Source organism: Tachypleus tridentatus, chromosome 4 (genome assembly GCF_004210375.1).
Source record: "Tachypleus tridentatus isolate NWPU-2018 chromosome 4, ASM421037v1, whole genome shotgun sequence".
NCBI lineage: Eukaryota > Metazoa > Arthropoda > Merostomata > Xiphosura > Limulidae > Tachypleus > Tachypleus tridentatus.
Genome location: NC_134828.1, coordinates 100912729 through 101018243, shown reverse-complemented (window position 1 = coordinate 101018243; position 105515 = coordinate 100912729). Strand labels below are relative to the sequence as shown.

General features: G+C 34.3%; 1 protein-coding gene across 1 annotated transcript; it reads left to right on the top strand.

Moving 5' to 3' along the window:
- The first annotated feature begins 14413 nt into the window (after nt 1–14413).
- Nucleotides 14414–105286, top strand: LOC143249772 (glycine receptor subunit alphaZ1-like). The gene is made up of 9 exons (XM_076500160.1): nt 14414–14560; nt 46108–46196; nt 49337–49401; nt 76934–77157; nt 82255–82337; nt 88254–88406; nt 90858–91072; nt 92814–93005; nt 102714–105286. Exons 1-9 carry the CDS (start codon nt 14499–14501, stop codon nt 102987–102989), a joined length of 1359 nt encoding a protein of 452 aa, XP_076356275.1. The 5' UTR covers nt 14414–14498; the 3' UTR covers nt 102990–105286.
- Nucleotides 105287–105515: the final 229 nt, after the last annotated feature.

Here is a 105515-nt window from a genome sequence, read left to right as displayed (position 1 = left end):
GCTCAAAGCTCTGAATTGCTAAAGTTAACTTGTAAATGTTGAGGTTAAAGAAGGTTGACGCTTCAGTTATCATTAAGTTGACTATACTGTATATTGTTCTTTTACTGAATAATCCAGTAAAACGTTACTATAGTAACTTGCCAGGTCATATCGCTCCTGATTTATAACGTAATTATAAGTCGATATTATATGAAATCCTTGATGGTGATAAGTAGCAAACTGTACTAGAAATGGGTAAGTAAACAGAAAGCTATGGTATTTGTGCACCATTACGCGATGTTTGATGAAAAATAACATATTCAAAAGACAGAAAAATATTATTTATAACAAGGCTTTGTTCTGGGGTTCCCCGCTAGTACAGCGGTATGCCTCCGGATTTACAACGCTAAAATCAGCGCTTCGATTCCCCTCGGTGGGCTCAGCAGATGGCCCGATGTGGCTTTGCTATGAGAAAAACACAAACACACGCGCTTTGTCCTGGGATTAATTTTTTAAAAATTGGTATTGACTTAAATGTTTCAATTCTGAGTACTAATAAGTTGAAGAGAAGGAAAACGTGCTATAATATATCAACCTCATGAACAATCAATATTATGGTGTAAACTAGATAAAGCATGTGATTTGTAATTACTATCAGTGGTTACTTTAGTCATTTACTAATTAGATTTTTACAATATAAAAATAATTACTAAACATTACCAATTTCATTTTTAGTTTTAAAGCCAGTTATTCATGTCGTTTGCATTTATTATTTTCTATTTTATTTATTCATTTGTCCCCTATTTGATAGAGACAGACGTAAGTCTGCGGATTTACAACGCTAAAATCGGGGGTTCGATTCCTTTCGGTTGACAAAGCAAATAGCCCTATGTGGCTTTATTATAAGTGAAATACAAAGTTTATTTATTATCTTAATTAACTTTACAATAATCCACAAGAACAGGTGAACAAGCAAGCTAGCCGTGTTGCTCCCAGAGCAGGTCAAGCCATTACAACGTCAACGGTAGTAAATCACATTAATAATTCTAAGAACCAATGAGCGAAGGCAGAGGGGATTATAAAAACAGGTAGGCAAACAATGATTTATTAGTATAAGATATTATTTTATTGATGGAAGAACATCTTTTATGTCTTCTTAACGTTATAACATGTCAAAAACGTTTTTTAACCTTCGAATATTATGTTTAATAAACAAAACAAATTAAAATTAATAGTAATAATATAAAAAAGAAATCAAAAGTTTTGATAAAAACGACTGATTCTGATTCAAGGCCTGTGTATAACGTGTTCGATGACTTTAATGAATTGTCTTCATCTGTATTGTTGGCGTCCAATACTTGAGAGCTGCAACCTAGGACTGATGAAATATGATTTTATTTCTGTTATGTTACTTGTGAAGGGTGAACAACGCTGTTTGATCGTAATTTAAACAATGTTCAATGGCTCGTGATAAACAACTTAAGAAAATTCAAACGAGAGAATATTATTGTTCATATTAAATAATATGAAAGTTTAAACTGACGCTTGGTAGGTATATTTGAAAGTTTTAAAGAAGTACCTAAATTTGTACTAAATCCAAGGTACCCAAATTTGCAATAATTACCTCGTAATTGCTTGTAATATTTATATTTGTTATATAAGTGAGTTTGTCGTTAATTTTAGTTTAATTGGTTTTGAGTTTCAAGGAAAGGAATATATAAATATATTTATATGCATAAAGAAAAAGGCTTAAAAGGCGATGTATCATCGATATTTCTGCATTTTATGAACTTTAATAAGCAAACGGAGGAGATAATCAATGTGCTTTTCAATTCTGCTAAATTAAAAGATATTCAGCTAATTCTCGTTGTGAAAAGGTAGACAGTTTCCTTTTTCTTTTATATTACCGGATTAAAGCTCTTTCCTAAAATATTTTTTAAATTATATAACTTATATAATTAAGTAACTTTTGTATTTAAATTTATTCTATTAAACTGATGCCCCCTAGTGGCTCAGCGGTATGTTAGCGGACTTACAATGCTAAAAACCGGGTTTCTATACCCGTGGTGGGCAGAGCACAGATAGCCCATTGTATAGCTTTGTGCTTAATTTAAAACAACAAAACAAACACCAATTAAACTGATGTTGTCCCCTCTGGTGGCTTACTAGTAAACTTGAAAACTTATAAAGCTAAACTTTGGAACTTGGTCCATACGAAAAATGAGGTGCACGTATCTCATTGTGCAGTTGTGCGCTAATAACAAACAAGCAAATAGTTTGATGTTGTTCTCTATGGTTGTTTAAATTGAAAATACCATCTAAGAACATTTCAAAGTTAAACAACATATTAATAGCAAAATAAAAATTCTTGATTTTCAAATTAAGTCGGAGAATCCTTTGCACTGTGTGTTAAAAGCATGTTTTTATATTACGTGTATTAATATTAAATTTTTGCATAGCGTGTTTAAAGAACATATATACATTGTGAGTTAAAAATAACTTATTTGTACTCTACGTTAAAAGAAACTCTTTGCACTATGTGTTGGACAAAGTATTTAAACTGTGTGTTAAAAACATTTTTTCGTGTGTGTGTATTAGAAGAACATATTTATGTTGCATGTTCAGAAAACATCATTACATCATGTTTTAAAACATCTTCTTACTATTTTAAAAGATCATCTTTACACGATATGAAAATTTCCACCAAATACTTTTTCACAGGTAGAAAATTATGCAAATGTAAATCTAAACATAAATGTTTTAAGTCAATTCAGTTTCAACCATTTATGTGATAAAAATGTTTTAACTATATTTAAGTTTTTCCGTTCCGCTTTCCCTAACAAAGGCTTTCCAGTTTGAATGATAAACGAATCTATTTTACATCAATTACCTCTCGTAATCTGAGGGTTGCGGGTTCGCATCCCCGTCGCGCCAAACATGCTCGCCCTTTCAGTCGTGGGGGCGTTATAATGTTACGGTAAATCCCACTATTCGTTGGTAAAAGAGTAGCCCAAGAGTTGGCGGTGGGTGGTGATGACTAACTGCCTTCCCTCTAGTCTTACACTGCTAAATTAGGGACGGCTAACACAGATAGCCCTCGAGAAGCTTTGTGCGAAATTCAAAATAAACAATAAACAATCAATCACCTACTAAAATATCTGGATCAACTACGTCTAGTTTCCTGTAGTTTAGTTTTGCTTCAGTTCCAAGTATTAAAAATTAGAAGCAACAATAGCATTTTTATTTTAGACCTAACAGGAAAACGGAATTGCTCTTCTAAGCCAACATTCTAATAGTGGTTGTTGTTTCTGCACTTCTGTGTTAAAAGGGTTGAGGCTGTCAGACAGTAGGCGAGGAGAAGTGATAAAGACCAATGTAGATACATTGCTAGATCGCCATGACAAGCAGACATAACAACAGAACGTGAAAGACGATTACGTTATGGCTCCACAATCTGAACATCTGATCAACTTAGTCATAGCAATGAATATAAGTTATGCACTAACTGAAATTTTCCATCAAATATTTAGAATATACATTTAATATTTTGCATCATTATGTAACATGAAAGAGCTATTTTTCCTTACTTTTAAAATCAGTGATGTATGAAACTCTAATTAAAGTGCGATGAACATTAAATATATGTGGAAAATATATGATTATGGAAAATATATGATTATATAGTGTTTGAACCGTTTGTTTTCAATATCAAATATGATGCAAATACATAGACAGCGACAATGTAGCATAATTGATTTTTTTATGCTAAATAAACTTCGTCACCTCGGAAATGACCTTTCTCATTAATCACGTCTCGTCAACAATCTTCCTACATATTATTTTCCTCTGAATAAAAAGTTAGTACATAACATAAAACATATGCACTAGCTGTCCATAAATTAGCAATGAAAGACTAGAGAAAAATTAGCTAGCCATCACCACCCACAGCCAACCTTTGGGCTGTTCTTTTACCAATGAATAATGGGATTCACCATCATATTATAGTACCCCAATGAATGAAAGAGAGAGTGTGTTTGGTGGGACGGGTATTCGAGCTCGCGACTCCCTTACTGCGAAACGAGCGCCCTACCCACCTAGCGATCACATACTCTATTGATAATAACAATAAACAAAGGTGTGTGAGAGTTTATTTATATGTTTAGGAACCAAATCCACATCATTTTTTTAATTTATAAAGATAATTTCAAACTGTATTTTGGCCCGGCATGGCCAAGCGTGTTAAGGCGTGCGACTCGTAATCTGAGGGTCGCGGGTTCGCATCCCCGTCGCGCCAACCATGCTCGCCTTTTCAGCCGTGGGGGCGTTATAATGTGACGATCAATCCCACTATTCGTTGGTAAAAAAGTAACCCAAGAGTTGGCGGTTGGTGGTGATGACTAGCTGCCTTCCCTCTAGTCTTACACTGCTAAATTAGGGACGGCTACACGGATAGCCCTCGAGTAGCTTTGTGCAAAATTCAAAAAGCAAACTGTATTTTACACTATTTTGATTATGAACTATATTATGAAAATAAAATCCCGTCACATTCTTATTAAACGTCTCAAGTGTACCTTACGTTTAGCCCCAATGTGGTTTAATAGAAATGATTGAGAATTGACATTAAAAATACCCTATTTCTTTAAATTCGACGGATGCCTTTAAAGTTTAATTTTTTAAATGTAGTAAAATCAGAGATTTTCTAATTAGTTATGTAAGTATTAGATAAAATAATACTGACTTTAGTACTATTAGTAGTTACCTCTGCATTCCTGAACCCTAAGGATGCTGTCTCAGGAGGGGATAGAGACAATAATACTACCAAAGGCTGGGTCGCCATGACAATCAGATATAACAATGAAATGTCAGATACCATTACGTGGACCAATATATCTCAACATGGTTAAATTTAACAGAGTTAATATAAAACACTAGTTTATTAGTTTTATACTTAAGTACATTTCCTGACCATTTATATGCAAATCGTCTTGAAAAGGACACTTATTTAAATATCATGCAATTATTATAATTAAAATGTTCCAGAAAACATTTTAGATATATGATAAACTATTGGCTCGACACTTTAATTGCACAATCATACCCGTGACCGTTTCAAAATACCTATTTTGAAGAAGACCTTGCAAGAAAGCATGACCGTAAATTACAAGAAAACAAAATAATCTTTTACCTGGGAACTTCTCACCAAAATAGGCTAAATGAACACTTTAGTTTCTTGTAATATTTCTCGTTTTAGTTTTACCCACTCTTAAGTGGTGTCTTTATCATCCATCTATTAATTTCTTGACAACTACAATACATACGTAATTATATATGTGTGTTCACATGCTCGCACACATGTGTTTCTATGCGTGTGTATATCTGAATGTATCTATACGTGTATATATACATAGAGAGGTATATGTGTATGTGTGTCTACATACAACTTCCTATTGTTTCAAGTGCTTGTAAGCATTCTTATACATGTTCATTTGTTACATTGTCACGCAAACTTCGATTTAGAATGTTTTTCTTTATGGATTTACTGTTCAGTTAGTGATACCTGAAGAAGGGAATTGCCCGAAACGTTGTAATGACAATAGTATATATATATATATATGTATTTGTAGTTAACTCTTTGGTGGTTTGGCTTGCAACAACATTTTCTTTGATAAAAAATACCACTGAGATTAACAGAAAACATTTAAACATAACAAATTAATCTTTTGATTTTTTAGTGTGTCAAATTAATTTTTTAGTGTGTCGACCACAGTTTGAGGTTATATAAATTTCATTTTTTTTGTTTTGATAAAGATCAACATTTAACATTTTTGGTTAATGCAACGTGTAATGACTTAAGAAGTCGAGACCATTGCATTTCCAGGTGGGTTAAGGCATTTGAGTCGTAATCTAAGGGTCGCGGGTTCGTATCTCGGTCACACGAAATATGCTCGCCCTTTCAGCCGTGAGGGCGTTATAATGTTACGGTCAATCCCACTATTCGTTGCTAAAAGAGTAGCCCAAGAGTTGGCGGTTGGTGGTGATGACTAGCTGCCTTCCCTCTAGTCTTACACTGCTAAATTAGGGACGGCTAGCACAGATAACCCTCGAGTAGCTTTGTGCAAAATTCAAAAACAAACAAACAAATCATTGCATTTGCAATTCTGACGTCTGTATGTCAGGCAGTAGGAAATATTAAAAATTCGGTTGTCGTTATCGGTAGTGTTTGTTTAGATATTTTAGAAACAAACTGCACTAATGGACAATTGCGAAACCAGAGATGAGCGTGAACTAAGTAAACCGGACAAATGGGATGATAATATAATTGTAAGGACAAGCTGTCCATAAACAATAAAGTTTGGTGTTATGGTGAGTTTCTTTCATAACTTATTTCTTGGATACAATATGTGGTATAGTGCTAATTAGATGGAATGCGAAGGCACCAAATTGTATCGCGATATTTTGAGACTCACACGTGATTGGGATGACACATGGAAAACAGAGAGGACCTGTTGCATTTCGATACTGAACCGTAGCTGAAGTGTAGAAGTGTTACGTTTTAAAAAAAACAGAAAAGGTTCATAAGATAAACTCTATTTCTCCAAGGGTTTTCATGGAGATTAGGGATTGGATATACAAGGGACTTACTACAACTTTTAAAGTCCAGGCGTAGTGGGCAGATGCATAAGAATTTATAGTTTCGCTACTGTTATTAATAATAATTATAATTACAGGCCTATTATTTTTCACATCAGTGGTTACAATAGCTTTTGAATTCTGATAAAAATGATTAAAAAAGTCATTTAATGAAATTTAAAATTTGGATAGATGGTTAACGTGGACTCACTAAGACAAAATTTTGCCTCTCCAGTCTTTTGAGATTCTTTGAAGAGGTTAGTGCTTATATAGGTAAAATTATGGATTTGATATACCCGAATTCTGAGAAATATTTAGAAATATATCCTCAAAAATATCCTGTTAAATTATCTGTATATTTGTATTGTTTGTTTATTTTTTGAATTTCGCACAAAACTACTCGAGGGCTATCTGTGCTAGCCGTCCCTAATTTTGCAGTGTAAGACAGTGGTTCAGTTTTTATATCATGCAAAAGTTGGTTCATTTGTTGTATCATGCAGATGGTAGTTTAGTTTTTGTATCATACAGAATGTGGTTCAGTTGGTGTGTCATACAAATGGTGGTGCTTGTTGTATCATACAAATGATGGTGCTCACAAAACATATATCATATCCAAACCAAAACAAAATTCAAAGAAAGTAGAGAATCTGAGGTATCTTCTCTTCTTGGTCTATATATAAGCTATAACATTTCATTTGTGCATGAAGTGCTAAGAAATGTGTCCCGCTGGGACAGCGGTTAGTTTTCGGATTTATATCGCTAACGTTAGCGGTTCGATTCCCCTCGGTGGGCACAGCAGATAGCCTGACGTGACTTAGCTATAAAGAAAACACACAAACGAAAGAAACAAAAGTATTTTTGGTAATGAGAGTACAACAATAAGTTGAGTTAGTGGTGCCATGATAAGGTTCTAGTATGTTTATACAAGGAAAAGCAAATTACAATCTGGATTTGATTTGTTACAATACGTTTTGTGATAAAGCTGCATCCAGTAAATCATACTTGGAGATTAAACACAAAAATATTTTACTGAAAACCTTGACACAAAATATACTTCACTGAAGACCTTGGCACAAGAAATATCTTATTTGGAGCCAAAACATAAAAACGTCTCCACGAGATCCCTGAAACAAGAGATATTTCATTTGATTTCTAGGCGACGGAAATATTTTATTTGGCGCTGAGTTAAAAGAGATATCTGACTGAGAACTTGAACATGTGAGTTGACTGAAATCGATGTTAAGTAGCAGGGCTGTCTCATTGGAAATTCACAATATTGAATATTTTTGTTTGTTTTGTTTTTTGAATTTTGCGCAAAGCTACTCGAAAACTATCTGCACTACCCTTACCTAATTTAGCAGTGTAAGACTAGAGGGAAGGTAGCTAGTCATCACCACCCACCGCCAACTTTGGGCTACTCTTTTACCAACGAAAAGTGGAATTGACCGTTACATTATAACGCCTCCACAGCTGAAAGGGCGATCATGTATGGTGCGACCGGGATTCGAACCCGCGGCCCTCAGATTATGAGTCGAACCCCTAAAATCACCTGGCCATGCCAGGCCCATATTGAATACATCTTGCTCAGTTCTTATGCACATATATATATATATATCACTAGAATACTTCTTTGTAGGAGATGTTCCATTAATTTTTCACATATTACCTAAATATAAGAAATTTAAAAGACCAAACTGTTTGACATTAACTGAAATCCAATATATATATATATACATTACCAGCAGTTATTTAAAGAGTAAACTAAGTTATAAACAGCGAAATTAAAAAATTAAGTGTATTTGACCAAGTATGTTTTACTATGTTCTTACGTACAGTCTTGGTCAACATTATTTCATACTGTTCTATACTGATGTTATTATCTATAGGCGTGGAACAGTTAGTAATTAAATTTCAGAGTATTAACAGAAAAGATAGCAAATAGCATATAATCAGACAAACGTGTACGAGTAGTTGTTCTGGTCTTATAAGTTTTTTTTCAGTATTTTTTGTTAAACATACGCATACTCATCTGATTTGTGTAACGTTTTTGGGTTTGAAATTAAGTACAAAGCTACACACCAGGCTATTTCTGTTTTGTTCATCACAGGTAAAGAAACTCGGTTTCTAGCGGTGTGAGTCCGCAGACGTAGCAAAAAGGGTGTGTTTGTGATATAACTTTCCAAACAGGTCAAACATTAATTCAGACAGTTTCTCTGTACTTAGTTGAGAGTCATGTCTCGTCACGTGGTAGAAATTAGAGGGAGTAGAGTACCTCTAGTGTTCTGTATTTAGTACAAACAATGGCCTTTTGTGGACCGGTGGTTAGAGCGCTTGACTAGCTATTTGCGGTTTACGAGCTCAAATCTTTGTAACACCAAACATGTTAGCCGTGGGGGCGTTATAAAGTGACGATCAAGCTCACTATTCCTTGATGAAAGAATAGCCCAAGAGTTGACGGTAGGGGGTGATGACTAATTGTTTTCCCTCTAGTTTTTAGTCCTAAATTGGGAACTGGTAGTGCAGATAGCCTTCGTGTAACTTTGCGTGAACTTCCGAACAAAACAAACCAAGTACAAACAATACCAGGATACTAAATCTATAAATCTAATGTACTGTAGTAGTCATATATAAAGAAAGTTTTCGCCTATTATTCCCTTGTTTGGACAGAATTTCTATCAGTAACTATTTATCTGCATTTTAACTTAAATGTTTTAATAGTTTGAATGATTTGCAATTATTCAAGTTATATACTGCTGTTATTTTTAATATGCGTTTAACCTTAAATATCGTAAATTTAAAAAAAAATATTGAAGACTTTTAGTAAACTAAGTTTGTTCACTTACTAAAAAAGCATATTTTATTACAATTTCTTAAAACATAATTTCACAAAACAGAAAACTGAAAAACAACCTTACAAAAAGAGACATTAATTGCATAAAAAACCTAAAACAAGACAAAAACATAAAAATTCTAAAAGCAGATAAAGGTAACGCTATAGTCATAATGAACACGAATGAATACATCCAAAAAATGAATAACATCCTATCAGACACGAACAAATTTAAACCAATACACACAAATCCAACAAAGACACACGAGACGCAACTGAACAAATTACTACTACAAATGAAAAAAGCCAACACAATTTCACAAACACTTTATTCCTACCTACGTAAAACCGACTCACGCACACCGCAAATATACGGCATCCCCAAACCTCACAAACCAGATTGTCCATTACGACCAATAATGTCCACATATGAATCGTTTAATTACAACCTTGGTAAATACATAGCATGGGCATTCTCCAAATATGTAACATCAGCCAGCTCATTTATCAAAGACTCTTTTAATTTCAAGTCTAATCTAAATCAACTTAATCATAAAGCCTTAATGGCCAGTTTCGATGTTATATCCCTCTTTACAGAAGTTCCAACCACTGAAGCATGCAAGATAGCCTTAGAACTCTATATCCGAGACCCTAACCCAACTATAGAAATTCCCAGTAACCAGTTAGCAACCCTCATAGAATTCACCACGATAAAGACAAACTTCATGTTCAACAACCAAAACTATATACAAACAAACGGCCTAAGCATGGGCAACCCAGTATCACCAGTTCTAGCCAATATTTTTATGACACAAGTTGAAACACAAGCAATTAACACAGCATTACATCCACCACTATACTGGTATAGATATGTAGATGACACGGTTGCGGATTCAAATCTACAGAACACATACTTAATTTTTCAATCACATTAACTCTATACATCCCAACATCAACTTCACATGTGAACAGGAAGAAAACAATCAAATATCATTTCTTAACCTCAAAATTACAAGAACTGATACACAATTTCAAACAGAAATCTACCGAAAAATCACCCATACTGGACTATACATTCCTTGGGACTCAGCACATGAAACAAAACAAAACTCAACATACTAAGAAACCAAATAAACACAGCCATAAAACTATGCTCACCAGATAAAATTAACGATGAATTAGACAAAATAAAACAATACTTCACTAACATCAATAAGTTTCCTCCACAAACCGTAGAAAACATTATACGCACACACCCACACAGAAAGCAAAATCAACCAACTAAAGTAAATACAGCTCACGAATCAAAAACCACGAAACCATATACTGCTGTATACCATATATTCCCGACATCAGCAAACAAATAACCAACATTTGGCAAAATTAGTAACAAAATATGACATTCCAATTAATACCAAATTTATTCAAAACCCGGCACAAAACTGAGGTCTATACTATGTAAAACTACACTGACAAACACCACACCAACATTATTTATAAAATACAATGTGATAACTGCCACGACTTCTATATTGAGAAACAAGTAGAAAAATGGAAACCAGATTCAAAGAACATAAAAGTCACCTTCACACGTTTTCGAACACTGCAAGTCAAATAAACACAACATAACCATAGAAAACACTCAAATACTAAATAAAGAAACAAACATAAACAAACGTAAAATTAAAGAAGCCTTACTTATACAACAACTTAAACCCAAAATAAACCAATATAAAGGAACGCCTTTATACCTATATTAATATAATAAATAAAATTATATATTCAAACATCTAATACCGCCCTCTACATTTCGACACACAGTTACACAACCCCCTTTCAAACATGTGGTCAGCTTCCGGTCAGTTACCTCTTTCTTTGTGAACCTGACGATGACCGAAGAAGGTCGAAACGTTGTTCGCTCTTCTATGTAAAGTGTTTTCTCAGCCCAAACGAGCCGTTTTTGCATATATATTTCTCAACAAGTGGGTTTCTCGTCATCACTGATAAATATTTTGTTTGTTTCGAATTAAGCACAAAGCTACACTAAAAGCTGACTGTGCTCTGCCCACCACGGGTATCAAAACCCGGGTTCTAATGGTGCGTATCCACAGACATACCGCTATGCCATTGGGGGGGAAGCCCTCTGATAGGAAAACATAATAACTTTTATTATTAAAAATAAAGATCAACCAGTGAACAACACCACATAGTAATTATATATTGTTCTTATGTAATTACATTCTGTATTATAAAGTTCAAAAGTTATAAAATACATTTGCCTTTCTGCTTCCACCCCTTCAATCAAATGGATGGTTGTTAAAATTTAACACCTGATCAGAGCAAGCTATTTACTTATAGCAAAATTTAAAAAATCAAGTGTCTCTGACTAAGTATATTTTTCAAACGTTCTAACGTACAGTCTTGACCACAATGATTGCATACTTTTCCCTATTGATGTGATTTTCTACATACATAGAATAGTTATTGAGTAAATTGCTGAGTAGTAACAGAGAAGGTAGCTTGTGATCGGAAAAACGTGTGCGAATTGTTATTCTGATTTGTACAAGTTGTTCTGACTATGTTTTTTGTCAAAGCACACATACACATCTATTTTATATAAGGGTGTGCTTATGGTATAACGGTTTTCGAAACAGATTAACGCTTTCCTCAGACAGTTTCTCTGTACCTGGTGTAGTACCATGCCTCGTCACGTGCCAGATGTTATAGGGCGTGAAGTGGTTTGACTTTTCGGAAACGGTATAAAAAGCAAACGGACATTGCCAGAACAGTAGATTACATACAGTGTACTGTTTCCAGAATCCTGAAATGTCATCAAACTACAGGAAAGTGTATTGATGGCCGGCAGAAAGCTACTACTATAAGAACACACTTATTCTGGGGTATCTAGAAGAATAGTAAATAGCAGACTGACTGAACAATGTTATTTTGCAAGAAGGGTTCTCTGAAAACCGACATAAACAAGATTTTGCCGCCATTTCTGTGTTAATTGGGCAATACAGCATGACAACTTACTGTTAGGATACTGATGACATTTCAGATAAGTGCTGTTTTTTGCTTATTAAAGGTGATGGTAAGATTCGTTTTGACATTTGCCTTGAGAACAGATGAGGAAAGAGTGTATTACCTACCGTTCTTCACATCCTTCGTGAAAAGGTCAATGGCGCTGCCTATAAGCATCACATAGAGATGATATTTCTACCATATACTAGGGCAAAGTTTGGCAATAATTTTATGTTCCAAATGACAATGCTACAACGTGCATAATGTACAGAATTATCTCGACTAAGAGGACGTTACAAGATTGTCATGGAAAGCGAAGTCTCCATATGGTAATTTCATTCAGAACTGTTGTGCACAATTAAGCCAAAAAATTGTTAGTCACGGCCTTAAGCCAGCTACTGTGGGTGTGTTGCAGCGCCTTCTAGTGACAAGTGGATTACATCAGTAACCTCATTGACACCATACCACGTTGTAGAGGGTGTTAGAGTACGATGAGGATCAACCAAGTACTGAATGTTTAATATAAACTTATATAGAATTACAAACGCTAATTTTAATGAACTGGTGTTATATTTTGTCATTGTATGTGCCTTGGTTAGATTTTAGCGTGATATGGAAATACTGGATTACACATCTTTTCACAGGTATCTGACAAATTTCCTCTTCTAGTAAACCATTCTTGATGTCCATCTAATCTGTCTCATTATACATTTTACATAGTAGATGTTTAATATAACACACATTTCTCACTTTGACAGTGCTAGGTATATTTGTATTCCACCTTAATAATAATAATCTTATTTGTTACAAAATGCACAAACATTTTGGCCAAGACTGTACTCTCTTCACTTTCTGCTCTCACTGTTTGTTACACGTTTCTATAGTAATAAACAGTATTTACGTTTTTGCCTTATTGCTATTCTTTACAGGAGTAGTATACGAATTGTCACCTACAGGTACAGAAACGATTGTAAATTCAAACGTATGTTGTTAATCAGACAACTTCCCCGTCAGATAAAGTCGTTAAACAGTGAAAACACTTTTACAGGGGACTTTTGTCATCTTTCTCCTTTCTTTTCCCAAACGTTTCTTATTTTGAATTTCTCTTACCTTAGTTTATCGGTACGATAGAACGAAATGTTTCTAATTTGAAACGTTTTCGTTCGTACTGATTCTATTCGGGTAACAGAATATGTAAGTTAATATAAAGATGTTTTATGATTTTGACGTTCTGCTTTCAATAATGCTTCGAAATGAGCCTTGTTTAAACTTCTGGTGCAAGTTGTGTGAGGTAGCAACACATTATTTATTAGTTGAGTAATAACATATGGCAGGTCAATTTAAAAAATACGCCAACATATAAATCACGTGCAAGTATTTTATTATACGTTACCAAGCAACAGAGACGCCGGGTTAGACTACACAAAAATATATTTTCAGCTTGCATATTGTATCTACTGCAGATTTCTATTTTGATATTTTAATAATTTTTCTAGAATTTCAACGGGTGATATTACTGCCAGTTTTAGGTGTGTGTAATATACCATGGAAAATTGGTAAGCTTTAGTGCTACTTTAGACTGTGAGCCGTGGTTAAATGCAACGAGTCTAGGCACACTAGCATTGTGTTTCTAATGTAGAAATACATACAACAATTTGCGGTTCTATTAGATTAATTCCAAGTAATTGTGTATTAACATATAAACCACTGTATATAAAAATATATATATATATACATATAATACATTAACTGTTTGTTTTCTTACACGATGACTTGAGACGTTTTACAATGTTTATTGCTAATTTGTGTGTGAGTATTAGCTATGCTCTGACCTACAGGTGTGACATGAAGCGTCGCTCACTGACGCTTCAGTGGCGTTCGTGGTTATCAACGAATCGCTGTCATTGTTCAGAGTGACGTGCATGGTTATCAACGAATCGCTGTCATTGTGCTGTGGACGTTGCTGTTTCCTTTATTTGAGGCACCACGTTGGTTGAATAGTTCATCGAAGGCAAGTAGAAAGCACAAACAGAGAGAAATGAACTTTATGGCCCTAGGTGTAGTGCTTACACTAAGATATTTGTTACGTCCAGTTCATGGGTGAGTAGCCATGGAAACTTTTAATAAGTCATTCAGCAACATAGATGGTTTTTATATTCAAGTACATAACCTTTTATAACATTTATACACTTGTGAACTACCAAGAAACGTTCGCGATGTTTTAATTTTTTTTTAAACTTTGCAACTATTAAATTTTCTGTGCATTTGTAAAGAAATAAGAAGTTCCTTTAAGAAACGTTTACACGTGCAGATACCTGTCAAATTTTCTTCATCTATCAACTCAGTGATAGTGTTAAGTAGAAGAATGAAACATGACTTACCATTTAATTCGATACATTCATAGCTCTTTTATTTCCCGCTCAGAAGTTACTTCAAAATAATTTTTCTCCATTATTAGTTTAGATTCTGTTAAATACAATTATACATGAAGCTGAGACTTGTTCTAAACAATTAGTTTTGCTGGGATTTTATAATTCAAAGAAATTGTCTAATTGAGAAAGGGTCTTGCTATCTAAAAGTTCTACTAAAGGTAATGGGTAAATATAAGTCTTTGTAATGAAAAAATAGTTCTTGATACTTAAGAAGAGTTGATGATTTTATAACGCAATTATTAAATCCTGTCAGATTTGATAACTTGCAGGAAAAAGTAGAATTATTTTGTTATTTTCAATGTCGTTAGCACGTGATTTGTAAATGCTTGTAATATGTGAGAAGCACTTTGTGTAAGTTAGTGAGCGATAGTTAAGTGAATTCAAATTGAATTAGACTTCACGACTCGGGATTGTTATCAGATAAAAATTATAATGAATCGTTGGTTTGATGATTTTTGTTTATCTTTAATATTAAGATGTATAACTTGAATAAATGAACACAGAGCTCTCCATTTGTCGGCAGTCTAACATAATGATTGAATTTAACACAGATCATTTGAAATGTGTTAGACGTCCGGGTAAATTGAAGAGATATTAATTATTTTTCATATAATATAAAAAAATAACGAACACTTTTTACTGTAGTATTTCTCTGATGGCTCAGCAGTAAACGTAAGGGCTTATAACACAAAACTTAGGGGCTTGGTTCCTTTGTGTTTTGTGCTGGATAACAAACAAAGAGTATTAGCAAACATAAAATTATATAAAAAATAGGAACTGTAAACAAAACTTCATAAAAATGAATTTATGTGATCACTGTATTGATTGAACATGTTGCTCATTTAAACAACGTATGAAAATTCAGTTTAAGAATATTTATATAAAATGAAGGTAGAATTTGAATGTTAAACATGGAAAATGCATAAATTTATTGAAAACATTTTATGTTATTAAATGAAACAGCTATTTGTCTCTAAGTTTTTCTCGGGAGTATTCACTTTTTAATCAATTTTGCAACTCACATTTAAATATATTTTAAGTGGTGTCCATAAAACGTGGCTGTTGACAACTGTATAATAATATTTTTATGTATTGTTTCATTAATGTTCGTCAATTATCTTTGTATTAGTTGTACAAATATAATTTCTTGAAACAAAACTTTTTTATCAAAACAATTATATCAATGTTAACCCTACATTTGATTTTTACGTTTTGTGTGCTGGGCCTTTATGAGAATTAACTTGCTCATATCTTAACATAATGTTTCAAGACAACAAGAGGCCTACTCGTCCATCTCGGATGTCACATCCTGTGAACTCACAGATTAAAATATTTTAACGCTAAACTTTATCATATAGTTATCAAGCTTTTCCTTAAACTAATCTAAAATTACTGCTTCCACAACATCTGAAGGCAAACCGTTTCAAACGCTAATCAAACTTTTTTTAAAAGATAAAACTTACCTGAAGATGATTTCCACGTTGCTAATATTTATGTTTGTATCCCGTTGTCTTATTGTTCTCACTGTTAAGTATCAGACAATATGATGTATCAACACTATCAATTCCCTGTACAATTTTAAACACCTCAGTCAGATCCATCTGAATCTTCCTTTTATCAAGAGAAAAAGTTACAAAGATTTTAATCTCTCCTTGGATGACAACCCCTTCATTCTAAGTACCATTTTAGTTATCTTCCTCTCAACCCTTTCCAACAATTCAATGTCTTCCCCATGATAAGTAGTCCAAAAAAGAATACAATATTCTAAATAAGGCCTAACCAGTGACATATGCAATGAAATTATAATTTCACTAGACTTATGTTTAACATTTATGTATAGACTACCAAAAATCCTATTTTCCATACCACGAGCAGCAGCGCATTGCTGAATGTCTTAACATAGCGATCAACCAGAATATCAAGAGTTTTCATTCTTTCATGAAACTGTTAAAGTTATTTCCATTCAAATTATACTTATAATTCAAATTAAGATAAACCACATGCAATATCTTGAACTTGTCATAATTAAACCCCATCTAACATTTATTTTCCCAACTCATTAAATGATCTAAATCATTTTTCAAATTAGTAGAATCATCTTCACACTCAGTAAAATTCGAGACTTTGATATGATCAGCACATTTAAGTAGTTATTGACAATTCCTTCATCTATGTCATTAAAATAAATAAAAGGATCAATAGTCCTAAGACTGAGTCCCGAGGTACAACATTTATAACATTAATATCCAGTTTGACAGTTTTAACAACCCTTTGCTTTCTTCAGTTCAGCCATTCTTCTATACATTTAACTAATTATTCTCCACATCTGTCGAGATAATTTGTTTTATAAACCTTTTATGTGGCACTTTGTTAAAGGCTTCCTGAAAATCCAGATACACGGAATCTGTACCTTTACCGTAGTCTGCATAAGCAGTAACGATTACAAAGAATACCAAAAGATTATTTTTAGTATTATTTAGTTGAGAAAATTACAAGAAAATGTATTTTAAATACCTTATTTAGTGTTTAGTAACAAACAACCACTCAAAGTCTGTTTTATTGACTAATTCCATCGTCTTATACACAAATTAGAAACTAATGTTCTCACACTGTATTAGGTCGCATAATGTGCTTAAAAATTTGCGTATTGTTCATATGACAAAACAACAAGAAAGCGAAATTACTTTACACATATAGCGTTTAAAATATATTAATATCTGACTTTTAATATTGGTGTATCTTTGTGCTTAGCTTCGAACGGTTAAACTACTAATGTTGGTATCACTGCATATATTGAAGGAGTTCTCTTGTGATTTTCAGTTAGATATATATTTTAGTCAATTTTTTTCAAACTGAAACGTTGAACTGAGGACAAAAACAGTGACACAAGAACACTTTTAGCTGAAAACTAATGTCGACCCACATTCTTCTCGATAAGTTTTAAACAACAAACTCTTTAATGTGTTGCTTGAGAAATTTACTTTGCATGAAGAAATCTGTAGTTTTCTGAGAACAACAAAAACATTTAATTGAAAATTTACTCGGATGTCCGTCACAGCTACGTATGCACGTTGGCCTCACAATGACGTATTACACACTCACACAGACGTCAAAACCAATAGGGAGCATGCATATTTTAGATTCTATTATAACCATGAAATATGTTTCATTTTAATATGGTAAATACTCAATTAATGGTCGTACTTCCATAAAGTACAAAAGGAAATAGTGCATTTAATAATTCAATAAGAAACCTTCCAGGTAATTTCCTCTTTCTGATTGTTGCCAATGCAACTTTGGCAGAAGGACATTTTTTTTTTTTTGCAACAGCTTACGGTTGATCGACTGATCTTTTCTATTTCTTCTTGTCTTTTATAATGGGTCAGTAGAACAATAGCGGTAGACGACCATTTATCATTATATATTTTTACCAACATCAAAATACGTTACTTATATTTACACACGTTTTAAATACTGCCGATGTGAATATAAATGTATATTTACTCAGTGTTCTGGCGTCACTGACGTAACTATAAATGTTTCAGTTTTCTATCGTGTCTCGTACAAGTTTATAAGTCAGCTAACATCACTTGGTAGTATTTCATAAAACTATTGTTGAAATAAAAATACACTTGAGTTTGTATGAGACTCTTTAGGTGGAAATTTCATGGGTTTTGATTTGGTTTGTTTTTAATTTCGCACAAAGCTGCACGAGGGCTATCTGCGCTACCCGTCCCTAATTTAGCAGTGTAAGACTAGAGGGAAGGCAGCCAGTCATCACTGCCAGTTCTTGGGCTACTCTTTTACTAACGAATAGTGGGATTGACCGTAACATTAAAACACCCCCACAGCTGAAAAGACGAGCATGTTTAAAGTGACGGGGATTTGAACCCGCGACCCTCGGATGACGAGTTAAGCACCTTAACCACCTGGCCATGTCGGACCAATTCCAAGGTTTTGCCAAGCTACTACCCGTGAAGAATTTTAAAGAATTCTTGCTTAAAACTTATGAAATAGTCCAAATAATGCAAGGTAACGCCTCTTTTCATTTATGGAGGACCAATGATAAGAATGGAAAGTAATATTTGATTATTTCACACATATTATCAACTTACACTGCTTGATAATCTTTGAGAAACAAGGCATTTTATTCAAAAATGTAAGTTACGTGGATGAATAAGCTATAGGTATTAATTCTTGCAGCTTCCTGGATGCTTAATTACAAAACTGTTTGAAGCATATAAAGGTTTGTCTACGCGTATAATTAATATAAGATAGTTTACGCTTCTGTCGCCAGGGTGTCGTATATTAGGATCAGCACACTGATGCTTAAGATACTTAGAGATACATATTTTAAGTCGAGATAAATGCTAGTAAAAGAAACTTCGTACTTTCTTTCATTACAAGTTGCGTATATCATTTTTTAGGGGCTGTGTGCGAAGTTTTATAACGAATATTATCCGTTTTTTTTCTCACGAATCTTTTATTTCGACACTATAAAGAAAATATGATCATCTAATTTGCATGTATATTTAAATGTTTCAGATAGAAAAACAAAGCTCATTGTTTCGGTTCAAGAACCCCCAGGCCATTGGAATAAGACAAACTTTAAAAATGCTCATACAAATAATTCATGTTGCTGTTTAATTTTTTTAAACTCTTAATTTGAGGAAAAAATCAACTGAATATTACAAGACAATAAAAGAAATAAACTTATAATCTCGGTTCTCTACCGCAGTTCTAATTCGTTTTGCAAAATATTCTGGTAAAGGACGTAAACTACTGTAATTCCATTTTTTAATAGAATATGTGATGTAAGGTCATTTATTAAAATATAAACAACATAAATACAAAACTTACCATAAACAAACATCTCAAGAAAATGATCTTTGTGGGCTATTAAAAAGAAACCCATAAGGGTAAGAACCCCTAAAACAACGTTATAATTAAATAATATGATGTCAATTGTAACTGTGTAAGCAGTTAAATGAGTCAGTTGGCTTTGTTTAATTGGGTTCTCTGTCACTCTGAACACCTTCCAAATGCGTGCAGTAGTAACTTGTTGTTTCTTTGGGATACACTTGGGCGGTCATTGGCTAGAACATAAGTGATTTTTATTTCATCACAGTGATGTAATAAAGTTCATACTAATGTAAATATTAATGAAGTCAAATCGATCCACGCTCCTTACTTTCCGTTTCAGGTTTATCTACAGTTCATAAGGTGGATAAACCTGAAACGGAAAGCATTTGCATGCTTGATACATAAAACACAAAAATGTATGTTTATCTACCGTTTCTATGACGAACACATTGGTAGAGAGTTAGTTAAGCTAACTCTTGGTGAAATAAACAACCAGTTTTTATTTATTCATATTTTAGTACGAAGCCACAACGCTAGCTACGGTATCGCTTTGTTACCTACAATAAGCCTTTAACTAAATAAACATCTCAATTTGTCGTTTTGAATCGTTTATAATAGTGTTTCTGATTAAATTGAGTTTATAGATAAGTGTGAGTGTGGTAAGTTGGTGTATCTTTTATAGCAGCCCTAACTTGTACACAAACAATTCCATTTATAGATTATATCGATTTCTTTGTGTATCTTTTCACCGTAGTTTTTAATACCACAAGTGTAAATATTTTTCACTATTATTTTCAATACGTGAAATGTGATAATAACAGCAGTTTTCACGAGGGTAATGGTAAAACAGACACTAGTACATCGAGTATTGATTATTGTGCTCTGTGCAGACATATAGTTTGTTCTCATGCTGACACATCACTTAGCGTGCACTTTCACTAATGACATAACATACGTCTTCGAAAGTAATGCAGAATGATTTATAAATTGTCGAGAAAACATTATTTTTTTATTCATAAATGTATTTGGAGGTTTGATAGAAATAGATCAAAACAATAAAAAGAGTATTGTGGAAATATCATGACGATTATAAACACAGTTCTCATAATCAATTGTTAAGGCAACATGTTGTATTTATAGTAACAACATTTTAAGCCTTTGTGCTATATAGTGTTGATATGGTTCATTTGAGTAACGAAATTACAGAAATCACGAGCTTCAAATACGACTTTTAATAATGCATATTTACCCCCCTCCCGGCTTTTAATTTATTGAACAACTTATGTTGCTGGGGATATTCTCAAATGTTTGGATATGTTACATGATGTTTCAAAACGTTTTGTAGAAGGCATTCAGTATTTTCTGTATTTTTTTAGGCTTAAAATGTTAAATATCCCGTTTAACATAATATTACTTAAGATATATCTCTTTATACACTCCTACCCCCAGTAGCCAGATACAATTTTGGTGATATAACGATATAGTTGGAGGCTCTATCCCCGCATTTAGCTTAGTAAAATGTACATTTTTGTGCTTCAACCAAACAAACAACCTGTTTTCATAAAGTTACTCGGCACTGATATTCGTTTCAATTTTCAAAACTTCACATTGTAATAAGAATTAGTTTTATCCTGAGACTGGTTAGGTATGTTGAATTTGGCGCAAAGCTATTCGAGGGCTATCTGTGCTAGCCGTTCCTAATTTAGCAGTGTAAGACTAGAGGGAAGGCAGCTTGCCATCACCACCCAACGCTAACTCTTGGGCTACTCCTTTACCAACAAATAGTGGGATTAACCGTCACATTATAACGCCACCACGGCTGAAAGGAGGAGCATGTTTGGTGCGACCGGGATTCGAACCCGCGACCCTCGGATTACGAGACGAACGCCTTAACACACTTGGCCATGCCGGGCTCTGAGACTGTTTCTCGTCATTGGTATGATCAGAACTTCCCTGTTTCTACAACTTGTTAATGCTAAGAATGTTTTGGACTTCCCTGTTTCTACAACTTGTTAATGCTAAGGATGTTTTGGACTTCCCTGTTTTACAACCTGTTAATGCTAAGCATGTTTTAGACTTCCCTGTTTCTACAACTTGTTAATGCTAAGACTGTTTTGGACTTCCCTGTTTCTACAACTTGTTAATGCTAAGGATGTTTCGGACTTCCCTGTTTCTACAACTTGTTAATGCTAAGCATGTTTTGGACTTACCCGTTTCTACAACTTGTTAATGCTAAGAATGTTTCGGACTTCCCTGTTTTAACAACTTGTTAATGCTAAGGATGTTTTTATGTTCTTTATTAAATCAGAAAATATTTTTTCTCTCATCCGTCTTCACTCTTCTCGGTCCGTTTACTTTTTTCAAAAATAATTTGTTTAAATTTTTTCTTCCTTTTGTTTTTACTTAAGTTTCAGATATGGAATGAATGTATGGAAGTTTTTACACTATAAACTAAATTTGCTTCGCGATGAAAAATCATTTAATTTCCACTTCTGACATTTGTTAAAAAAACAACAGAAAACATGACTGTTCACTTCATAATTGCAATTTCAAACAATGACAGCCCCATCAGCTTGGTAACACAAAATGCTACTGCTTATAGATAGTAAAATTCGCTTGGTTTATTACTTGAACAGTATAAAAACCATACCTATATTGATCGGATAATATTTCATGATAAGGAGATAACTGAGCCTAGAATGCTTTCTGTATGAGTAAAAATCTTTAATAGGTATTAAGTACTATATTTAAACTACTGAAAATAGCCGATATTTTATGTAGAAATTACTGTTTAAACCTTACTTTGAATAGTGTACTCTTTGAAGGTTATATGATATTTAAATGATTGAATAATTTTATTTCGGGAAATAGGTGGTTTTATGGTAACGTCTAGTATTATATTATTTCAAGTTAACGCACAACTAACTCTTTTGTTTTGTTTTTTTTGGAAATTTCGCACAAAGCTACTCGAGGGCTATCTGTGCTAGCCGTCCCTAATTTAGCAGTGTAAGACTAGAGGGAAGGCAGCTAGTCATCACCACCCACCGCCAACTCTTGGGCTACTCTTTTACCAACGAATAGTGGGATTGACCGTCACATTATACACCCCACGGCTGGGAGGGCGAGCATGTTTAGGTCGGATTACGAGTCGCACGCCTTACGCGCTAGGCCATGCCGGGCCAACTAACTCTCAAAGACTCAATAATAAACGAAGCGCGGTATTTTGGTCGTTTAGCTTCGCTTTAAGACCAGTAAGAGACCTGAACCAAAGGTGAACGAGGATCGACCAAAATGTTGCGCTTCCTTTGTTGTTATATTATTTTAAATTTTGTTGAATATAAGTTTAGTGCTTTTAAGTTTCGTTTTTTACGTTTTGTGTTTACGAAGTTTTAAGACACTATGAAAATTTCTAATCAGTTGTCTATGGTTTTGATACGCAATTGAAGTCATAATTTCTTTGTAATAAAACTCTACTGATTAAATACATACACATGTATATTAACTCGAACTGAATTATAGAAACTAAAACTAGCTATCAGTTTAAAATCACCGTATAAAGTTAAGTGGGGCCCGGCATGGCCAGGTGGTTAAGGCACTCGAGTCGTAATCTGAGGGTCTCAGGTTCGAATCCCTGTCACATCAAACATGCGTGGAGGCGTTATAATATTATGGTCAATCCCACTATTCTTTGGTAAAAGAGTAGCCCAAGAGTTGGCAGTGAGCGATGATGACTAGTTGCCTTCCCTTTAGTCTTACACAGCAAAATTAGGGACGGCTGGCGCAGACAGCCTTCGTGTAGTTTTGCGCAAAATTAAAAAACAAACAAACAAATAAAGTTAAGCTAGTCGCTCGTCATAAAAAAAATTATAATAAATGGTCACACCGTAAGTTAACTGTAGGCAACAGATAAAATATTTTTGAACTTGATTTACATGTTCAATGTTTCTGATCTTTTCAGTTTAACAAAGAAGAAAAACTGTACGTTATTAGTTTTAAGAAATATTTGAGAACAAACTATCATATTGATAAATTAAAACAGAAGTATTATTCTCTCTGTCTTCTATCCATCAGTGGTTCAGCGGTATGCTTTAGATTCTATAATACTAAAGTTCGGGATTGATCTCTGTCGTGGGAACAGAACAAATAGCCTAATGTGCACCTTGTGCTTAACAATAAACAAACACACTTTAATCAGCCTTAGCTGGTGAATTAGGGATAATATTTAGAGTTTATAACTCTCAAATTCGAGGTTTGGTCCTTGCAACGAGCCTAGAACAAGTAATTTATTCAGCATCTTTGTGCTTCACAAGAAATAAAGAAGCTTTGTCCAAACGATCCCCGAGTGATTTAGTAGTTGGATTTGGGGATTATGCTGTTAAAGATCGGGTGAAATGTTTAATTACGTATAAACAGCAGGTAGCTGATCCAGCCGTGACTAAGGTAACTATTTAACCAAACGTAAATAAGAAAGTAGCTGATCCAGCCGTGACTAAGGTAACTATTTAACCAAACGTAAATAAGAAGGTAGCTGATCCAGCCGTGACTAAGGTAACTATTTAACAAAACGTAAATAAGAAGGTAGCTGCTCCAGCCGTGACTGAGGTAACTATTTAACCAAACGTAAATAACAAGGTAGCTGCTCCAGCCGTGACTAAGGTAACTATTTAACCAAACGTAAATAAGAAGGTAGCTGCTCCAGCCGTGACAAAGGTAACTATTTAACCAAACGTAAATAAGAAGGTAGCTTCTCCAGCCGTGACTAAGGTAACTATTTAACCAAACGTAAATAAGAAGGTAGCTGCTCCAGCCGTGACAAAGGTAACTATTTAACCAAACGTAAATAAGAAGGTAGCTGCTCCAGCCGTGACAAAGGTAACTATTTAACCAAACGTAAATAAGAAGGTAGCTTCTCCAGCCGTGACTAAGGTAACTATTTAACCAAACGTAAATAAGAAGGTAGCTGCTCCAGCCGTGACTGAGGTAACTATTTAACCAAACGTAAATAAGAAGGTAGCTGATCCAGCCGTGACTAAGGTAACTATTTAACCAAACGTAAATAAGAAGGTAGCTGATCCAGCCGTGACTAAGGTAACTATTTAACAAAACGTAAATAAGAAGGTAGCTGATCCAGCCGTGACTAAGGTAACTATTTAACCAAACGTAAATAAGAAGGTAGCTGCTCCAGCCGTGACTGAGGTAACTATTTAACCAAACGTAAATAAGAAAGTAGCTTCTCCAGCCGTGACTAAGGTAACTATTTAACCAAACGTAAATAAGAAAGTAGCTTCTCCAGCCGTGACTAAGGTAACTATTTAACCAAACGTAAATAAAAGGTAGCTTCTCCAGCCGTGACTAAGGTAATTATTTAACTAAACATGAACAGCCAAATCCTTCTCCAGCTGTGACCAAAGTAACCATTAAACCAAACATAAACAACAAGGTAACTTCTCCAGCTGTGACTAAGGCAATTATTTAACTAAAGTTATGAAGTCATGCAGCTGTTGCATCTCTTATCATGAATATTAAGTACTAGCAAGTAAAGAGTCAGACATCTGTTCCATCTCTCACCATGAACATTAAGTACTAGCAAGCAAAGTGTCAGACATCTGCCTCATCTCTCATCATGAACATTAAGTACTAGCAAGTAAAGAGTCAGACATCTGCCCCATCTCTCACCATGAACATTAAGTACTAGCAAGTAAAGTGTCAGACATCTGCCCCATCTCTCATCATGAACATTAAGTACTAGCAAGTAAAGTGTCAGACATCTGTCCCATCTCTCATCATGAACATTAAGTACTAGCAAGTAAAGTGTCAGACATCTGTCCCATCTCTCATCATGAACATTAAGTACTAGCAAGTAAAGTGTCAGACATCTGTTCCATCTCTCACCATGAACATTAAGTACTAGCAAGTAAAGAGTCAGACATCTGTTCCATCTCTCACCATGAACATTAAGTACTAGCAAGTAAAGTGTCAGACATCTGCCCCATCTCTCATCATGAACATTAAGTACTAGCAAGTAAAGTGTCAGACATCTGTTACATCTCTCACCATGAACATTAAGTACTAGCAAGTAAAGAGTCAGACATCTGTTCCATCTCTCACCATGAACATTAAGTACTAGCAAGTAAAGAGTCAGACATCTGCCCCATCTCTCATCATGAACCAGCAGTAGTTTGGCTAGTGCTATCTTCACCATACTAACTATATTCGAACATGCAAAGAATGGAGCGGCTTGGTCACAATGCAAACTATCATAATTCAGCAAATACATGTGAGCCTGTGTTACCTAAATGTAAAATGGCTACGTATATCATTTATCTTCTTTGTTATTGTATCCTATCTTTCTTCTCAAGTTGAGTAGGAAAAACACTCTTTACGCTTTAATGTTAGAACATTAAGAGATATCCTAGTTTACTTAGTACCTGCTTTTCCCGAAATTATTGAACGCTTAAGTTATTTTATCTTGAAATTAGTAAATAGATATTAGTAAATCTATTATTTGAACATCTTTGAATCCTTCCTTAGCAATATATATATCAGGTATATCTAATCTTAAGCCATGTTTCTGACGAAATAACATCTCTCAACTATTATTTCCTTTTCAATGACTTTCTCGAACGTAAACGAATGTAGATGTATATTGGTTCATGTTTTATTGTATCTGTACAAACATTGCACTTTCATTGTATCAATACAGACACTGCACTTTCATTGTAGGTGGCGTACGAAATTTGAAAGAATGTTTCTGTTTAATAGTTGTGAAAAATATTTGTTGAAATACACGGAAACACAGTCTAATACGGATCGTTTTACGATCATACTCGAAATAAATTGTGTCTTGTGTAATCGTATTGATTTGTTACGTTTATATTGATGCCACTTATTGATAGATAATTGGTGAAGGAGAGTGATAGAAAAAAATACAAGTGAAAATATTGTTTCGCAAGCATAACAGAGCATTGTACAATTGTCTATTCGGGGCTCTAAAAATCTACAGGTCCCTATGTGGTAATTTATTAATGACTTTCATAGCACGACAAAATATTGTGTGGTAATATATTAAGAACTTTCATAGCACGACAAAATATTGTGTGGTAATCTGTTAAGGTTTTCCATACTATGACTGAACATTCTGTAGTAGCCTATTAAGGACTTTCGTACCATGACAGAATAATCTATTGTAGCGTATTAAAGTTTTCATAACATGCCAGAACATTCTGTTGTAGCTATTAAAGTTAAAGTTGTTATACCATGATAGAACATTCTGTTGTAGTCCATTACGAGTTTTCACATGACGACAAGACATTATGTGGTAGTCTACTCGAGACTTTCATAACATAAAAGGACTGTGTGTTGTAGCCAACTCAGTTTATTCATAACACGACAGGACTGGATGTGGTAGATTGGTCTGTGATCTTATAAAACGACTGAGCTGATAGTGCTGGCCTTCTCAGGGTGCTTATAAGACAACAACACTGGATGTACTTGTTCTTACCAACGCTTTCGTGACAACAAAAATAAAGCACTAGATGCGTTGTACTGACCAGAGCTTTCTCAATATAACAGTATTGGGTACGCTGCGCTGTTCAGAACTTTATTAACAGTAACGAGTGTACTAGTTTGTTCAGAGATTTCACAGTATGCCAGTAACGGTTATCATGGTCTCTTCAGGGTTTTCATCATAAGACAAAAAAGGATACAGAGGTTTGTTTGAACATTTTATAAAATAAATAGGCAAGGCACTGAATACTCTCTGGGCATTTTCAACCTGATAAGGTAAGGTGTCTTAGCCTTTATGTTTATCTGATAACATTATAACATAATAGTAAACTGAAGTTAGAACTGTTGGAATATTTTTAACAACGTATTAAATAGTGCAGAGTCTTAGACAAGCTTTGATATAATGATTAGTGTAAATATGTCAGAAATGCCTGTGATAATGTTATTTGAGAATTTGCTAAATAACAGAGTAACGTAAAGAGAATATTTGAGACAGCCATTAACATGGCAAAATTAATTAAGATGGTACGTTCAAATAGTTCACAAACAACATGACTTGCTAAGGAGAAATACTATTTATTCATACAAAATAGCACATAATTTATCTGTTTGAATTTTTCGTGAATAATATAGCTTGCAAGTGAGAATTACCAAACACGTATTAACACCATACAATTGATTTGTTCGAATGTAATTAAAATGATCTTGTGTGTTATGAGCTATTCAGAAAATTAATGTAATTAAATGGTCGTATTTTTGTTTGTCTGTTTTGTACCAAACTGTATCTAAAAAAAACAAAAAAACATCAGCATATTTCTAGATTAGTACCCCGTCGGAACAGCGGTAAATTTACGGATTTAAAACGCTAAAATCAGGGTTCGATTCCCTCGGTGGACACAGCAGATAGCCCGATGTGGCTTTGTTATAAGGAAACCCACACATACACATTTTTAGATGAAGAGAATAGCCTAATTAAAAGAGTGATCTTGTCATGTAGACGTTCTTGTCGGTAAAACATATAGAAACATTGTAACAATCTAATTTGATAGTTTTTTTGCGTTTACTTATTAAATACTATTTTATTACAAGTTACGACTTTTACAGTAAGGAAGATTATTTTTAGAATAGGTGCTATATTTTAATCAATCAATTAATTTAAATCAACCAGTTTTAATCAATGTTATGATCATTTTCAATTACACAAAAAAGAAACAACAACAACCAGTTGTGATGATTTTCAAATTTGATAACACAGGAGGGTCATCTGTTTATAAACATTTTGATAACTGAAAATACAGTAACGCTAACTGCGTCAATACGTTACATTACATATACATTTTTTTTATATTATTATTATTACTTAAGACGAGAACGGAAGTGACTGACTGTTAAAATTTGAAACAGAACATCCGGGAATTACGATTTGTTGATATTATTGTTGACATGGTTATCCTGTTCGGTATCTTATAATCAATGTTATAGAAGTGGTTATAAGCACAACCATTATAGAAACATAATCGTACTTGACGTTAATATTTCTTCAATTATTTTACAAAATAACAAGCCTGCTTGTGAAGCCATCTTGAATACCTTCTGATGTCACATAACCATGGTGGATGGTTCAGGCAATGACAACGTGGTAGCACTAACCATGATTATCGGCCTATAATGTAAAAAGAAAAATGTGATGTGGACAGTTTTGATATTATACAGTAAAAATAATGATTATGGATGGCTTATACAATTAACACTGTGATAATAAACTGGCAAACATCGATTTAATGCGTAGTGGTCTCTCTATGAGCCAGGTTTCCCTACTTCAGATATGAACAGATAATGTGTAGTGGTCTCTCTATGAGCCAGGTTTCCCTACTTCAAGTATGAACAGATAATGCGTAGTGGTATCTCTATGAGCCAGGTTTCCCTACTATGAACAGATAATGTAGTGGTCTCTCTATGAGCCAGGTTTCCCTACTTCAAGTATGAACAGATAATGTGTAGTGGTCTCTCTATGAGCCAGGTTTCCCTACTTCAAGTATGAACAGATAATGTGTAGTGGTCTCTCTATGAGCCAGGTTTCCCTACTTCAAGTATGAACAGATAATGTGTAGTGGTCTCTCTATGAGCCAGGTTTCCCTACTTCAAGTATGAACAGATAATGTGTAGTGGTCTCTATGAGCCAGGTTTCCCTACTTCAAGTATGAACAGATAATGTGTAGTGGTCTCTCTATGAGCCAGGTTTCCCTACTTCAAGTATGAACAGATAATGTGTAGTGGTCTCTCTATGAGCCAGGTTTCCCTACTTCAAGTGGTCTCTCTATGAGCCAGATTTCCCTACTTCAGGCATGAACAGATAATGTGTAGTGGTCTCTCTATGAGCCAGGTTTCCCTACTTCAGATATGAACAGATAATGTGTAGTGGTCTCTCTATGAGCCTGTTGCCGTGAGTATTGCACAAATATTTTTGGAGTTTGCAAGAAAAATGAATGAAAAATATTTTTTGCCAAAGAACATGTTTAACTCTCAATGTTCTGTCATGCAACAGATAAATAAATCCTCACTGTGAGGTCTCTTCGTCATTGCAAATTATCCCACTTAAAGTTAATGTTCAGTTCAGTTAAGCCCATTCATGACAACTTTTTACTCCATCAAAGTTTCAATATGAGGGTTTTCGTGCAAAAGCAGTCAACACGTTTTACTTAAAAATAAAAAGGAGAACAAGCGTATATAAGAATGTTTTATCCCGTCGCACGAAAAATTTTAATTAAAGATCTGTCTAGTGTAGTGTAAGTCATAATAATCTTATATTTTACGGATGTTAAAACAAATAGAATCACTGAAACTTCTATGGTATATACGGAAAGAATTTGGTAAGCATAAAATTTACTTTAAGTAGTCCAGTAAAACTAACTACTTTCAGTTTACCTTAATAGCCATTTCAACTGTAGCAACCATAAATTCGTAACGTTTAATTTGGTTCACACCTTTAAAAAATGTATAAAAATTTTAAAAACTTCTGTATTCAATTACTCTAGTTCCCAGCAGAGACAGCGGTAAGTATTTGGATTTACAACGTTAAAATCAGGGATTCGATTCCACTTGATGGACACAGGAGATAGATAGTCAGATGTGGCTCTGCTATAAAAAACACACACATAAACACATACTCTAGTACCCAGCTGGGACAGCGGTAAGTCTTCGAATTTACAACATTAAAATCAGGGGTTCGATTCCACTTGATGGAAACAGGAGATAGTCCGCTGTGTCTTTGTCATGAGAGAAACACACTCAATTAATCTAAATATACTCCTATCGGGTTTCTTATTGCAAAATAATATTACCTAGTTTTTGGGAAGATGATTTTGTAAAATTTCTAGCTGGAAAGCAACACTAGTGAGATGCTAAACCTGACAGAAACTTATATAGCAACAATAAATCTAGGCCTTCTTATCTACTGAACTAAACTAAACACTAAAAAATAAACTATCCTGACACATGCATATAGAGCAACAAGTTAAACATTGTGAATTGCTCATATAGTGCAAACAAGTAACTAAATGTATTTTTTTGTTTTTGATTGTTTGTTATTACGCACAAAGCTAGACATCAGGCTATTTGTGCTGTGCCCACCAAAGATATCAAAATCCGGTTTTAAGCGTTATAAGCCTTACGACTTACCGCTGAGCTACTATGGACCAAACAAAATGTCCAAACCCCTGGGGTGCCCGGCATAGCCAGATGGTTAAGGCACTCAACTCGAAATGTAAGGGTTTGAACCCTCCTCGTACCAAACATGCTTGCCCTTTCAGCCGTGAAGGCGTCATAATGTGACGGTAAATCCCACTATTCGTTGATGAATAAGTAGCACAAGAGTTGGCGGTGAGTGGTGATGACTAGCTGCCTTTCCCTAGTCTTACACCGTTAAATTAGGGACGGCTAGCGAAGATAGCCTTTGTGTAGCTTTTCGCAAAATTCAAACCAAACAAACCAAACAAACAAAATTCTAGGGACAAAACTATATATTAGTGTATTTGACTTTTGTACTTTACTTCTCAGTAGCATCTGTCGTTCCAAAAATACTCGCAGAAATCATGAATCGATTAAACTTTTTCCCTTAATTACATTTCTTTGAGCTAGTTTAGTGATTGATGAAAATAGTATGAACTTCTTTACAGAGTCATAGTTAGAAATGGAATCTAATTTTCTAGCTTTCTGTTAATTATCGTTCGTTACAGGTATATGTTCTGTACTTTATGAATCTATTATTTCGTCTCTCCAAAGGTGGTCCGAGGTCTTTTTAACAAATTGAATGTCATACACCCTGATGTTATACAAATAAAGTAAAATTTATACTTTTGTAGTACCACGTATTGTAACAGACAAAGCTCTGTACCAGCAGAGGAAACACAAAGACTAGGGCCTTTCAGACATTTATTGGTCCACTTGTCCATCTATATTTGAAACTTTAAGGTTTTAGTGACCTTCTGTCTTATAACGCTAAAATACGGGGTTCGATTCCCTACGGTGTAGAGCGTATATACTTCCTTTATGTGGCTTTCGGCTAAAATAAGAAATTATAAAAGTATTGTTTCTTTAACTGATTAAATTTCGTCCTACAGTTACAAATTTAATAATTCTTTTCCAAAAGACAAACTTAGCTTAGTTATTTTTATTATATATATATATATTTTGACTACTGGAATGTGATACTGACCAATATTTCTCACCAAGTGATAGTTTGAATTATTTTTGTAGTTTTGCGCACATTTTAAATTATCGTTATTTTTATCGTTTTTTTTTTTTTTTTTTTGTTGTTCAACGCAAAGCTACAAAATGAGTTATCTGTGCTTTTGCTCTCCGCGAGGATCGAACCTTCAACCTTTCCAGTGAGCCACTGGAGAAGGTGTTTTTGTCGTTTTAAAATCATAGTATAATAATACTTGACTCCCGAAAATAAAGTTGGACATGTAGAAAATTGATAATTGTAATAATATTTACTATTTATCATTTTCTAGCTATTGAAGAATGCGTCTCTAGCTAGATAAATTAGACACAGCTTATATACTAAAACACATGGTGCACAGACTTATTCTTGTTTAAACTGCGTTTTTGTCATACCCTTCTGAGGTTGGAATCATATTCATTTCAATGATAACCAGTACAAGTAAGAACGGCTTGATCTTTACATCTATTCAACATATTTATTTGGAGAGGTCGCTAGCGTGAGTAGTCTAATTGTTGTGGAAAACCATATTAGAATTCTGTCCTAATATTAAATTTAGATATTTATGTGGTACGTTATCTTAATCTCTTATTTTTGCTCTGTTCTTGTGTAGTATCGTCGTGGTTTGGAAACATCCCCAGCAACATAAGTTGTTCAATAAATTAAAAGCCGGGGGGGTAAATATGCATTATTAAAAGTCGTATTTGAAGCTCGTGGTTTCTGTAATTTCGTTAATCAAATGAACCATATCAACACTATATAGCACAAAGGCTTAAAATGTTGTTACTACAAATACAACATGCTGCCTTAACAATTGATTATGAGAACTGTGTTTATAATCGTCATGATATTTCCACAATACTCTTTTTATTGTTTTGATCTATTTCTCTCAAACCTCCAAATACATTTATGAGTAAAAAAATAATGTTTTCTCGACAATTTATAAATCAGTCTGCATTACTTTCGAAGACGTATGTTATGTCATTAGTGAAAGTGCACGCTAAGTGATGTGTCTGTTTGTTTGTTTTTGAATTTCGCACAAAGCTACTCGAGGGCTATCTGTGATAGCCGTCCCTAATTTAGCAGTGTAAGACTAGAGGGTGGAAGGCATCACCACCCACCGCCAAACTCTTGAGCTACTCTTTTACCAACGAATAGTGGGATTGACCGTAATAATATAACGCCACCACGGCTGAAATGGCAAACATGTTTGGCGCTACTAGGATGCGAACCCGCGACCATCAGATTACGAGTCGTACGCCTTAACACGCTTGGCCATGCCGGGCTCGAGTGATGTGTCAGCATGAGAACAAACTATATGTCTGCACAGAGCACAATAATCAACACTCGATGTACTAGTGTCTGTTTTACCATTACCCTCGTGAAAACTGCTGTTATTATCATATTTCACGTATTGAAAATAATAGTGAAAAATATTTACACTTGTGGTATTAAAAACTACGGTGAAAAGATACACAAAGAAATCGATATAATCTATAAATGGAATTGTTTGTGTACAAGTTAGGGCTGCTATAAAAGATACACCAACTTACCACACTCACACTTATCTATAAACTCAATTTAATCAGAAACACTATTATAAACGATTCAAAACGACAAATTGAGATGTTTATTTAGTTAAAGGCTTATTGTAGGTAACAAAGCGATACCGTAGCTAGCGTTGTGGCTTCGTACTAAAATATGAATAAATAAAAACTGGTTGTTTATTTCACCAAGAGTTAGCTTAACAAACTCTCTACCAATGTGTTCGTCAAAGAAACGGTAGATAAACATACATTTTTGTGTTTTATATATCAAGCATGCAAATGCTTTCCGTTTCAGGTTTATCCACCTTATGAACTGTAAATAAACCTGAAACGGAAAGTAAGGAGCGTGGATCGATTTGACTTCATTAATATCTACATTAGTTAATACTAATGTATTAACCAGAATATTTTGCAAAACGAATTAAAACTGCGGTAGAGAACCGAGATTATAAGTTTATTTCTTTTATTGTCTTGTAATATTCAGTTGATTTTTTTCTCAAATTAAGAGTTTAAAAAAATGGAATAGCAACATGAATTATTTGTATGAGCATTTTTAAAGTTTGTCTTATTCCAATGGCCTGGGGGTTCTTGAACCGAAACAATGAGCCTTGTTTTTCTATCTGAAACATTTAAAATACACTTCATTAATATCTACATTAGTATTAGCTTTATTATATCACTGTGATGAAATAAAAAATCACTTAAGTTTTAGTTAATGACCGCCCAAGCGTATCCCAAAGAAACAACAAGTTACTACTGCACGCATTTGGAAGCTGTTCAGAGTGACAGAGAATCCAACTACGAGACACGATAGAAAACTGAAACATTTATGGTAACTTCAGTGACGCTAGAACATTGAGTAAATATACATATATATTCATATCGGCAGTATTTAAAACGTGTGTAAATATAAGTAACGTATTTTGATGTTGGTAAAAATATATAATGATAAATGGTCGTCTACCGCTATTGTTCTACTGACGCATTATAAAAGACAAGAAGAAATAGAAAAGATCAGTCGATCAACCGTAAGCTGTTGCAAAAAAAATAAAAAAAGTCCTTCTGCCAAAGTTGCATTGGCAACAATCAGAAAGAGGAAATTACCTGGAAGGTTTCTTATTGAATTATTAAATGCACTATTTCCTTTAGTACTTTATGGAAGTACGACCATTAATTGAGTATTTACCATATTAAAATGAACCATATTTTATGGTTATAATAGAATCTAAAATATGCATGCTTCCTATTGGTTTTGATGTCTACATGAATGTGTAATACGTCATTGTGAGGCCAACGTGCATGCATTGCTGTGACGGACATCCACGTAAATTTTTAATTAAATGTCGTTGCAGTTCTCAGAAAACTAAATATTTCTTCATGCAAAGTACATTTCTCAAGCAACACATCAAAGAAGTCACATGATTGAAGTTACTGTCGAAGTATATTTCAAACAGAACAAATGGGACAGACTGTTGCATTATTATCTATGAAGAGTTGTTGTCTGATGAAATGAATATAGAGCATTCTAAGTTGAAAATGGTCGATATCAAAGCTCAGTTAGATATTTAACGTGGCCCGGCATGACCAGGTGGGTTAAGGCGTTCGACTCGTAATTTGAGGGTCAAGGGTTCGAATCCCCATCGCAATAAACATGATCGCCCTTTCAGCCGTGGAGGCGTCATAATGTGACGGTAAATCCCACTATTCGTTGGTAAATGAGTAGCCCAAGAGTTGGCGGTGGGTGGTGATGACTAGCTGCCTTCCCTCTAGTCTTACACTGCTAAATTAGGGACGGCTAGCACAGATAGCCCTTGAGTAGCTTTGGGCGAAATTCAAAACAAACAAACATACACTGGTAAGTCACATATATTATAGTACCATTTTCAGAATTTTGCAATATTTGAACAACACAATCGGTGTAAAGTGCTTCAGATAGTTTTTCTATATTTTTGCCCCAGGAAAAATGATGAAAGAAACTCATCACACACTTCTAGTTTTCTGGTCATTCATTGTCCACAATTTTCACTCTAAGCGTCATTCGTATTGATGTTTCTGGCTGATTCTGTGATAATCTGTCTGATATTATTTACTTTACGACAGTTTCTACAATATTCTTCACATTCTGAAGTTGATAATGACCAAATCTTAATTACTACCGAAATATTTAATTAATTGGGGCACATTCTGACGTCTTTTGTTCTTCCGCAATTATTCGAGCTATATTTTTCTTCTGTCTAACATCAGAGATTGATGGTCACAATTTGCCCAAGTTTTCCTTTACTGTTGATGATAGACTAGTATCTTTGATAAAGACCTGGTGATAGTAGGTAACTCACTATCACGCCATTTTGAAAGTCTGAAAGCTCTTTGTTCTTACCAATCATTTTTCAGACTTACTATGATAATATTACATCGTTGCATGATTAAGTAGCCACACGACACATCACATGATTACTTTTGTGTTTTCATATGTAAATAAACAGAAAATGGTTTACAGATTTTAAACATAACCATGGTCATTAAAAAAACAACCCTGTCACATATTCTTCATTATGATATAAATATTATAAAGTAAAGTTTAATATTATTTTCTCTATAGATATATACATATAATCATTCATTACTGTGCAAAAGTGTCAGGACAAGAAAATATTATCTATTTGATGGGGCTAGCTCGTCCATTACAGAATGTAAATTTCAACATTAAGGTAATGCTTTGCTGATCCCTGTTGACGACTGAATGAGCCAGAGTGATAATACTTATCATTCTTTAGAATTTCCATATACTTGTACCATGGGCATGTCATAAGGGTTAGCTTGAATCAACATATTGGTCAATTTTAGGATTTGAAATGATTGTTATTCTACCCCATACATGTGATATATGTATAGAAAGAAGCTAGCAAAGAGCTAGCATATGGTATCGACAGTTGCCAGAAAAATACACTTAATAGCATTCTACAAATGCTTAACACTATATTAAATTTTGTTGTTATGCCATGGCTCAAAAAGCGTTGAAAATTATTAGTAGAGCAGAGAGTTTCCATGAAAGTTTTATGTGATTCTAGTTGGGCTCTTAACAAACTGCTGCAGACTTGAAATGCTTCCCAAACACTGTCAAGTGTACTTTAGATAGTTAGACTGAGACATATAAATTTGAAAATAGGGAAGGAAAAGGCAGAACACCTAAACTTAATGATACTGGTGTTAAGTATCTTTGTTTATACATCCTTTGTGACAGATGGAAGACTGTCACTGATCTCAAGAATGAGATAAATGACCATGTGCCAAATGACAGATAAGTGTCCATATTTACAGTATCAAAAAGACTTAACGATAATGGAATATATTCTTATGTAACAGTTAAAACACCTTTAGTTTAATCTGCAAATATTTATAAAAATTTGCTGAAAAGAACAAAAACTGGATTGTTTGTGATTAAAAAAGGATATTATGAACGGATGAGTCCATGTTTAAAATATTTGGTTCAAAATGTAGATTGATGTCCTGCGGAAGAAAGATTAAAGATGCTTACCTCAATGGATAGCACCTACCATGAAGATGAGGAGGCAGTGTGATGACTTAGGGAGGTTTTACTGCTGAGGCAACAGAAATATTTGCAAAATAGATGGAATAATGGAGCAGCTCAAGTACCATCAGATACTGATCCGTCATTGTACAGCCAGTGGTTTGTGTATTATTGGTGAATGATTATACTACCAAGAAGAATATAGTCCTAAATACTCATCCAACCTATGCAGGAATTACTTAGCAAGAAAGAAGCTGCTGGACTCATTCAAATGATCTTATGATCCTCACAGTTCCCCAGTCTCAACCCAGTTGAGCAGATCTGGGAATTGATAGATGAAAAACTTGACAAATCAAAATTACTTTCAAAGAAACTTCTTGGGAGTATTAGGGACTTTTAGAGTAAAATCCCAAAGAAAAATTTGATTAAATAACCTGTTAACAATGCCTGCAATTATTAAAGCAAAATGGAGACACACAAAACATTAAATGTTCACTGAACTCAAACTGAGTTTCTGTTCCACTAATTATGATGATTAATAACATGTTGATATTTCACCTGTGATATACTTTGAATTGTTTTTGGAAGTAACTTAAAATTTAACTTATGACTTTGTTCTACTTCTGCACAGTAATTTATATATATGGAAAAATATAATTTTACGTATACAAATATAATATTTTTATTAAGCAATGATGAGAAAATGATACCGAACAAGACAGAGATATTTTTATTCACTTTATGGTCAGTCTTTTACTGAAATAACATGTTTATATTTCTATACTACTGCTTTAGTTTAGTTCATTTTAGTTAATAGATTAACGAGGCGTCAACGACAATCAGAAGTTTATTATTTTATTTTATTCTTTGCTTTAAAGTCTGCAGACTCATGAACTTAGAAATCGGGTTTTGATACAAGTGACAGGCAGAGCGCAATAGCACAATGTATAGCTTGACGTTTAACTACAAGAACTTTCATACTAAGTAATTTACTGAAATATAAACCTTGAGAAGAGTTGAACTATATCTGGAAACATAATGTAATTTCTGTGTCTTATGGATAAATATTACAATTTTAGATCATAAGTTTACAGTGGTAAAAAGTGAACCATATTACAAACAACTAAGGTCTAGAAATATTTCATAGATTTTTAAATACTGTAGAAATGAAGTTATAGAGACATTAACAATCATGAGAGCCATGACTACCACACACTTTTATGAATTTATCCATTAAACGTATTGCAAATTGTATTTAATTTCATATCCTGAATTTTTATGAGCAAATCTCACGCAACTCGTCTGTTTGTTAGTTGCAACTAATATTGGTTGTCACTTTTTCACGTTGATATGTCAGGACGTGATGTGACCAGCAAACTGAGATAGCGACTTGTCAGTTAGAAAAACAGAGTTGTTGCTAAGAAGTTTGCCAGTTGTGTTTCTCTCGTCTAGCACAGATGAAAATGAAACTCTTTTCTGTTGGACAAATACAAGGGCTGTTCAAAAAAATACCCGGACTGTTTGAATTGCGCGGCTCCAGTTGGTTCCAGAAAATCCACTTGGTGTCGCTAGGTTCGCACAGATCAGCTGATTACGACGCCATTTTCCCGATTGCAGATATCTTCATTTGTGTATTAGCTACGCGGTTTTAAGTGAAGTGCGATTTTTTCGTTTGGCGGATTTCAGAATGAATGACCTGAAGGAGCAACGACTCACTGTAAAATTTTGTGTTAAACTTGAAAACTCTGCAACTGAAACTTTTGCTATGCTTAACACGGCTTACGGTGATGTTGCTATGAATCATACGGCATGTTTCAAGTGGCATGAACGTTTTAAGGATGGTCGACAGTCCATTGAAGATGATGAGCGTCCTGGACGTCCTTCCACATCAACTGACGATCCACACGTCGACAAAATCAACACCCTGGTGCGGACAAATCAACGTCTGACTGTCAGGGAGCTTGCTGAAGAGTGTGGGATATCAGTTGGATCTTGTTACGAGATTTTGACCGAAAAATTGAAGATGCACCGCGTTGCTGCGAAATTTGTGCCTCAGAACTCGTGAGTTTTTGGCCAAACACTCGATCACTGTTCTTCCCCACCCCCCCCCCTACTCACCTGACCTTGCTCCTTGAGATATTTTCTTGTTCCCCAAACTCAAAAGACCCTTGAAAGGAAGAAGATTTGAGACGATTCCCGAGATTAAGGCAAATGCGACGAAGGAGCTGGAGGACATTACAAAAGAAGCGTACCAGGACTGTTTCAACAAGTGGAAACACCGTTGGGATAAGTATGTGCGTTGGAAAGGACAGTACTTTGAAGGGGTCCCAGACCTGTAACTTCTAAATAAAGTACATTTTGTTTTATGACGTCAGTCCGCGTATTTTTTGAACAGCCCTCGTATCTTGTATTATCTCTCTGTTATTACGGTATTGTTGAATTGAAAATTAATGGAAAGTGTCGCCCCCAGTGGCTCAGCGGTATGCCTGAGGACTTACAACGCTAAAAACCGGGTTTAGATACCCGTGGTGGGCAGAGCACAGATAGCCCATTGTGTAGCTTTGTATTTAATTTAAAAACAACAACAACAAAGTGACATTAACTTGTTACTAGCCAAACATTTCCATGGGAAAAGAATGGTTATTTGGCAATCTTGTGTTTGATTGTGAGTGTTACGTATTACAATGTCAAATAGAATGAGACTCAGTTAAATTGTAATTTAAACTTAAAAGTTAAATACATTTTGATATGTATCCAATTTATGACACTTGCCAACAAGATTAATACACACGGTTTTCCCTTTTAATACAAGTATCATTTTTATATAAAAATAACAACACAATTTACAGTAATAGTTATTATGAATAATGATTTATGTACAAAACCTTTGCGAACTTATAAAACAACACTGAGTCTTTTATTCGGCACTTCCTCGATTTCGTTTCTAGAATGCACGAAAAGCGAGTTAATTTCAAGTTGATATAGGTACAATTCACTTAACAGGGAGCTAGCTAGTTCTGTTTTCTTCGTTGATTACACGTCGAGTTTTTCACCTCTGAAGTTATATAATGTCTTCGTAAAAATACTAATATCCGATGTGAATCCGCTGAAGTTAAAACATTTGTAATGTTCGATATCTACTAATAAGTGTTAATGATAGTTATAGCTTCCGAGGTTTATAGTATACCAACTATAACAAACGATTAATATACATTGTCTCTAGCGCTTCGCGTTGGTTACACTTATGGGCGTGAGGAGAATTTCTAGAAATTTCAGTTTGCACATCAATACTAATGTTTACGTACAAACATATATTGTTGATTATTACACTAGAGAATCTTCTATAAGTTTAGTGAGTAGGCGGGAATTCCACAATGCAGATTTAGCTGTAAAAGCTATGTACATTTCTAAATACGAATTTAAGTCAAACAAACAACGATATTGAAACAGATATGTATGATACTAAATCCGTTCCACCTTTCTCCTAAAAGAGTTAAAAATTGGCGTTAGATAACTTTTAACTAAAATATTATTTATATCTGTACATTGTGAACAATACATTAAATATAACACATTGCCAAAGAATTGCAAAGCTTCAATAACCGTAACAGTATATAACTCAATCAATAGAAATAACCTTATGATCATAAAATTACATAGCACGTGAGAGTGTACCAACATAAATAGTATAGACCCCTTTGACATAGATTTTCTTTAAATCGTAGACTTGTTAGAATAAACTCCAATTTAACAGCCTTCTGTTTTTACCCTTCATTTGGTTCAAGAATATCAACAGGTTATAAACAGAGTAAATGACAATAGGTTATTGTAATGCAGATACACGTTTTAAAGCTAACACTGAAACCAATGTTTCTTTTTCCATTGTAGCATAATTCTTTGGTGACAATTAAACTTTTTAAAAAAATAACAAACAGGGTGTTTAATATCTCTGTTGTCTGATTGTAATAAAACAGCACAAGCAACACAATCGCTGGCATCAAAGGCTAATGTGAAAAGTCAGGTGCCATCAATACAGGGTAAGCATACAATAAAGATTTTACCTTTTCAAAAGCATATTCGCATGTTTCAAACCACTTGAACTTTTGATTTTTCTTCAGTTGGTTTGTTAGGACGTAGTGATGTCAACAAAGTTTTTACAAACTTTCTGTAATAATAAGCCTTTCCCAAAAATCTCGTCAAACTCTCCTTGTTGGTAGGAGCTGAATAAATCTCAATACAACCAATTTTACTTTGAATGCCAGAATTACTCAGTTTTATGTTACATTCATCTTCAATATTTTCAAACTTACAGATGTCTGAGTAAAATCGACTGTCATCAGTTTCAGATGAATTCTCAACGGCTAAAATATTTTCGAATGCATCTCGGATGTGATAGGGTCTCAACATATTAATGTGACACCGCTAGCTAGCCTTTCGACGATCAGGTCTATTTACGACATAACACATATAATTAACTTTCCAAACAGCCTCATAGGGCCCATAATACTTAGCTTTGGGTGGATGTCCCATAATGGATAACAATACTAAGATTATGCCATTAGGACAGAATTTACGTTCTTCAGTCTTGCAGTCAAAAACGTTTTTCATTTTAGCTTAGTATGACTTCAACTTTTTACGAGTGCGTAAAAGTCTGGACCAAAACTTGAAATGCAATCCAATAAGTGCATTTCTTTCTAGTCACTTTCCAACTATTTTTCGTTCAGCAACTTCAAAGGAACACACACTGAATGTCTAAATACCAACTGAAATGGGCTAAGCCCTAACTACTCCAGAACAGTAAATAATAATAGCTTAGCTCCTTCATCCCAAGCCTTTTCATTACCGAGACAGTTAAATCTGAATAATGTTTTTCAAGAATGAAATCTCTCAAGAGCACCTTGCAATTTGGAACGGTACACATAAATCTGATCTGTTTAGCACCGAGCTAATAAACGATTTATCAAAACAACTCAGGCATAACATTTGATCCCTATTCAGACTAAATTTATTTGGGAAAGCCAAAGAAAGTAAAAAAAGATGAATCAAAGCTTAAAACGTTTTTGGACTCAGATGTTCCTCAAACGGATAGCTCAGGGAATCGAGTAAACGTACACATAATAGCCAACTTTTTAATGGTTCCCTGATGAAGATATTGCTAAAAGTCCAACACAATCAACAATCATACGGGTTCTTCTAAATCTGGAAACTGTTTCAAAGTAGGAAAAGGAATTTTCTCGATTCTCCTCAACGACAACATCATCCATAAATGAAACAATGATGGGCTTGCTGACCTTTTTTTTTTAGGGTTCAGCAACAGCTTTAACCTCAACTAAATTGTTGACCAACAATAATGATACACCTTTAATTGGCACAGTAGGTCTTGTTCCAACTACTACTGGTCCTGAAACTAGTTCTGATGTTAAACCAATGTTATGAAGAGGAACATTAACAAAGCCGTCTTCATTACCCTGAGTAATAACAGACTTACCAGTGATAGAACTTGAATCCAAAAGCACTACACCTCCTAACAATAATGATTTAGTCGCCCCACTATGACGTAGAATACGTATAGGTATGGGATTGGCAGCATCATTTGTCAATGATACCGAATCGACAGAAAGGTTTACATTACTCCCTGAATACATTAACCTTTATATCAGTGGCCAAATAAACAACATTGGTTGGTTTGGTGAAGCTACTTCTATATGTGAACACGAACGCAAAGGGTGTTGCCTTCTTTTCTTCTTCTTTTACAAACATCAGACATAACATTAACAGTTTTTTACTAAAGTGGCAGGCTGGCCTTGATGGTTTAGATGAAGCTTTATTCTGAATGTCAGAATATTTCAAACTAGAGGAGTTGCGTTACACATTATAGGATATGTACCATCTACGGGATACAGTTTCCAATGACATGGTACAATACCGACAGACATTTTACGAAATTTGTAACGAACAGTGTTCTTCAAACCTTTTGAGAAGAAGTCATGAAGCCAACCTTCTCTATCGTGATTTCCTTAGAAAGATAAGAATATGATAACACTACAACAAGATAATAGTCTTAAAATCATACACAACTCTACATCAAATCCAACACTTTTAAACAGTGCTGTCAACATGAATCTTCAAAATGGCCCTTCAGAGAAATAAATCAAAACGACGGAAAACTAGCCAACAAACTTATTACAACTTTGTAATGATGATAACGTTTATAAATCTACATCCAAAGATATGAACACGCTACACTGATTTTCTCATCCACGATACAATCACCAAAACCAGCACATATACCCAGGAGCAAACACTCAAACATAGCAAGAAAAGACACACCGATCGTAGTTCACTTCTGCTAATATACCACCAGACCAATAACAAGATCAAATATATTATACTAAACAGTTACACAATACTTACTGAAGACCCTACGACTTTTCAAGGACTCACCCATTATTTTTTACAGGCAAGATAAAAGCCTAAAAAATTCTGGTACACAGTAACTTTACACAAAAGCAAAATAATACTCCAGACACACAGATGTAAACGAAACACATGTGTTACCTGTTCACATGCAAACAACACTATACATCTACGAAAAAAGAACACAAGTCTCGACATGAGACAGTTCTTTACATGTGCTACTGAATATCTCATTTACTATTTAATTTGTAATAGACAATAGTTTATACATCGAGCACATGAACACCTAAACAGTATTAAACTGGGTTACCTGGAGACGCCTATAAATATATGTTACAACATCAACAACCAAACATTTCAGGACTTATCGATTCTTGAACTTATTAGCGCTTCAACAGACATTCACAAAAAAGAACGATTTGGAAGGAGGTTAATCTACAGGGTGGCCCGTAAGTCCCTACCCATCCATATTTTATCATGTTATATTCAATTACGCATGTATTATCAATTGTTTTCTTTTTTCAGAGAAATATGGCCGATTTAAGCCCATTTACACTTGAAAATGTCTCAGAAAACATGGCGTTGCATAATATTATGCAGCAAGAATGAAGGACAGCACACAGATACACTGGATACATAAGATATATGGGTGGGTAGGGACTTACGGGCCACCCTGTACAATCAGGGAACCCTAGAACCATCTGGTTTAAATGAACGCTTTTCTTTCATGAAGATTTATATTTTTCCATCTTTTATTTAAATTTTAATTGCTCTTTTGCTTAAATGTTAATTGCTATCTAATTATATTTTCATGACTTGTAATTTTATTTTCATGTCATAGATGTAATTTTGCTCAGAATTTTCACGCTCAACATTTAAAATATTACTCACGCAAGTTATTTGAATTCTGCATCTGTTGTAAACTGTACGATCTGACGTAGAACGCTAGTTGGAAACGTCATTCTTTTTTAAATAAAAATATGTAAAAGCTTGGCGATTGTCCACCTATTATTTAATTTCAAGATGTCAGTACACGCACATAATTTTAATATCAAAAGGTCTAACGCTTCTTGTCTTACCATGTTTAACTATTTAGTTATTTACCGACTTACTTTTACTGTAAATTACCATTAAAATTTCATTTATTTTTATTTCCTTCTCTTCTTTCGACGTGAGTAAAATTTAGCTCTTTAACTACAGGTTATAATTTTTCTCCAATCAACTTAAATATAAACCCAACAATCAAAACCAGAAGTCTCTGGTATTATCTTTGACATATTTGATTATCACAACGCTACGAATAATTTACAAACCGTCGTCAATTATTGGTTAACTATTTTCATTATAAAGCAAAACATTTTAGAAATACTAATGAACGAGTTAGTCACCAACAGCTCTTAACATTTTGTAAATAGTGTAGTAAAACCTTTTTTTCTGTTAATCTACAAACACAGAGAAAAACTGCTAATAACTGTAGGTAATAAAATAATTTTCAAGACTTCAAATATGAGAAACAAATGTTAATTAAATTTTTATTAATTCTTTTGGTTCTAAATATGATAAAACCACTGCTAAACAAAATAATTACAAATAAACGACACAGACTATGTTCTTGCATAATCTTTATTGTTCAGAACAACTCTACCTGTAACACTACATGAAATCAAACATGTACAGACCATTTTCAGTTAATTTAGTAACATAGGAATTCAGATTATGCACTTGATAGAAGGCTTATGTGTAGATGCTTGAAATATGGTGAACAAAATTTCTGGAGTTTTTTTTCTTCGACCTAGTGGTTAACGTGTTGGACTCTGTATCGATTACTACAACTTTCAAATATCAACTATAAACGTGTAATAAAAGTGATAGTTAGCCCTGTCATCCGGTTTCAGGAGTTAGAGGAAAGGTGCTGCTGAGTGGTTTCCTTTTCTCTGATTAATAATTCAAAATTATAAGGCCGTTTATAGCTGAACCGTACGGTTCCCTAAACTGGTTATTTAGCCCAAGTACATACAAGATTGAAAATACAATTAACACTTTCGTTTTGTTTTTCAGGTTTTATAATTCAACTTCATATGACCACAGGGTAAATTTTTTAATTTTGTCTTTTTCTCCTATCATTTTAAGTTTATATTTTAAACAATTGGTTTTAAAAAGATACTTTATCGTTGAGAATTAAGGGGTTTTGTAAATTTCGTGATCATGTCTTAAGTCAGCACTTTGTGACTACAGGTAATTCGTTTTCGTCATTTAGTACTGATATTTTTATCTTATTAAAAGCATCAAAATATCCATCACATGTACTCTCTTTGTGCACTGAATGTTAGCCATAAGCTATGCCAGTATTTTTAATCCAGTTGGAAATTTTCGTTCAGAAATATATTATGAAATCCGTTTTAAGAAAATAATCGAATTTCAAGATAAGCATTTATCTAAATTTACGTCCAGAAATATATTATCAAAACCGTTTTTGAGAAAATAATCGAATTTTAGGATGAGCTGTTACCCTATTTATGCATATGAAAAAGTGTTTTGTGGATCTATTAATGTATTTGTTTTCAAAAATATTTCGAAGAATACATCATTAATATTTGACAGTACTTAGTACTGTAAAAATATTTTTTCAGGACCAATGAGCTTCTTTCAGAAATAAGGTTTCGTGAGATTACCAACGAAAAGCAGTATGATCGGTTTATTCGTCCAAACTCCACTAACGGTAAGTCTAGAAATATGTAAACTTCTTTGTTTTTGAATTTCGTGCAAAGCTAAACGAGGGCTATCTGTGCTAGCCGTCCCTAATTTAGCAGTGTAAGACTAGAGGGAAGGCAGCTAGTCATCTCCACCCATCGCCAACATTTGGGCTACTCTTTTATCAACGAATAGTGGGATTGACTGTGACATTGTAACACCCCCCGGCTGAAAGGGCGTGCATGTTTGGTGTGACGGGGATACGTAACCCGCGACCCTCGGATTACGAATCGAGCTCCCTAACCACGTGGTCATATCGAGCCAATATGTAAACTAGAAATTCAACGTTGGTGGTCTTTATCCATTTGTTCCTAGAATCAGTATGACCCATGCTAGTGTTTTTATGTATGTCAGTAACATACTACCTGTGTCAACAAGGCGTTCTTTATGGTTTTGAAAAATTAATCTTACACATGATGTTACGTTGTTCAATGAAACTAAAGTTTACGACAGTAGTTAAAACTAACGGCTAATTGTGGTGAGCTCTTCAAGTAAGGTTTACACTATTACCATTTAATTTTTAAAATATATTATTTTCTTATATTTAATTGTAATTTTTGTTTTTTTGTTCTTCATGCTTTTATTTCATCGATTGTTTTGCATTGCTAGCTTTATAGATGTACCTGGGACTAATCTAAGTATTTTAAGTATCTCAAGTGAGATGCTATTGGGCTTACAATTGAAAATATGGTCAAAAGCGAAGATACATAACTCATGAAACAGTACTCTCTAATCTTTATACAGTCTTGGCCAAAATGTTTGCACGTTTTGTAACAATTAAAATCATTATTACTAAGATGGAATACAAATACACTAACACCATAAAACTGAGAAATGTGTGTTATATTAAACACCAATATATGTAATTTATATAATGATACAGGATATATGGACATTACGAATGATTTATTAGAACAGCAAACAACTTTGGCAAACACCTACAGGAAGATGTTTAATTCTAACCAAAACATATATAATATCAAAATATAACATCAAATTATTATAAATAATGTCTCTAATCTTATATCAGTTCATACTAAACTTTCAGTACTTTCTTAGTTCTCTTTATACTACAATAATCTCTGCAAAGTGGCATGTTGTCGATGATCCACAGTCGTTTCATCTCAACTTGTCACTCACTAAAAGGCGCTGTAACTTAGCTATAGCAACTGGTTTAGAATCTTGGTTAGCAGTCTTTTAGCTCAGTTCTGTCCAACAATTCTCAATGGAATTGTAACCTGGAAACTTCCCTTGCCATGATAACATTGTTACGTCATCCTGATCGAGATAATCCTGTACAGTGCATGCACTGTGGGCAGTAGCATTATTATCCTGGAACATGATGAATAGCTGCCTAAATATGTAAGGAACCACCTCCTATGTGTTCTCTGTGGGATAGGAGTAACATTGGGAAATATAGTCTTTCCTCGCCTGTTCTCCAGGCAAACGACGAACACGAATTCTACCATCATCTCTAACAAGAAGGAAACAGGACTCATCTCAGATGCCATCAGTGCTCTGACTGTAAGTTGATGTGCTGTCTTGTTCAAGTAACACAGTGGCGGAGGTGAATTCTGATTTATATCGATTAACAAATAGCCCTTCTTGCAAAAATAACCTTGTTTTGTCAGTCTTCTATTTACTGTTATACTGGATACACTTGAATGAATGTGTTCATAGCACTTCTGTAGTAGGGTTTTGCAATACTTCTTTTAACCTTGATGTATTAATCTGATCAAAACACTGTCTTTTCAGGCATAAGTTTTACGACGTCTTCTAGTAATTTTTCCCGGAACAATCTTTCTATAGTTCCATTACATTTTAGGATTCTGGAACAGTACACTGGAGTACCCTACTGTTCTGGCAATGACCGTTTGTTTCATACAATTTCTGAAAAGTCGAACTATTTGATGCCTTAAAACGTTTACCACGTGACGAGACATGACTCATCACAAAGTACAGAGAAACTGTCTGAGCAAAACGGTTTCGAAACTGTTATACCACAAGCACATCCTTATATAAAACAGATATATATTCACAACAAACAACAATATAGTCAAAACAACTTATACTATACGAGCCAGAATAACAACTTGCACACGTTCGTCTAATCGTGTATTACCTTCTTTGTTATTGCTTAGGAATTTACTCAATAACCATTCCATGTACGTAAACAGTAACATCAAAAGAGAAGAGTATGCAATCATGTTGGTCAATACCGTACGTAAGAACGTATGAAAAATATACTTGGTCAGATACAGTTGATTTTTCTATTTTGCTATAGTAAATAGCTTACTCTGATCAGGTGTTAACTTTTAACAACCATCAATTTGTTTGGAGGGGTGGAAACAGAAAGGCAAATGTATTTTATAACTTCTGAACATTATACTATAAAATGTAATTCTATAAGAACAATATATAATGCCCCCCCCCAGTGGCTCAGCGGTATGTCTGCGGACTTACAACTCTAAAAACTGGGTTTCAATACCAGTGGTGGGCAGATCACAGATAGCCCATTGTGTAGCTTTGTGCTTAATTCAAAAACAACAACAATATATAATTACTATGTGATGTTGTTGATCGGTTTATCTTTATTTTTAATAAAGTTATTATTTTTGTTCTCTTAATCTGCTAAAAATCTGCAGTATTTTTAACTTACAATTTTTAAGGTTAAATGCACATTAAAAATAACAGCAGTATATTACTTGAATGACAGCAAATATTTCAAACCATTAAACATTAAAGTTAGAACATTAATTGACGTGAAATAATTATAGTTACTGTTAAAAAAATTCTCTAAATCATATTATAAAACTGGGAGCATATGAGAAGCATGTTTGAATTTGAAACTGAGTGTAGTCAAGACTGAATATTAACAGAAGAAATTAATACGTTTTGATTTAAAATTAGATTATTCATTTATTCTGTCCAAAAAAAAAAAATAGGGTACAACTTTCTTTATGTATGACAACTACAATGCATTAGATTTATAGAATACTATTTATAGAATACTATTAATTTAGTATCCTTTATTTTGTCTACTAAAGTTAATTTACGCGTACTGCCAAAACGAAAACAAATCAATGATTATTTTGTTCTCTATTCAAGGGCCAGTTTTGACGGATGTGCAGTTAGAAGTAGGCTATTTAGGAGAAATAGATTCTAAAGCAATGGTGAGATTGAATTTCATATGTTTACGGTTTAAATTTTAAATATGGAAAATATTGTTTTATATTTCCTCTTCTTGTTAACCTTGAGTCATACATGATAAAGTAACAACACAAATAAACTTCAGAAATGGACGTAGAAGGAATGAACTTTCCGTGTTACTAAATTTGTAAATCCACGCCCGTTTTTGCACTTTTATATCATATATGTTATTGGAAGTTGACGAGTTTTATCAACCACATTATCGCTTTTGATCGAGTTGATGCAATTGCGGTACGGCTTTGCTCGAAAGCCTACAATCAGTTTGAAACGGCAAAGAGAGAATTTTTCTAATATTAACATCAAAGCACCTCTGAACTGGAATTGATTTACGATACAACGAAGAGTGGAATAAGTATATTCATTTCAAATGTGGAATTTAAATAAACGTTTAACACACGAAATGAAAAGTACCGTCGTTAAACCTTAGTTTAAAGAAGTAAAGGCTATTTCCAACAATGTATATAAAATCGCTGAATATTATAAAAGTTAATAAAAATGGTACTAAAACAGGAATAACCGAAAGAGTTAAGACTAGCAAGCAAAAATTTACGTTTCATTTATTATCTCTCTTAATGCTCCTCGTATTTTCAGGTAATCACTGGATTATAAACTGAGGGTCTTTAATTTATATTTTTTGAGGCCGGTTGTTACTTTAGTCACGTCCAGCACGTGCGACACAAAAGCACGCAACTCCACCTAATATCGAGGGGAAAATATCGAATGTGTATACCTGAGATACAAGCTACAACAGATTAAAATATGCAGACTAATTAACGAAATCCATTGAATAAAAAATGGCGTGTATAAATATCAGTTACTATACGTTCTATAACACATCAAAGTATGTATAATTCTTGTGTTCTTCAGAAAATTAGTTAAATAATAACTTCACTAAGATGCTTAGAATATATATATATATATTATCAATCTCAAACGTATAAATAATTTACATTTTGTTGGAATAGCAGAAGGTACAATTGGTTTGATTGCAACGAGTTCACAAGCCTATCATCAAAGGTATGCTTTGCTTCAGAATTTCTTTTCTAAGGCAACAAAGAGAAAAGTATGATGATTCAATAATCAATATTTCCACTAACAAAAGTCTGTTCAGCGGTTCGTGTTTTTATTTCTTCCGTGTAATTGAACGAGTGGAAATAATTTCAGAGAATTATAAGTTTACACTCGTAGCGACCTTCTTCAAAGGTTTGATAGGTTCTTTGTAACTTGTAGGTTTTTGCTCTCCAAAATGTTGACGCATTCATACTTTTATCATTAAGAATGTATTTTCATGAGTAACCCAAGTGCAGAGATTAGGCCACCCAGTGTGTTCTGTCCACGATCAAAGATGATTATAATTCAATAATAGTTGTAAGTGAGTGACCATAAATATTGACAATTTTTAATGGCAATCGAAATCAGTATTCAACGTGTTCTCAATTTTTAATTTCTTTACCTTTTAACTGTTTTTATAATGTTAAGCAACCTAGTCTATACAACGAATGGTAACATTTTCAGCCTTCATAACTTACAAAACTCTTGGTTACTAATTAAATTTCGAGTGATCCACAGGTGAAGCTACACAGACTGTCCACTTGATTGCAACCTTATTTACACTTTTAAGAAAACCTCTATTTATTTGAAAGTGTAAACTAGGCTTATCTTTTATTCTTAAGTGTAAAGATGTTGTCATTTCTTGGTGAGCCTATAAGGAAAGAAATAAAAACGACTAAGATTTTCGAATTTCAACATGGATTAATAGTGGTTAACAAATCAGAAGGATTGCCGTTAACATAGGTCCATTATTTGACAGGCTGGTTAAAGAGATTAAAGTCTATTAAAAATGGCAATTGAAAACCATTGCGTCTAGGGCAGGGAAAGATTGAATGCAATTAACTTCTGATGACTGACCGAAGATACACTTATAAAGTAAAACGGACGTCATATTGTATTGTGTCGCAGCTGACCGATTCGTTAATTACTATTCAGAATGTAAAGGACAATTGAAAAACGTTTGAAAATAAACCCAAAACAAACATGTTTTCCTAACTGCAAACAGAAAACGCAATTTCTGTGGATCATGACGTACAAATTGTGGTAAGTGAAAGACCAGAAGCATGAGACGTGAAATTATAAGTTGATTTTCAGTGTTTTCTGTAGTGTCCCTTCCTCCTGTGGGTCAGCGGTAAGTTTACGAACTTACAGCGCTAACATCTGGGGTTCGATTCTTTACCGTGGATAGAGAAACACAGCCCATTACGTAGCTTTATGTTGAAAACAAAAACGAAACAATAAGTTTTCTGTACAACAATAGGGTAAAAATATAGAGACAACCACACAAACGATGTAATATTTGTTTTATTGTTTAGACAGTACAAGCCGATGAAGGTCGTGTAATGTTATGGAATTGTTATTGTGGTAGGGGTAGGGTCCCTTACACTCTTCATCCATTGATTGCTGATTTACTCTATAGGTTCCGACAGCTGAATACGTGTGTGCTACAAACAATGCACGACCCGCAAAATGTATAAGCCACAGCCTCCTAGGGTTAAGAAAGATAAATATTATTGTGACTGAAGCCAGCGGTTCATCATGCATTTAGATTTTGGCAGAAAATAAAAACACGTTCAACCGAACAGTGTAAAATCCATAGTGCTTTCATTGTTCTAAACTGCTTTGTTTTCCCACCACAACCACTGATTAAAAGCCTACTGGAATACATTCATATTAAACCTTACTTAATCTTTTTATAATATTTCTTAACTAATTTCAGACTTTATTTCTCGACCAATGAGGTTCACCAATCTCTGCTGCACTAAATCTGGCGAAAAACAGTCTGATCAATATAACGTGGCGGTTTTAAAATAGTGGACGTCTGTTGAATAGCTACCTTAAAAAGAACACAACTTGAATATTATACGTATTTAAATAGACAGCGTAAAAGTAACTAATTCTGTGTAGAAAAGACGTGGTAAACGTGAATACAGCGCTATCGACATAATTAATAACGTACTCTGAAAAGAGCGAATTTTTTGTGTGTGCAAAGTGTGAAAATGAATATATATAAAAAAAGTACCAGTTCGAAACTTTAGAAATGTTCACGCACGTAACTCATGGACAAAAGCCTGACAATATACATAACACGTAATATCGGAAGTAAAGGACTTGAAATGTTTCTTTTGCAAACTTTCAATTATTTAGTTCCTAGAAAACACGTCTATCTCTGTAGTGAGACACAATGGGAAAGCAACTTTAATAATTTTGTATAAGTTAATTTTTAATGGTGGTGTTACCAAGGTATGAACATTAGGTTCACTACTCAATGTTTAAATAATTATTAATTAACTGAGTTGTGCGTAACACGTTTCTTAATATTGGCATTTATTAGTGAAAATTCCATTTTTTAAAAGTTATAGCTTCTATTACATTATAACAATAAAGCACTGGAGTTTGTTTTGAATTTCGCGCAAAGCTACACGAGGGCTATCTGCGCTGGCCATCGCTACCCATCGCGAACTCTTGAGCTACTCTTTTAACCAACGAATAGTAGGATTGATCGTCACATTATAACTTCCCCACGGTTGAAACGGCGAGCAAGTTTAATGTGACAGGGCTTCGAATCCACAACTCTCACATTACGAGTCGATCGCCTTAGCCACCTGAGACCCAAGATATTCCATATCATTTCTTTAATATCTTTTATTGTTATTCCAAGGTTATCATTGTATGTTGAAGTTCTTACATTGTAAGTACACGTGTGTATGGTAGGCTTACAAGTTTCTTTATCGGGCCATTAGACCACCACTGGTTGCTGACTAAATACTGCTAATGATGGTGTCGCTATAAAAATACCCACTAACAAGCGAATGGCCAAAACCCCGTCAGAGCGTGCTAAATGAAAGAGGCCGTAGTGGTCAAGGCCAGATGGAGCATTGTTTAAATGAAAGAAAGCGGATTCCCTTTCTAGAGCCAAATACGTCTCCGAAAGAGCATAAAGCACTAATATATTTAAGGCGTAACCTGATAAAAGCAGTACTGTTGTTATAATGAATCGATAGTATGCGAGTAACAGATTCACTTATTCCTCTATGATACAAGTCATTTTCATAAAATTTGATGAAACTTTGTGGATAATACAAATAAAACTTATACTATGCATAACCGATAACAACTCGTGCGAACTTCAAAAACATTGTTATTTCTAACACTTAATTTCAAAGCTTGTTTAATTTATGCGGTATATCTGGCAGATTAGCTTTAATAACTCTCAGGATTATTCCAAAGTCTGTTCAGTTTCTGTAGTATATCTGGTAGAACTATTTTAAGGTCTACATAGTTTCTACATTTTTATCCCTGTCAAAAATGTTTCAGAGTTTGCTCATTTCCTGTGGTTTCCTTATGAGAAATGTTTCAAAACCTGCTCAATTATGTTGTGGGTTTTACTGTTACACATCAAAATAATATATTTTGTATGTACTCTCAACTAATTGTTCAGCGGTATGTCTGGAGATTTACAACGCTAAAAACCGGGTTTCGATACTCGTGGTGGGCAGAGCACAGATAGCCCATTGTGTAGCTTTGTGCTTAATTAAAAACAACAACAACAAAACAATAACTAATAGTCATACCGAAAATGTATCAAGCCAGAAATACAATAATTGTGTTACTTTATTTGGTGACGACTATTCTTCGACTTTCTATATTAAAACTTTTCATATCAACATAAGAGAATGTAATAAATATTTTTTTATTGTACAAGTGTGAAAGAAAAAATATTCAAATTGGCCCCTTTGATGGGGTAAGCTTGAGAACTTATAACTCTAATATTTGGTTTTTGATCCATGCTGTGGACAGGGTGGATAATCCATTGTATATCTTTGCCATTAAACAAACAAAAAAGTACTGGAATGCAAGTGAAATAAGAACGTAATTGGTTTTACAATGACGACGTCGTGCATGGCTTTACGATTTAGATAGGTCTTAATAGTGTACCAATACCTCATTCTTTTATAATATATATAGTTAGATTTAGGCTACGGTTACCAGTTATCAATTACATTGTTCAAGAAGAGAACTAAAACGGAAAAAAACAAAACAGATCAAGACTTGCTACATATTCTCTTTCACTGATTCAAAGAAACTTCAGAGTTGACGATAATTATTTAAATAGCAATAACTCACCAAGTATATGTCCAATAGCATAGTCCATCACCAAAATGCAGTGAGGATTGTATTCTCCAGAATAATAAAACTGACGATTTATTTGTTATACAGTGAGGAGTGAGACGTAATATTGAACCAAATATGTTTCTTAGTCTCATTACTTGCATATTGATGTTTAACTTGAAGTAGGTTTTACCCACAACGCAATATATCCAGCTCTTTCACCTGTTACAAAAATAATAATTTACACCTGTTTAGTAATTCTCGAGAAAGCTATAGTGGAAAGGAACACTTGTCCTGACATCACAGTAATACTACAATATAGTAAAATGTATTACAAAAATTACAATCCACATATCTGCCTATTAAGTGACGTCGCAGAGAATTGGTTTGTTTTGAATTTCCCCCAAATCTAGTCGAGAGCTATCTGCACCAGCCGTCCCTAATTTAGCAGTGTAAGACTAGAGGGAAGGCAACTAGTCATCACCATCTACCGCCAACTCTTGGATACTCTTTTACCAACGAACAGTGGGATTGACCGTCACATTATAACGCCCCTATTGCTGAAAGGGCGAGCATATTTGGTGCGAAGGAGATTCGAACCCGGGCCCTCGGTTTACGAGTCGAGTGCCTTAACCACCTGGTCATGCCGTGTCTCTAGAGTTATAACTCTGTATACTTACAGCTGTGTCACTAAGAGGCATGCAGAAGAGACTAATGGTATTTGTCGACGTCCCTAATGTTGAGCCAATAAAAAGAAGAAAGGCTGTCATTCAGCAGGACCCAAGTACCCATCATGAGGTTGAATGCTACTTTTATAACGCATCTGCAACTAGGAATGTTTAGTGGCTTAATTATTATATTTTCTGCAGTTTATAATTATACAGAATTATTTAGCTTCGTTCTATTAGAATTTGGATTAAAACGTTGACAAGAAGCGAATGATTTTTTAAAATAATTTCAATAAGTCAGGATATTATAGTCAATCTTACTGAAAGTGTAAATTCATTCAGTTATAGGCCCGGTATGGCCAGGTGGGTTAAGGCGTTCAACTCGTAATCTAAGGGCCACGGGTTCGAATCCCCGTCATACCAAACATGCTCACCCTTTCAGCCGTGGGTGCATTATAATGTGACGGTCAACCCCACTATTTGTTGGTACAAGAGTAGCTTAAGAGTTGGCGGTGATGACTAGTTGCCCTTTCTCTAGTCTTACACTGCTAAATTAGAAACGCCTAGCGCAGATAACCCTTGTGTAACTTTGCGCGAAATTTAAAACAAATAAACAAATACTGTAATTATTTGTAAAGAAAACATTAAAGTGAATTTGTTTGAAATTAAAATATATATATTGTTTAATGTACATTTTATTCTGTAAAAAGAATATAATTTTTAATAGTGATATAGCTATATCCCAATATGCACAATAAAATTATTTAGGATAATAATTATGCAATATACCGATGCTAAAAGCAACTAATGTACTTTTTAATACACGTCAGTAACATAAACCTAACATTAATGTAAAGGTTTTAGAAATCTAATTCTTCCTTTACTTGTTGTATAACATACCAGTATTTCATATTATTCAGATAAGTTACTGGACTATATGTATGTATAGTATAGTAGAGATTAATACCCTGACCCTATTATGATAATACGTACTTATAAAACAGCATTATAGCTGTCTCGTGATAAAGTGGAGCGCATTAGGAAACTGTACTTCAAAATACTTTTATCTAAGGTAATGTAATATTATATTGCTCATAAATAAAAGAAATAGACAGCATTCACAGCACGTGTCAGAATATATGAAATCCGATAAGAGTTATCATTTCTCACGAATTTGTCGTGTCCTAGAAAACAGACCCTCCGCTAGTATAGCGGTAATCTACGGATTTACAACGCTAAAATTAGGGCTTCGATTCCCCTCGGTGGGCTCAGCAGATAGCCCGATGTGGCTTTGCTATAAGAAAAACACAAAAAACACACACCCTAGAAAACAGTTGTCATAGTGGTAATGTAGACTGTTTCTCGTAAGAAAAGATTACGCAAGACGTGAATTTCGAAAGTTGACATAATACTGTGTAAAATGTATGCATATTTTACTATGACGTAAATATGTTGACTATTTGGTGTCATAGTCTCTTAAGAGGTTTTAGTCATATAACAAATATTATCACGTAATGAGAACTCCAGAACAATTAGAATTATGTATGCATAGATGTACATACATATACAACAAAGGTTAAATAAGCTCTATCAAAACGTTTTTTATTACATAAGTCACGTGGTAACCACCGCTGACATAAAATCGCAGTGGAACGAATGATTCTACAACAGATTGATCAAGTTTGAGAATGGTACATAACATACCTTTCTGATGTAAAATATTCATAAACTTAGATCATAAAGAACTTTTTAGCTCGGAGAATTTATAATTTTAAAGATGGAGACATTCATCTCTTGTTCTTAATGATAGTAAAAAAAATAATAAAAACGAATTGTATATGAACATGGATAAACAAGACCATCCAGAAAGTTTGTTTGTTTTCAAGGACAGTCAGATTGGGTTATCTTCTCTATTCAACTCAAATTTTAGGGTTGTAAGTCCGTAAATTTACCACTGTCCTAGCAAGGATCTCATCCAAAAAAAAAATATACCTATAACATGTTTTAACCATGGCAAAAAATATGCTTAATTTGTAACAGGTAACAATACACAAGCAAAACAGTCACCGGCCCAGGAAGCTAGTGAATCAAACGGACATTCTTGTAAGTAATTATGGGTTTCTATGTGTGAAACGAATGTATTTTTTAATATACAATGATTACACAGGACATTTCCAACGTAAATCTAACATTTTTAAAAGCATCAAAGTTGTTAAACAACTACTAAAGTGCACGAGCAATAAAACTTCAATTTGAATAAAAATTACATCAAATTGAAACCTTATTCTCGTGTAATTCATTTACATCTTTGAGTGGCTTTATGACCTTACTTATTTAGTATCCAGCTGGTTCCGTTTTCCCGTTCTTTACTGCTTTCCAAAACCCATTAAACTCTTTCTCCACATTTCTCTGTCCTTCCCATTTTATTTCTCATTTATTTTGTTTGCTTCATATACTTGTTGTTTTTTAGTTCTATTATCTTCACATTCTAAAAGTTTTCAGTAATCATTATCACATCTTTAAGGCATGGCACCTGTTAATCTCTTTACGACAAAACAACAAAAGTTTTGGTTGCTATGGTGAGTCACCATAACAAAACTCTGACGTCAAATAGCTCACAAGAATAATGTATTTTTTCTTTATTTCCTTAATCTCTCCTCAAACCTAATAATGGAAGGGTCACATTTTGAGACCCTTTGTACTATTATCTAAATAACGCCCATACGCACATACACACATATTACAAGATATGGACCTCGTATGAGATACGTGCATGTACACATGTTACATGATGTGGATCTCGTATGAGATACGTACATGCATATATATTACGAGATATGGACCTCGTCTGAGATTAGGCTGTTCCATATTCTTTTAGTTCATGTTCAATTTATAAATGTATTAAGACCATGAACATTTGATATTTGAGAACATATAGAAGATAAAAACATGACGATTATTGTTTTTCATGACAAGCTTTCTTAAATTATTAAGCACAACGACACTTGTTTCACTTTTAATTAATAATGCATATTAATGCCATCTAGGACTGAAATACAAAACTGCCGTCCTAAGTTCAATTTTACTTTGATTAGAAGCTTAAAAAGGGCTCATCCAAAACTAAATAAGGAAGTTTCAAAATACATCACTATTAATGTAGTTCTCTTGTCCACTTTCAATCATGTTCCATGATTATTATTCTTAAAAAAATATCTTTGATATGTTATACGTTTAGAAAACCGCCCATACCGTAATCCTCTCTAACATTGTATTATATGAATATCACATGATATATTTGTTTTATTTTGACCAAAGTTAAAATTGTGACGTAGATGCCTCATTCATTCCTTGATTGGAGACATACCGGTTTTGAGGATTACAGACTTAACTATTCGAGTTTCATCCGTATAGCTTGGGTCAGCAAATAGTTAGATCAGTGTCACAAATTGTATTTTTAATTTTAACTTTGGTGAATATAAATCTGTAATATAATCACTAAACAACTGGTCCGCTGTATAATATCCAATAATAAATTAGGGGCAATGACACAATAAGTAAATTAATTTAGGTTACCATATGGTGATTGTAAAGGACTCAAAAACTTCATAAATAGTGTATATATATATATATGTTTGTCAGTTTAAATCAAGAAAATATATTACAACGTATCCTTCAATGACCACAAGAAGATGGATGTTATATGTAAAACACATAACCGGCATTATACGTCTTATTCGGATTCGAAAAAAATGAAATCAGTAGTTTGTTACAAACAATAATCTGTGAACATAGTAGTGAACATAAAAGTTTACTGTTAAATCAGCTTAAAAACTTAATCATATTGAATTTAAGATAAAATATAATTAAAGTATGGCACCTGGCATTTTCAAATAACATTAACCTTGTTTAATGTGTGTGTTTTTTGATAACAAAGCCACTTCAGACTATCTGCTGTGTCCATCGAGGGAAATAGAACCCCCTGATTTTAGTGTTGTAAATCCAAAGACTTACCGCTGTCCCAACGGGAGAGGTGTAAGGGGTCACATCAAACAAAACAAATTACTTCAGGTGTATAAATGCTTATTATATCTTGTTAGCAATTGTGGCAAACAATATTCTATTGAATATCTGTGCAACTAATTACTGACAACATTAGACCATCACTTATAGTAATACAGATAGTATACACGCACTTTAAAGCTGGCATTTAATTTATTCCAGTACGTTTACATAGAGATGTAATGCAAGTACATGCACGGTGTTAACAGATTAGCAAATGACGAAGCATGTTTTCGAACAACATAAGCAGGGTGGGGAGGCCCAGAACTCCACCTACTAAAAAGGGAAAAATAAATGATAAACATAAACAACCAGGAGGTGCGGTTTCAATTTGAGATAGAGGGCAAGGCTGTTCTGTAATTAGCATTCACTCCCTCACTATCCATCTATTTAAGTGCCTGCTTATCTGGATTGGTGTTACCCATTGTCTTTACCAAAACATAATTATCGATTTATGTGAGTAATTTCATTCTGCAACACATATTCTAAGAATATAATATGAAATTAATGAAAAACTAAGCAACCAGAACGATAATGAACAACAAAAGGAAATAGTCGAACAAAGTTTTGTCACTTTTATTATATGAAATTTATTTAGAATTAAGCAAACCTAATAATTGTGATCAACTAAAATATAAAATATTTTATTGAATATTGCTAGTTTTCATAATAAAAAATATCGAAACCTTTATTGTGGTGTGTCACTGATATTTGTTTGGTTTGTTTTGAATTTCGCGCAAAGCTACACGAGGGCTATCTGTGATAGCTCTCCCTAATTTGGCAGTGTAAGACTAGAGGAAAGGCAGGTAGTCATCACTACCCCCCGCCAACTATTGGGCTACTCTTTTATCATCGAATAGTGGGATTGACGGTCACATTATAATGCTCTCATGGCTAAAAGGGCGAGCATGTTTGGTGTGATGGAAATTCGAACCAACGACCCTCAGATTACGAGTCGAGCGCTTTAACCACCTGGCCATGCCGGGCCATTAGTGAGATATCATCCTACAAATACAGTACTCACCCAGTGGCCCAGTGGTGTGTCTGCGGACTTATGATGCTACTTACAAATCGGATTTCGATACCCGTGATGGGCAGAAAACAGATAGCTTATTGTGTAGCTTTGGGCTTAATTACAAAGAAACAGATTAAGTACAGTAAAACAATTTCAAGCTATGAATGTATTTATTAAATGTTTTGTGGCTATCATTATGACACCCCACTGGCACAGCAGTATGTCTATTGACTTACACCGCCATAAACTGGGTTTCAATATTTATGGCGGGCTCATTGTGTAGCTTTGTACTTAATTTCAAACAAACAGTCAAGCTTACATTATGAAATAAATAATCGAATTATTTCTAGTCATCGAGGTTTGTCTCTGAAAGTTACGGTAGTTTCGAATAATTTGAAATTTTATTTGGGATACCCTGTTGAACAAGTAGAATATTTATGTCGTCAGAAACGTTAGATATAATAAAACAAGTCTAACATAAAAAAGTGTTACATTATTATATCTTATAATATTCTGGATCTCAGGAGTACTACAGATATATTTTGAAAAATGTTCGTCTCTATTACAAATTTATAAGCTGTTGTTAACATGTCATCTCGTATTTAATAACATGTCTCATTAGTAGGCATATGGCAGACACGCTTCTCTGACATAAACTTTATATTCGATTTTTTATGAGTTTTTCATCTTCATTTTAGAAATTATTTCTCGCTCTAATAAGACCATATTTCTTCATATTCAAAATACGGAAGAAGGGGGCCTATTTACCTGTTTCTTGCTGTCGGAAAAGTAAAGCGCTTTCCTTGTTAAATGCCCTCTATTTCTTATATAACACTATAATTTGCCTCGAGTGGACAAAATCTTTCAACATTATTTTAAATCTATAAAATTTTCTCTGTTTCTTATATAACACTATAACAAACACCGCATCAAAATTATCAGCTAATGATAAAGTTTCATTACTGTTTCATTAAGTTTCACAGTTTTAAAGACTACACCTTACGTCTCTTGTTACAGTGTTACATTAAATCTCTCGCCAGGGTAGTAACAGACATAAGTAACAAACTATCAACATTCAATGTTAAATCATGAAGACTGCCTGCCTGGTCGTCTCTGGCATGTATTAATGTACTGTAAGTTTCACAATTAAGATATTTATAATGTTAGTATAAGACAGTTGTGAGGAAATCCTTACCCTCCTGCCAGTCAGTATCATATAAAGTATTTTTCTGTAATGCAAATTTGTCCCCTGGTGGCACAGCGGTATCTTTATGGGCTTACAACGCTAGAACCCTGGTTTCGATATCCATGCTGGGTACAGGACAGATAGTCCGTTGTAAAGTTCTTGCTCTTTCTCAGTTAGCTTAATAAATACGGTTAATAGGAAATAGTACGAAAATATTAATGTTAATCGTTTCTGAGCACGAAATGAAATACGTTGGTTAGGTTGTTAAGTTTTTAATGAAAAGTAAGATAGTAATAATAATGATAATAATAAAAGGCGTAGGTTTAGTGTTTCAGAACTTAAAGAGTCAATAAATATAACAGAACCTTCATTTACTATTTATTTATCTGAACTACGCATTTTAATGTGATGCGTGTGTGTACTTGAGTTACATCTAACAAATCAGAAACTCAGTTTAATAACAGAGAGGCAGCAACTTTTCCATATCACGCTATGATATCCGTTTACAAGCCAAGTATATTAAAATATTCACTATCATTAAAGAAATGTTTCATAAGAAAACAGTTCATAACAGCTCGGCAAAGGAAGTAAACGCTATTAACTCGTCTTGGCTTTATAATTACAAGTTTTCCTGCCTTGACTTGGCTGACCATAGTTTCTTTCGCAGTTAATGCTACCTTAATATTTATTTTTTTAACTTCTGTGTTTCTTAAACCGTTAAAAATAACTCCTGAGAGCACTGCACACTCTCACAGTATATAACCTGCTTTCATCGAACCTAGTACACAGCTCTAATCGTTCACATGTGTTTATGTTTGCATATAACTAAATTTTTCTAATAAGACAAGACTAAACCCAGGAAAGAAATTACCTGATTTCTGCAATAATTAAAGAGCCGAAGATCTGTGTTGGAGAAAGATAAGTGTAGTGATTTATTTTAGTAGTAATGAAAAGACAAAACAAATGTTGAGTTTAAAAGAAAAATTAAATACTTTATTGAAGGAACAAAAGAAAATGGCTGACTGTGCTAGTGACTAATTGAAGGATAATAAAAGTATAAAAATATAATAATTAAACAGCAAGTTAAATGAAATTAAAATGTACTTCAAAGTGAACTGAGTACATCTCACACAGTGTTCAAAGTGAACTGTATAAACCTCACACAGCGCTTAAAGTGAACTGAGTAAACCTCACACAGTGCTTAAAGTGAACTTGGTAAACCTCACACAGCGCTTAAAGTGAACTGAGTAAACCTCACACAATGTTCAAAGTGAACTGGGTACATCTCACACAATGTTCAAAGTTAACTGGGTAAACGTCACACAGTATGGAACACGCCAAAACTACGTTCACATTTCACCTGCTTATTGAAGCTGATCCGTTAAATAATTTCTTTAAAAAGTGTGTTCAGAAGAAATTGGAATAACTTTGCTTCATGAGACAGTCGTGTAGCTATCTTTCGTGTGCAGGATGATAAAGTTCGATACTGTACAATTATCACAAGAAAGAATAGATAATTTCTTATATTGGACTGATGTAAGAACTATATAAAGATTTTACCTCGATTACATTCAGAAAGTACCAAATTAACACTTAACTTGTAAATACGAAATTTACGTTATGGGAAGGTTAGATAAGTGGTATTTATATCTATAGGAGGGTGAGGTAAGTAGTACTTGTATCTATGGGAGGGTGAGAAAAGTGGTATTTGTATCTACGGGAGGGTGAGGAAAGTGGTATTTTTATCTACGGAAGGGTGAGGAAAGTGGTATTTGTGTTTTTGGATGGATGAGGAAAGTAGTGGTTTGTTTGGAATTAAGTACAAAGCTACACAGTGAGCTATCCGTGCTCTGCCCAACATGGGTATCGAAATCCAGGTTTTAGCCGTGTAAGTCCGTACACATACCGTTGGATGGGACGCCTTAAGTTGGTTCTAGACAAGTTAATAAAGACAAGTTGTGAGCTGAAAATCATTAAGTTAGGCTAATCGTCAAAGTTGATGTTTCATAAGAACTTTTTATTATCTTATTAATACAGAAGACACTTTGAAACAAACGACTTTTTGTAATGTACTCAGCTTAAATATATTTCGTAAAAAGAAACATAATTAATCTTAATGTTTGAGCTGTGTATAAAAACACTCATTTTGTGTATGTTTTGTAGATTAAGCAGTTACTAACACATTTCGACTTATCTGAGAAGTGTAATCACACATACATGTTAGACCCATAAAGCTTTCACGCCACACGTTTGATCGACTTTTAAAATTACTTACAGGTAAAACAAATGTTTAACAGTGCACATTGTGTCACACAGCAATGTATGTATGTATAGAATCTTCATTATGTGTGACAACTTACCTTTTTATTTTTCTGTGGAATAGAGTTGAAGTATATGTGTGTGTGTATTAATTATCAAACTTTATTATCATTTTTTATACACTTTTTAGTGTATTGTTGTATCAAAAGATATTTCAGTTTAGAATTATTTAATATGATTCATTACAGATAACCGTCTCTCCTTCTTACGGCTTTATAAGTCTCTAGATTTTTAACGCTAAGCATCAGGTTTCGATACCCCTAACGACAGAGCACAGATAAACCTTCGTATTTAATAACAAACAACTGTTTGGTTGTTGTTTTGTTTTGAATTTCGCACAAAGCTACTCGAGGGCTATCTGTGCTAGCCGTCCCTAATTTAGCAGTGTAAGACTAGAGGGAAGGCAGCTAGTCATCACCACCCACCGCCAACTCATGGGCTACTCTTTTACCAACGAAAAGTGGGATTGACTGTCACATTATAACGTCCCCACGGCTGGGAGGGCGAGCATGTTTGGCGCGACTCGGGCGCGAACCCGCGACCCTCAGATTACGAAGCACACGCCTTAACGCGCTAGGCCATGCCAGGCCCCAACTGTTTGGTAACAGAACATATATCTTTGAAAATGACTCTCTGGTGGAATTTAATGATGATAAACTGATTACGTTCGCTTCGCTATATGTGAGTTGGAAGATTGGTGTAATAAACAAACTTGTTCGGTTTCATACATCACATGAAAATGAGGCCTAAAATAAAAATTAATTTGTCTTACATTTGCTTTTGTTCCTATTGTTCAAAAGTATCTACAAAAGTATATTGGTAATTAGGAACGTTGAAATATCGTAATGATTTTCGTACGTTGCATTCTCTGATGAGAAAGTAAAACATTCTAACTCAAAAATATTCACAAAAGTATATTGTAACTAGGGACGTTGAAACCTCGTAATGGTTTTTGTATGTTGCACTCTCTGATGACAAAGTAAAAAATTTTTAACCAAAAATATCCACAAAAATAAACTGATAACTAGAAATCTTGGAACTTCGCAATAGTTTTTATACGTTGCACTCTCTGATGACAAAGTAAAACATTTTTAACAAATAATTTTAAAAGTTCTTCCCACAGGATCGACTGATTTGGCATAGACAAAATTATATTCCCAATTTATTTTGTGAATTCTAGTTAATAAATCAGGGATATTATTTTTTTGTAAGGCATTGGTGGTTTTACTTTCGCAGGTGTCCAATACTAATGTAGTTAAGAATTATTCGTCACTTTTGCATCAAAAAAAAATATGTTTAAGTATTATTAGGTTTCTTTATTTTTTCTCTTGGAATTAAGGATTAAGGTCGAAAGAAACAAAGAACAAACACTGAGGTGTACAAGCATCTCTTCAACTCATCTGCATTCTACTAAAGCATTATGGCCAGTAAGTATTCAAACGTTTTTAAAAATGTAGCTACTTTGTGGAACGGCGATATGTTTGCTGACTTACAAGGCTAAAATCCAGGTTTTGATACTCGTGGTTGGCACAGTACAGATAGATCATTGTATAGCTTTGCGCTTAACTTCAAACGAACAATATATAAAAAAAGCACCATATAGATGTGTACGTCAAAATAAAACGTATTTTTAAAGCGTTTGTGACAAATTTCCAACAGAATTTTGGACACGCACATATATAAAGAAATATTTCTCCCCTAAATGTCTATATTTCTGCTCTTACAGTTTACACATAAGTTTGGTGTAAATTTTATTTTAACTTGCCACTTTCGAAGCAATAATTTATTAAATAACATAGGTATGTACACAACATCCTCTCTGTAGGCTGTAATCATTACCTTATCAGCGAATGAAACATACGGATATAGGGATTAAAGTGTTTTCCGAAAGATTTAGAGATATATCACGCGTGTTTACTTCAGTAAATTTGTAGCGTTCAAATACATTATCCCAGTGTGTAACAGGGCATTGGAAGTTTCTTTTCGTTTATCTACTTGTTTTTCTGTTCAATGAGAAAACGTAAAGAAGATAAAAAGAATGTTGTAATACACAGTCAAGAATAAAACGAACGAGAGCATGCAACGTTACCAATAGACCAACTACTGGTATTTCCTGTTGATAATGAATTGTTCCTCTGCACGTGAGGTAATGAGTTTCTAGTGTATAAATGCTCGCTCTAATACTGCATACTTACACGAAAAGTAAAACTGAATAAGGCTTTTATTAACATTTCCAACGTGTTCAGATCCTACTGAAAAGGCATTTGCACTCGTACAGTTATTTTGGTCTTTGATGAAATATTAAGCAACTTCAGTTTCGATAAAATAATTTGGAAAATCTATACACAGAAGGTTTGGTTTTGGTTTTCTGAATTTCGCGCAAAGCTACTCGAGGGCTATCTGCGCTAGCCGTCCCTAATTTAACAGTGTAAGACCAGAGGGAAGGCAGCTAGTCATTACCACCAACCCCTATCTTTTGGGCTACTCTTTTACCAACGAATAGTGGGATTAACCGTCACATTATACTGCCCCACGGCTGAAAGGGCGAGCATGTTTGGTGTGACGGGGATTTGAACCCGCGACCCTCGGATTACGAGTAGAGTGTTTTAACCACCTGGTCATGCCGGGCCTCCACAGAGGGCTTAGAAGGTGTGTGTGTAGCTATCTGCTGAGTGGCTTAGAAAGATGTAAGGAAATAGTTTTAACTACTACAGATCTTAGTTTAATGTTACGTATTGTTTGGCCAGGTGGGTTAAGGCGTTCGACTCGTAATCTGAGGGCCGCGGGTTTAAATCTCTGTCGCACCAAACATGCTCGCTCTTTCAGCCATGGGGCAGTATAATGTGACGGTTAATCCCACTATTCGTTGGTAAAAGAGTAGCCCAAAAGATAGCGGTTGGTGGTAATGACTAGCTGCCTTCCCGCTAGTTTTTCACTGCTAAATTAGGGACGGCTAGTGAAGATACTCTTCGTGTAGCTTTGCGCGAAACTCAAAAAACAAACAAACAATACGTATCGTTTGTGAAGGCTTCTTTACTGTGCAGCGGATTTATACGGCATGTCATAATGTTATTAAACGTTTATAAAGGCTTATACAACTGCGCAGTATACTTATATGACTTAATGTGATGATACATAATATTCGTGGACGCTTGTATTACAGTGAATCAAATATATATAAGCCGGTATAATGGTGTTCTGGGAAGCTTAAATTATGGCTTATTAGATTTATTTGGTCTGATGTAACGCTACTTAATGTACGTAAGACAGAATTCCAGGTTTTCTATGAACAATATTTATAATGCATAACCATGGTTTTTCAACATCATGGTATGTTAGACAGAACCATTACCTTATAGCAGCAATGTATACGGCACAGAATAATGTTCTGTAATCATAATTCACGTAAGACAGAATCGTACTTTTGTAACCACCATGGAAGTAAAATGGAACCACAGTTGTCTAATTGCAATTTATGTAAGACGGAACCAAAGCCTTGTAGTCGATATGCATGTCAAACAGAATTCAGTTCTGTAACCGTAATTTATATATGACAGAACTACAGTGTTGTTAAACTAATTTATATAACACAGAACCACGGTCGTATAACCGCAATATATATAATAAAAAACCATTTTCCTGCAGATACAATTTATGTACGGCAGAATCATAGTCTTACAATGGTAACGTATGTTAGATCGAATCAGTCTTATAATCTCTATAACACTTATTAACTAATGAGAATTTGATGAAAACATCCTCAAGTTAAGAATTTTATCATGTTTTCATCTTTCCCTTTCGCCCATATCTACCAAAACCTAAGCAAAGTATCTGAAGTCACATTTGTATTAAATTACAGTTGTGATAAAAACGAAAATGTCATTAAATAAAAAGACTTACATACGATCTTAGGTTGTTTGATTTCGCTGAGTATTTCTCAGTATTTCTTATAGTAATATATCAGCTACTGAATTATATATTTTAGTGACATTTTTGTGATTTTTAAATGACCCTTTACATAGTGGCTTTAACTAAGGTTGGTAATTATAAGACAATCAAACACAAAATATTACATTTTTCATTTGTTAGGCTTTGGTTCTTATACTTATTTAAATGTTTTGTGTTCTGTAGTGTTTTATTCGCACGTTTCAAGGCCCTGTGAGCATAGTGTTATAATAATAATAACTTGTTTTGAGCTTTGTAGTGATTACTTCTAATGGTTTACATAGCTATTTCTTCTCAAACCTGAATTTAACCTGTTATCTGATGCTGTTTTTGATTATAAGTCACTGAAATAGTTGGTTCTCTGAAACTTCGTTTTCTATTTTCAGGTTCTATAGGTTCAAGTTTTAGGCACTTAATCCTCTGATTTTATTACTGATTCTTAAGTTCTGTTTCTGAAGATTTCCATGTCTTGTTGCTAGTTTTCAGGCCCTTTTCTTGTCGATACTTATTATAATCATTATTTGTAATCTAGTCTGTAGGTCCAAGATTCTGTTTCTCAACACAATCCGTGTAGATGCTCTGACAAGGGTATATGTGTGTGTGCGCATATGCATGTATGTATACGCCATAAACATCCATGCTTATTAAATATATTTCAATATCCGTGTTCACTTGGGATATGGCAAAAGGGTTAGATAGACCTAAAAAACAACAACAAATTATTATATTAAGTTACAATATTCCCTTTAGCGCCTTTTGAAATAAAACATGAGTTCACTAACGAATGAAACATGTGAATCATTTCTCAGAGTTACAAATTATTTTAATTAAAAATTGTTTCCCAAAATAGTCTAACTTACTGACCGAATGATTGTATTCTGTATAAAATATCGTTAAAAGTGAGGTTACCTAAGTAAGGAAATAATTTTTGTAATATATATATATATATAAGTATAGAACAAAAAATGTATATTTAACCAGTTATTCTTCTCACACGATTCATACTTAATTTTTGTTCTAAGTAGACTGTAATAAAAATTTTATGTTAAGATAAAAATTAATGTAAAAGTATATTTCAAACCGAGAAACTTTATTTCATTTGTTACTTCAAAACTACAACTATTTTTTCTTAAATATGACATTTTTGTTGCTGTATCTTTTTGTTAGGCTGAGAATAGCAGTTTCGAGATATCAGCTTTCATATACCAAACTGTATCAATCACGGAACACTTGTGATTGGACAGGATTTATTGTATTTTGCGTATTAATGCTTTGCATTGAAATTATATACTTTTTATTAAATTTAATATTATATTTATGATTTACTAGAGCAGAAAAATATATTCTAAAGGTACAACATTCAGGTTTATATTTTTGTTTGAAGTATATCAAATTTACACACCTATAAAATTTTGTTAAAAACTTTTATAAGACGTTTGTTTGTTTTTGAATTTCGCGCAAAGCTACTCGAGGGCTATCTGCGCTAGCCGTCCCTAATTTAGCAGTGTAAGACTAGAGGGAAGGCAGCTAGTCATCACCATCCACCGCCAACTCTTAGGCTACTCTTTTACCAACGAATAGTGGGATTGACCGTCACCTTATACTGCCCCATGGCTGAAAGAGTGAGCATGTTTGTTGCGACAGAGATTTGAACCCGCGACCTTCAGATTACGAGTCGAAAGCCTTAACCCACCTGTCCATGCCGTCCCTCCTAATTTGGTTTTATTTGTTTGTTTGTTTTTGAATTTCGCGCAAAGCTACTCGAGGGCTATCTGCGCTAGCTGTCACTAATTTAGCAGTGTGAGACTAGAGGAAAGGCAGCTAGTTATCACCACCCATCGCCAACTCTTAGGCTACTCTTTTACCAACGAATAGTGGGATTGACCTTATCATTATAACGCCCCCACGGGTGAAAGTGCGAGCATGTTTAGCGCGACGGGAATGCGAACTCGAGACCCTCAGAGCACGAGTCGCACGCCTTAACACGCTTGGCCATGCAGGGCCTAATTTGGTTTTAATCACAGCTGCGTATTAATGTACGGCACAATGATGGTCAGTACTTTGTCTGTTCGTTATCAATTTTGGTTGTAATTAAAGTTACATATTAATATACAGCACAATGATGGTCAGTACTTTGTTTGTTCGTTATTAATTTGGTTTTAATCAAAGCCACATATTAAATAAAGCACAATGATGGTCAGTTCTTTGTTTGTTTATTAGTAATTTGCTTTTAATCACAGTTATATGTTAATATACGACGCAATGATAGTCAATAGTTTGTTTGTTTGTTTTCAAGCACAAAACTAAACAATGAACTATCTGTGTTCTGTGTACCGCGCATATCGAAACCGCGGATATTTAGTTTTATATGCATTTCGACTTGCCATTGAGACGTCAGTAGGCGTAAATACTCCGTGTATTGTTTTGATACTCCAATATAAGTATCCGATATTGTTAGGATGTTATCCCAAAACAGAAGTACCTATTTATCATGGGTTACATCTGTGAGATGCTCCACACTCACCTTCACGTATCTCACTGGTAAACATCCGGGCTTATGGGCCTAAAATTCATGGATAGATCCTTGTGATGGGCAGAGAATGAATAAACCATTGTTCAGCTATACAACTAAACTAACAGATAATTCATTGTTTTTAACACTAACTGGAGTTTATTAGACATAACAATTATTAATATAAATAAAATATCGACCTATACCTTATGATCAAATTTTAATTATTATACTCTTCAATGTAACTATTCAATATTAGAGCACTTTGAAGTTATAAACCACTCTTTTTACCTTTGTTAATAGTAAATAAGAAATTTATTTAATAGTGGAACGTAAAATACCAGTAAATTGTTCTCCATAATTTAGTTGTTTTGTATATGACCATTACATCAGTTTAACATTACGAATACTCTAAATGTCCATCATTGTTTTCAGTTCATGTTTGACATAAAGGTCTTTGTTTTTCGAACAGATACGTTTAAGATATGTTTGTATTTAAAAAAAAACAGTTTCTTAAGCCTTATTACGTAGGTTTAGCAAAGCTAATATTGCTTTTAACTTTACTATTTTTAATGTGTTTAGGTAGACTATCTGAATTTCACTTGTATTCTGATGTTTTCGTGATTGTACCTGCACACTCAAATATTAAATACTAGAATCAGCAGTATAATTTTCACTAAATGGTCTTTGAGTGCATGAGACTCATATAGATTATTTTGTAAGATTCAGAAGCTAAAATATTAAACAAATTGCTCATATAAAAATTATCATGAAATTCATGGAGACCATTTTGTAAGATTCAGAAGTTACACTATTAAACAATATTGCTCGTGCAAAAAGTGTCATGAGATTCATAAAGACCATCTTGTACTATTCAGTGTTTGTTTGTTTTGGAATTTCGCACAAAGCTAATCGAGGGCTATCTGTGCTAGCCGTCCCTAATTTAGCAGTGTAAGACTAGAGGGAAGGCAGCTACTCATCACCACCCACCGCCAACTCTTGGGCTACTCTTTTACCAACGAATAGTGGGATTGACCGTCACATTATATCGCCCCCACGGCTGGGATGTACTATTCAGAAACTAAAATATTAAACAAATTGCTCATGTAAAAAGCGTCATAAGATTCATAGAGGTCATCTTGTAATATTCAGAAGCTACACTATTAAATAATATTTCATGTAAAAAGTATCATTGGATATTAAATATTACTTTACTGCTTGTAGCCACGCAATTTCCTCCCTAAATACAATAGTTTGATAAATATTAAAACCCTAATAAAATAATTTACTTGAAGTTTTATTACTGCTTCTTTATTGGTTTAATAATTCTAAAAATTAGAAGAATGATTAATTTCTCTGTAATATATTTTAAACTTTAGTTGGCCAGTAATATCTTATAATACGTAAGCCAATAGTATGTTACAAATAGGGCCCGGCATAGCCAAGCGCGTAAGGCGTGCGACTCGTAATCCGAGGGTCGCGGGTTCGAGCCCGCGTCGCGCTAAACATTCTCGCCTTCCCAGTCGTGTAACGGTCAATCCCACTATTCGTTGGTAAAAGAGTAGCTCAAGAGTTGGCGGTGGGTAGTGATGACTCGTTGCCTTCCCTCTTGTCTTACACTTCTAATTTAGGGACGGCTAGCACAGGTAGCCCTCGAGTAGCTTTGTGCGAAATTCCAAAACAAACAATGTTACAAAAAAAAAGACATCTTAGAGGTTTCGTCACGTTTTAAACAACCAAAGCGTGACGCCAGTTTTACTGCTAAAAAAGACATCTTAGAGGTTTCGTCACGTTTTACTGCTAAGTTAGCCGGAGAAGGGTTGCTACGATAACTTTCCAAGAACACTTTTTGCAAGGTGTAGAGATATTATTAGTATATAATATATATATGTACACATATGGAAGTTCCTAATTTAATTCACAAAGTCTCATATAGTCCAGTTTTTTCCGAAGTAATTTACTGATAGAATTGTAGAAGCCGAGTGGAACATTTGTTTCATTGTATGTGTTTGACCAGTGTAACAAAGGACGCATGATTCTAACATCCCATTTGTGTGTTCGTGTTTAGTCTTTATCATGTTTCACATGTTCTCTGCCCTCCAGTGGCACAGCGCAATGTCTGCGGACTTACACTACTAGAAATTGGGTTTCAATACGTGTGGTGAGCAGAGCACAGATAGCTCTTTGTGTAGCTTTGCACTTCAACACCAACGGACACCTTCCCTTTTATGTTAGGCCTAACATGGCCAACTGGTTAAGGCACTCGCCTCGTAATCCGAGGGTCTTGGGTTCGAATTCCCGTCACACCAAACATGTTCACCCTTTCAGCCATGGGGGCGTTATACCGTGACGGTAAATCCCACTAATCGTTAGTAAAACAGTAGTCCCAGAGTTGGCGGTGGGTGGTGATGACCAGGTGCTGTCTCTCTAGTCTTATACTGCTTAATTAGGTACGGCTAGCACAAATAGTTCTCGTGTAGCTTTGTGCGAAATTCAAAAACAAACAAACAAACCATTTTCTGTTAGCAACAACCTTTAAAGTAGTTACAAATATATTCCACCAGGTGATCATACTTTGTATTGTATGCAAAGCAAGTGGATTGGATTTTACGCGATTATATTTTTATTTTGTTCAGATAAATATCAATGACTCCTGTAAGATATTATTTGTTATGTTACTAGCTTTTTGTATAAAAATTGACTGGAATATTACCTCGTGCGTATACATAATATAAAAACTAAGGCCGTTGGGTTTTGAATAATAACAAATTATGGCTTTTTTGTTTATTTCACTACGAAATTAAATTAGTATTCATCTAGTAATTGAACAAGTTAAAGATGGTAGTATTAATTTTCACAGGCGTGGATAAATTAACTTATTCTACAAACCACGTGAGTGCATTTAATGTATTTTATCTGTTATATATTAGTTGCGTTTTTGGAAACATCACGTGCAATTTTGCAATTTACCTGAGAGCATTTGCCACACACTTCCAGTGTCGATCGATTCTGCCACTCTTGAGTTTTAACATATGATTAAAGAAGTACATTTTGCTCACACAACCATATCTCATGTAGTGTGCTAGTGAGCTTAAGAAAGTAGATAATTTTCGCTGGAGAAAAATGATTTTTTTTCTAAAAATTTTGTTTTTAATAAAGAAAATGTGTTGAAAAATAAAAGAGATTCATTTATCGTAAGTATGTCGCTTCTTTAGATTTGCACTGTGACTGGTTTTGGAAGTAATTATGACGCCCCCTGGTAGCTTATCAGAAAATATGTCACAGCTTACAATTCTGAAATTTAAGTTTTGATATCGGCAGTGGGAAGAGCACCACGGTAATATTATGTCAGTCTTTGGGTTTGTTTGTTTGTTTGTTTGTTTTTGAATTTCGCACAAAGCTACTCGGGGGCTATCTGTGCTAGCCGTCCCTAATTTAGCAGTGTAAGACTAGAGGAAAGGCAGCTAGTCATCACCACCCACCGCCAACTCTTGGGCTACTCTTTTACCAACGAATAGTGGGATTAACCGTCACATTATAACGTCCCCACGGCTGAAAGGGCGAGAATGTTTGGCGCGACGGGGATGCGAACCCGCGACCCTCAGATTACGAGTCGCACGCCTTAACACGCTTGGCCATGCCGGGCCACAGTCTTAAGGAGTGTAGAGTTAACTGAGTTCTTTAATTATCCACCAGAGGGCTCATTCCAAATTACGTTAGTTATAAAAGTAATAAATTATTACATCATTGATCGCATTACGGTGTATTTAGATAAAAGCACAGTACTGACATTTTGTTTTATTCCTTTTCTATTATGTTAATCAATCGACCATAGATTTAACCTTACTTAATATTTATATTCATATTGCCTTTATTTATAAGTTATCATCAGTTATTTTAGTCAAAAAGATAAAAGTGGCAATTTTTATAATAAATATGCGAAAATCAAGTGATATAAATTGAATTAGCTGTCTTTATTTTACACAGTCAACTCACACGTTGATAAAACAGGTCTCTTGTTTGTTTACTAGGAGGGATAGACACCATTTTAAATTTTGTTTGGGGCTCGATTACAAACTTTCAGAGGAACAGATTTTACCATAAGCATCCTTCACTAACTCTGAAAGAACTTTATAAAGAGGTTTCTCTAAATTTTTATAGGTATAGGTAAAAAAACGATTTGTTTTTTATTTAATTTCGTGCAAGCTACACGAGGGCTATCTGCGCTAGCCATTCCTCATTTAGCATTGTTTGTGTTTTTCTTATAGCAAAGCTACATCGGGCTATCTTCTTAGCCCACCGAGGACAATCGAACCCATTATTTTAGCGTTGTAAAGCCGTAGACTTACCGCTGTACTACCGGGGGGCCATTTAGCGTTGTAAGGCTAGAGGGAAGGCAGCTAGTCATCACCACCCACCGCCAACTCTTGAGCTACTCTTTTATCAACGAATAGTGGGATTAATCGTAACATTATAACGTTTATACGGCTGAAAGGGTGAGCATGCTTGGTGTGACGGGGATTCGAACCCACTACCCTTGGATTACGAGTCGAGTGCCTTAACCCCCTGGCCATGCCGGGCAAAAAAACACACACCTTATTTTTCTTTGCTGTAGCGTTACTTTCTTATGTTATACTTGCAGGTTATTCACATGTTTAGAAGACGCTTGTCGATTAATTTGTTATTGCATTTCATGATTAGCCCCCAGAGTCTCAGCGGGTTATCTGCGGACTTATACTACCAGAAACTGGGTTTCGATACCTGGGGTGGCCCGATCACAGATCGCCTTTTGTGTAACTTTATACTTAACAACAAAACAATAAACAACAGCAAACTTTATGACTAACTGTATGAAAGTTACGTAAATTTGTAATAAAGCAAAGGTTATCTGAGGACATGAAGAGTTGCTTACCTTATGTGTAATTATAAAAAAAACACACAGAAAAACTTCCATAAAAATTGCAAAAATGTGAAACCGCCTTTTCTCATGTATCTCTGTAGACCCTAAAAATCCCCAAAGAAAACCGAAAAATGCAAAACTGAAAATATGAATGTACCTCCCAAAGAACCTAATGAACCTCCACACCAATTTAGGTTAAGATCCTTCTACATCCTGCAAAGTAGTTACCTGGATGGACAACATAAAACAAACAGTATTATCATATCTATACAGAGTAATGCACAAACTACATCACTCTGTTATCGTGTATGTAGTTCTGGTGGTTACCATGCACACACACAAAATCCAATGGATTAGAGCTTGCCTCAAATACCATGTTCCCCAAATTGGAGTCACGTGTACACAATTAAAGTGGTAATCAAATTCCATATTAAGAAACTTACATTTTATGAAACAACGATTACATTTTAGAAAGTTTTAAAATGAAACAGTTTTCAGTCTTAAAATTACAATACCTGACTGTACAGGACAAAAACAAAAGAAACAAAAACGAATAACGCAGTAAAATACATCAGAACGTATTGAGTCTTTGGGATGGCTTGCAGTCTTATCTGGTCCTGTTTTCACCCTGTCTAATAAGTTATTTAGTATTTTATAGTAGTTTTCAGAATGAGAATAGCCCCATTTTTAGAACTGTGTCAAAAATAATAGATCTTTCTTAAAATATGAGTTATTTTAACACTGAACGTTACACAAAAGCCATTGAATTTTAAATAAAATTCCATGTTTGATCAGACAAGTGTATTATAAGGTTTAATAGTGGGTGCCGTTGACTTATTGCTTTTCCAACTACGAGCTGCTCTATTACGATGGCTAAAGACAATATATTCAAATTTGTGGAAAATGTCTTACAAATTACAGAGTTGACCATAGGAGTTCTTGTGTAAATAATATAAACTTATAATATAATATAATAAAGAAAGCACTTGAGATCAAAGTAAATACCAGTGAGGAGCCCATGTTAACTTGTCAATTTGGTAAGTCATTTTTATGATGGTAAACGTTTGAAATAAATACAGTCCATTATATTTGTATTATTGATCACGTGATATTATAATAACATTTCTGCAATAAATGTAGTAGAAGCCCTGTCAAAACTTCTCGAACCTACGTGTTTTTCTAACATCATAAATTTCTGCTATACACATATTACCATCGAATTATTTTCTCCATATGTGTAACGAATTACTTATCAAACACGCATGTTTGATCATGTCATAAAACTAAGTAATCATTAAAGTCGAGCGTCTTGACCGTCTGATCATGTCATTAGCAATGGCCAGGTATATTGTTTTCAGTCTTTTAAAAAAAAGTTAATTTTTTAGTTTTTAATTGTCTTTATAAGTTTTCATGTGTTATTACTGGAACACTTCTCGCGTCTTTCTCATATTTTAAACATAAATGATTTCTGTAATCTACCTGACATTTTCATTTGCTGGAGGAAAAATGACTGTTTTAGCTGAAGCTTGAATGCGTATAACACTTAAATTCCAGACTCGATTTTTGCGGCTTTCCAGTGGCTCAGTGGTGCCAAGTGAGGCACTCATCACACTAAAATCGGATTTCAATATTCACGATAGACAAAGCAATGAAAGCCAGTTCTATAGCTTGTGTTTAGCATTATTTTATTTTACAATATAAAACTAATTAGAGTTTCTATTGTTTCAGACTTTTGAAATTCACTTGACCCTGCGACAATGGTGGCAAGATGACAGATTAAAATTTGACCCAACTATAGGAAAGAGTGTGGTGGGGTTGTCCACACTACGAAATCTTATTTGGACTCCGACCCTTTTCTTCTTGAATGAAAAAGACAGTGAGATGGTAAAAACAACAGAAGACAATGTTTATGTACAAGTGGACTCCAGTGGGAAAACATACATGGCCATTAGGTATGCGAAAATCTTGTTACCTCATTTTATTAAACAATTGGCCCAGCATGACCAGGTGGATTAAGGTGTGCGACTCGTGATCTGTCAAACATGCTCGCCCTTTCAGCCGTTGGGGCGTTATAAAGTGACGGTCAATCCCACTATTCGTTGGTAAAAGAGTAGCCCAAGAGTTGGAGGTGGGCGATGATGATTAGCTGCCTTCCCTCTAGTCTTACACAGCTAGCGCAGATAGCTCTCGAGTAGCTTTGTGCGAAGTTCCAAAACAAACAAACAAACAATTAAACAATTTTTATTTCGCCTCTAAAAAGTTGCATTTCCTAAGATAATCAAAGAACTCATATCGCTGAGACCCCCACTCTGATGGCTTCTTTGGTACCAAGCTGCCTATTTAATCTCGCTTTATGACGTGTTTGGGAGTACTTTAGGCTTAGATATGTTTCAACTTACTGGTAGATCACAAAAGAGGTTAAATACATTGTTTTATTAAATAAATATATTCTAAAAACTAGTTTCTTGTTTCTTGGTGTTTTAAGAGTTAATCTGTTTACTTGAACTTAGATCCATTAGTTTAAATTCAGGTTATATTTAAAAGGAGGTTATAATATAAATCAGGCTAAATACGTTGAATTATTAACATTACGTATGTATCAAATACTTGCGATCGTCACTTCTAATAATGTTCTTCATCCTGTATAATTAAAGAAGAATTTGTTACCTTAGTATAAAGACAAACTAGTGACAAAAACTAACACGATTGGTTCTTAAATGCTAGGCTTAACAGTAACAGTGTTGAAGGCTCTTAGTATTTGGTTATAAGTATAAAAATAAAGTTTAACACCAGTGTATGAATTTAGCGTTTGTAGTTTGATTGGTGTTATTGGTGCAATGAATGGATTTATTTTGGAAACTCAGGACTGACATACACTGGGATCACAAGAGATAAAATTAAAGAAAGGCATCAAAAATGTAAAGAGGAATTGACTGGTATGACAGGAGATCTGGAAGATTGTTGAAAATCAAGAGAGTTGATGAAACAGGAAATAATTGACATTAACAAGATATATGTGAAAATGTTGACTGAAAATCTAAGTATTACAATAAGGGTTATTTTTTAAAACATATTGAAGATAACCAAAACATTGAATGAAGGTGAGACCATTGAGTGATGAAAAAGGGAGGCTAGTATTTCATTATTATAAAATGACTGGGTTATTAAGTTTGGTTTTCCTTTGGTTTTTAATAAAAGAGATTTAAACAGAATTCACATCTCAAACAGTTGTTAGATGGAAACGGGATTGAACAAAATGTTTGCAGTAATTATGAACTTATTAAGTTTGTTTTGAATTTCGCACAAAGCTACTCGAGGGCTATCTGTGCTAGCCGTCCCTAATTTAGCAGTGTAAAACTAGAGGGAAGGCAGTTAGTCATCGCCACCCACCGCCAACTCTTAGGCTACTCTTTTACCTACGAATAGTGGGATTGACCGTAACATTATTACACCTTCACGGCTGAAAGGGCGAGAATGTTTGGTGCGACGTGGATTCGAACCCGCGACCCTCAGATTACGAGTCTAGTGCCGTCACCATTCCGACCATTCACTAAGCAAAAATCTTAATCCCATAAATTTTCGAAAATATTTGACCATTTTATTCCTTATGCAGGTAGAGGATAAGAGTGTAGATTTGGTGCATCTTGATCTTCAGAAAGCATTTGACAAAGTGCCACATAAAAGACTTGTTAAAGTTACCTTTATGGGTGTGGAAGATAAGTTAGCTAATTGGATAGAAGAATGATTGGATGAGAGAAAGCAGAAGGTTGTTACAAATGGAGTTCAGTGAAACTGGATCAGTGTCACAAGCGATGTATCTCAGGGATCAGTTTTAGGACCGTTGCTCTTTTTGATTTACATCGATGATAGATGAAGGAATGGTCAATAAAATGCTTGAAGTTTGCTGATGATATCAAGGTCTTTGGTGTTGCTAACTTTGAAGAGGATGTTTCTGCTTTACAAAAAGATTTAGATCACTCAGTGAGTTGGGTTTCAATTGTAATAAATACAAGATAATAAATGTGGGTTATTATAATTTGTACTTTAAATATAACTTGAATGGGAATAGCCTTAACAGGGTGTGGACTGTATCTGCAGAATACAAGTCTAAAGAGGTAAAAATTTCATTGTATAAGTCACTGGTTAGGCCACATTTTGAAAACTGTTTTCAGACTTGGGTTCCTTACATTAGGAAAGATATTGAATTAATGGAAACAGTTCAGAGAAGGGTTGCTAGAATGTTACCTGGGATAAAGAGGGTGTCTCACGAGGAGAGGTTGAAATATCTCAAATTGTTTTCTTTTGAGAAAAGAAGAATTAGGAGGGAACTGACTGAAGTGTTCAAAATTTTTAAAGTTGCTGATAGTGTTGATACGTCATATTTAACACTGAGAATAGTAGGATTAGGGGACACAAGTATATTTTTTGTCAAGATAGGGGTCATCTTCAGCTAATATAGTTTCCTTTTTCTAAATAGGTGGTTGATGTTGGGAATGGATTGTCTTTCGATGTTGTGGAAGCAGTAAATGAAAGCTTGATAAGTATACGCACGAAAAGGATTGGCTCGAAGATTTTCGTAAAATGTATTTAGTAGTACTTTTAGTTTATTTTAGAGAGTAGAGCATTCGCGGTGGACCAATAGGTCTCATGTTGTTTTGCGTTATATATATTCTTACTTCAGTTAAGACTTACGTGACTGTTAGTATGTCTGTTTACTTTAGTTAAGACATAGTTGAGATGTTTGTGTGTGTGTTTTTATCATAGCAAAGTCACATCAGGCTATCTGCTGAGCCCACCGAGGGGAATTGAACCCTAGATTTTAACGTTGTAAATCCATAGACTTACCGCCGTTCTAGCGGGGGCAGTTGAGATGTTAATCGATATGTTTATTTATTTCAATTAATGCGTAGTTGATATTTTAATTGATACATATGTGTGATTCATATATATTAATTGATATATATATATATTTATCTTTCAAGCATGATGTAATTGCCTCTTTAAAAAATTTTCTAAATGTTATAGGTCATAGACAAAGTATTGAGGTTAAAGTTCCTATCCTTTTAAAACATAATTTAATTTTATAAACATGTGATGTACCTAGTAACTAACTGTAAAATATTCACAAAATATGTTTCAGTTGATTTATCTGCTACTTAATATTCATTGAATATTAACTTAAATATTTAGTAATTACTAGACGTAATACTTAAGGCTCCACGAAAGTGTTTTCTTTCAAGAGTAAATAAAACCAAAATTAAGAATAATAAATATTTTTATTTCTTGCTTTTGAAGTTCATATGTTATGCAGAGTGTAATTCTTCTCTTGGTTCATGGCATATGCACGTTTCACTGACGTCACAACAGTATAAATTGCAAAGTTAAGTGTCTTTTATGAGATGTTATTTTAGTGTCTACTGACTGATAACACACCACTGTTGTTGCCTTTCGGGTAAATATTCACAGCATTGGTTTGGTTTGTTTTGAATTTCGTGCAAAGCTGCACGAGAGCTGTCTGCGCTAGCCGTCCCTGCTTTTGCATTGTAAGACTAGAGGAAAGGCAACTAGTCATCACCACCCACCGCCAATTCTTGGGCTACTTTTTCACCAACGAATAGTGGGATTGACCGTCACAGTATAACGCCCTCACGGCTGAGATGGCGAGTATGTTTGGTGCGACGGGGATTCGAATCCGCGACCCTCAGATTACGAGTCGAACGCCTTAACCCACCTGGCCATGCCGGACCTATTCACAGTGTACGTGTCTGTTGAATCACTAAAGACTTAATCCAAATTGTGCAGATGACTAATTCCCGACTTTCTGATAACAAGTAACACGTATTTGATCTATCCCTAGTGTCTAACTTGTTTGTTTTCTAATTATTTAGATTCTGAGGCACGGACAGTTGCACATACTAATGATATACTAGAAAGTCTTGTTCGAATACACATCATGCACATGGAACTGTTCACGCAACGTGCTAACGAATGCTACTGTTATTATTTATTAATAGAAGTTTCCCACGTGTCAATGTTAACAAAATCGCACTTGATTACTATAAAATAAATAAACAGTTATCTTATGCAAAATAGCACAGGGAACGATTTCAAAACAGTAGTAACAAGGCTTACGACCTCTAGCTTCGTACTGTTTTCTTTACGAGACATATCTGAATTTAAATACTAATTTTTCACTACCCTCAAAAGAAAATATTGAAATAATATTTTATCGTCCGTTCATATATTTAGTGATATAACATAATTATCCGTTCCTACATTTAGTGATATAACATAATTATCCTACATAGGTCTTTATTCTCATTTCTGTTGCACAGATAATTGCTGTATATCACAACATTTAAATATATATCTCACACTCAACTAACATGAACTTTGATCTTAAGGATTAACACTTGACCATTGAATGTATTATAGTAATCTAAACAAATCACCTCTATTCCTTCTGGTTTTATATATATATATATTATCAAAGAAAAGAGCCAGGCGTGACCCAGTGGTGATCATGACAAGTTGCAGAGTTCAAACCAATTGTTCAAACTACGATATACCGTTTTAATAAACTTTCTTGTAATGTTGGTGATCACCTTGGCTATTGAGTTAAGAGTAGCTTCATAATAATTGGCAGGTGTTATTGCTTAGTCACCCTCCTTCTGGTGAGCAGTTAAAAAAAACATGGCTATGCATGAGTCTTAATGGATATGTCTGAATCTTAGAGATCTTTGACCTAATCGTTTAGTCCATGTGTCAGATAAGGTGTCATTGAAGTTAAAAGTACCGGTATAATAAATTATAAAATACTAAACTAAAATTAGTCACATCAAGGTGAAAGTACCGACATAGTTAACTAAAGAAAATCTAACTGAGATTAGTTTTACTTTAAGAAGTTGCAGGTAGGGAGGGATCTGGAATATCCGGTACAATTATTTTTACCATCTAATAATACTTATTGTTTATTTATTGAGTGTGAAACTGTCAAATGTCTTTTTTTCAACTCGTTGTGTTCGATTTCTTTACCAATTTGGTTTCAGGTTTCGACTCACCTTATCTTGTCCAATGATGTTAGTAAGCTATCCAATGGACGTTCAAACGTGCTCTATAAATTTGATGAGTTGTAAGTATCCATTGTTCTATACCTGAATTAGAAAAATAATACATTGTTTTCATTAGCACATTGTATGAAGTTCTCCACCTTGTTCCATAAACCTGGAACAAGAAACATAGGACTTTCGTTTTGTAAACTTGGTTTTTCTTTACTTTGTGTTAATTCATTATTTTCTAATTTGTAAAATCTTAGTATTTTTTTATTGTTGTGCGATAACTTTATGTCAAACTTGAAAATTTAATGTTAAACGTGCATTAAAAAGATGTAAAATTTGTCTATTTTCTTATGTACAAAATATAACTATGTGTTGTACCTTATGATGTTAGGTTAACCTAGTGAAACGTTGTAGCCATGGTATTATAATTTCTTTATTCGTCAGGGAGGTACCTGTACCAAAATACCAGGTAAACCAAGTACAACGTTGTAACCATACACATTATACTCTGTATATCAGATTTATTTCTACACGTTTTAAGTTTTACATAATAACATACTTCATTTAATTATTCAGGGAAGATAAGAGTCAACAAGCATAATTTTCAAAATATAAATATAATTTCCCAATGTGCATGTAAATCTTTATTCATTAGAATTTTTCAGTACGGTTTTAAACCTAAAAACGTTAGTGAAAGTCGTAAGGCTCCCACTTGAAAAATAAAACTCCAAAGAACTATTGTTGAAAATATAAAATGTTTACCCATGTCAAACGTTAGGATCCCATTGTATGAAATTATTAATAATAAACAGGCGAAAATTAATGTCTATATTTCATAACTATACCTAAAAAGCAATTATACATTTCAGCTGTTGTAGAAATATTTTGTGATTTAAATACACTTTGTCAGCAATTATTTGAGTCAAATCAGTCACATTTTCAAGTGTGATTTACTTAAAGTTTATAAATATGAACAAGGTTTTTCTAGATAAGATAATAACTACGGTATCTCTTGAGGTTCTCTGTGATTTAAACTGGAATTCTCAATATGCCTAATACTGTGATCAATTTGATATTTATACGCGAGTCATATCAACTGTCGAACTATTGAAACATTTGGTTCGGTTGAACTCCAAAAACTCGTTACTTATAGAGATAGTTTGCCTTTAGAAACGTCTATAATGATATGTCTAATAAGTCAGGAAACAATTGCGAGAAATTTCTAGCTACAAACTCGTAGTTAGCACACTGTCGGTTTATTTTTGTTATTGACAGCTTTCTGTGCTATAAATTTAGGTGTTTCCTGGAAACTCGACGTAGTATTTGCAGAAACTCTTGTGACAAAATATATCACATAACACACACACAAAGGACCGTCATAGAAGAAAAACATCAAGCGTTACCGATACATTGATAGACTGGTATGAGGAATAAATTATATATCTTGAATTTTATTATTTGTACGTTTTCAGAAATAGCTTAATTAAAAAGTAGGCCCCACACACAAAAGATATAACGTGATTGATCGAAGGCGAATTTTGACAGATTGACCATGACGGACATAATTATGTCGACTTTCGACAATGAGTAATTATGCAAGCGGTGAGATAACACTAGTCAGTGTTATTGTTCACATCAGCTGAGTGACAATGGTTAGTTTTCGAATTTCGCGCAAAGCTACACCATGGCTATCTGCACGAGCCGTCCCTAATTTAACAGTGTAAGATTAGAGGGAAGACAGGTAGTCATCACCACCCACCGCCAACTTTTGGGCTATTCTTTTATCGACGAATAGTGGGTTTGACCTACATTATAACACCCCCACGGTTGAAAGGGCGAGCATGTTTGGTATGACGGGGATTCGAAACTGCGACCCTCGGATTACGAATCGAGTTCCTTAACCAACTAGCCACGCGCCCCTCCGGTAGGACAACGAAAGTGTACAGACTTACAATGATAAAATTTGGGACTTGATTCTCGTTATGGGTAAAACATATAACACAATGTAGCTCTTCTTTAAAAAACAGACTATTCACTGTAATTTTGCGGTTCTCGTAACTACCAAGATGTGCGCCAGAGCACTATCGTCTAAACACACACCAAATCCATGTTAACTGAACTGTTACGAACAAGAACACTGATGCGAGACATCATCGCTTCTATAGTTACTCAGGTCCGGCATGGCCAGGTGGTAAGGGCGCTGGACTCGTAATCTGAGGGTCGCGGGTTCGAATCCCCATCACACCAAATATGCTCGCCCTTTCAGCCGTGGGGACGTTACAATGGTGAAACAGTAGCCCAAGAGTTGGCGGTGGATGGTGATGACTAGCTACCTTCCCTCTAGTCTTACACTGCTAAATTAGGGACGGCTAGCGCAGATAGCCCTCGTGTAGCTTTGTGCAAAAGTCAAAACAAACCAAACCGAATCTACCGGGGACTACAATGAATAGTGTTATTCTTCACGACTTTTAAGTTGCTATGGAAACAGTGAAAATGTAAAGTTGAAAACAGAATGTCGACACTTCACTGTATCGTTCAAACGTTTGATCTTACCTTTGCCAGACTGCGTTGTTTCTAAATGTTTAGACCGCCAGTGGGACAGCGGTAGATCGAAGGAGTTACAACGCTAAAATTTGGGATTCGATTCCTTGCGGTTGATAAAGCAGATAGCCCAATGTGACTTTAACGCACACATATTTTCTCAATTCTATAAAAATAAAGTATTTTTGGAGAAACGTAAGGTTAGAAAATTTTATACACGACACTTTCAAAATACGATCGTGTACGATTGTTATGAATAATTAATTTAAATAACATTCTTGAAGAGCTTTATTTTGTCTTACAGAGAACATTCGGTTGGACAAGAATTTAGTGCATTAGAACATACTTAATTTGTGAGAGTTGTCGTAGATCAAAAGTTAGGAAGCAACAAGTGATGCAAATGGGAAGTTGTTCAATATTATACTTATATCCTTGAAGAGAGACCTGGTTCTTCTTTAAAACAATCATAAAGTCAGGAAGATGTATAGAACTGTGCAGTTGAGTAAAGTGAGAAAAGATGAAAATTTTACAATTCTGTAGAAAACTACACAGCTCGGTGAGGTGTGGCAAGCTGTACAAGTAGGTGAGGTGTGGCAAGCTGTACAAGTAGGTAAGGTGTATGAAGCTGTACAACCGGGTAAAGTGTATGAAGCTGTACAGCTGCTGGGTAAGCTGGGCGGTAAGGTGTGAACGCTGTAAGGTGCATGAAGCTGTATAACCGGCAAAGTGTATGGATCGTACAGCTGTGTAGGGCGTGAAAAGCTGTGTAGGGCGTAAGCTGTAGATATGGTGTATGGAGCTGTACAGCTGTGTAGGGCGTGAAAAGCTGTATAAGCTAGATGTATGGCTGTACAGTATGGGGCGTGAAAAGCTGTACAGCTATGTGGAGCTGTACAGCTGTGTAGGGCGTGGAACGCTGTACAAGTAGATAAGGTGTATGGAGCTGTACAGCTGTGTAGGGCGTGAAAAGCTGTACAAGCTGTGTACAGCTGTGTAGGGCGAATGGTGCTGTATAGCTGTGTAGGGCGTATGGTAGATATGGTGTATGGAGCTGTACAGCTGTGTAGGGCGTGAAAAGCTGTATAAGTAGATATGGTGTATGGAGCTGTACAGCTGTGTAGGGCGTGAAAAGCTGTATAAGTAGATATGGTGTATGGAGCTGTACAGCTGTGTAGGGCGTGAAAAGCTGTATAAGTAGATATGGTGTATGGAGCTGTACAGCTGGGTAATGTGTATGAAGTTGTGTAGCTGGGTAGAGTGGGTGTTGGATACTTGCATATTATACTTACTGGTTTCACTGAACAAGTTTTATTTTTCAAGTTATATAAATATATTTAACAAGTAGTGTGCTCCATTAGTACAATAACAACCAAACATGATGCTCTAAAACAATTATGCCATAACTTTTTTTAAAATTTCGTTGTGAAAAATGATTGTTTAGTAAATTCTGCATTGGGCATAAGAATCCAGTGAGTATTTCAATGTAAAAGGCACCATATTTTTGGCAGGTGATGGATAGCGAATATTCTGCTCCGTCTTACTGCAATAAAAATATCACATTCACGACTATGGTTAATTATTTTTTTGGAATTTCGCGCAAAGCTACTCGAGGGCTATCTGCGCTAGCCGTCCCTAATTTTGCAGTGTAAGACTAGAGGGAAGGCAACTAGTTATCACCACTCACCGCCAACTCTTGGGCTACTCTTTTACCAACGAATAGTGGATTCACCTTCACAATATAACGCCTCTAAGGCTGAAAGGGCGAGAATGTTTGGTGCAACGGAGATTCGAATCGCGACCCTCAGATCACGAATCGAACGCCTTAACCTACCTGGCTTACATTTCGGAAAATACTATACTTTAAAACCGTTTAGAAATCACAAGTAATTTTCTGTTCAGGAAAATCAATATATTTAATATTCAAGTACCCTAAGTTCGTTTATCAGGCAATAAGTACATCATGACCACTTGTACAACTTCCCACACTCTCTCCAACCATCCGGTTCAGCTTGACAACTTTCTATATGCTATCCAGTTATAAAGTTTCACACCCTTTTCTCAGTTGTGTAGCTTTCCACAATCTACCTCTTTGTACAACTTTCCATACCCTACACAATTGTACAGCTTTCCACAGCCTAACCACTGGATAATACGAGGACACAACGGGCTGCCAGTAAACGTTTTACACAACTTCACCATCAATATGTTTAGTATAGTTTGAAAGAGGAAACAAGTAACTGCTGAAGAGAGCTAAGCAATTCATCAAGAAGAATGAACAGTATAGTCTACCAAGAAACACGTGTCCGATATATAAGTATCTAACGTCTCTCAGTGGCTCAGCTGTATGTTGGCGGACTTACAACGCTAAATACTGGGTTTCGATATCCGTAGTGGGCAGAAAACAGATAGCCAATTGTGTAGCTTTGGGCTTAATTCAAAACAACAATAACAACATCAGATATATAAGTATCTAACTATGACAATATTCTTTAAGACAACTCGTGTTTTGGATTTTTAACGGGCTTCTTTCAACTCATGCATCAAAAACAAAGCTCTATGATCGTATTAAAACACTATCGCTCATACTTACTCTTTATTTCATTACTTTAATTCTGTTTCCTAGAAATTTGGAAGATCTTGTCATCTGGGTGAGGTACAAAAGAACGTTTCTCATATTACCCTAAAACTGTTAAAACTGATATCACAGCAAGTTCATTTTTAAAGCTGAATATAAAACATAAAAATGTGGGTTGCAAGTATCTGGTAATTCCGAAGTTTTGTTACAATCTAGAATATCTTCAAAAAATTATGGTTTAACCTTGCTGGTTGTTTTCTTCGTCAGTAATTCAAAAAGCATCCCACGTATAATTATATTACTAAGTTACACGAAAAATATATCTTTAGAAATAAAAATTCAAGTAAATAGTTCTGTTCTTCAGCTATAATTCATATGGCAAGAAGCGAAATTTACTATAGTTTTAAAATTAAACTACATCTAAAATTGTTTGTTTTTTGGAATTTCGCACAAAGCTACTCGAACGCTATCTGTGCTAGCCGTCCCTAATTTAGCAGTGTAAGACTAGAGGGAAGGCAGCTAGTCATCAACATCTACCGCCAACTCTTGGGCTACTCCTTTACCAAAGAACAGTGGGATTGACCGCCACATATAACGCCCTCACGGCTGGAAGGGCGAACATGTGTGCGACGGAGATTCGAACCTGCAACTCTCAGATTACGAGTCGAACGCCTTAACCCACCTGACCATACCGGGCCTATGTCGAAAAAGTACAAGTAAAAACTGTTAATATTGTAAATATACACATCACTCTTTCTTTCCTTATTTTCTATATTTAGGAGCGTCTTTCTATTTTAGAGTTAAAAAATGTAATTTCATTTGTGAGTTGGGAGGCAAGCTATTATAATTCAACTTGACATCTTTTCTTGAATAGGGAAATATGATATGACAGGCTTGATGCTGAAGTGGCGACTGGAAGACCAAAAAAAACATTGTCTCATCATTCCTGAATTAACTCTTCCAGAACATTCTTTGGACAAGGATAGCGTCATGTGTAATGAAAATAATAAGAACTATGATACAGCGGGTATTTTTTGATATCTATAAACTAATATTAATGCAATATTAATATTAATGTTTACACATAGGTGTCGTGTTATGCAATTCGTATAAAGTGTCTAAAACTCGAGAACCTTATTACGCATTTTGTAAAAAATTAAAATTATGTAATTTTTTCACTCTATCTACATTTGAAATTCTAAGAAATCAGAAATATGTTTTATCTCAAGCTTTAATATGTCAATTTTCTTTTCAACTACTAAAGATTTGTTGTCACCGGTTCTTGCTTTTTGTAATATATATCTATATATTTGTTTTATTACACGATTTGCTAACTCATGATATTTAATTTTTTTATTTTCCATGCATGACTTATGCTAGTTCTAAAGAACTCACGAATATTTTATTTACAAGTTATTTCGTATAATATTTCATTCACTTGTGCTTATTCTATCTCTATGCAATTTCCATCCATGAGTATTTTTAAGAGAAAAATACCAATGTAGAGTTGTAAGCGTTAACAGTTTGTGTACTTAATAATGCTTAAGATGATTTTTGCTTTATATTATTATACGTTGTATTAAACTTGTATGAAGATTTATTAACCTTGAAGTTGTCGACTTGTTTACATACCGTTCACTAGATATGTGGGTCCAAGTAGTGCAGCATATTGAGTAATTTCAATCTTTTACTTGTCACAAAACTCAGTAAAAGAATGAACTAAACGTGATTGGGTAAAATAATCAGTTTTTTTTTATGTAAAATGTGTTGTGAACCCAGTAACCATTAATGGGATTTACTGTAATATCTTTTGGTAAGTAATTAGGCAAGGCCCTTCATCCGTGGGGGCGTTATAATGTGCGGTCAATCCACTATTAGATGGTAAAAGAGTAGTCCAAGAGTTGGCGGTGGGTGGTGATGACTAACTGCCTTCCCATTAGTCTTACACTGGTAAATCTGGGACGGCTTGTGCAGATAGCTTTCGTGTAGCTTTACGCGAAATTTAAACCAAACTTATTAGGCAAACAGTCTACAAAAAGATGATTAAATTTGAGTTCAGGATCCTCAATCATATTTCTAGAGTTAAGAATGTTTCAGGAATATTATTCTATTTGATAATTCCATACACGCTCATAGATTTTGTTTATATTATTTAAACCCACAGTATACCAGCGGTAATTCTAAAGGCTTATAACTCTATAAAAGCCGGGCACAACACAGATTGCACATTGTATAACATTGTGCTTAACAATAACAAATACACATTATTCAGTTAATACACTTGTTCCTTATGGTACATTTCATGTGTTATGTCACCTCTGGGTTGATCAATCATCTTGTAAATAATACTGATCTCTCTCTTTAGTTATTAAAAATCAGATAAAGAAACATAAACATCTCGTGTTTTCATTTCTTACCATTTGTTTAATATCACATAATAAGTATTACTATTTACTATTTTTTAGTGCTGGATCAGAAGCAACATTGTTTACCATTTGTTTAATGTCAGATCAGAAGTATCATTGTTTATTATTTGTTTAATGTCAGATCAGAAGTATCATTGTTTATTATTTGTTTAATGTCAGATCAAAACCATCATTGCGATACGTTTCTGAAGCGCTGTATGAACATATTGATTGTGAAATTTACATCAGAAGTTTATAACAGGGTTTTTACTGTAGTAAAAAGAGTAACTACTGTATTTAACTATGGCATGTGTAGCATTGTATTCAAGTCGGTTAAAAGTGTCGCACCTGATAAAACTTTAAAATTACATAATTATTCGAATCCTGTGAAAATGTGTTTGATCCATTAGCTTTTCAGTAACAAAAATATGTACGAGAAATATATTCGCGAAGTTTCACTGAGGAAGTCCATCTTTACCTAATTTAAACTTTGGTAAGTATGGTTCATTTGTTGAATAGTTCCACAGTGTGTGGTATGATTTCTAGTGATGCCCAAAAGAGACTCAATTCTATTTTAGTAAACTCTACTCTATTCTGAGACCCGGCATGGCCAGGTGGGTTAAGGCGTTCGACTCGTAATCTGAGGGCCGTGGGTTCGAATCCCTGTCACACCAAACATGTTCGCCCTTTCAGCAGTGGGGGCGTTATAAGGTTGCGGTCAATCCGACTCTTCGTTGGTAAAAGAGTAGCCCAAGAGTTGCCGCCGGGTGGTGATGACTAGCTGTCTTCCCTCTAGTCTTACACTTCTAAATTATGGACGGCTAGCACAGATAGCCCTTGAGTAGCTTTGTGCGAAATTCAAAAATAAACAAACTCTTTTCTATTTCAATAAGCACTACTTTTCAATAATAGAAGCGACAGATGGTAGTTGAGATGGATACGTACACACTGTTTTTCATATATAAAAATAATTTAGGTTAATTTTCGTTTATTATTTTCTTACTTAAAATAACTGTTTGACGTCAAACAATTGTCCGTACACGTAAGCCATTTCTCATATCTTGTATAACCAGGAGGATACAGTGGCTTGGTAGCGACATTCAGCCTACGCCGAGAGTTCAGCTATTATATGATTGAAGTTTATGTTCCCATCATGCTGTTGGTCATAGTATCTTGGATATCATTCTGGTTGGATGTCCATGCTGTCCCTGCTCGTGTAGCTCTCGGAATCACCACCATTTTAACAGTCATCACTAATTCTAGAGGGGTCAAGGACTCCATTCCAAGGGTAAGAGGTCTAGTAATTGACCTTTCATGTATCATTTGTACTTCGGCTAGTACAAATAACAGAAGCTTAGGTAGATCTTCAGGTAATTTTTAAAGTTATAATTAGCTAGGTTATGTCTGTTATAGTACAGATAAGAAAGAGCAATCATTGACATTACGTTAAAATACACAATTATTAGTTAAAGTATATGAATATTATTACATGTAATAATCTATAGAATACATTTACTTTTACATGGCTAAAGACGAATTTATCCAAGAAGATACTAGATTTTGAGTGTATAATGTTTCGTTTACAAATAATGTACAAGTATTTGAACGATTTCTACCAAATTGGATTTAACTTCCTAATGTTTGAAAATTACACATTAATAATTCAAATTGGAACTGTTACCTAGCGCCTTATATCAAAAAGTAATCTCCAAAATTAAACTCCGACGACTAAACATTTGTTTTATTATCTCACCTGAAAGGAAAAAAGGTTAATCATAAATTAAGTAAATTAACATTACAAGTTAATTATAGTGTTATAAACTGAATACTAGGTCAACCAAACTATGACAACTTAATTGTAGTGTTATAAACTGAAGACTAAGTCAACCAAGCTATGACGAATAAGCTTTAACATTTCTAGTAGATTTAGTAGCTTAATAGCCGAAACATAAATAAAAACTAGTTAGAATTTACTATAAGATAATAAAATAATAACTAAATAATAATGAGACTTGCGTAGTTCTATGACAACGTTGTCCAAAGTAACTTTGCCGTTTCTTTTTATTAGTTTAAGACTTCCCTTTAATTACAAAAAGGGTTAGAAATTATGTCGAATAATTAAATAATACAATGCTACGTATACGGTTTTCGAGTTGTCCTTTCATCATCTGTATTTATACAGAACTTGAAGAACTTGTATTATTAGTATCTTTAATTTATTATTTTAAATTATTTTTCGGACAAGGTATCTACGTAAATATAACAGTGCTGTCTGTTGCATGCCCATATACCTACTTTTCAGTTTTGTATTTTGAAGTTTTCATGGGCGTTTTGCAATTGTGTCCACTATTTTACCCTCTGATGGTGGGTCATCGTCAAATTTAGAATGAAGGTTTATTGAATTATTGCGGTTTTTACATAATGTATTTTGGAGTTTTAATGGGTATTCTCCGTGTTGTTGTTGTTTTACAATTATGTATAACAGAAGCAACTTTTCACTTCCAAAGATAGCCTTTTATTAATCATGAACTTGTGAAACTATCATCCAGAGAACTGGTACTCCAACTCGTTTAAAATTATATAGCATTTTTCTCTCTTCATCAGAACTGTACAATTCGGCGAAAAAGAAATATGAATATGAACTTATATTCGATTTGAATTCGTCAATGATTAAATGATATGTGAAGCTCTCTAAACCAATATAATTCAGAGACAAATGGTGAATTAAATAGATGGACTTACCACTGAGATATACAAGATTTGGGGAGTGCACACCTCATCAGTAATCCTGAACAAGAGGGAATCGAAAATAGGCTTTATGTTTTTCTCTTCGAAATTATAGTTTTGTTGAAGATCAGAACACGCTATATTAACATGACAATTATCAATCGAATATGGTAGATTAATTAAGTTAATTACTGGGAGCATTACAGACTGTATAGTATCCACTAAATTAGTCAAACTATAACATTATCACTTTTACAAATGTCAGAGTCTTTTAGCTATTTTACGTAAACGAACATTTACAGGTCTCGTACATCAAAGCCGTAGATGTGTGGAACCTAGGTTGTACTTTGTTGGTTTTCTGTGCCTTCTTGGAGTTTCCTTTGGTAAACTTCATCGCCAGAAAGGCGAGGATGAAGGCGGTGACAGAAATAGCACAAGGTGGCAACAACAAAGAGCATCTTCAGAAAGACGTTGATATCAATCGAACTTTTCAGGTATGGGATATCACTGATGTATTTGGTCACCTTATATAAATGTTGTTTAGTCCTGAGTGATGTACTGCCCCTCGCTATTTTACTATTCAGTTGGATCTCGTTTGTTAGCCAGTAGCTTACAGAATGACTTTGAGGTTTATGGGTTGTTTTTTTTTCAAGTACAAATATTTAGCTCATAACTTCGTTTTCTTGACAGATTTGAAATCTGTTTCTAGTTTTGGACTCAGAAAGTCAAACACTTTCGGTTGATGTCCTTGACTTTGCCCAATATCTCATAAATTAATTTACTCCATTGCTGCTTAAGATAATTTCAATTTGAGGGTAGGCATGTAGAGATCCTTATGAATATAAAATCAAATATGGCGCATAAAAGTATAGCTGAAAAAGAAAAACAGTTTCGAAAGTTAATGTATTCTTATTCCGCCTAAATTAATTCAAGTGCCATGGCTATTGAGAATTCCCTCTTGTCTTTAGCCGTGGCATAGTAGCTCATAGAATGGCTCTCACTTCTTTTCAAGTAAAAACTTTTATCTCATATCTTCATCACTTGACCGATTTGAGATCTAACTACAGCCGCGAGTATTGAAGATTCCATTGTTTTTACTTTTCTGAGTCTTTTGTTTTTGCATTTTTTTGTATCCATTTTTTTGCATAATGACGCAGTAATACTGCTTTGGTGGCTTTAAGCTTAATCTTGATCTGAACTACTTTACTTCCCAGCCAAGTGATTAGAGCACTTGACTTGTAGTCTGAATGTTGCGGGTTCGAGGCCCCATCACACCAAATATGCTCACCTTTCCTGCTATGGGACTGTTTTCATATGACGGTCAATCCCACTATTCGTTAAGAAAAAATAAGCACAAGAATTGCTAAATTAGGGACGTCTAGCGAAGGTAGCCTGCGCGAAATTCAAAATGAAACAAGTCAAATCAAACTTTTACCTCCATCATAACCAGAAGATCAGTATCCTAACCTTTTCTTTTAAAAGAACTTCTTTTGCGACTTTAGACGTATAGTTAGGGTTATTACTACCTGGAAAATACATTATTTCACAACCATTGAACTCCTTACCTATTAGAATCGTTTTGTGCTTTAAAAACAGCTGTTAAAAAGTCACCATTTCATGATGATATATCTGACTAACAGTTTAAGTAGGTAAACAATCATATAGAAAATTGTACATGCAGCAGAATGTTCTTTTTCCAGCTTTCGCCAACGATAGGCTTTACTATCTGAGCATTACAAAACTCCACTTTCATCTTATCAGTAAATAACAGTTTATTCCAACAGGTGTGTTGACGTATTCTCATCTAAACCATAAATGTTTTAGGTTATTTATTGTATTAAGAGACAAAGAAATTCTATTTTGTACATTCTCTTTCTAATAGACATACACCCTTGTGCAAATTAATTGAAACAAGACGGAAAATTACGATTTTTAAATTTTTGCGTTTTATTTCTGAGAATCCAAAAATTACTTACAAATTAATTCATGATATGACCGCCTTCATTTTTCAGAAGATCATTAATCCGCTTTGGTATAGTGTCCACGAGTTGACTGCAATCTTTACTAATTTTTGTATCGCGGTACCACACCTTAATTATGTCCTCAATTAGCTTATCTTTCGTAGTACAGTCTTTTCCCCGAAGCCTTTCTTTACAAATCACCCAAAGATTTTAAATAGGATTTATGTCCGGAGAGTTTCCAGGCCAGTCCAGCACCTTTATTCGCGTTGTAGTTATAAAATTCTTCACAAGTTTCGATGTGTGGCACGAAGCCAGATCTTGCTGAAAAATGCCAGATCCATCTGGAAATCTCTTTTTTAATTCTGGAACGACTCTTCTCTGCAAAACTTCGATGTATTGTGGTCCTCGCATCATACATTTTACGATATGTAAGCCTCCGACGCCATAGTAGCTGAAAAAGCCCCAAAACATCTTCTTCAAGGGATGTTTTACGAACTGATTGATGTGAGATTCTCGAAGTTTCTCACCTGGAGATCTGCAAACATGCAGACTTCTTTGACCCTGTATGAATAAATGAGTCTCGTCACTGAATAACACCTTCCTCCATTGTTCTTGCGTCCAGTTCTTGTATTTCAGACCCCATTGATACCGTTTTTTCTTCATTGAGTTGGTAAAAAGTTGTTTTTTGACTGGTCTCCTTGCCCTTCTCACGCAATTTCGAATGACGTAATATTCCTCAAAATTTTGTCATATATCCCAAAAATAGATCGACCGTACTGCAAAACACAGCTAATGACGCCGAATGTGTGAAAAAAATGACTATTACAGGAAATCAGTGGGTCCAGCGATCCTACACCGACCGCCATGCTGAAAATATTGTAAAATGACCATTTGTTTCAATCAATTTGCACAAGGGTATAGAACTCACATTTTCTGCGTTTGTGTTTTATTCACGTTATTTGCTAATATCAGTGGCTGTCCTCCTTAACCCCTTTCGTAAGCAGGCGGTCAGGTCTTTTACCTGTCATTTTGTTTTGGCATACCAGGTGTTTCTTTACTTTACGAACTATCAACCTACTAGTTTAAAGTGTCTTTACTACTTATAGAACAGTGAATTGTTCCAGCTTAAAAATGTATTAGTTTTAAAGTTTTTTTTTCTCTGTCACACTCTTCCTAAATTCCCAAATAATTTTTTTTTTCAACCATGGTTGTTACTGGTTGTTACATTGGGCTATGTGCTGAGTCCACCAAGATTGTTACACTTGTGAGAAATTATGTGCTGAGTCCACCAAGGTTGTTACACTTGTGAGAAATAAGTAGTATATATACAAGACAGTCAGTTGTTTTCGAAGCAAAGTTAATTACTAAATATTTTCTACAGACGGAGTCATTAATAGCTATTTTTCAGTTGAATAAATGCTTTACTTTCTCTTTAATATCGATATAACATTATAAGAAACGAGTCGTTTTATGATACTTCTCTATTTGGTTTTGAAAACCTTTTTTTTTTAAATTTACGATTGATTATTGGCAATCAAACTTTTAAGTTATATAAGTTAGAAATTTGGCCATTTACTGATTATTGAGGCAATGTACCCCTATGCTATGCTATCTTGTTTCTTGTAACAAGTAAACATATGTATATATTAAAAAGTTAATTAATTAAGTTTCACGAATAATTGTCGAAGTAATAGCAGTTTAGTTGGAACTGTGAAATAACACACCCTAAAAGAGATAAGTTGTTGATTTCTAGTGCAGAGTTACACGATGGACTATCTACAAGATAGGTGGATCTGTACCTAATATTTAAAGCAATTATATAACAACATATATATATATATATATTATGTTACGTTCTATAATTTATTTCAAACGACTCTCCAATTTATAATGTTACGTGTTACAATTTCGAGCTGCCTGAAACCGAGTTAAATGTAATTCAAATTTAGAAGTCAATTAAAAGTGAGGATATATCGAAGTTTTGATATTTGCCAACAAGGTTGATACACACAGTTTTCTTTCGTAACACAAAGTTATTTTAAAATACTAACAATAATACAATTTGTAGGAATGGTTATTACAAATAATGATTTATATACAAAAGCTTTACAAACGTACCAACGATACTGAGTTTTTTACCAGGTCTGGGACTGAATACTTTATTGATGGTTAGAATAAATTTCGAGTTGATTTCGATACAATTCACTTTACGGTTAGCTATCTCTCTCTCTCTCTCTATTTCTCTGATCATACGTGAAATTTCCACAGCCGAAGTTATACAATGGTTTCACAGGAATACTAATGTTAGTAGTTAATCCGCTAAAGTTACATGGTTTGTAATTTTCGAAATCTACAAAAGTTACTGATCAAATATCTGTAGTTTCCAAATTAATACGTGTATATTACAATTACAGTTTCCGAGGCTTATAATATACAAACTGTAGCAAACGAACAATATATACTGTCTATTCGCGTGCTGTGATGGTTATCTTTTATAATCGTTAGGCGAGATTCTCAAAATTTTATTGGCAACAACAGTATTGACGATACGCAAATGCTTTCGTAAAACATAAGTTGTTGATTCTTACACTCGAGAATCTTCTACAAATTTAGTGAATAGGCGGATATTTCACAATACATATTTAACAATATAAGTTACATGCATTTATAAATATATATTTAACCGATACAAATATCGAAATTAAAATAAATATATAATAGTCATTCTTTTACAATTATAAACTCAGAGACGTCTATTGGCGATAAACAATCTGATAGACTATATCTTTAGAACAATTTATGTGGTAGTACCAAGATTATTTACATTCATTAAAAACACGTTGTAATAAAATCATACAATGAATACGAGGTTTGATTATATTGGTGAGAATGTATTATCCTAGGATCATATACTGATATGAAAGAAATAAAGGTCGTGTTTCACAACTGGTCATGGTCCGGCATAGCCAGCTGGATTAAGGTCTGCGACTCTGAGGATCGCGGGCTCGCATCCCTGTCGCACCAAACATGCTCGCTTTTGAGCCGTGAGGGCGTTATAATGTGACGGTCAATCCCGCTATTCGTTGTTAAAAGAGTAGCCCAAAAGTTGGCGGTGGGTGGTGATGACTAGCTGTCTTCCCTCTAGTCTTACACTGCTAAATTAGGGACGGCTAGCGCAGATAGCCCTTGAGTAGCTTTGCGCAAAATTCAAAAACAAAACTAGTCATGTTCAACACTATACGAAATAAAATAAGACACCAAATCCGACAACAAAAGCAAGACAGTTGGGACATTTTCTGCTCACAATTAAATCACAAAACAGATCCAAAACAATTCTGGACACACTTGAAAAGATATACTAACACAGGAAGAACAAACAAAGAGTACCTACCACTCGAATTACATGGCTAAACAGCTTACACTAACATAGAAAAACCAGAGATTTTTAAAGACTACCTACAAAACACATCACGAACCAGACATGAACAGATACTTCTATAATAAAGTCAATAACTTTGTTGAACATAAAAAAACCATATACATGCCAAAATTCTCAGTAAACATATTAATAAAACCAGAGAAAACTATAGACTGGAGCACTCATCAACTAATAAAAGTACTAACAGCTATCAAAAACACAAAAAACGAAGCTCCTGGAGAAAATGATATCCAAGCTATCCTCCTAAAACATGGTACTCAAAAATTATATGAACACCTAACAGCCTTATTTAATTTGTCATTATAAGCCGGATATATCCCTGTTTCGTGGAAGGAAGCGGTAATATTAATGTTCCAGAAAGAAGGAAAGCCAGCGAATAAACCAAATAACTACCGTCCAATTAGCCTAACCAGTTGTATCGGCAAAATTTTAAAAAGAATATTTAGTAATCTTTTATCTATATACTTAGAAGTCAACTCAAAATTACCCGAAATTCAAAACGGATTTAGAAAATACAGACAAACTACAGATCACCTAATTCGACTAACAGAATCAATTACAGACAGCTTCAATAAAAATGAATGCACTGTAGCTTGCTTTCTCGATATTGAGAAAGCATTTGACACAGTGTGGCATAACGGATTACGTCATTGGTTAAAGGAAATGGCTTTATCTCAGGAAGTTATTCGCTGGCTATCCAACTTCCTGGAAAACAGAAAGTGTAAAGTAGATGTGAATGGGGCCCATTCAGGGTCCTTTTCACCCGAGGCAGGAGTCCCGCAGGAAGGGCTAGTTAGCCCTATCTTATTTATCATATATGTGAGTAATATGCCACTGTCGAACCTAAATTTAGGTTTTGCATCACAATTTGCTGACGATGTAGCCGTCTGGAAAATTGCCCCCACTCCTTCAATAGCAGCAACAAACCTCCAACCAGTCCTGAATAATTTAAAAGAATACTGCCAGAAATACAGAATAAAAATAAATATTCCGAAAACCCAAGTAATACTATTCAGCAGATTAAATAAGCTGAAAAAAAATCCACCAAAGTTATGCATGAACGGTTCACTTTTACTGACTGCTACTTCTGCTAAATTTTTAGGATTGACTTATGATACAAAATTAACGTGGATACAGCATACTAACAATCTACTCACTAGAATCTGGAAAAGAGCAAATTATGCAAGAAATCTTTCATGTAAAAATCAAGGTACATTACCTGATAATATAATAAAAATTTACAAAACATATACTAGACCTATAATAGAATACGCATTTCCTGCCTGGATAAACATAACACAAAAACAATAACAAAAACTACAAAACATACAAAATTCAATCTTAACTTCAGCCTGTAACGTACAACGCAGTGCTTCATCCATATTTATGCACAAGTATGCAAACATAGAGTCAATATCTGTAAGACTCTTACATAATGCACTAAATTATTTCAACAAGAACTGGCATAAAAGTGGTTTAATTTGTGATCTCGACAGATACTACGTACATGATGAAAATAGTCCTAAGTATCTCTCTCGTATAATATAAATCAAGCTGGCTACCATCCACCAAACGCTTAAAACTAGTATTATTTCTTTTTTTTTTTTTTCTCTCTTTTCCTTTCTTTTTATTTATTTGCTTATTATTATTACTATTTTATTTTTTCGATAAATATGTATGGAAAAGGAAATATATATATATATATATGAATATTTAACGAATACCTAGTACTTTTACATTCTACTTTGCAATACATATACATACATTTATGCTAACCTACACCACTATATATATTACAGTAGAACTAAGTAGTTAACTGAGTTATACCTGAAGAAGAGCATTGCCTGAAACGTTTTATCGTTTATCGACAATAGTATATATATTAAAATATCTTCAGGAGGTGGGCAAAAAAAAGTGGCCTCCCTTTGAAAATTTTTAATTTGTTATATATTTTATTAGGTAACAGAAAAATATGTAAAACTACATATTTTCAGAATGCACTCGACGAGATCCGTTCATATATGATCTTAAATCCTAATTCTAACACTGGCTTTCGTAAATACCTGAACTTTTCATAATTTTATTTAAATATTCTTATTTGTTTGTTTGTTTTAAATTTCGCACAAAGCTACTCAAGAGCTATCTGCGCTAGCCGTCCCTAATTTAGCAGTGTAAGACTAGAGGGAAGGCAGCTAGTCATCACCACCCACCGCCAACTCTTGGGCTACTCTTTAACCAACGAATAGTGGAATTGACCGCCACATTATAACGCCCCCACGGCTGAAAGGGCGAGTATGTTTGATGTGACAGGGATTCAAACCCGCAACCCTCGGATTGCGAGTCGAACGCCTTAACACGCTTGGCCATGCCGGGCTCATATATTCTCATAAAAGATGTTGTGCACGTGTAGCTTAGACCTTCCTATTCCAATGAGCCTACAAAATTATTAGACAAGTTTCTCTGCAATTGTGAAGCCATTAAAATATATCTTATACATAAGAAAACTCATGTTATAGAATGACCAGGTCAATCACCTGGTATCAATCGGTTTGAAAATTTATGGGTTGAGTTAAACCGATTAACAAAAGATCGCAAACAAAATACTGAAAGATGGCACTATGTCGGTCAGGAACATCTGTACAATCTCATTGAAAGTATGATATATCGATGTGAAGCATTTCTGAAATCCAATAAAATCCTGACTAAATACTAACTAGTGAAACTGTTTTTTGTTATTTCGAGTTTCATTTTTACGTTCGATAGGAATAAGATTCAGAAAAACTACAACAGGTGCACAACACTTTTTATGAGAAAATATAAATAAATTATGAAAATTCAGGTTTTTTTGAAACCTAGTGTTAAATTTAGGATATTGAAATCATATTTAAAAAAATATATCGTTTAATAAGTTCTAAAAACATATATATTTTTCTGTTATTTAATACAATATATAACAAATTAACAACATATTCTGAGGGCTAACACTTTCTTATCCATCTCCTATTTATCTCTGGAGATAATTTCGTGGTCATTTGACCTACAACATTATATTTTATTTCTTTCAACAATCACTATGCGTAATTTTCTATAGAATTAATTCTCGTTGTCTCGATCTTAGTTGTCAACTTTAAGTCATAGCGTGTAATGTCTGATAGCACTCCAGACAATTTTCGTTTTAACTTCAAGAATACGACTGGAAACGATAATATACTTTTAAAAATAATTTTAAGACTTATATGCATATAAATATATACGTACAAAACATTCACGTATGGTGTTAAACCTTTACTGTATTTCAACATGTACACATACAATCTAAGAATGCGAGGAAAATATACGATTAACCGATTATGTAAAAACGAATATTGATTACGTTTAATCTGGGAACACCAGTTTTAACAGTTGTGCTTCATACATATGACACCTGCAGTTGACTTTTACTCACCATAGTGAGATTAAATTTGACTTATGTGTGCAAATGACGATACTAATTTCTTATCTTGAATTATTCAGTTTAGATTATGTTTAGTATACTCTTTTGGATTATTCAGCATAAATTATGTTTGGTATACAATCTATTATTCCATTTACCATTTGTCATTGGGTTGTGCCAGTTTATGGTAACATCGCCTCTCATCAGTAGCTCTGACATATCGAGAGAGTAAAATAGGTTTTGTAAAACGGTGGGTTATATAACACATGTATGGTGTTATGAGTTGTACTTCCTTCATCACAGGGAATCTATATTTATGTTGTATTTAGAGATTTTATATTGCAATCCCTCATCATATATCACACATATAGTGTAAACTCCATCACTTTAATCTTCGCCTCCTACAAATTCATTATAATCTGTCATCGCTTCTACCTTATCATATCACTTGGTACAAATTCATTATAATCTGTCATCGCTTCTACCTTATCATATCACTTGGTACAAATTCATTATAATCTGTCATCGCTTCTACCTTATCATATCACATGGCAGAAGAAAAGGCGCAACTTTTTTCTTGTCCTCCATCATTTTGATGGAATATAATCACTTCTTAACAACTTAACTGATGACAGGTGGATTTTCCCGAATTAGGGCTAACTCAAAGTGGTCAATCAGATAACAGATTCAACTTCATACCAATTTTCAATTCCATTTCAGTATGTTTTGTTAAACTTCATGTAAGATCCTTCACGCTGTCTTCCGCTAGGTCAGCAGTAAGTATGTGGATTTACAACACTAAAATCAAGGACTCGATTCCCCTCGGTGGACACAGCAGATAGCTCGATATGACTTAGCTGTAAGAAAGAACAACACACACACAAATCCTTTACAATAGAGACATTTACGTCGAAGACTATAAATATTGTTGTGGTCACAGTGAGAGCCATTCTCGTTTCGCTGGTTTAGGATTTCTATTTAGACTTCTTTTTCCGAATAACGAAATACTTTTAAAATCACTTTTGCACTTTAGTATCAAATGTTATATATTTTCGTTCCTATTTGACTAAGTTAATTTATTTCGGTCATATATATATATTTGTATATATACAGTTAACATTAACATTCTGTAAATGTGAACAGAACCAGAGACTAAAGGCAAGTATTTTTGTGGTTGGAGAACAGGTATATTTGGTATTAAATTCACGATAGTCTACAAATAATGATAATGATAATAATAGTAATAGTAATAGGAAATCAGAAGATAAGAATAAGCTTGCCTGTACTAATAAGCTGAACAAATCAAACTAGTCCGAAAACCATATATTTGATAATATTTATATATGGATGGGTTTATTATCTGTTTCAGTTGGTTCATCAACGTAACTCAGCTGGACGACTGTCCAAACTAAATAAGACTTGTCCGATTCATAAAAACACTCTGAAGGTGCAAGATATTACAGATACGACAGAGGACGATGGCACCGACGACCATGACGGCGACGATTCGATAAACTTTTTCAGAATGCTACCTGTCGTCTCGGAAGAACTCGCCAGATCGATCGATCGTATTTGTCGGTTTTTGTTTCCTTCAATATTCTTACTTTTCAACATTATTTACTGGGTTACTTGGGTTCAACATTAATTATCGGTGGTAAGACATATGATTCATGAATACTGCTGTTATGAATACACGAGTTGTAAGAACACTAAAAGCTCAACTATTATCACCTTAATACACATTTTATAAGAACGTACATCAAACTGCAGTTCCAATAACAACAACTTTATTCCTTTAAAATAAAAGGATAAGTTGTGCGTGCCTACAACAAGTGCACCAAATTATCTTTCAGGCTTATTTAACAGCAGTTATTGTTTTTATAAACATTGTTGATGAAAGTTCAGTTTGTTTATAAGTATTAAACCTACTAAAAGGACGGTTTAATTTATTACAGGAATACATTGTAGTCCACACCATAAAACATGGCCTTTTGTAAAGGAGTGGTTAAATATAAGAGGTTTTCATGATGTCATCCGTGTTAGTATTTAAGTAGTAATTACATACTGGTATATGTTTATATTTCGGAACGCTGAACATAATCACAAAATCACAAGAAACCTGACATAATTTATTGAAAATTAAACTAATTTCTTTTCATTTCATACAAAATCATGTGCTGCTTTTGTGCTTCACAAGGTTTGTGTGTTTATTTCACGTGAAGAATACTATGCTATTTCAAACTTTGAATGTTTGTTCTCTTAAGTATAACACATAAGTCTAATTGAACAGTAAGAAAACAAGCGGTACTGTGCAACTGTACAGTGTATTTTATTACAATTTACAGCTTTTACAGTAAATAAGATTAGTTCTTGAAACCCAGTGGCACAGCAATATATTTGCGGACTCACACTGCTAGAAATCGGGTTTTGATACCCGTGTTGGGCAGAACACAGATAGCCCATTGTAAAGCTTTGTGCATAATTCGAAAGAAACAAAATATTAGTTTTCACTTTAAAAGCTGTAAATTGTAATAAAATATGCTTTATCAGTAATTAAACTCAAAATAAAACTGCAGAGTCCATTGTATTAATGTTAATAACAAATAATCTTGTAACCAAGATTAAAATGAATTTCATATTGCAAGACTGAGAATCAATTTGTTGATATATATATTTTTACAAATAATAATAATTATTATTTGATCTGTAGGACGTTATTGGTTTTTTTGGTTTTGGTTTTGAATTTCGCGCAGAGCTAGACGAGGGCTATCTGCGCTAGCTGTTCCTAATTTAGCAGTGTAAGACTAGAGGGAAGGCAGCTAGTCATCACCACGCACCGCCAACTCTTTTACCAACGAATAGTGGGATTGATCGTCATATTATAACGCCCTCACGGCTGAAAGGGCGAGCATGTTTAGTGGAACGGGGATATCGATTCGTAAATTTCAAAGAAAAGTTTCGTTAACTCATACTTTGTTTAGGCATAATTATTAGGCCTTAAATCTAAAACTGGTATGTTTGAGTAGTCCTAGTTCTGCTAAATTCAATAGGCCAGACCAAAAATCCTGTATGAACCCCACTATTCGTCGGTAAAAGAGTACCTCAAGAGTTGGCGGTGGGTGGTGATGACTAGCTGCCTTCCCTCTAGTCTTACACTGCTTTCTTTTAGTCTCACATTGCTAAATTAAGGACGACTAGTGCAGATAGCCCTCGTGTAGCTTTGTGCAAGATTAAAAAACAAACAAACAGTTAAACATTGGAGATTATGTCACTCACTTTGTCATATTCTATTCATATAAATAATAAACGTATTACGTGTGTATACATACGGAGTGTCTTTATACGACAGCTTAATTAAGCAGCAGCTAACAGCAGTAGTACAGCTGTTTTTTATTAAGCCTGCCATTTGGAGTGCCGCGACTCCTTTGATTACACTTTTAAGTCTTAGAAACACAGGAACTTTCATCAACTTTGGGTAACAAATATTCTTTGGTATTAAAAAATAGTATTTCCGTTACTGTTTGTTAAGTAATCATCATTGACTTTCAAATAATTATGTATTATAACAATTTGAAGCAACGTGTCTTTTTTATAAGATATCATCATAACTCATATATTCAACCTACTGTTTTATATTGTAGTGATTTCCCTTTTCTCTACCACTCAATAATCACCTCTAATACAAAATAATAGAGCATCATTTTTTCTTTTACTCATAACATTTTCGTGTTATTATAGTTTGAATTTCTAGGTTTTCACACTTGTTAAAGTAAAATACAAATGTGCAAATTAAAATAACAATATTAAATGCGTTATATATGTATATATATATGTATTCATATATGTTTGTTATAATAAAAGAAAAGCCGAAACAAGAATAAAATAAAAAAACGCTGCACTTATTGAAAGGATCCCAGGGTACAAGCTATAATGTGGGATATGAAGTGTAACCTAGGTTTTGGAGGTAACTGAGAAAGTAGGATCCACATTGTGGTGGGGATACACCATTTATCAGTCTTAGCCTCCATTTGCCAGTCTCACATAAAGAAATAAAATAAAGTAAAGGAGCAACAATAGAAATTAAAATAATAGATATAGAAATAGAAGTTAGGAGAGTGAGATGTGGGTGCTCAAGCCCACAACGCTCCACATCTATATCGCCCTTTACTGC

Coding starts and splice junctions, on each gene's coding strand:
- LOC143249772 (XM_076500160.1), top strand. CDS start 14,499: ATGAACTTTATGGCCCTAGGTGTAGTGCTTACACTAAGATATTTGTTA. Junction 49,402..76,933: donor AAATAGATTCTAAAGCAATG/GTGAGATTGAAT, acceptor CTATTGTTTCAG/ACTTTTGAAATTCACTTGAC. Junction 82,338..88,253: donor CTCTATAAATTTGATGAGTT/GTAAGTATCCAT, acceptor TTTCTTGAATAG/GGAAATATGATATGACAGGC.